Consider the following 144179-nt stretch of genomic DNA (forward strand, 5'->3'; position numbering starts at 1 on the left):
CTTCTCATGAAATTCCAATCACCAACTTTCTCCTTCGAATGCAAAAACATTTTGTTGACACCGACCTACACAGGGTGAAATGATCATCACAATAAAATAAGGGAAATCGGAGCTCGTACAGAAAGGTATAGCTGTTCGTTCTTTCCGTGCGCTATTTGAGATTGGAATAACAGAATTGTGAAGGAGGTTCGATGAACCCTCTGCCAGGCACTTAAATATGATTTGCAGAGTATCCATGTAGATGTATGTGTAGGTTTTGAACAGTGCACGAGTCTGGAAACAGGAATTACATGCTCGAAGTTTCTCACATTCTCTCTTAAATGTTTGCCGATACAAGATACTGTTGGCCTTTGGTCTTTCCCCACTTCTTCAAACTACTGAAACTCAAAAGTTTCACTGTTTATTTACAAAACATTTAAATCATAAAGATACACAATGAACATATGTCATTACACAACAATATTGGAGACTTGGTCCATTGTAACTCTGAACAAAATTGACAATATTTCTGAGGGGAAGATGTCCAATATTGCACTGAAAAAAGAACATGTTTTACAATAGATTGTATCGTAAAATGGAGTTTGTTCACTGTTAATCTGAATTTAACTTCTATTCCTAAACAAAAAAATACTGTAGAGATAAGAGAATGTAAGTAAAAGACATTTGTCTTTGCACTATAGATGGATTCCATACCATTTCCTGACAGACACAAGATTAGAATAAATAAGTACCTGAGCAGACTCACATAATCAGGTAGTAATCTGTTAAACATGTGATTTCCCCGAAGATTTCTATAATCTATGGCTAAGAACAGAATTTGTGCCAACCACACATTCTGTTTCTACTCAAAGCACTTTTTTAATGTAGGAAGTAAAGTTCTCATAGAATGTAAATAATATAGGAGTAACCGACACCAATCGCTGAACAGCAGAAGCAGTGAGTTGTTAACAGGCACACACAAAAGAGAATGAAAACTTGCTAGCTATATGATGAAGCCCTTTGATGAGCTAGGTTAGAAATTTTAAATACTAGAGGATTAAATATATGTACAAATACTAATAAACATCATAGATTTTTATGTTTTTACAAGCTCATTCTATTTTCTTTCCCAAGCACACCATTCACACAAGATCATCATTTGATACAATTCATTATTTATAATTCAGTTCATATCTAACACACACCTCTATTTTTTTTAAATTAATACTGTATGTTTTAACATGATTTTCTGTTTTAAAAATACTTTCTTTTGTCAGTGTACTCACAGATGCATCAGAAGAAACTTCAAGTATCACACCAAATGCAATGTAGACTTGTTGATAGCAAAATGATAACGCTCTCAAAAATAACAACAGAGATCAAGAAATACAAAAAGCACTAGACTCATAACAATAACAAGACAGTTTAGATTTGCATTTTTACAGTTACAAATCACGAAAGAAATAAAAAGAACAGGAACAATGACTACAACATGTAAGTGTGCACTGTGTGATACAATGTTTAACACTACAAACTAATCAAGAAAATTGCCATTTATACTATCGGCAGGAAACATTCAGAACAAGGGCAAGGGAAAATTCAAAAACTGCAAATGAGGTATGCAAACAGAAAGAGACAAATAAAAGATGCAAAAGGAGAGAAGGATAAGAATGCTCTGGCAAAACATGTCAAAGAATACGGACATACAGTGGCATATAAGCCTCTGCCATTTTGTGATTACTCAGGCATAGGTATTGTTTCTTTTCTATTTATTGTAAACAGATTTCTCCTTGGGCAAAGTAGCATTGTCTCATTCATCTCAGGCCAACTATTAGAAAGATGGAATTTCATTCCCAAACTTTAAAATAATTTCAGTTACATGAGATGTATTACCTTCCCTCTTTATGTTGATACAACTGGAGCACGCAATATATGCTACAATCATGAGACATTCTACATTGCCAGTAACCATTTCTTGTTTTCATGCCTCTGAATGTAGTCACAATTCTTGTAGTTTCCCCAACATTTTCATCTCTCTTATTTTTATATTACACAAACATATAAATTGAAAGTTACAGAATATATTTTGCTGGTAAACATTACGCAACTCATCATTTACTGCACAGCTTTTACATGTATTAATTTAATTTCCTTTCTTAATCCACATAAATCTTATTTTCAGACAAAATTAATGAATGTTTAAGTAGTGACTAAAATTGCACACTTTCTTACAAACACTAAATGTTCTCTTTTTCTATAAATATTGTAAAATTCCTATTATTTGATACAAAAGTTAAATTTTTGTAATATCCAGTCTACCAGCTTTGCCATTTAATAAATGTATCAAACATTTCTTGAACATGTACACATTACAGAAATGTGACCATACGCAATTGTGAAATTCTTCAGTCTCATAATAAAATGTTTGTTGTTCATCTTTGGTACTTAAAATAATTAATATTAATTCAAATTGTGATGTTTGATAGTTGGGAAAGAAAGGTTCCTGTAAAAGGCACTGTTATGTATCACAGTTAATAAGATATGAATAATCATAAAGTACAAAGGGCTTAATTAATTTTAAATTCTATTAAAAGATCCAACAACATATTGGAGTATATTAAATAACACCGTGGGCCATATTTTTCAGAAGCAAAAACAAGATATTTACTTTTCTAATTTGACAAATAAAATTTGTGTGTAAATAATGTAATATTAATACATCATCCAAGGACAACTCATTAATAGTGTCATTGTACATGAAATGTTGATAATCTCAATTTAAGTTTTGCAATAAAGAAAAAATCGCTTAAATATTCTTATGAAAATTTGGATTCCAATAGTCTGGAACATAGTTGAGGCAGTAGCATTTTGCAGAAATTTCTATTCTAATTATTAACAGAGATAAAAAGCCAATCATTACTAAAAGCATGGAAGGACATTTTCAATCTGACATAAAATTAACTCAAATAGCCAAAGAAATGAACCAAATCAAAACAGTAGCTTAAATTATGAATTTTTTGGAGAAAGAAAATACACTTTTAAATGATTTGTTTAGACAATTACGTAAATTTAAGATTCTAATCACAGTTTATTTAGACTGAGACTGAAAAGAATTAATGTAGGGAGTGAAGAGATAAGTGATGTACACATATGCTAGGGCCCTTAAAGAGTCTCCAGTGCAGATCAGTAAATAGTAATTTCACACATATCAAAAGATCTGCTTATGCCTAAAATGGCTGCAGACAAACCAAATGAGTTAAACAGACAGAACAGGCACAATCTACATGAATGAATGTGGGCAATTACCTTAAGCAGTAAGTATACTGTGACACTAGTTAATGTTTGTAATTAATTTCTCATAAATAAACAAGAAAAATGTTAAATGTTCAAGAAATTTTACTTACAGTACAACATAAATGGATTTCTGAAATATGCCAAAAGTACTGTTAACAAATTGTGGGCTACTATACACCGCACTTATTATTTCATTCACTACATTTTGTTACTATTTGTGTGAGAATTTTGTGAGCAGTAACATGCATAATTTAATTTCTCGAGTTTCCATATTTTTCAAATCTTTGTTGCTTCAGGATATATTGCATAAAAATATTATGAATAATAAAGACACAGCAAGATAGTCAGGCTTTTCAAAAGTCAAATTTTATTGCTACTTCAAACTGTCAACAAAAAATAGGTCATGTTCACATCAACTGGGAGATACAGGAAATATATACTGCAAGACTCCTGTTTGAGAGTGAAGTGGGTATTGCAACAACTTTTTTACAGCAAAAATTTGATCACAGTGCATGCTGTTAAGCAATTTAGATTTATTTTCAATGAGGGAACATTTTTTTCCTTTTTATGTCTTTTTTATATGGGCTCACAGTGGACTGACAGTGATGTAGGTAGTAGCTCACAGAGGACAATAGACATAGTAAGAGGGGATTGGCAAGCCTGTAATGTTCTCAGAAAATGTAGAATGCCTCTTTATTTGATGACTGCAAGTAAGGTTGAAGTTTGTGGATCACAGGGAGAACACCTGAATATGTCCTGAGTGGATAAAAGTAAATGTAATTAAAATAAATTGTCCATTTGGGAATGCTGTATGGTGATAAAGGGGTGGTATGAGTAAAATAAAGTTAAATTTACAAGTTCTGTTAAATAACTGAACACAAAAACTGTTTATAAAACTTCTTTTGGTGTATTAAAGTTAACACACATTTATTCTACCTCTACTTGTGCAAGAGAGGGTAGTTTCACTTCAGAATTTGTTGTGTTGATAACGAGATAGCAAATTACATCTATTTACTATGTGTGGCTAGTGAAAAACCGTCTTAGTACTGGAACAATATATGTCTACAAGTGCGATCACTTGTGATCTGTTTGAATATCATTTACTTAATTTTAAATATAGGGAAATATAAAATTTCAAGTACTCTCCGAATTATAATGAAGACAGGGCAATAATACTGTACAAATAATGCCTTTCTGACTCTTTGAATTTTAACAATCTTTCTCAACTGAATTTGCACCTGACACACTGTCATCATTATTGTATCTTTCTGATGCTCTTCAATACCTTGTACAATCACAGAAAATTCAATATTGTGATATTCTTACCTATCCCAACATGTACCAATTCTAATTGGACTAATTTCAGTCTTCTGTATGGTAAAAGAAACCAGGGTATGCTTGGACAGAAAAAATAAATATGGCAATGAGACTAAATTAAAAACTAGCAATGAGAGGATTGTGTGGTACAGCATGTGCATTCTTAAACAAAAAATCTGTACCTGGTGGAATATCTTCTGGCAATTGAATCATCAACATAAGGATGAATAGTGCAACAAATTGGCAATAAAAATCCCAAAAACCCTGTACTACATTCTACTTAATTATATATTTTTGGATTATGAGAAAATGTATACCTTTATATGAAAAGGTGGAACGTTACAGAAAAGAATTTTCACTATTGTTGAATTCCTCTACATGAGAGTGATTGAAACATTTCATTTTTAAATTATCTACTTGGGTCATTCAAAGAAACATTCTGGTTCAAAAGAAGTACTTTTCCACATAGATAACCACTGTATGCCTTTTTAAAAAAACCATAAACAATAATAATAACAAAACCAAAATATCAACATTTCATGTACAAATATTCCATAAAACATATGGTTACTAAATTACAAATTAAAAGGAAACAGTTATGACTGCATTACCCACCACTCAAAAAACCTTTTACACATTATCTCTCTATCAAAAAAAAGATAGACAACTGAAATAGAAGAAATACTGTTTCAGGAACAATGGATTGTTTACAGCTGTATCATTGTTTCTTATACTTTTCCAAGCAAGTCATGCACGTAGTACTTCTTCTTATATTTTTTTCTTACAATGAACTTCAAGAAAACTAGAAGCAGAATACATGCTGAAACAAGATACAGAATAACACAAAGACTCACATCGAATATATTAAAATTCCACCCAAACCGTTGATTACTTGCAGCAGCATTTTTTAGACTTGAAAAACTATTACTGTGAAGTTCTGAAACTTCAAAATTGTTACTACCTGAATGTTGATTAATTCTGTCTTCTACGGGAATGGTTTTTATATTCTCTCTACGGTACACCAATTTTACGTATTTTAGAACTTCATTATAATCCCAACTACCATCACGATGTCTGCAAACTGGACAGTTATCTCTAGAAGGAAACTGTATTTTCGGATGTTTTGGATCTTCAGTCGTATCTCCTGCCAAACGTTTGTTTACTTTGTTGTGAGCCTTCCATAACCACATTATACTATCCTCTGGTTTTAGCACATCAGAATGCATAGATTCTGCTGCCATTTCTTGAAAATGCAATGAACAGTCATGGCAACCAAAGAAATGTGTTATGTACCCTAACATAGCATCGAGTACCTCCAGACTTTTAAAATTTTTATCTGTTCCATTTTGTAAGACAGAGTTGACAGTAAGAGTATGGAATAAAGTCCAAAGACCACAAGGGTAGCCACGATAAATAGGAGAACTTCCCTTACAACCAACCCAATCTCTGTTACTGATAAAGGATGAGTATTTCACACCCTGCTCAAGCTTTTTAACATAAGCAAGAAAATCACTACCTTTCAACTGAGAAACATTGGCCAATGCTTTACCTTGCAATGCTCTTAAATAAGCTTTACCCTCTGATTCAGTTGGGAAGTACTTAGCCAAAACACTTAGATAATTTCTAAGGGCATCAAGCATTTTACCAGAAATTACGTTTTTCAATGGTATCTCATGTTTAAGTGAATACTGAACTGCTAATTCTAAATCAGCTTGAAAAACTACATCATGTGATGGCTGCTTTTTTCCATTCTCTTTCACATTCTGAACGTAGTTCAAAACACTGTCCTTATTTTCTTTTGAACTGGTTTGTTCATTTACAGAAAATTCAATACCTTTATTTCTCAAGAATATTTCAATAGCCTTTCGAAATTCTTCTCTTGTCTTATCAACAACTCTAAGATGTTCTGGAGTGCTGTTTCTTTCCAAAACTATCATACTAGGATATGATGAAATGCCTAACAACTTTGCAAGTGCTTCATTCTGGTTCAAAACATTTCGTATTTGTATTCCTTTGACGAAGTGAAGATCCAGAATTACTTCAGATCCAATGTATGAGTCACTTTCTTCAAATATAAGAAAAATATATTGAACACTTTCTGGAGCATTCTTCCACAAATTCTGGACATCAGTACTCCTGCAATAAATAAAACACTTATTAATAATCAAGAAACTTATTCAGAGCATAGCATCTAGTGCACTACCCCTAGCCCATGAACTCACAAAAATCAACTGTCTGGCTATATGATGTTCCAAATTTATCATTCCATAACTCTGCAAGTCACTCTTTTGGTACTAGTCAGCCAGTAGTCAGGGAATGTTGTATCACAATGAGGAAATGAGAGATTTATTCCACTTGTGGCTACACTAGAGATATGTTGAAACGGCGTTTCAATTAAACTGTGTTAAATAAAAAAAACAACAAATCAGCAGGCCCATATCATTAACATCAAAATGCAGCAGGATTCTGGAACATATGAGGCTTGGAACTTTAATAGTGGCAAGTATTTATTTACAGACCATATAAAATATATACATGTTTCAAAATTTTACTGACCTTCAAAGTAGTCAGCAGCACTGTGTATAATCCATTGCCAGCTACGTTGAAGTCATAGAATACTCTTAGCAGTGCCAGTTGTGTTGACAGTTTGAGCGGCACGGTCTATTGCCCAACGAATTTGTAGCAGTTCTGAAGCTGTTTGTTTTTGGAACACAACCTATGACCAGCTTAGACACAGAAGTGATGACACTTTCTGCAGGACCTGACCATCATTTTGCAGGACAGTGCTCAAGCACATACAGTACAAGCTGTTACTGAAATGTTTGAATGATGGGGCTGCTGAGTGCTATACCACCTACTGCACTCCCCTGATTTAAGCCCTCGTAATTCAACTCGATTTCTAAACTGAAGGAAACACTTCACGGCATTCGCTTCAGAACTGCTACAAATTAGTCGGGCAATAGAATGTGCCACTCAAACTGTCAACACAACTGGCACTGCTACGACTTCCACATCACTGGAAATGGGTTATACACAATGCTGGTGACTACTTTGAAGATCAGTAAAACTTTGAAACACTTATCTATTTTGTACGAGCTGTAAATAAATAGTTGCCACTATTAAAAGTTTCAACCCTTGTATATTGTGTTTGAACATTATGAATTACCGCAAAGAAAACGGTCTATTGACACAGAGTCAACATGGGTTTAGAAAACATCGTTCTTGTGAAACACAACTAGCTCTTTATTCGTAAGCAGATCGATTCGTATTTCTGGATTTCCAGAAGGCTTTTGACACTGTACCACGCAAGTGGCTTATAGTGAAATTGCGTGCTTATGGAATATCATTTCAGTTATGTGACTAAATTTGTGCCTTCCTGTCAGAGAGGTCACAGTTCGTAGGAACTGATGGTAAGTCATCGAGTAAAACAGAAGTGATTTCTGCATTTCCCTGAGGTAGTCTTATAGGCCCTATGCTGTTCCTTACCTATATAAACAATTTGGGAGACAATCTGAGCAGTCGTCTTAGGTTGTTCACAGATGAGGCAGTCATTTATCGACTAATAAAGTCACCAGAAGCACAAAACACACTATGGAGGGAAAATTGGCAGTTGACCCTAAGTAACTAATAGTAAGAGGTCATTCACATGAGTGCTAAAAGGAATCCGTTAAACTTTTATTACATGATAAATCATGTCAAATCTAAATGTCGTAAATTCAACTAAATACCAACGGATTACAATTACAAGCAACTTAAATTGAAAGGAACATATAGAAAATGTGGGGAAGGCTACCCAAACACTGCATTTTATTGGCAGGACACTTAGAAAATGTAACAGATCTACTAAGGAGACTGCCTACACTACACTTGTCCATCCTCTTTTAGAATACTGCTGCACAGTGTGGGAGCCTTACCAGATAGGGCTGACAGAGTACACTGAAAAAGTTCAAAGAAGGCCAGCATGTTTTGTATTTTCACAAAATATGGGAGAGTGTGTCACTGAAATGATACAGCGTTTTGGCTGGACATCATTAAAAGAAAGGCGTTTTTCACTGCGACTGACACTTCTCACGAAATTTCAATCACCAACTTTCTCCTGTGAATGCAAAACCACCAACCTACATAGGGAGAAATGATCACCATCATAAAATAAGGGAAATTAGAGCTCGTACGGAAATATATAGGTGTTTATTCTTCCCGCACACTGAGCAAGATTGGAATAACAGAGATTTGTGAAGGTGGTTCGATGAACCCTCTGCCAGGCACTTTTGCTCAAACATGGTCTACACAATAAAAGCCCATAGCAGTAGGTGCATGGCTTGTGGTGCGTTTAAATGCCAGTTGTTTGAATTTCTGTGTTTGCACAATGGAAAATAAAAACCATCTTGTATGATATTCTCCTTGTGGTTTGTAATCATCTTATGTTGAATTCTTTTCTAAAGAGTTTGAATCTTCATCCATAGCATGCAAACCTACATTTGAAGACACAAGGCTGTATTTACCAACCTTAAGTTACAGAACTCTTATTTTGTATTGTGGTGCTAACATGTACATTATTGAAACATCTGAACTTCCCAATGTAAAACAGTGTCTAATACTTTGGCCTGAGTTACATATCCTTTCATATAAGAAAATGCTTTCATATTGTTTTGGAAACAAATGGTGAAGTATACATGCATGTAATTTTTCATAAATAAACATGATTTTTTTGCACAAAAATACATAATGAAGCATAGAGTTTATCTTATGTGCAGTTTAACAGTTTTCTGCTTTATATGATAAACTAGAGACCCAATGTGACTTTGCACAATAGCACTAAGTATCTATGGCTGAAATAATTGTTGGGGGCGTAGCAGTAATATATTATATACACAAACCTCCCGCACGAATCAGTCTATCCAGTAGCGAAAACTACCAAAACCCTGACAGGAACACCTGAAATTAGCCTTCACATTGTTGTTGCTGTTGTCTTCAGTCCTGAGACTGGTTTGATGTAGGTCTCCATGCTACTCTACTCTATCCTGTGCAAGCTCCTTCATCTCCCAGTACTTACTGCAACCTACATCCTTCTGAATCTGCTTAGTGTATTCATCTCTTGGTCTCCCTCTACGATTTTTACCCTCCACGCTGCCCTCCAATGCTGAATTTGTGATCCCTTGATGCCTCAGAACATATCCTACCACCCGGTCCCATCTTCTTGTAAAGTTGTGCCACAAACTCCTCTTCTGCCCAATTCTATTCAATACCTCCTCATTAGTTATGTGACCTACCCATCTAATCTTCAGCATTCTTCTGTAGCACCACATTTCGAAAGCTCCGATTCTCTTCTTGTCCAAACTATTTATCGTCCACGTTTCACTTCCATACATGGCTACACTCCATACAAATACTTTCAAAAATGACTTCCTGACACTTAAATCTATACTCGATGTTAACAAATATCTCTTCTTCAGAAGCGCTTTCCTTGCCATTGCCAGTCTACATTTTATATCTTCTCTACTTCGACCATCATCAGTTATTTTGCTCCCCAAATAGCAAAACTCCTTTACTACTTTAAGTGTCTCATATCCTAAACTAATTCCCTCAGCATCACCCGACTTAACTAGACTACATTCCATTAACCTCGTTTTACTTTTGTTGATGTTCATCTTATATCCTCCTTTCAAGACACTGTCCATTCCGTTCAACTGCTATTCCAAGTCCTTTGCTGTCTCTGACAGAATTACAATGTCATCGGTGAACCTCAAAGTTTTTATTTCTTCTCCATGGATTTTAATACCTACTCTGAATTTATCTTTTGTTTCCTTTACTGCTTGCTCAATATACAGATTGAATAACATCAGGGACAGGCTCCACCCCTGTCTCACTCCCTTCCCAACCACTGCTTCCCTTCCATGCCCCTCGACTCTTATAACTGCCATCTGGTTTCTGTACAAATTGTAAATAGCCTTTCACTCCCTGTATTTTACCCCTGCCATCTTTAGAATTTGAAAGAGAGTATTCCAGTCAACATTGTCAAAAGCTTTCTCTAAGTCTAGAAATGCTAGGAACATAGGTTTGCCTTTCCTTAATCTATTTTCTAAGATAAGTCGTAGGGTCAGTATTGCCTCACGTGTTCCAACATTTCTGCGGAATCCAAACTGATCTTCCCCGAAGTAGGCTTCTACCAGTTTTTCCATTCATCTGTAAAGAATTCGCGTTAGTATTTTGCAGCTGTGACTTATTAAACTGGTAGTTCGGTAATTTTCACATCTGTCAGCACCTGCTTTCTTTGGGATTGGAATTATTATATTATTCCTGAAGTCTGAGAGTATTTCACCGGTCTCATACATCTTGCTCACCAGATGGTAGAGTTTCGTCAGGATTGGCTCTCCCAAGGCTGTCAGTAGTTCCAATGGAATGTTGTCTACTCCCAGGGCCATGTTTCGAATCAGGTCTTTCAGTGCTCTGTCAAACTCTTCACGCAATATCGTATCTCCCATTTCATCTTCATCTACATCCTCTTCCATTTCCATAACACTGTCCTCAAGTACATCACCCTTGTATAGACCCTCTATATACTCCTTCCACCTTTCTGCTTTCCCTTCTTTGCTTAGAACTGGGTTTCCATCTGAGCTCTTGATATTCATACAAGTGGCTCTCTTTTCTCCAAAGGTCTCTTTAATTTTCCTGTAGGCAGTATCTATCTTACCCCTAGTGAGATAAGCCTCTACATCCTTACATTTGTCCTCTAGCCATCCCTGCTTAGCCATTTTGCACTTCCTGTCGATCTCATTTTTGAGACATTTGTATTCCTTTTTGCCTGCTTCATTTACCGCATTTTTATATTTTCTCCTTTCATCAATTAAATTCAATATTTCTTCTGTTACCCAAGGATTTCTTCTAGCCTTCATCTTTTTACCTACTTGATCCTCTGCTGCCTTCACTACTTCATCCCTCAGAGCTACCCATTCTTCTTCTACTGTATTTCTTTCCCCCATTCCTGTCAATTGTTCCCTTATGCTCTCCCTGAAACTCTGTACAACCTCTGGTTCTTTCAGTTTATCCAGGTCCCATCTCCTTAAATTCCCACATTTTTGCAGTTTGGTGGTTGGTGGGATGTTTAAGGGGGACTAAACAGCTAAGGTCATCAGTCCCCCTTTGCAGTTTGTTCAGTTTTAATCTACAGTTCATAACCAATAGATTGTGGTCAGAGTCCACATCTGCCCCTGGAAATGTCTTACAATTTAAAACCTGGTTCCAAAATCTCTGTCTTACCATTATATAATCTATCTGAAACCTTTTAGTATCTCCAGGGTTCTTCCATCTATACAACCTTCTTTCATGATTCTTGAACTAAGTGTTAGCTATGATTAAGTTATGCTCTGTGCAAAATTCTACCAGACAGCTTCCTCTTTCATTTTTCTCCCCCCATCCATATTCACCCACTATGTTTTCTTCTCTCCCTTTTCCTACTCTCAAATTCAAGTCACCCATGACTATTAAATTTTCGTCTCCCTTCACTACCTTCATACTTTCTTTTATCTCATCATACAATTCATCAATTTCTTCAATGTCTGCAGAGCCAGTTGGCATATAAACTTGTACTACTGTAGTAGGCATGGGCTTCGTGTCTATCTTGGCCACAATAATGTCTTCACTACGCTGTTTGTAGTAGCTTACCCACACTCCTATTTTTTTATTCATTATTAAACTTACTCCTGCATTACCCCTATTTGTTTTTGTATTTATAACCCTGTATTCACCTGACCAAAAGTCTTGTTCCTCCTGCCAACAAACTTCACTAATTCCCACTATATCTAACTTTAACCTATCCATTTCCCTTTTAAATTTTCTAACCTACCTGCCCGATTAAGGGATCTGACATTCCACGCTCTGATCCATAGAATGCCAGTTTTCTTTCTCCTGATAATGACGTCCTCTTGAGTAGTCCCAGCCCGGAGATCTGAATGGGGGACTATTTTACCTCCGGAATATTTTACCCAAGAGGACGCCATCATTTTTTAACCATACAGTAAAGCTGCATGCCCTCGGGAAAAATTATGGCTGTAGTTTCCACTTACTTTCAGCCGTTCGCAGTACCAGCACAGCAAGGCCGTTTTGGTTAGTGTTACAAGGCCAGATCAGTCAATCATCCAGACTGTTGGCCCTGCAACTACTGAAAAGGCTGCTGCCCTCTTCACATACCAACAGAAAAATATGTAGGGAAGATACAATAAGACATACAGATTCTGGTCAAGCTTCGCTACTCTTTGGAGTTGCGGCGACTGTTTACTTTACTGGTTTTCCTGCCGGATATCACCTCCTCTGTAGCTGACCAGCTTATAGCTCCCATCATTGCCATGAGATGCCACTCCAAATGTCAATTAAATGTGGAACAGATAATAGAGCATATATTGTAAGTACATCATTATTACAATTATAAATTATACACTCCTGGAAATGGAAAAAAGAACACATTGACACCGGTGTGTCAGACCCACCATACTTGCTCCGGACACTGCGAGAGGGCTGTACAAGCAATGATCACATGCACGGCACAGCGGACACACCAGGAACCGCGGTGTTGGCCGTCGAATGGCGCTAGCTGCGCAGCATTTGTGCACCGCTGCCGTCAGTGTCAGCCAGTTTGCCGTGGCATACGGAGCTCCATCGCAGTCTTTAACACTGGTAGCATGCCGCGACAGCGTGGACGTGAACCGTATGTGCAGTTGATGAACTTTAAGCGAGGGCGTATAGTGGGCATGCGGGAGGCCGGGTGGACGTACCGCCGAATTGCTCAACACGTGGGGCGTGAGGTCTCCTCAGTACATCGATGTTGTCGCCAGTGGTCGGCGGAAGGTGCACGTGCCCGTCGACCTGGGACCGGACCGCAGCGACGCACGGATGCACGCCAAGACCGTAGGATCCTACACAGTGCCGTAGGGGACCGCACCGCCACTTCCCAGCAAATTAGGGACACTGTTGCTCCTGGGGTATCGGCGAGGACCATTCGCAACCGTCTCCATGAAGCTGGGCTACGGTCCCGCACACCGTTAGGCCGTCTTCCGCTCACGCCCCAACATCGTGCAGCCCGCCTCCAGTGGTGTCGCGACAGGCGTGAATGGAGGGACGAATGGAGACGTGTCGTCTTCAGCGATGAGAGTCGCTTCTGCCTTGGTGCCAATGATGGTCGTATGCGTGTTTGGCGCCATGCAGGTGAGCGCCACAATCAGGACTGCATACGACCGAGGCACACAGGGCCAACACACGGCATCATGGTGTGGGGAGCGATCTCCTACACTGGCCGTACACCACTGGTGATCGTCGAGGGGACACTGAATAGTGCACGGTACATCCAAACCGTCATTGAACCCATCATATATATATTTTCTCTACAATAGTCTTTGAGATTAACATTCACATACAGACAGAAACATTTGGCAGTGACTTGTAATTTATAAAATATACATATTCTGAAGCATAGTAGTTTATCCAAAGCAGCTTTCCATTCACTATACTCCTTGTGCCACACTTTTTCCAAGTAACTTATAGACTCTCTGAGGACACACTACACATTATTTTTGTTTCCTCCCTATTTCTGTTAGAATTTTTCAAATATTATATTCCAGTTAGTAGCCAGAATAATCTGTGCCCTCAGGAAGATCTTCACAGAAGGTTGTGATATAATGGGTTTACCACTAACATTAGAACTGTGTGGAAAGCCAGGAGAGATGTCCACCCTCTCCTACTCTTACAGTTTTATGGATAGCCCTGTAGGATTCATGATGTCAGTTCCCTCCAGCACTACTTAGACATTAGTTGAGTAAATGCCACGTCATGTTGCGACACTTCTGTGTGCTCATGGGGGCCCTACACAATATTAGATGTACCAGTTTCCTTGGTTCTTCAACGTATATTTCTTTCGGTTTTTGTGGCATTGTTGGCTGAGATTTGCATGGCCATGAAATTTACACTTACCTTCATGTATTGTGACTTTGTGAGGTGGCATATTTGCATGTAGCATGCTGGAAATTGACACACACAATTCCTAGGTAAAGTCTCCCTAAGTGAAGTGGATAATAATCATTTTCTCCTTTTTCCTTGGTTAATGAATTATTACTTATGTGAAAGTATGTGAGAATAGACAGTATCCTGTCACAGCTCCTTATGTTTGGATAAGAACTGTATGATCAAACAGAATTACAAGGGTAGTGTTCTCGCATATGAGATACACACAAACATGCAAGAACCATAATCGTCAGAACTTTTTCATTTCAGTGAGGATAATGCTCTTCTGATTTGATAGCATAGCAATAAAAGAAATGGAATGAATGTTTTATAACTTCCTTATTCTCTGATTAACATGCAGTTTAGTTTGCATTTTCAGGTTTCTCAAAACAGAAACAACATAGGTACAAAAACTTGAGAAGTGCACTGTTCTCATCTAAGCTTATATTAAACTACCCAAATTGTCCTGAAAATATAGTAGCACTGTATCTAAAACAGGTTAAGTGATCAGTGAGGTAGGAGTGTAGCAGAAACTGGGCAGGAGTATGGGGAATACAACAGCACACAACTCACTGAAAGTATGCTGCTCTCTATAGAGGTAAAAGAAATCTTTTTCAGTGCATGATATGACTCTGCAAACAAAAACGGTATGAGACACAGAGTAGCCAGCTTTTAAAGGAAACAACATTACTGAGTGGAAATGTACTAAATATGTCAGGAGGTTGATACGTTTGTTTTGAAATAAGCTCTCAAATGGCTCTGAGCACTATGGGACTCAACTGCTGAGGTCATTAGTCCCCTAGAACTTAGAGCTAGTTAAACCTAACTAACCTAAGGACATCACAAACATCCATGCCCGAGGCAGGATTCGAACCTGCGACCGTAGCTGAAATAAGCAATTATATGAAGAGCACAAGAGCTGAAATTAACTGTTTGAGAATCTAAGTAATATGCTTCTTCCAGTTCAAGTTTTCATCAATATATACACCCAAACATTTGCAGCATTCTACTCTACTCTATTTACTGACTCCTGTTCACTTTCTATATCAATTATTGGTATGACTCTGCTTATTGTACAAAACTGAATGTAGTGTTTTTTTCTTTTCCAAACTTTAGGGAGAATACATTTTCAGAGAATGACTTAATAATTCTTTGGAAAATATTATTTACCATCTCTTCTATTGCTTTCTCTCACTGAGATTCACTGCAAGACTAGTACCATCTGCAAAAAGTACCAATTTTGCTCACTGAATGTTACATGGAGTGCAGTCCCCAAAGTGCTCCTTCAGTACATTGAACACTCTCCTACTTCAATGGGGGCAAGCTCCGCCTTGCATGAACCACATACTGTCGAAATCAGGGTCCCTTTGGCTAGTGGGGATGAAATCATCTTCCAAAACCTTCACACAGCATTCGGTGGTCACTGTGCTATCGAGGAATATTGCACCAATTATTCTCTGACTGTACACCATACACTATACAGTCACACGTTGAGGGGGAAGAGACTTCTCAATCATGAAATGTGGATTCTCAGTCCTACAAATGTGCCAGTTTTGCTTATTGACAAACCCATCCACATGAAAGTGGGCTTCATTGCTAAACAAAATCAATCAGCGCATACTAACTCCCATCGTGCCCTGTGGCCAACTGTGCAGTTTGAACATCTGAATGCAAACCATCAGAAGTTATGATGATTTTATTTCATATAATAAATAACCGTCAACTTGTATGAGGAATATGAGTGGACCCAAAATAGCCCTGTGGGACTCCTTTGTGATCTATCCCCAGACACTAAAATTTTCTACCTTTCTGACATTGTCTGAATTATTCAGCACAACCTTCTGTATTTTGTTCATTAAGTATGATACAAACCAGCTGTGCAAAAAGCCATTAATTCCATAAAATGTGAGTTTTTCTAAGAGAGTAACATGATCTACACAGTCAAAAGCCTTGGAAATGTCACAAAAAATATCAACTGATGATATATTATTATTTAAGACTTGCACTACTTGAAGAGCAAATGTATAAATAGCATTCTCAGTTGAGCAACCCTCCTGGAATCCAAACTGTGATAAGCTAAGTAAATTGTTTCCACTTTCGTGATGCAACTACACTTGAGTACATTACTTTTTCAAACATTTTGGAAAAAGATGGCAGTAAGAAAATTGGACAATAATTGTTAATTATTTGGTTTGTCTTGTCATCTTTCTTATGAATTGGTTTAACAAACGCATATTTTAGCCTGTTTGGAAAAATTTCCTGTGCCAGTAGTGCATTACACTAATTATTAAGCTGGAACAACTTTTCAGAATTCTGTTTGAAATTCCATCAGCCTCACATGAGCTTTTGTTTTTTAGAATTTTATAACTGTGTTAATTTCAGTGAAGAATGTTGGTGCTACTTCTAGTTGCTTAAGTTTTGTGGAATGAATTTTTTAATATATTCTCTTACTTCTTCAACTGAAACATATAATCCTATTTTTCATGCTACATTTAGAAACTGGCTGTTAAAAGTACTTGCAACTTGTGAATTATCAGCCCACTACATTATTGTTTAGTTTAACGGCTATCTTGCACAATGACTGGCTGTCCTGTCTCCCGTTTGGCAATGTCCCGTATAATTTTAATCTTAGTTCCTGTATCATTTATTTATGTTAGGACATGCATACTCCTTGATACTTCAGTGACTTTCCTGAAAATACCACAATATTTTTTGTAGTACAAAGTAATGTTGGCTCTTGACTTACTCTGGCCTTTATATAAATTTCCCTCTTCCTCTTACATTTAATTTTAATACCCTTACTTACCCATGGCCTTTTTTTTTTTTTTATGTATTTTCTGGATAACTCTTTGAACCTGCCCCAACGTTGTAAGATCCCTTACCATTTATTTCCATAATTATGCATCATGATCAGGTAGTCCATTAGCAATTGGGTACATATTAATAGTTTCAGCCTCACCAGTGTCTATAAAAATGTTATAAATCAGTGTTCTACATATCTGTTTTATATGCACCTCAATGTCTAACACTATTTTGGAGATCTGCCCTAATGCAGCTGCTGTCATAAGAAAACAAAACCAACAGGATATTAGCAGGAAGATTCAAAAATTAGTACTACATCAACATAATCTGACTCCGTTATTTGAAGTCAATATAAAAAGTAGGAGGTATCAGTTTTGGATTGACCAACATTGTATTTAATGTGGCCATTACAATGACAAAAAACGTCACGGTATTGCTCAGAGCAAATAATCTACATGGAAATGTTAACTAGAAAGGAGACTTTTGTTCTGGTTTTCATGTATTTTCAATTTAGTGATGTAGTCTACATCTACATCCATACTCCGCAAGCCACCTGGCGGTGTGTGGCAGAGGGTACCTCGAGTACCTCTATTGGTTCTCCCTTCTATTCCAGTCTCGTATTGTTCATAGAAAGAAAGATTGTCTGCATGCCTCTGTGTGGGCTCTAATTTCTCTGATCTTATCCTCATGGTCTCTTCACGAGATATACATAAGAGGGAGCAATATACTGCTTGACTCCTCGGTGAAGGTATGTTCTCGAAAATTCAACAAAAGCCTGTACCGAGCTACTGAGCATCTCTCTTGCAGAGTCTTCCACTGGAGACTATCTATCATCTCCGTAACGCTTTCGTGATTATTAAATGATCCTGTAATGAAGCGCGCTGCTCTCAATTGGACCTTCTCTATCTCTTCTATCAACCCTATCTGGTACGGACCCCACACCGGTGAGCAGTATTCAAGCAGTGGTCGAAAAAGTGTACTGTAACATACTTGCTTTGTTTTCGGACTGTATTTCCTATGAGTCAATGAGTAAAAAGGGAAATCTGTGTTGTGGCATAGTCATCTGATTACTGACCCTCGAAGGCAACAACAAAAGCCAGCATTAACCTCAAACTAGATGTAATGGATACACTATGTAATCCACCAGCTTATGAAGGGAGAGTCAGTGAAAGATGGAAGGTTGAGTGTGGAATAATACTAAGTGACCACATATGCCATTGGAAGGTGAACCTAAGAACACCACAGAAAATGTGCATGCAATGACAATATTATGGCTAGCTGCGAAGAACTGAGATGAGTGTTTCATCCTCTGGGAATCTGGCTGACTGATTATGTAGATTTTCAAGCACAAGAACTGTCAGTAATTAAACATGCAACAATGGAAACATGGATATCTATTATGTGAGGCCCTTATAAAGGAGTATCTTGTAACTGCAACAAGGCATTGCAGAAATTAAGATACGAAATAAGCAGAGCCAGAAAGTTCTGCCACAGCTGCATGACCCAAGAAGAAAAAATCCAAAGGCTGCACAGAGTCTGGTATGCTAAACAATGCTTCATCACAGTTCAGCTAATTTGTACCAAATATTTATAAATTATATACACTTATCTATTAGTGAAAACATTATCAGAATCCCTACAGCAGTTCTTGAGATCAGACTTCACATATAGACAGAAAATGATGGCAGGGGACTTTAATTTATAACATTTACAGAAGGAGAACATACATGTGTACATGGACAGATTCTGGTAATAATAATTATGTGTGGCTTAGTGTCCTAGTGCAACTCTTAATTGGACATCACTTCAGCAACTTGCGTCTCCCTAACCAGCTATACAACCAGAAAAAGATGACCTACAGTTTAACACAGAATCCAAAATGCATTTAGTTTCTGGTGAATTGCCACATCATTGAAAGGTGACTGCTAGGTTGTGTAACAGAGAGAAAAATCTGTGATTCAATGAAGATTTGATCCCATGGCCTTTTGGTTACCAAGCCCCTGCTTCACCACTAGACCACCATACTTAACTTCGATTCTGCTCTGGGAAAATAAGGTCTACAGTATCACATGGAATCTGAACCAAGTTTTGCATCTGGCAAATGTCCACATCACTCAGAATTAAATGCTAGGTTAAATGACATTGAATGATCCATGATCTGATCAGAATTTGATCCCATGACCTTTCAGTTTTTGGGCACATGCTAGACTACCTGGCCAAACTCGGATTCTGCTCAAGCTTTGCTGCTGTCAAGAGTTGCAGCAGCTGTATCACTAGATGGCAATGCCATTGTTTTCACAGTAGTGGTGGACTTTAATTCATCATAGTTCAGCCAATTCCCAATGAATTGTATACACTAATCTTAATCCCTTTGCCCTATAAACCCATCACTAATCTTCCTTGTGAATCCATATATCTATTAGTCAAAACCAGATCAAAATCTTTACAGTAGTTCTTTAGATTAGTAGTCCACAAATACAAACGAAAGCAAGAAGGGAATGAAATAATGCAGATGATACTGTGTTAAACTGTGATGCAGATTGTACTATGTTAAACTGTAATGCAGATGACGTTCCTGTGTATGGATCTAGTAATGTAAAGGCATGTAGATTGACTTGATTAAGTTGAGGAAGCACTATCTAAAATTGAAAACAACAGTTCAGGATCATATGAAGTCAGTATATAAATGATCACAGCACTTTGAGAGATTGGTCAACAATGACTGTACAAAGTCCTAAACATAATTAGGAAATAATAAATGCAGTACCTAACAAATGGAAGCAAGGAGTCATCATTCCATTATTTTATGAGAGTGATAGAAATAAGAGCACAAACTACTGAGGTGTAACTATTATCCCGTGGACTAAATATCTGAGTCCATCCCCAAGAATAAAACAAGAAAAGCCATTAATCTATACGCGAGAAGGAGAAATGTAGTTTTAAGCCTCAAAGACTACTAACTACTTGCCTCATTTTTGCCACAGGATAGTGTGCAAGAATCGCTGGGAGAAAAATAAAAAACATAGAACTGGTTTTCTGGAAATGAAGAAAGCCCATAACCACCTACCACGCAGACATATTGGGAACAGCTGATGCATAAGAAAGTTGCAGTTATCATTAAGTGATTAAGACGATTATATGATGAAACCAAAAGTCTGGTACAGCTCCAGAGAGGAAGGTCAGGTTCATTTGAAAATCTGAGTGGTGCCTAACAAGGAGGTTGTCTTTTGCCACTTCTCTTCATCATCATCATCATCATCATCATCATCATCATAGCCAATGAAGTAATGGTTAAGGACAAGACAAATCTGAAGGTACAGACCAAATTAGATTTTGGCATGAAGCATTCACAAAATGGTTCTAAAATCAGCAAAACCAAGACAGTTAGCTAGGTGTTGAGTAGAAACCCTGCAACAGCCCATCCAATAATTAGAGATGGAAAGACAGAATTGGTGGCCAAGCAGTACTTGGGTAGCATTGTTTCCCTAATAATACTGTATCCAAAAGTTTGGGAATAGAATACAAAAAGGCTTCCAAATTTTACCAAGCAGCAAGTCAAATACACTACATTCTCGCTAATCCAGCCATTCCTAGCACATATGGATTCCAGAGTAGAAGAACTGCCAGATTATTGAGAGTGTCTGAAATTAGGTTTAAACACATAAGGACTATATTTTATTACATCCAAATATACATTAATTTTTTTTCATAAAAAATTTAATCCTTGAGTGAGCAGTATCATTGATGGTGAGACATGTCCTGATTCTTGGTCATCACAATGATGATAAGCGTTGGTAGCATGCTTGATCATGCAACTGCTTTACAAGCATTACATTGGTACTGCATATATCTTGTTGTTGCATAATGTACTTCAGGAAGGTATCTGCAGCTTCAGCACCAGCATTATGAGAAATCTTCATGCTCTCTCCTCCTATGTCCTCTTCTTCACCACTTTCGCCATTATTTTTCTGTAAGCTTCTTTTTTTTATTTCTTCATTTATTAAAGTTTGGTCTATCTCACAGATTTCCTAATTCAGCCACTTACCAACATCATATTCATAAATTTCGCCGCCTCCTGAAAATTTGTGAAATTTTTTAACATGCAAAGTGTCAGCAAATGATGATTCTGAGTAGACTGGTGCATCACTGTCACCTAGCACTGGCTCCAACTGTGTGTTAATCGAGGGCCACACTTTTCTCCAGCCATTCATTATGCCAGTGGTCTCTACTTTATCACATGCTTCTGCTGTTTGGAAAGCAACATCACATAAGTTTATTTCTCTCCACACTACAATACTGTTGCAGCATAGTCATTATCATATTCGTTCAGCAAGGAGACAAATAGCACATGTCAAAAATGATGTTTAATTGATTCTGAAATTTCCTGGTCCATGGGATGAATCAGGGCCATCACACTGGGAGGAAGAAAGAGTGCTTGCATACCATCAGACTTTCCAGTCACATCAGATGGGTGACCGGGAGCACCATCAGTTATTGGGGCAGCTTTTAGTGGAAGGCTTCTTCTTCTTCTTCTTCTTCTTCACAGCTGGTACAAATGTTTTGTGGAAGCACTAAGAGAGTATTTCTCTGCCCATCCAAGGTATCATCTGAGCACAATGTTGCGCTGAAAGTGTGTTTCTAACGCTGTGTTGTAAACAATGGGGAATTTAGGCTTTCCCAATCATTATGACCAGTGTAGGCTTCCAATGGCCTTGTCACAATTGTAACACCGGTTACTGTCAGGTCAGTGAAATTAAGTACTCTTGGGTTTGGTTAGCACTTGGATTGGTGACCACCTGGTTCTGCTGAGCGCTGTTGGTAAGGGGTGTGCACTCTGCCCTTGTGAAGCCAATTGAGGAGCTACCTGATTGAGGAGTAGCAGCTACAGTCACGAAAACTGACAATGGATGGAAGAGCATGTGCTGACCACATGCCCCTCCATATCCACATTCAATGACACCTCTCGGCTGATGATGACATGGCAAACAGTCCGTAACGTTGGGCCTTCCAAGGCTTGATTCGACGAAGAGTATGAGTGGTAGTTTATGACTCCCATTTGTATTATAACTCACCATGAACATTATGTGCTGTTTCTGTTGTTTGTATAGCTTACATCTCACTCTCAGCAGCTCATGTTTTTGAGGGAAGCACCTTGTAAAAGAGACCTGGTTTTATCAGCATTGTACAAGACATCAGCAATTAAATCTTCTTCTTCTATCATGTCTGTATATTCTTTACAAACACTTCTGCATATTTTTTGTTAGCTGAGTGACTTTCCTCAGTGACTGCCAGCTGCTGGGCGCCATATCGTTTTTTAACAGTTTGACAGCCAAAACTCGCTTGTTGCAAACAAGTTACTGCCACCAAGTTTTTTGTTAAACGCAAAGCCTTTTTCCTTCATTATTGGGTCACTGACAGGAATTCCTGTACTGTGTTGTTGCACGAACCACATATAAACAACTACAACCAGTTTCTCATTCTCTATCTTTTGCATAACCTTCCGTTTTCCCAACTCGCTCACCTTTTGGGCTATATACTGTTGATGTATAGACATGAAGCCCACACTTACCACAGTGGTACAATTTTATATGCCAACTAGCTCTGCACATGATAAAGAGATTGAACAAATGTATTATGCGACTATAGAAATAATTCAGTTAGTAAAAGGGAACAAAAATTTAATAATCATGGGGGACTGGAATTCGATAATAGGGAAAGGAGAGAAGGAAAATAGTAGGTGAACATAGACTGGGTGTAAGGAATGAAAGAGGAAGCCGCCTGGTAGAATTTTGTGCAGAGTCATAACTTAATCATAGCTAACACTTCGTTTAAGAATCATGAAAGAAGGTTGTACATGAGGAAGAGGCCTGGAGACACTGGAAGATTTCAGATAGATTATATAATGGTAAGACAGAGATTTAAGAACCAGGTTTTAAATTGTTAAGTAAGACATTTCCAGGGGCAGATGTGGACTCCTACCACAATTTTTTGGTTATGAACAATAGATTAAAACTGAAGAAACTGCAAAAAAGTAAGAATTCAAGTAGATGGTACCTGGATAAACTGAAAGAACCAAAGGTTGTAGAGGGTTTCAGAAAGAGTATTAGGGAACGACTGACAAATACAGGGGGAAAAAATACAGCAGAAGGAGAATGGGTAGCTTTCAGAGATGAAATAGAGAAGGCAGCCGAGGATCAAGTAGGTAAAAAGACGAGGGCTAGAAAAATCCATGGGTAACAGAAGAGATATTGAATTTGACTAATGAAGGAGAAAATATAAAAATGAAGTAAATGAAGCACGTGAAAAGAAATACAAACATCTCAAAAATGAGACTAAAAAGAAGTGCAAAATGGCTCCGCAGGGACAAGTGTAAGGATGTAGAGGTATACATCACTAGGGGTAAAATAGATACTGCCTACAGGAAAATTAGAGAGACCTTTGGAGGAAAGAGAACCATCTGTATGAATGTCAAGAGCTCAGATGGGAAACTAGTCCTAAGCAAATAAAGAAAAGCAGAAAGGTGGAAGGAGGATATAGAGGGGCTACAGAAGGGTGATGTACTTGAGGACAATATTATGGAAATGGAAGAGCACACATGTAGATGAAATGGGAGATACGATACTGCGTGAAGAGTTTAACAGAGCACTGAAACACATAAGCCAATAAAAGGCCCCGGGAGTCGACAACATTCCATCAGAACTACTAATAGGCTTGGGAGAGCCAACCATGGCAAAACTCTACCATCTGGTGAGCAAGGTGTATGAGACAGGTGAAATACCCTCACACTTCAAGAAGAATATAATAATTCCAATCCCAAAGAAAGCAGGTGTTGACAGACGAATGGACAAACCAGTAGAAGCCGACCTCAGGGAAGATCGGTTTGGATTCCATGGAAATATTGGATTATAAAAGCAATACGACTTATCTTAGAAGATGGATTAAGGAAAGGCAAACTTACGTTTCTAGCCTTTGTAAACTTAGAGAAAGCTTTTGACAATGTTGACTAGAACACTCTCTTTCAAATTCTGAAGGTGGCATGGGTAAAATACAGGGACCAAAAGGCTTTTTACAATTTGTACAGAAACCAGACGACAGTCATAAGAATCAAGGGGCATGAAAGGGAAGCAGTGGTTGAGAAGGGAGTAAGACAGGGTTGTAGCCTGGGTGATGTTATTAAAACTGTATATTGAGCAAGCAATAAAGTAAACAAAAGAAACATTTGGAGTAGGAGTAGGAATTAAAATCCAAGGAAAAAAAATAAAAACTCTGAGGTTTGCCGATGACACTGTAATTCTGTTAGAGACAGCAAAGGACCTGGAAGAGCTGTTGAAAAGAATGGACAGTGTCTTGAAAGGAGGATATAAGAGAAATATAAAAAAAAGCAAAATGAGGATAATGGAATGCAGTTGAATTAAATCAAGTGGTGCTGGGGGAATTACGTTAGGAAATTAGACATTTACAGTAGGTAAGTTTCGCAATTTGGGGAGCGAAATAACTGATGATGGTCGAAGTAGAGAGGATATAAAATGTAGACTGGCTATGGCAAGGAAAACATTTCCAAAGAAGAGATATTTGTTAACATCGAGCACAGGTTCAAGTGTCTGTAAGTCTTTTCTGAAAGTATTTGTATGGAGTGTATCCATGACGGAAGGGAAATATGGATGATAAATAGTTTAGACAAGAAAAGAATGCAAGCTTTCAAAATGTCGTGCTACATAAGAATGCTGAAGATGAGAAGGGTAGATCACATAATTAATCAGGAGGTACTGAACAGAATTGGGGAGAAGAGGAATTTGTGGCACAACCTGACTAAAAGAAGGGCATGGTTGGTAGGACGCATTCTGAGGCATCAAGGGATCACGAGTTTAGTATTGGAGAGAAGTGTGGAGGATAAAATCATAGAGGGAGACCAAGAGATGAATACACTAAGCAGATTTAGAAGGATGTAGGTTGCAGTAAGTTACTCGGAGATGAAGAAGCTTGTACAGGATAGAGTAGCACAGACAGCAGCATCAAACCAGTCTCTGGACTGAAGAGCACAACAACAACAACAACAACAACAACTGTTGAATATCATCACCTTCCTTTTTGATGTCATAAACAGCATTTCATCTAACATCCGCTTGAGTGACTAAAGGCTTGATGTGGGCCAGATTACTGAGAGGCAGGACTACTGAGGACCAAATTAGTGAGTGTTTAGTGTACTTTGGCTTGCAACATTACCACTAATTTCTAAACTCAAGCTTTACAAAAATGCCTACTACCTCCACTAACATACAGACCAAAATCAACAACAATTACTAAACAAAATAAGAACTGTCTCCAGGCAACAGAAAAGAAGGGCCTACATTTTTGCCAACAGGAAACAAAATTAGAGCAAGTGTAGCACTCAACAACAGCTAGAATTACAAAACAGCATTTGGAGACCCATAACTGAAGTGGTTGTAAAGTGTAAAGGGACACCCTGTTAACTTTATTCAACAGAAGTAATCGATACCAACAATATTTTAGCGAATCTTTTATAGGTTAATATTAACTCAGCAGTTTAACTAAAAGAATTTCATATGATTTTGTATATGATGTGGTATATTTCAGTCTAAAATGTATAAAAAGAAATTACTTTGTTACAATCAATATGTATTAACTCTGTATGTACAGTTAAAACTACTTTTCTTTTAGAAATATTTGAAATTATGAAATATCTGGCATACTTAAAATTCCTATTATTAATTATGCAATCTGATGCTAACTATTAAATTTATTTCTGGATTCATTTACAAAATAATGATATAACTCGGTAAAGATTATTCTTTTGTCAAGAAAGTTTGCAAACTCTTTTTGCTTTGTAAACTCTTTGGAATATTGTTAGTATCACAGAATAAGTGATTAGTGGGCACTCCTTTCAAAGCTTATGAAACGAATCAATTATTTAGAAGAGTGAAAATCTACTGGTCATGTGAGGGAGGGTAAGATTATAAGAGGTGCAGGCATTTGAAAAGGATAGTTCCCTGCAGGTCCCCCTCAGGCTTATTATGAATAAAATGTATTAAATGAACAACAGCCCCATAGGAAAAAAAGTTGTAGAAGTCTTATCTGCAACATCAATTGCTGCAGTAGAAAAATGATGAAAGAAACAATTTACACCGATGAGTCTCCTTTACACTGAATCAGTTACATAAATTAGCACATAAATGAAATAGTAAAATTTGGATTCTGATGGTTACTACATATTTCCTGAATGAATGAATCATCAATAGCAGTATTTTATGAAATGGCAGAATGCAGTAAAATACCAACAGACTCTAGCAATGACAAAAAAGGGTGAAATGAAAAAATTAAAAATTTATGTTTATGACTTTGCTCCCACTCTCATCCTCCACCAAACCTTTATTCTTGCCTTGAGTAAAATACCAACAGACTCTAGCAATGACAAAAAAGGGTGAAATGAAAAAATTAAAAATTTATGTTTATGACTTTGCTCCCACTCTCATCCTCCACCAAACCTTTACTCTTGCCTTGTTTGGAATGCAGCTTACGATATAGTTTCTAATTACTAGTATTTCCTCTCTATTTTCAGTAGTATGAAGCCAGACAAGGTAGTAACCTTGAGTCCAATTATTAACCAGAAGTTCTATTTTGTGCTCACCTGCTCACCATTCAACCAGCATGGTTTTCACACCTAAACATGTCAGAAAATGTTCCTGTTTCACCAAATCCTTGTGCTCTTCCAAGTGGATTGGTGATTTATGATTCCATCACTCTTTTTTATTAGCTACCAAAAAATGACATCTTTGAGAGCAAGATCTGAAAGGGCAACCAGTTTGGTATTCTGTTAGCCTGCAAATTAGTTTCCGCTGCTGGAATAGCATTGTCAATTTTTTTTTCTTAACTTGTTTGTTTAGAGAGGAAAGGAAGATAAGGGTTTCATATTCTGTCAAAGATAATGTCATGAAAGATAGATCACAAGCCCAGAGAAGACAAGGATGAGAAGGTAGATTGATCGTATCCTTTCCAAAGGAACTGCCCTGGCATTAGCCCTTAGTGATTTAGGGAAACCACATGAAATCTTAATTTAGACTTCTGGACAGGGATTTGGAATCTGCTCTTCCTGAACTTACGTGCACCATCTCACACTGTTCCTTCTATTGATGTTAAATGTACATCTCGCAGTACAGTGCAGTAGAAGCTCAAAACATTTTTAGCCTACTGACATTTTTCTTTACTAATCAAAGTTTTATTGAGATCACTCAGATAAATGGTATCACACAGAACCATGTAATGACAGTAAATTTACCTGTATGGTGTAATGTTAGGCCAATTGAAACCTCTTCCATCAGCTTGTTCCTTTTTTAGCATGTTAATAGCATTATGTACTAATTCATCTGCTGAATTTCCTTTTGCGATTTCTGTACCCATGTCACCTGCCTTAGTGTTAGCACCAAAAAACTTTACAGTTGGGTATTTCATAATTTCATATTCTCGGCATAATGGCGTGTTGTCTTCATTTGCACAATCAACAGCAGCAGAAATAAGGATATCTTTCCAACCTGCAACAGAAAATGAAAAGCTGGAGAGTTTATCTGTAATTCAAAGATTAAGGCAAGGAGAAAAGGTTATTAAAAATTCTGTACACAACTCTTATCAACTTACATAGTACACTGAGCAAGCAGTAAGAAAATCAAAGAAAAGTTCAGAGAAGTGAATAAAGTTCAGGGAGAAGAAATAAATACTTTGAGGTTTGCAAAAGACTTTTTAATTCTGCTAGAGGTAGACAAGGACTTGCAAGGGCAGTTTGGCTGGAATAGACAGTGTCTTGAAAGACAGACAAAAAATGAACAACAACAAAAGCAAAACATTGGTAATGGAATGTAGTCGAATTAAATTAAATGATACTGAAGGAATCAGATTAGGAAATAAGACACTGAAAGTAACAGAGGATAAAAAATGTACACTGGCAATGGCAAGACAGGTGTTTCTCAAGAAGAGAAATTTGTTAACACCGAATACAAATTTTTGTGTAAGAAAGTCTTTCTTGAAGGGACTTGGGAGTAGTGTAGCCTTGTATGGAAATGAAACCTGAAGCAGTTCAGACAAGAGGGGAATAGATATTTTAGAACATTGGTGCTACAGCAAACTGCTGAAGATTAGACAGGTAGATTGCATTGCTAATGAGAAAGAAATGAATAGAATTGGGGCAAAATTTGTAGAGAGACCAGGAGGCGAATATAGTAAGCAAGTTCTAATGGTTGCATATTGTAGTAGTTATTTGGAGATGAAGATGCTTCCTCAAGATAGAGTAATGTGGAGAACTGTATCACACGTCTTCAGACTGATGGCCACAAAATAAGCTTGAAACTATCCCAGCCAGAACTACCCCAGCTAAATGTGGTTCTATCCAGTATAGAATGCACATTCCTACCGTGAACTTTTGTAGCATGCCTTCTTCGTTGCCATAGCACTGTGATAAACAACGCTCGAGTTTCAACAAGTCTCACAAGCACAGTGGGAATTCACAGACTCACTATGCCAGATGTCTTTATCACCAGCTCCTTGCCCCAATGCACCTTCACAGCTGTGAGTATGCTACAATGTGGCAATGAGCTTACAGATATATGTCTGAAGGCTGACATGAGTGGACCTACCCCAGTGTCTTGAGAGTGAATACGGGGCAAGTGGGATCTACTGTCAGAGAACTGAGCAACTGGGCATTGAAACTGAACCGGATAACAGCCAGATTTTGTTGTTGAGGATAGCCTTTACTTAGTGTCATACACTCTTAACAAATCCATTTCTGATACTGTGCTAACATTTTAGTTTTAGCCACTGTGACAAGACAACCACTATTTGAAACTTGCATATTCATGCTGCAATAGATGCTTCTGGAACTTACTACCAGTAAAACTGCACAAAAATAAACTTCATAATGACTAACTGTACAATGCTTATAGTTTTCACAGGTATTTCTACAATTCCATCTCTTATCTTAAAAGAAACAACTACTCATTTTCAACAGAAATTCAAGACTTCAACATTTTCATACAACAGAAGATTGCAATATGACAAAAATTTTATAAATTCCCCCTCCACCTTTTCATTTAACTGATTTCATTAAATCATCTAGGTTTGTCTGGAAGGAGAATTTGCAGGAACACTGACAACTGTCACCATGTATCTTTAACTTTGTTTAAGAAATTGTTTTTTTGTGGTACTTGGTTTCAAGCTATTTACAGACATTAGGCACCATTGTTTTCATTTTTAATTCTTTTACACTTAGGACAACTACCTTCTTTAGGAGATCAACAACTTTGCCAACTTCCTCATGTGGGGCATCCACACTCAATTGAAGTAAAGAAGATCACTGAATAATCAGGGCAGAGTAAGTTTTCCTCTGACAACAGGCTTTCAATTTTACACTTCCATATTACAACACATGAAGAAAAAGAAAGAATTGGGGGAGGGGAGGGGGGGGGGGGGCGAGGAGGTGGCTCTTTCAATGACAACTGTCTTTCCAATCTTCTACAGTTTTGAAATTGGCATTTTACCATTCACCAAACAAATCATTAAGCTTTATGTGACACAGGTGTAGCTCTGAAACTAGCCACCACAAAATGCTTTTAATTTGTTTTTCCTACCTGCTGAACCCCCTATAACATTTGTTTGTTTGTTAGTTCATAAGATAGTAAGGTATTCAGTCAATCATTTCAACTATTCTTTTATCGAAATGATGTGGAATGAACAGTTTACAGGACATGTATACATGATCAATATTAACATAAATGAACATATTATTTTTAGTCCTAATACTCAGTAGTGATTTTCTAACAAGCTACAAGTTTTTAAATCAAAAATCATCCATGGACTACAAAGAATAGTCCAAGATAAATGATTTTACGCTAGATTTAAAACATGCTTTGATACCTGTCAGACAATATATGGTATTGGGCAAATGATCAGAAGTTTTTTTGCTGTATACTGAACTTCTTTCTGAGCCACTGACACCTTCAATAAATATTACAATAAAGGTCTTTTTCCCTCTAGCGTTGCAAGTATGGACATCATTATTTTTCTGAAATTATGCTAGATTATTTATGATAACTTTAATTAGGAAATATGTATACTATCATGGAGCAGTTAAAATGCCCAACTCCTTGAAGAGGTGCCTACTTGATGACCACAGATGAACAACAAATATTATCTCACTACTCACTTTTTTGCAATCAATATTTTTTTGTAAGTAATAAGTTACCACAGAAAATTATTCCATAAGATGCTATTGAATTGAAATATGCAAAATATGTCAGGAGGTTGATACCATTGTTTCCCAGTTTAGCAATTAGACAAAGAGCTTCTTTCTGTTCAAGTTTTCATCAATAAGTACATCCAAAAATTTGGAGCCTCCTACCCTATTTACTGACTCCTGTTCAGGTGCTACATCAATTATTGATATCTCTCTAGTTATTGTACAGCAATTAATATTGTGTGTTATCTCAAAATTTAGGTAGAGCTCATTTTCAGAGAACTACTTAATAATTTTTTGGAAAGCATCATTAACAATCTCTTCTGCTGCTTTCCCTCTAATGGGATTTACTATAACATTAGTATCAACTGCAAAAAGTGCAAATTCCGCTTAATGAATGTTAACTGGAATGTCATTCATTTACATAAATAACACAATTGGACCCAAAACTGAACCTTGTCGGCCTCACTCCATGATTTCTCTGCAGTCACTAAAATTTTCTCTCCTTTCAACAGTATCTGAATTATTCAACACAACTTTTTGAATTCTGTTTGTTAAGTGTGATTCATATCGTTTGTGTGTAAAGCCATTGAATCCATGAAAGTACTTTTCTTGAAATGATCACAGAAGATAACAACTGGCAATATTTTATTACTTAAAGCTTGTAATATTTGATGATTGAATGTATAAATAGCTTCTCAGTGGAGCAACCCTTCTGGAATCCACACTACGATGCACAAAGTAAGTTATTTCTACTTAAATGTGAGACTATTCGAGTACATTATTTTTTCAAGTATTTTAGAGAAAGACATCAGTAAGGAAAAAGGATGACAATTATTTAAGTCTTTCTTGTCACCTTTCTTATAAAGAGGTTTAACAACTGAGTCATTTGCTCTGAAATAGCCAACCCATCATTAATGTTACATTAATTTGATCATTTAACAACAAACTACATAAAACTTCATTGTTGTTGTTTACTTTTCTTGCTTCTTTTAAACAATCATATTTGATTTGGTCTTTATTACTTATGGTATTTTAAACTTCTTTCCCCATATTAAATTTTAGGTCATCACCTAAGTTTCCTATCAATTGCGTTTTTCAGTCAGTTTCAATTTTACAGCATGTGATACAGTTTTTTGTTTGTTGCCTGTAGTTAGACACTTTATAAACAACAAAATGTTGCACAATGAAGCAATAACTTACAGAGGCCAACAAGCACACAAAATCTATCTACAAGAAGTCATTAATCATGGATATAAGCATAAACACCACTGCTTTGTGGCATCTTATATAGTTGACTTGGAGTTAATTTACACAATGATTCAGTTACAGTACTGACTGTCACTAGCAACAGCTCAGCTTCTGATAAACAGATACACACATTAGACTAACAAATGCCACTCACATATTTCCTATTGCTAACTTTCCATCTAGGGTAGATAATTGCTCAAACACATTCACTAATAATATATTTATAGACAGATCTACCATGTTAGAAAACCAACAGTCAATGAGCTCTCAGACCATGACATGCAACTTATGTTAAATGCTAATCGGGATACAACTCTACTAAATCCAAGTTTGAATGGAGAGTTAATAAGCCAAAAATTGAGTAGTTTAGTCATCTATCCAAAGAGATAAGCTAGGTTGATGTATATAAAGAAAAAAATCTTCATTTTATTTGAAAACTATTTTCTCACAGGGTAAATTTTTTTAAACAAAGTCTACAAACAAAACCTCCAAGGATTACTCAGGAAATGAAGATGTCTTGTAGGATAGAAAGGAAACTACATCGGTCAGTCAGAAAAGAGCTCTGAAGTTCATAATGCAGCTCTTTACAAGGCATACAGCACAACACTGAAGAAAGCAACACAGACACCGAAGCACATTTATTTACAAGAAAAAGATAGCCAAATCAAGCACCAACTTAGAGAGAATTATTTAGTTAGATTTAAGTTCCATTTGCATGATAAATCATAATGATGTGGAACATGTCATTTTACATCCATATCACAGATATAAATTAATTTGTAAATATGGCTACATGCTGACCATTTATAAAAAATACTGTTCCCTAATTTCTTTTTTAAATATACTTATGTGAGTTAGTAATTCCTACCCAACACCTTTTACGCATTACAGTAACAGAAATTCTTCTAAGAACAGGAGTTCTCAAAGAAACTTTTTAGTTTCTTTTCAAAATTTACTCTGCAATTTATCAGACATTTTATATTGCTGGGTAAGTGATAAAAAATATTCTGGTTGCAGCCTCCAACATTCCTTTTAGTGCTAAAGACAACTGTTATGTGGAGCAATGAGTATCATTTTTTCTTCTGCTATTGCAATGATATACATTAGTGTTCCTTCTGAAATGCAGTGTATCATTTACAACTTTGTGACAGAATAAACTTACACTCAAGCACTAGTCAAAATGCCCAAGTCCTTAAACATTTGATTACATAATGACTAGTGAGCACCACATATTATTCTTACAGTATATTACTGAGCAATGAAGAATTTCTTTCTACAAGTGAGTCACCCCAGGGCATTATTCCATATGGCATTACTGAATGAAAATATGCAAAATATGTTAACTTACTAATTTGTCTTTCCCCAAGATCTACAATGACTCTAAATGCAAATGTGGCTGAACTAAGTTGTTTAAGTTGTTCCAAAACTTGCTTTTTCCAGTTTAAATTCTCATCTATATTGACACCTAATAATTTTGAGGTTTTGACCCAATTAATTATTTTCTCATACAGAATTAAACATGAAATGTCTTTTTGAAATTGAGAATGAGAACATTCATAGAAAACTATTGTTTACCATTTCTTCTGTTGATGCTTATATTGATTACTATATTAGTGTCACCCACAAACAGAACTAATATTACTTCTTGTTTATTAGATGGTAGTTGGTTTACCAGTATGAGAAACAATGGAAGACCTAAGATAGAGCCTTGGAGAACTCAGTATGTGATCACAACTTTCTGCATTTTTTGGTGATATATGACATTATTCATTGGTTAGCTATACCATCAATTGCATAAAAGCTCAGTTTATCTATGAGAATATTGTGATTCACTCAAACAAATGCCTGAGACAGGTTCTAGAAATTATCAACTACTGTTATTTCATTATTTAATGCTTGTAAAATTTGTTGAATGAACAAGTAAATGGCACTCTCTTGTGAAATCCAAACTGTGATTTACTGGGGATATTATTACAGTTCAGTTGGGATACTATTCTATAATCCATCACCACCTCAAAAATTTCTGAAAATGATGTCAGTACTGAAACAGGCTGATAGCTATTGACATCTCTCTTAACATCTTTCTTAGAGAGGAGTTTAACTACAGCATATTTCAAACCCTCTGGAAAAATTCCTTCAGTTAGTGATCCATTCCATATTTCAGATGATACAGGACTTGTTATATGGGAGCAAACCTTTAAACTCTATTGGAAAGACCATCAAATCCTGATAAGATTTTATTTTTGAGAGAATACATAATTCTCTTTATTTCAAAGTGAGAAGTAGTTGATACATTCATAAAACCAAATTTTACGAAAATTTTTCAACAATGCTGTGATTTTTCCTCTTAAATTGTCCGTTCCAATATTTTCAATACATTTAGGAAATCATTATTGAACATGTCAACTACTTGTGACTGGTCATTTATAGCCACTCCATCTACTACAAAAATAAAGTTATCCTATTTATTGGCCTGTTGTCCTGTCTCTTGTTTCACTACATTCCCTACAGCCGTAAGATTGTTTTTGGAATTTCTAACTTATGACATAATGCACATGTTTCTTGAAAGCAACTGGCACCGGAACTGCATCAAGTGGTTGCCTACAGGGAGGCACCTAGCACTCTTTGAAGGTTTTCTCTGTAATGGCACATTTTTAAAATTCCAATAAATGGAAAAGGTGCCACTGACGTTATTGTTGAACTGGGGATCTTAGAGGGATCCTTTTCTATTTTATTCACACATGTGTCAATGTCACACCCCTCCATGATCACGCCACAGGAGGCTGTGAAACAGGACCACCGAAAAAGCATAAGACCCCTTGCTGCTTCAAATCATGCTCAAATTTCATTGCATGGTTTTGAATAGTCCCTTACCATTCTACACTACACACCAGAGAAAAAATTATTGTTGTACTGCAGTCCAAAGAGGTGAGATCACATTCAATAGGATTGCTAACCAATGCTGTCCTCAGAGGAGGGTTGAAGTGTCAGTGAGATGTCCGCAGTATCAAAGATTTTCAAGATTGTCTTCCTGTTTCTCACTGCATTGCAAACAGTTGTTTTCCACAGCAAAACATGTAAGAAACTTACCAAGGAAACGGATGGTTTCAGTGACTTGCTTTATGCCACTCTCCAAGGCCATTTCATGTCGATTCCAAGTGGTTGTGTGTCTGAAATGTTTTCCTCAGCCACACATAAGAAAACTGCATTATTTCAATGCTGGGAATCGCAGTTCTGATCTCCATCACAGCAGCATTAAAAGAAGAGGTTAAATGTGGCTAACATAGAGTGTGACAATGTTCAAATGGTTCAAATGGCTCTGAGCACTATGGGACTTAACATCTGAGGTCATCAGTCCCGTAGAACTTAGAACTACTTAAACCTAACTAACCTAAGGACATTACACACATCCATGCCCGAGGCAGGATTCAAACCTGCAACCGTAGCGGTCGCGCGGTTCCAGACTGAAGCACCTAGAATCGTTCAGCCGCACCGGCCGGCTTGACAATGTTCCCATCATCAGACACGTTGATAGCAACACTGGGCAGAACTGTGGTGAAATTTGGTGCCACTGGGATATCATTACTTTTCACTTCACATGAACTTCAGAGCTTTGGGCTTTTCTTTTGCACGTGTAGACATCTTGCTGTTTGAAGTGTCGTCAAGCCCAGTGATGGGGCACAGGGTGACACTTTTGAAACATAACAGAGGGAGATTGTAGGCACCTTTGAGCCAAATTTCAGAATTATGCATCACAATGGAAGACAATTACAGAGTTTTGAAAAAGTGATCCTTTAATTCTGTTGCACATTGTACATTTTTCGATTCCTTTCACATGATACTTGCATCCCTCTAGTGAATCGACTTTAATCCCTCCAATTATCAATGTCTTTTTTGTTCCTTGCATGTTTCATTTTGTTTCTGATTAGCTTATATGGTCAGCTATTCTCAAACAACGATTTCTCATGGACTAGATTAAATTTTATCTTAACATTTGATTGATTATAAATTTCATGCTGATTCATTTCCTGTAAACTTTTCTTCTACATCTACATGGATACTCTGCAAATCACACTTAAGTGCCTGGCAGAGGTTTCATCAAACCACCTTCACAATAAATCTCCATTATTCCAATCTCGAACAGTGCGCAGAAAAAATGAACACCTATATCTTTCCGTGTAAGCTCTTGTTTCCATATTTTATTACAATGTTCATTTCACCCTATGTAGGTCACCAAAAACAAAATATTTCCACATTCAGAGGGAAAAGTTTTTGACTGAAATTTTGTGAGAAGATTCTGCCACAATGTAAAACACCCTTGTTTTAATTATGTCCATCCCAAATCCTGTATTATGTCAGTGACAATCTTTACCCTATTCCTCGATACAACAAAATGTGCTGCTCTTCATAAGGATCCCATTCTACAAAGCAATACTCCAAAAAAAGAATGGACAAGAGTAGTGTAGGCAGTCTCTTTAGTAGATCTATTGCTTCTTCTAATGTTCCACCAATAGAATGCAGTCTTTGGTTCGTCTTCCCCACAACATTTTCTGTGTGTTCTTTCCAATTTAAGTTGTTCATACTCATAATTCCTAAGTATTTAGTTGGATTTATGGCCTTTAGATTTAACATATTTCTTGTACAACTGATGTTTCATTGTTTCCTTTTAGCACTTGTGTAAATGACCTCACACTTTTCATTAATTAGGGTCAACTGCCAATTTTCACACCATACAGGTAACTTTTCTGAATCTGTTTTGCAATTTGTTTTGATCTTATGATGATTCACCAGACAATAAACAACAGCATACCCTGCAAACAACCTAAGACAGTCACTCAGATTGTCTCCTAAATCATTTATATAGATAAGGAACAGCAGAGGGCCTGTAAAACTATTTTGGGGGATGGTAGAAATCACTTATATTAGATTAGATTAGATTAATACTTGTTCCATAGATCATGAATACGACACTTTGTAAAGATGTGGAATGTGTCAGGTTAATAAAAGATGTGTGTACAAGATATTACATTACACAAAATATTGCATGACACTAATGTTTAAGTTGGTTTTTTTTCCCTTAATTTATATCTAAAAATTCAGCCAATGAGTAGAAGGAGTTGTCATCAAGAAATTCTTTTAATTTATTTTTAAATGTTAGTTGGCTATCTGTCAGGCTTTTGATGCTGTTTGGTAGGTGACCAAAGACTTTTGTGGCAGCATAATTTACCCCTTTCTGTGCCAAAGTCAGATTTAACCCTGCATAGTGAAGATCATCCTTTCTCCTGGTGTTATAGCTATGCACACTGCTATTACTTTTGAACTGGGTTGGATTATTAACAACAAATTTCATAAGTGAATATATATACTGTGAGGTTACTGTGAGGGTCCCTAGATCCTTAAATAGATGTCTGCAGGATGACCGTGGGTGGGCTCCAGAAATTATTCTGATTACACGTTTTTGAGCAATGAATACTTTTCTACTCAACGATGAATTACCCCAGAATATGATGCCATACGAAAGCAGTGAATGAAAGCAGGCATAGTAAGCTAATTTACTGAGATTCTTATCACCAAAATTTGCAATAACCCTAATAGCATACGTAGCTGAACTCAGATGTTTCAGCAGACCATCCACGTGTTGCTTCCAGTTTAACCTCTCATCAATGGACACACCTAAAAATTTTGAAAATTCTACCTTAGCTACAGAGTCTATATTTATTACTGGAGTTGTGCCATTTACTGTATGGAACTGTATATACTGAGTTTTATCAAAATTTAAAGAGAGTCCGTTTGCTGAGAACCACTTAATAATTTTGTGAAAAAAATCATTTACAATTACATCACTTAGTTCTTGGTTTTTGGATGTTATTACTATACTTGTATCATCAGCAAAAAGAACTAACTTTGCATCTTCATCAATGTGGAATGGTAAGTCATTAATGTATATCAAGAGCAGTAAAGGATCTAAGACCGAACCCTGTGGGACCCCATACTTGATGGCCCACCAGTTTGAGGAATCAGCTGTTGTTTTCACATACATTAACCACTTATTTCAACTTTCTGCATTCTTACAGTTAAGTATGAATTAAACCATTTGTGCACTGCCCCACTCAAACCATAATGATTTAGCTTCTCTAAAAGAATTCCATGATTTACACAGTCAAAGGCCTTTGAGAGATCACAAAAAATACCAATGGGTGATGTCCGGTTATTCAGAGCCTTCTGTTTTACTGCATGGCTTCCCATTGATTACTACAAACTGTGACACACTGACAGGAAATCATGAATACAGTCACATAACTCAGATGATATTCCATAAGCATGCAATTTGATTACCAGCTGCTTGCAAGGTAGAGTGGAAAGAGCCTTCTGGAAATCTATAAATGTGGAATCAATTTGAAATTCCTTGCCAATAGCACTCAACACTTCATATGAGTAAAGAGCTACATCTACATCTACATCCATACTCCGCAAGCCACCTGACGGTGTGTGGCGGAGGGTACCTTGAGTACCTCTATCGGTTCTCCCTTCTATTCCACTCTCGTATTGTTCGTGGAAAGAAGGATTGTCGGTATGCCTCTGTGTGGGCTCTAATCTCTCTGATTTTATCCTCATGGTCTCTTCGCGAGATATATGTAGGAGAGCAATATACTGCTTGACTCTTCAGTGAAGGTATGTTCTCGAAACTTTAACAAAAGCCTGTACCGAGCTACTGAGCGTCTCTCCTGCAGAGTCTTCCACTGGAGTTTATCGATCATCTCCGTAACGCTTTCGTGATTACTAAATTATTCTGTAACGAAGCGCGTTGCTCTCCGTTGGATCTTCTCTATATCTTCTATCAACCCTATCTGGTAAGGATCCCACACTGTTGAGCAGTATTCAAGCAGTGGGCGAACAAGCGTACTTTAACCTACTTCCTTTGTTTTCGGATTGCATTTCCTTAGGATTCTTCCAATGAATCTCAGTCTGGCATCTGCTTTACCGACGATCAACATTATATGATCATTCCATTTTAAATCACTCCTAATGCGTACTCCCAGATAATTTATGGTATTAACTGCTTCCAGTTGCTGACCTGCTATTTTGTAGCTAAATGATAAAGGATCTATCTTTCTATGTATTCGCAGCACATTACACTTGTCTACGTTGAGATTCAATTGCCATTCCCTGCACCATGCGTCAATTCGCTGCAGATCCTCCTGCATTTCAGTACAATTTTCCATTGTTACAACCTCTCGATACACCACAGCATCATCTGCAAAAAGCCTCAGTGAACTTCCGATGTCATCCACCAGGTCATTTATGTATATTGCGAATAGCAACGGTCCTATGACACTCCCCTGCGGCACTCCTGAAATCACTCTTACTTCGGAAGACTTCTCTCCATTGAGAATGACATGCTACATCCTGTTATCTAGGAACTCCTCAATCCAATCACACAATTGGTCTGGTAGTCCATATGCTCTTACTTTGTTCATTAAACGACTGTGGGGAACTGTATCGAACACCTTGCGGAAGTCAAGAAACACGACATCTACCTGTGAACCCGTGTCTATGGCCCTCTGAGTCTCGTGGACGAATAGCGCGAGCTGGGTTTCACATGACCGTCTTTTTCGAAACCCACGCTGATTCCTACAGAGTAGATTTATAGTCTCCAGAAAAGTCATTATACTCGAACATAATATGTGTTCCAAAATTCTACAACTGATCGACGTTAGAGATATAGGTCTATAGTTCTACACATCTGTTTGATGTCCCTTCTTGAAAACGGGGATGACCTGTGCCCTTTTCCAATCCTTTGGAATGCTACACTCTTCTAGAGACCTATGGTACACCGCTGCAAGAAGGGGGCAAGTTCCTTCATGTACTCTGTGTAAAATCGAACTGGTATCCCATCAGGTCCAGAGGCCTTTCCTCTTTTGAGCGATTTTAATTGTTTCTCTATCCCTCTGTCGTCTATTTCGATATCTACCATTTTGTCATCTGTGTGACAATCTAGAGAAGGAACTACAGTGCAGTCTTCCTCTGTGAAACAACTTTGGAAAAAGACATTTAGTATTTCGGCCTTTAGTCTGTCATCCTCTGTTTCACTACCATTTTGGTCACAGAGTGTCTGGACATTTTGTTTTGATCCACCTACTGCTTTGACATAAGACCAAAATTTCTTAGGATTTTCTGCCAAGTCAGTACATAGAACTTTACTTTCGAATTCATTGAACGCCTCTCGCATAGCCCTCCTCACACTACATTTCGCTTCGCGTAATTTTTGTTTGTCTGCAAGGCTCTGGCTATGTTTATGTTTGCTGTGAAGTTCCCTTTGCTTCAGCAGCAGTTTTCTAACTCGGTTGTTGTACCACGGTGGCTCTTTTCCATCTCTTACGATCTTGCTTGGCACATACTCATCTAACGCATAATGTATGATGGTTTTGAACTTTGTCCACTGATCCTCAACACTATCTGTACTTGAGACAAAACTTTTGTGTTGAGCCATCAGGTACTCTGAAATCTGCTTTTTGTCACTTTTTCTAAACAGAAAAATCTTCCTACCCTTTTCTAATATTTCTATTTACGGCTGAAATCATCGATGTCGTAACCGCTTTATGATCGTTGCTAGTTGTGTTTCACAAAAATGATGTTTTCTAAATCCGTGTTGACTTTGTGTCAATAGGTTGTTCTCTCTGAGGTAGGTTGGTTGGTTTAGAGGGGGTGGGGGGTGGAGGAAGGCCAGCATTTGCCTGAAGCGATTTACGGAAATTGCAGAAAACCTAAATCAGGATGGGTGGGCATAAGTTTGAACCATTGTCCTCTGGAATGTGAGTCCAGCATGCTAACCACTGCACCACCTTGCTCAGTCTCATTGAGGTAATTCATAGTGTTTGAACACGATATATGTTCCAAAATCCTCCTGCGTATCAATGTTAATGATTCTTAAAAACATTAATTCTGCAGTCATTAATTATTCTAACCAGTTTCAACTGAGGGGTATCAATGCTGTAAGGCATTATCTTATTTATCATAACTAACTGTGCATCACAATCACAAGAGCATTATTCACTGAGTATACAGCTATTTTCTTGCTTTGAGCTTCATCAATGAAAACATTATCAATTAGGGTCCTACTTTCTTTGTCTGTCCATGTTGGAACATTAATTATTGAGAACAAATACTAGGATCCAAATAAGGCTTCCAGATCAGACTCCAGAGTGGCTACTTAAACTCAGAAAAAAACTTCCCTGAGAATTCCGGAGGAGAAATATGGTGTAAAGAGCTTCTGATAAATTAATGGTGAGCAGGGGTGAGGGAGACAGCATACAGCATACCACAATAATGATTTTTCTTTCCTCTCTGCTAAGCTATATACCAGCCATAAGCAGTAGTTTAACTGTAGTTTTAAATAATGATAGTTTATAGAGAATAATACTGATATAATTAATGCATTTTGTGATATTAAGTATTTTAAAATTTGTGGTTTATAAAACTCAATGAAATTCAGTTACAATGCTAGGTTAAAGACACAGAATTCTCTGATATTTTATGAAATTCCTGAGATTTCCATGATTTTTCCAGGTAAAATGTAATTTCCTGAGAATTAGAACTGTGACCCTGGAGACCCTTAGAAAATCTGCATTATTAAATCACCACACATTACTAACCGTTTGCTGTTGTCCAACATACAGTATAGTATGCACACCCTATTTTTCATAAACAAGTCAAAATTTCCCAGTGGGCATCAATGAATTGTTACAATTAATAGGGAACTACTTTCAGTACTACTTCATAAGCACACACACTTCCGTGTGCTGATCATTACACATCTGTATGTCTCAGTATTTTTGAGGTTGTATTCTGTCTTAATACACAGTCCAGTCACATTAACGTCACCACTATCTGTGTTTGGCCTTAACATGCAATAACCACTCACAGATCACTAATGGCAGCACTAGCAGTGGACGGTATATGGTACATAAAGCGTGTTGGGGGAGGAGGACAGGGGACGTGAAGAACTGTAAAGTCACTGTTGTAATGTGGAAATGGAGCAATTTATCTGATATCATATGTCCAAAATGGCATGATCATTGGCTTTTGGGTCAAACATGGAAGCATCTTTGAAATGGTTAAGTCTCTAAACTTCTGATGTGCCGCCATGGTTAAAGTATACCATCCGTGGCAAAATGGTTCCATCCAAAGCTGACACGAAGCGACTTTAGTGCACCACGGGCCACAGATGACACAGGTGAAAAAGGCTGCGAGGATGTGTGGGTGAATAGACACACAACTGGTGAACAATTGACCACCCAGATGAACCAAGGAGCTACCAACAGCATCTTCTTGATAATCATTCAGTGAACGTTGTGTGTATGGGCCTCCACAGCAGGTGCCTGGTTCATGTACCCTATGTTGACTGCTGTTCATCAGCAACAGAGGTTGAAATTTAAAAAATTGCGCAACCAGAAGTCCCCCAAGTCACAAAAGGAGGCCTTTTCATATGAATCATATTTTATGCTCCTTTGGACAGATGACCATTTGCCTGTACAGCCCTGCAACAATTGTTGGAAAGGTCCAAGTCAGATGAGGGAGCATTATGGCCTTGCGAATGTTTTCATTGCATTCCCTGGGTGAGTTTGTCATTCTGAAGGCACAATGGATCAACACAAGTATGCATCGATCCCTGGGGACCATGCCACCCCTACATGCTGTTTTTGCTTCCTTGGCACAATGGTATCTACCGCCGGGGCAATGTAATGTATCACACAACTCAGTGTATGTGTATGTGTATGTGTATGTGTATGGTTCACAGAACACCACAATGAGTTTACTGTTCTCACCTGGCCATCAAATGCCCTGGATTTAAATCCAATTCAGGATCTGTGGGACCACCTCAATCGGGATGTTTGTGCTACGGATCTTCAACTGAGAAACCCGTGCAGCCAGTCACAGCAATGGAGTCAGCATGACTCCACATCCCTGTCAGTACCTTACAGAGCCTCAGTAACTCTCTTTATGCATGTCTCGCGAAAGATGGTTATTCGGGCTTTTGACAGGTGGTCACATTAATGTGACTGGACAGCATATACAGGATAAGATAAAGAAGTAGACGGTGTAACCAGAGATGCTGGTTGTGGTGGTGGTGGTTGTGGTGGTGGTGGTGGTGGTTGTGATGGTGATGATGAGCACATAGCTTTAAAAGTAAATGATATATTTGTAACAGACTTGTGCAGTGTTGTGAAACTGCTCAGCAAATAGCAGAACCATTGACTCGTCATCAGAGAAAGATAACTTGTCAGCTTTCGGAATTAATTATTTCTCAAGTTGAGACACACAAACACACACACACACACACACACACACACACACACACACACACACACACACACACACACACCCTTCACTGTGCTGGTTGGATGCACAATGCCTTTATTGCAGTTCTGCATTTGGACTGGGTAGGGTAGGGGTTGTGTCTAGTGGGGTGTGTGCAGGGACAGAGAGGTGGGAGATTGGAAGTGGGGTTGGGGTTTGGGGGGGGGGGGGGGGAGCTAGTTGCTTGGAGGCAGGTGGTTTGCTGGCTATGAACGCAGAGGGAGAGGTGGCAGGTGTATCGGCTAGGCATGAGATGGATGGGTGGATTAAACAGCCGTGTAAAAAACCATGGATTACTAGAAGGATTAAAGTATCGAGCTAAAGGAAAAGGGAACTGTATCTGTTGGCAAGAACAAATAGAGATCCTGTAGTAGCTGCACACTATAGAAATTACTCAAAATTACTAAGAAAAGCTATTAAAAAAAAAAAAGAAAAGAAAAAGAACATGCACATTATGTCAGAAATCAGTAATTCCAACAACGTACTAAAGACTACATCGAATGTAGTGAAACAAGAAACACGACAACCAGTCAGAGAACTGGATGACATCACTACTGAATTAAATGGAAGGACAATAAATGATGAGGTACACATGGCAAATGTTTTTAATAAGCATTTCTTAAATGTAGTACAAAACATAGGCACAAACTGTTGAAGAGAAAAATCACAGCAGTATGTTCAAAAGCCATACTCTTAAAATTCAGTCACAGGAATGTATCACCAGCTTCTCACAGTGAAAGTAAGGAGGTTGCTACTCCCCATATCCATCCTGGATTTTCCAATGTTTGAAATTAAGAAAATTATACATTCTCTGAAAAATAAAAGTGCATCTGGATTTGATGGTAAGTACCAAAGATTTGTTCCTATATAATAAACCCTATCTTATGTGAAATATGTAATTCATCACTAACTTGAGACATTTTCCAGAGGGACTGAAATGTGCCTCTATAGGAGAGGTACAAAATCTATTCACCAAGTGGCGGCAGGAGAACACACGCACTAAAAGGTTACCTTTTCCAAGCTTTCAGAGCCAGTGGCTCCTTCTTCTGACAGAAGAGCTGAATGGGAAGGAAGAAGCATGGAGGGAAAGGACTGGGGAGGTTTAGGAAAAGGGGTAGAGTTCAGAAAAGCCACCCAGAACCCCGGGTCAGGAAAGACTTGCCAGACGGGACGAGTCTTCTCATCCAGTCCAGTAAGTCTCCAATGACTATTACACCACATCAGTGGCAGATTGTTTGCCTTCACGTTTATTGGCTTCACCAACTAATTACCAAGCTGTTGAAATACACACCAAAAAGCGATGTCACAGCAGCCATTAACGTTACTTCACTGGGTAAAGCCAATAGCTAGTATTGAATAGTCCTCTTAATCCCAGTCTTTTGTTTGTGGGATCTACAGTGTATCAAAGTTAAGAGAGGGGCTAACTCAGATGCAAACTCTGTGTAGAATATGATAGGTATTCCATTAGGCCCTGGAGCCTTGTTCAGTTTCTGAATAACACTGACACTAATATCTACACCACTCATCTATTCAATGGTGTGAAAATTAAACTGAACCTATATTCCTGGATCCCTGTTCTTTGTAAAGGAACATTTGAAAGAACTGTGATTTCACTGACAGCCTTTGTATTTTATTTGACTAGAAGTTTTTTTAAGGAAGGAAGGGAGATTAATGTTTAACATCCCACTAACATCAAGGTCATTAGAGACAAAGCACACGCTCAGAATGTTTCAAGGATAGCTAGGAAATCAGTTATGCCATTTCAAAGGGATCGTCCTGGTATTTGCCTGGCAATTTACAAAAATCACAGAAAACCTAAGTTTGGATGGACGGACTCAGGTTTGAACCACATCCTCCCAAATATGAATTCGGTGTCTCATTACTGTGCCACCTCACTAGGTGAATTTTTTGTGAGATCTTTCTGTAAGATTCAGTTGTGGTTGAAGATTGCAACATTGCCCTTTTGAACATCCAAACACATTTCATTCAACATCTCATTTTGATGTCTGTATATAGCCCTATAGTGCAGGCTCTCAGCAGTAATGGAAGTGAACCTTTGACAATGGCAGCCACTCATGATGGCAAAATGTCAGGCAAATCGTTAAATGTTGGCTAAAGAACTCAAGACTGAAGCCAACAGGCAATACATGAAAAGTGGTCATGAAAGCCTCAACAGTTCTGTAGTCATTGTCTCTGTAGAGGTTTCTTTACAGAAAATGTATTACCTCCCAACTGTTCAACTAGGTACACATGTATTCAGTTCTTGATCAACTATCCTCCTAAGCTTCAGTCACAGTTCCTCTGCACGCTCCTTTCTAGTGCTACACATTTCAGATTTTTGTTGTTGAGATATGACACTGCTTCATATTTATGTTGTTTATTAAACATGTAAATTGTTTCAGCTGCCCTTTGTACTTCAGTATTCATTAGTTCTAAACTGACTCATGCTCACTGTTAACAGTTTCAATCTGGACAATGTTGAAGAGATCATGTCTATTTCATGCCGTTAGATCTAATATATTTCCATCTTTAGTAGAGTTCTCAACAATCTGCTGTAAGTAATTTTGACAGAAAAATTTTAGAATTTTTTTTTTAGCAGGATGTCTCGTCACCCTCCTTGAAATCGTAATTATCCTAATTGGTTATAGTAGGACTATTTATCAATTTATTTATTTGGTCCATGAAATCATTTTTACTACACTGTTTGTACACATGGTATAAGATACAGGATAAATGTAATTAATTTATGATTACAAAGGTCATTGTTACTACATGATCAACACAATCAAAGCACACAATAATATAAATTGACTTACTACATTGCTGGTACATACAATAGCTATAATTATTAAATGAGACTACATGATCAACACAATCAAAGTAAATTATAGTATAAAATGACACTGATAGAAGAGATTTTTACTACACTGTTTGTACACATGGTATAAGATACAGGATAAATGTAATTAATTTATGATTACAAAGGTCATTGTTACTACATGATCAACACAATCAAAGCACACAATAATATAAATTGACTTACTACATTGCTGGTACATACAATAGTTATAATTATTAAATGAGACTACATGATCAACACAATCAAAGTAAACTATAGTATAAAATGACACTGATAGAAGAGATTTACTTGTTATGATGTTCCAGAAATTCAGAAACAGAGTAGAAGCAGTGGTCAAGCAATAATTGTTTCAAATTTACCTTAAATTATGAGGATGAGCTGAAAAGTACTGCTTCTACATTTTTTATTCTGTTCTCAATACTGGCTGAGGTATTACATGTCACGCATATTGCTCGACTGATTTTTCTGCTTCACTGACACACATTTCAACCCTCTGCTGCTAAAATAAGCCAACACAATGGCCTCACTGTCATCGATAACCCTCCATGCAGTCCGGACTTGGCCCCCACCCAATTTTCATCTGCTTCCAGAACTTGAAGAACACCTTCAAGGATTCCACTTCGATACTGATGAAGCAGCGCAAGTAGAGCTGACATTGCAGCTCCATCAATGAAGTTAAACATTCTGCAGTTATGGTATCAACAAACTGGTCTCTCAGTGGGAGAACTGCGTTTGCCGCCAGGGTAACTATGTTGAGAAGTAATTATGTAGACATGAAGACTAAAGATGTGGAGTATTAATAATGTTTGCTTCATTTAAAATACTGTAAGAGTTTTCACATTTAAAAAATTTGAGACATTACTTTTCCAGCACATTCTCATATTTAATGTCAGTAGCATTTTAAATAAGACGACGTATGGTTATATAATAAACCTAGAGTATTGTATACGCCTCTTTTGTACAAGTTTGTACTTCCTGTATTAAGTGCCATTTAAGCTTCTGCCTAGTTCCACATGCGTGAAAACCATAGTTATCAAACAACAGAAAATCCAGGATGTGGTATAGTATTAAATTATAGTTATGTTTGAAGATTTTTTTAAATTTTTTGTTTTCTTTTTTGTTTTTGTTTTAGTTTTTTACAAATGAGGAGAGCATGACTAGGCTACATTTATATGTATTAGAGAGATGAGGTTTTCTCTAAAGTGTTTGTTTGCATTTGAGGATCAGTCTTGTGTTCAACAGGAGCAGCCAACTATAAGTTTATGCCAAACATAGATACTGAATTTTGCCCAAACGACCAAACATACAGCTACAGTTTCTACACTGAAGAATTTGAGTTTACTGTCTACTATGATGAATGCACCACCTCAATTTATCATTGGTCTAGCCTTTTGATATACACTTACCTTTACCCCCAAAAATATGGTTGCCATGAATTTTAGGTTTGCTTTTTGATGTTAGAATTAAGTGCACTCTAATGCCTTTTAGGAAGGTTTAAAGTTCTGAGACACTGTTGCAAATGCTACAGCAATTCATCATTTAGATTTTAAAAGGCTCAACAGTGGAGCAGCATTTCTTTGTGTCTTACAATAATGCTTTAGGGTCTCTTACACCTATCATTATCTTAACTGGATGGAGAGTGCCTTACCTTTTTTTTCTCTTTTGTATGAGGTTAGTTTACAGTCTACAGTAGAAAATATGCCCCTTTTTAGCACAAGCAGGTTGTTGTGGAATTAACAGTATTACTTATATGAATCTTCTCTCCCTATGTGGGATTTAGTTCAATGAGCATTCAGTGGACAATACAATACATTTCTTGTTAGACACAGAGAAAGCTTATATGTAGAATAAAGGCCATTTCCATGGAAGTTAAAGTTATTCACCCAGAACACTAAGTCTGCATTGGAAACCATAATTAACAGTCTCTGACAAAGAAGGAAATGGTAGACAATTATAAAGATTAATATTTTCATTGACAAAGCTTACTCTATGACCTTGTACAATGTTCGATACATGAGACAAACAGTGGGTGGTGAAGGTATCACTACAAATGAAGCACAAGCTCAGATTACAAGAGCTTGGGGAAGCAAATTGGCCATGGACTTGGTTAAAGAATTAACACAACAACCCCCAGATTGCTTTACAACACCATAGGAAACTTAAATCAAGTTGACTCAAGGGAAATTTGTAACCACTCTTCCAAAACATAAGTGACATTACCAAGGTACCACAATGTTCAGTAATAGTAGAAGGATCTCACATTGCACAGCAAGTGTTATAATCAGCTTTTCTATTGGCTGTCCATGTGTTCCTACTGTTTTTCTTGTTGTTGATGATGTTATCTTCAGTCTAAAGACTGGTTTAATGCAGCCCTCCAAGCTGCTCTATACTGTGCAAGTCGCTTCCATCTCCAAATAACTGCTGTAACCTACATCCTTCTGAATCTGTTTACTATATTCATCTCTTGGTCTAGCTCTATGATTTTTACCTCCCACACTTTCCTCTAATACTGAACTGGTGATCTCTTGTAGTCTCAGAATGTGTCCTATCAACCACTGTCTCTTTCTAGTCTGGTTTGCCACAAATTACTTTTATCTCAAATTAGTTACATGATCTACCCATCTATTCTTCAGTAGTCTTCTGTAGCACCACATTTCAAAAGCTTCTGTTCTCTTGTTTTCTAAACTGTTTATCGTCCATGTTTCACTTCCATACATAGCTACACTCCATGCATATACTATCAGAAAAGACTTCCTACCGCTTAAATCTGTATTCAATGTTAACAAATTTCTCTTCTTTAGAAACACTTTTCTTGCCAGTGACAGTCTACATTTTACATCCTTTCCATTTCAGCCATCATCAGTTATTTTGCTACCCAAACAGCTAAATTAATCTACTACTTTATGTGTCGTTTCATAATCATTTCCCCTCACCAGCACCTTACTTAATTCAACTACATTCCACTTTCCCTGTTTTGTTGATGATCATCTTAACTTCTCCTTTGAAGATCTTGTCAATTCCTTTCAACTGCTCTTCCAATACTGCTGTCTCTGACAGAATTACAATGTCATCAGTAAACATCAAAGTGTTTATTTTTTTCTCCCTGAACTTTATTTCCTATTCCAAATTTTTTTCCTTTCATGCCTCTCAACTCTTGTAACAGCTGTCTGCTTCCTGCACAAGCTGTAAACAGCCTTTGCCTCCCCATATTTTAACCCTGCTTAGTTCAGAATTTCAAAGAGAGTATTCCAGTCAACATTGTCAAAAGCTTTCTCTAAGTCTACAAATGCTATAAACATAGGTTTGCCTTCCCTTAAAAAAGTATTTTCTAAGAGAAGCCATAGGAACAGTACCGCCTCCCATGTTCCAACATTTTTCCAGAATCCAAACTGATCTCCTCTGAGGTCAGTTTCTACTAGGTTTTCCATTCTTCTGATGATCTGTGTCAGTATTTAGTAACCGAGACTTATTAGGTTGGTTGGGTTAAAGATTAAAGGGACCAAACTACAAAGGTCATCGGTCCCTTGTTTCATAAAAACACAGAGCAGAGTGAAACTATCCACCAGGCAGGCGAAGCACTAAAAGAAAAACTCCAGGGGAAGAAAAGCCCCATGGTCCATTGTAAGACAACACGGAAAACAGAGCACAGCAACAAAAACAACATAGAGAACAAAGGCAGAAGGAACGAAAGCTGCACAGCAGAGGACTGTGGCTGGCTGATCACGAAAATAATAGGATGAGCCAGCCACACTGCAACACGTTAAAACCCCCAGCCTAACAGTGTAGGGTGGAATCGAATGACAACACAAAACTAATTAAAAGAGACAGCCCAAAAGAGGGTGATGTTACAAAAGTTAAATGGACCTATAAAAGCCACTTGCGCGAATAAAACTTAAAACCCAATCTGCCATAGAGACATTGTCACCTAAAAGAGATGATAAAGCACCCTGGAGATTAAAAGTTCGCCTGAGGGCTGTTAAAAGAGGACAGTCCAACAATATATGGGCCACTGTCATATTCGCACCGCAGCGACAATGAGGGGGGTCCTCTCGACGCAGCAGATGACCATGCGTCAGCCAAGAGTGGCCAATGCGGAGCCTACACAGAACAACAGAATCCCTGCGAGAGGCCCGCATGGAGGAACCCCACACAGTCGTTGTCTCCTTTACGTGCCGCAGCTTGTTGGGTGCAGACAGAGTGCGCCATTCATCTCCCCACAACCCAAAGACCCGACGGTGCAAAACGGTTCTGAGATCAGTTTCCGGGAGGCCGATCTCCAACGGCAGTTTGCGGGTAGCCTCTTTGGCTAACTTGTCGGCGAGTTCGTTTCCCGCGATCCCAACATGTCCCGGGGTCCATATGAACACCACCGAACGACCACGCTGTTCAAGAGCGTGGATGGACCCCTGGATGGCACCAACAATGGGATGGCGAGGGTAGCACCGGTCAAGAGCCTGTAGACTGCTGAGCGAGTCACTGCAAATGACGAAGGACGTTCCAGTGCTGGTACGAATATGCTCAAGGGCACGAAAAATAGCTGTCAGTTCTGCGGTGTAAACACTGCAGCCTTCCGGCAAGGAGCGCTGGTCGACATAGTCCGCATGAGCATAAGCGTACCCCACACGGCCATCAACCATCGAGCCATCGGTATAGATAACCTCCGAGTCACGGGATGCGTCGAGAAGAGCAAGAAATTGGCGGCGCAAGACTGCAGGAGGAACTGAATCCTTTTGCCATTGGGAGAGGTCCAGCTGAAGCTGCGGCCAACGGATACACCAAGGTGGTGTATGTGGGCGGACCTGAAAAGCAGATGGAAGAAGCAAAGACTCGAGTTCACTAAGGAGTGACCGAACACGGATCCCAATTACGTGGCCTGATCGCGGCTGCCGGCGTGGAAGATGGACTGCCGCATCGGCGAAAAGGAGACGGTAGTTAGGGTGACGGGGCGAACAACGGACGTGGGCAACATAGTTGGCTAACAGTTGATGACGCCGAATACGAAGTGGAGGAACCCCAGCCTCAGCAGGGAGGCTATGAACAGGACTGGTGCGGAATGCTCCTGTCGCCTGTCGAACCCCACAGTGGTGAACGGGGTCCAGCAGTTGCAACGCTGAGGGCGACGCTGAGCCATACGCCACACTCCCATAATCCAGTCGGGACAGCACAAGGGCTTTGTAGAGCTGTAGCAGCGTGTTACAGTCTGCACCCCAAGTTGTGTTGCTGAGGCAGCGGAGGGCATTCAGATGCTGCCAGCACTGACGCTTGAGCTCACGAATATGTGGAAGCCAAGTAAGCCGGGCATCGAACAGCAATCCCAGAAAACGGTAAGTGTCAACAACCCTGAGCTTAGCATCCTGAAGATAGAGCTCAGGGTGGGGATGGACAGTGCGACGCCGACAAAAGTGCAAAACACAGGTCTTCGCAGGAGAAAATTGAAACCCATGGGCTAGGGCCCACGCCTGCGCCTTGCGTATCGCTCCCTGCAACCTACGTTCTGCAACACTAATGGTGGAGGAGCTGAAAAAGATGCAGAAATCGTCAGCATATAACGCGGGTGAGACAGACAAGGGAGCGACGGTGTGGTAGTGAAAGGAAGATTGGAAAATGGTCACTACCACACAAGTCCTCGTGGACTCTCCAGTGGACCGATGGTACAAGCCCTGGGCTGCACAATGACAGATCTATGGCCGAGAACGTTCCATGCCCCACACTGAAATGTGTGGCAGCGCCAGTGTTTAAGAGGCAGAGGTCGAGTTGGGAGATGAGATTCTCGACCTCCCTGCCTCGGCCAGTAACCTTCGTTCCACCCCACAGGGGATTGTGGGCGTTAAAATCCCCCAGGAGAAGAAAAGGCGTTGGGAGTTGGGCGACAAGTGCAGCCAAGTCGGTCAGGGAGACTGTACCACCTGGAGGGAGATAGACACTGCAGACGGTTATGTCCTGGGTAGTCCTTACACGTACAGCCACAGCTTCCAATGATGTTTGAAGGGGCACAGGAGCACTATATACAGAGGTAAGGACATACACGCAGGCTCCACCTGACACACAATGGTAAGTGCAACGGTTGCAGTAATAACCCCTGTATCCACGAAGGACAGGGGTCCGCATTGCCGGGAACCAGGTTTCCTGGAGGGCAATGCAGAACGCAGGTGTCAGGCTTAGAAGCTGTCGTAGCTCAGGGAGATGGCTAAAATAACCGCCACAATTCCACTGGAGGATTGTACAAAGTGGGTCCTGTAGGGGCATTCAGGTACTGAAAAGGCAAATTACTTTGCAGGGTCACATGCTGCCACCGATTTAGCGACGGACGTCACTACGGGCATTGCGTCTGAGGAGACGGTGAGATCCAGGTCATCAGGGGACGCAAAGAGCTCGACCTCGTCATCAGAGGCTGAGCTGATAGGGAGCGTTGGTGCGGGAACCACTAGGTCCTTATCCTTCTTGGAGAGCTTCCTCTTCTCTCTCTTGTCTTTGGGAGGAGGGTTGTCATGCTGGGAGGGCTTTCCTGACGCATTGTCAGGAACAGAGGAAGAGCGTGAAGCCCTTCGACCAGCAGCTGGTGGCTTCTTCAGCCACTGGCTGGTGTCTTGTGAGACACTGGGGAAGTCCTTGGAAGGGATGCCCCCAAGGGATCCCTTCCGAACAAATGAGGCCGGAGGAGGCTGTTGCGTCCCCGGCTGAACAGCCGGAGGAAGCTGTCGCTTCCCCGGCTGAGGAGCCGGAGAGGGCTGTCGCCGCTCCGGCTGAGAGGTGGGGACCAACGTCCCCGGTTGCTTGGGGCGCACTGCTCCCAAACGCGGTGTGTTGGGAGCAGTGGAAGAGAGAGCGGCCTGTCCCAGCGGTGGGGCAGACGTTACCTGATTTCTCTGTGGGCCAACAGAGAAGGGAGTCTGTGCAGGAGCTGGTGGCGGCAGTGTGACAGTAGCATAACTCCTCAACATAGGTGTGGGGTTGAGTCGTTCTAATTTCTTCTTTGCCTCTTGGTAACTTAAACGGTCCAAGGTCTTAATTTCTTGTATCTTCCGCTCTCATTGATAGACTGCACAGTCTGGTGAGCAGGGAGAATGATGCTCCCCACAGTTAACGCAGGTGGGAGGCGGAGCACATGGAGAATTAGGATGTGGAGGTCGTCCACAATCACGACACGTGGGGCTGGAAGTGCACCTGGAGGACATGTGTCCGAATTTCCAGCACTGGAAGCATCGCATAGGGGGCGGGACATAGGGCTTGACATCGCACCGGTATATCATGACCTTGACTTTCTCAGGCAAGCAGTCGCCCTCAAAGGCCAGGATGAAAGCACCGGTAGTGACCCTATTATCCTTCGGCCCCCTAAAGACACGACGGACAAAGTGTACACCTCGTCGGGCCAGGTTCTCACGTAGCTCGTCATCAGACTGTAGCAGAAGATCTTTATGAAAAATAATCCCCTGGACCAAATTTAAGGACTTATGGGGAGTGACAGTAACGGGGATGTCACCGAGCTTCTCACAAGCGAGTAATGCCTGGGACTGCGCAGATGAAGCTGCTTGTATCAAAATGGCCCCGCTCCTCATTTCGGAAAGAGACGCCACTTCCCCAAATTTATCTTCGAGATTGTGCACGAAGAAAAGAGGCTTAGTCCCCAAAAACGAATCCCCATCAGTTCTGCTGCATACAAGGTATCGTGGCGAATACGGCTCCTGTCTGTCTGCAGCCCTACGTTCCTCCCATGGTGTGGCTAGGGAAGGGAACGACTTCGGGTTATACGTCACAGCATTAAATTCCACCTTACCACGCTTAGAGACATTGGCGGTCGGACGACCACCAGATTGAGATTTCACCCGCTTCATTGCGGGGCATCCGCCCCGATGCCACCCACTCCGACCAGGGGCTCTCCCCACGGGCGCCACCCAGCCACAGCAAAGGCCACCTGGCAGGATGGCCGTTGCCGGGAGTCCCGATGCCCCAGAGAGACTAGCATCTACTCCTTGGCTTACGTGGGGAGGTGTCAGCTCAGGCATCGGCAGTACGATCCCTGTGTTGTCAGGGGGCTACAACCTAGAGGGTACATGACGACCCCACCACAACGGGCTGGCTACCGTGCTGGATTTTGGGTGCCATAGGTAGTCCATAGTGATCGTGGGTGCTGGTGGTGACGCACTAAGGGCGGTACTTACACAATACATCAGGTATCTATGCCCAAAATGAGGGATGGAGGGTGCAGGTACGACGCCAAGACGATCAAGAGTGCCAAGGTCATAGGGCACAGAGGACTGATGGTGCACCACGTAAGGTGTCCTTCCCTAAAAGGCTCGTACTTCTGTGGAATTTGGAAAAAATGGAGGTCAAACCCTAATGGGGACCATCACATTAAGGCCAAAACGTTTGAGACTCCTTTTAGTCGCCTCTTACGACAGGCAGGAATACCGCGGGCCTATTCTTACCCCCGAACCCGCAGGGGGGGAGACTTATTAAATTGATAGTTCAGTTATATTCACATCTATCAGCATCTGCTTTCTTTGGAGTTGGAATTGTTACATTATTCTTTAAGCCTGATGATATTTTGGCTATCTCATACATCTTTTACACCAGATAGAAGAGCTCTGGCATAGCTGGCTCTTCTAAGGCTATCAGTAGTTCTGATCGAATGTTGTCTACTTCTGGGGTCTCGTTTCGACTTACATCCTCTTCCATTTTTATACTATTGCCTTCAAGTTCATCTCCCTTGTATAGGCCCTCTATATACACCTTACACTTTTCAGCTTTTCTTTCTTTGCTTAGGACTAGTTTCCCACCTGAGTTCTTGATATTCATACAGCTGCTTATATTTTCTCCAAGGGCTTCTGTAAATTTCCTGTACGTAGTACATATCTTAACCCTTTGTTATATATGCTTCCAAAATCCTTACATTTGTCCTCTAGCATTTCTGCTTAGTCATCTTGCACCTCCTGTCAATCTCATTTTTAAGACATTTGCATTCCCTTTCACGGGCTTCATGTACTAAATTTCTATATTTTCTCCTTTCATTGATTAAATTCAGTACCTCCTGTATTACTGAAGGATTTATACTAGGTCTTGTCTTTTTACCTATTGATCCTCTGCTGCCTTCACTAGTTCATCTCTCAAAACTACCCATTTGTCTTCTAGTGTATTCCTTTCCACAGTTCTTGTCAATCATTGCAAAAAGCCCCCTGAGAAACTCTCAACAACTTCTAATTCTTTCAACTTATCCAGGTTCCATTTCTTTAATTTCCTACTTTTCTGAAATTTCTTCAGTTTCAATCTACAGTTCATAACTAATACATTGTGGTCAGTGTCCACATCTGCATCTGGAAATATCTTACAATTTAAAATCTGGTTCCAAAACCTTTGTCTTCCTATTATATAATCAATCTGAAACCTTCCAGTGTCTGTAGGTCTCTCCAACATATAAAACCCTCTATCATGATTCTTAAATCAAGTATTAGTGATGATTAAACCATCTTCTGTGAAGAATTCTACCAGACAGCTTCCTCTTTCAGTCCTTTCTCCCAGTCCATATTTACTCACTGCTTATCCTTATTTTCTTGTATCTACTATCAAATTCCAGTGCCCATCGCTCTCAAACTTTCATCTCACTTAACTATTGGAATAATTTCTTCTGCCTCATCATACATTTCTTCAGCCTCTTCATCTTCAGAGCTAGTTTACATATAAACTTGACCTATGATAATGTGTTCAGTATGCTATTCATAGTAGCTTATCTGCATTCCTATTTTCTTATTGATTATTAAACCTACTGTTGCATTATCCCTACTGATTTTACATTCATAAGCGTGGATTCCCCTAACCATAATTCATGTTCCTGCTGCGACCAAACTCCACTAATTCCCACTATGGCTAACTTTGACCTATCGATTTTCCTCTTTAAAATTTCTAGTCTACCTGCCCAATTAAAGGACCTAATATTCCCCACTCTGTTCTGCAGAATGCTAGTTTTGTTTCTCCTGATGATGACACGCTCCTGAAGAGTCCCAGCCCAGAGTTCCCAATAGGGGACTATTTTACTTCCAGAATATTTTACCCAAGAGGAAGCCATCATCATTTAACTATACAGTAGAGCTGCATGCCCTGAGGAAAAATTATGGCTGTATTTTCCCCTTGCTTTCAGCCATTCACAGTATCAGCATAGGAAGGTCATTATGGCTGATGTCACAAGGCCAGATCAGCTAATCATCCAGACTGTTGCCCCTGCAACTACTTTAAAGGCTGCAGCTCCTCTTCAGTAATCACACATTTGTCTAGTTTCTCAAAATATACTCCTCTGTTGTGGTTGCACAGCATCAACAGCATCGGTGAGTATGTTTCGTATAGTGCAGATTTACCTCATCACAGCATAGAAAATGTGACAGGTGAAACAACATCTCAGCTTGAGCAACAAATTCAAACAACAGCTACAGTGCTAAATGCAGAGAACAAACTAGTTCATCTCAATGAGTTACAAATTCTGTCTGCTGTTGGCTGACAATCTATATTAAAATAACTATAATTAACATCAAAATGTTGTAGGAAACTGATAATTTTTATCACAGGTCTTTGTGTAGTGTTAACAGAAATCTCATTTTATGTATCTGCATTTAGCAACTTTTTAGCTCTACAGGTTAAAAGATAATCAGCAGGTTTAATTTAAAGTCCTTTCTTCATTGTCTTGTAATATATTGCACCAGCCAAAATGCAGCCCCACCGTGAATGCTGTTTTCAGACACAGTATGAGTTGGATGACATCCATCAGCAGTTGTAAGTCACCTTGACTACTGTCAAACGATTGACAGCTGTTGCGAATCATTGTGCTGGAAGAGCTACCAAGAGTTGTGTACCTGTGATACCTGTATCAGAGGTACCTCAAATATTATCCTCTCCTGTGGATCCTGTCTCATCTGCAGGAAGTACAGGATCTTCCATTGCCCATATACTTGACTGAAAGTGACTTGTCCTGTACAGAGTGGATGGGGACCCGGGAGCACTCAGGATGTTCTACCGATCCCCCTAACCACTAAGTTTGAGGTGCTGTCTGAAACTGACCCTGTGGGACTCACTTCACCTGTTGCGGGGAAACCAGTTTTGTCTGATGTCAGGAGGAGGTAAACCCACAATGGTAGGGGTCAATTAATCATCGACAGTTCAAACATATGGTGAATGATGGTACCCCTTAGATAAATTGCAACAAGGGACAGGAAACGACTCCACATGCACTCAGTGTGTATTCCTTGGCATCCTATTTAATATGTTGAAGATGCTATTCCAATAGCCACTGAGGGAAAAAGGTGAAACCAACTGCAGATTGTGGCACACATTGGAACAAATGGTGGTGGTCGTCTGGGCTCCAAAGTCTTTCTTGGGTCATTCCAGTGACTGGCAGAGAAGGTTCCGATGACCAGCCTTGTGCATGGAGTTTCAGTGTAGCTCACAATTTGCAGCATTGTCCCCAGAACTGATTGTTTCTGAGTCAAGTGGAAGGACTGAATCAGATACTTCGAAGGTTCTGTGACATGCTATGCTGAGACTTCCTGGACTTGTGCCATGGAGCTGGCAACTGTGGGATCCCCTTAAATAGGTCCAGTTGCACTACACATCAGAGGCTGATTGTGTGTGAGGTGCACACAAGGTTGTTGCTGTTTTTAAGATTACGTGACTCTCCATCCAATCCAGATAACAATAGCTGTAGAAAATCCAGAAGTATCACTGTAATGTCAAAAGGTGACAGTATTAAAATCCTAATGGTAAACTGCCAAAGCAATCACAACAAAGTGCCAGAATTTGAAGCGCTCATGAAAAGCAGTGAAGCTCACATAATGCTAGGTACAGGGAGCTGGTTGAAACCTAGAACTGATAGCAGTGAGATTTTTGCGATAAATTTAAGTGCATACCAAAAGGATAGGCAAATGGGAATGGAGATGGTGTATTTGTTGTGGTACACAAAAAACTCAAATCCACGGAGATAGAAACTGAAGCTGCATGTGATGGAAAATCCAGGATGGAATGTAACAATATTATGAAAAGGAATGTTGCTACTCACCATATAGAGGAGATGCTGAGTCACAGATAGGCACAACAAAACGACTTCACCAATAAAGCTTCACCAAAAATAGATGAAACACACACACACACACACCTATCGCTCAGCAAACTCATCTTCAGAGAACACCTCAGTTAATCTGTACATAAGTTCCCTAATCATACTGTAGTCATCAGTGGAGACTTTAATCATCCAACAATTAATTGGGAAAGTTACAGTTTTGTTTGTGGTGGGCGTGACAAGACGTCCTGTGAAACTTTACTAAATGCCTTATCTGAAAGCTACCTGTATGACACATAGTTAGGAACCCCACTTGTGATGGAAATATATTGGATCTAATGGCAACAAACAGACCTGACCTCTTTGAGGATGTCCACATCGAAACTGGTGTCAGTGACCAGTGATTGTTGCAACAATGATTAGCAACATACAAAGGACAAGTAAAACAAGCAGAAAGATATATACCTGCAGTAAATCAGATTTTAAAAAAATCAGTCATGTCATATCTCAATGAGGAACTTGAAACTTCAGCATAGGTCAGGAGCATGTAGATTAACTCTGGTTCAAGTTTAAAATAATGGTTGACCATCCACTGGATAGATATGTACCTAGTAGAACAGCTCATAATGGGAGGGAACCTCCATGGTATACATTCACTGTAAAGAAACTTCTAAAGAATCAGATTACTGTATAACAGGTGTAAAACAAAATGGAGGGCTATAGACAGAGAGATGTTGAATGAAACACATTTGGCTGTCAAGTGAGCAATGTGTGATGCCTTCAATGACTACCATAGCAGAATATTATCAAATAACATTTCACAAAATCCAAAGACTTTCTGGTTGTAAGTAAAGGCTGTTAGTGCCACGGAAATTAGTGTCCAGTACCTAACGAATAAGACAGGAACTACACATCACTCACACATGGATGGTGAGAATGCAATTAGAATAATTACTGAAAACAGAAGCATTCAAACAATCATTTTTCCCACACTCCATATGTGAATGGAACAGAAAGAAATCCTAATAATGGGGGCATACCCTCTGCCATGCATCTCGTGGTGATTTGCAGAGTATAGATGCAGATCAATCTAGAGTCAGAAATATTATTCAGAACTAATCATTTTATTAAGAAATACAGCAACTGTCATTTTATTCATCCAGATATTATTTCAGTACTCCAACTGATCTATGTATTTGATTGGCACGTAAGTTCATAGCATTTTTCCAAACACAACAGATACACGTAACAGAGACTTAAGTCATCAATATATCCTCCTTCATTATCTATCACAGTCTGCCAATGCTGACACAACTTTTTATTCTGTGCCTGTAAATATCATGTGGATTTTAGGCAAAGAACTTGCAGATCCATGTTCACAGCGTTTTTTCATTCAGAAGGGAATTTACTTAAAGTTCGTTCGACAGAAAGTGGAAAAGGTGAAAAATATGAGGATGCAAGATCAGGTACACGAGGAAGGTGTGGAATGTCTCCCAAACCCAACTCCCGTATAGTGTTTTTTTGTAGTCTCGCAGAATTAGGGCAGGCATTGTCATGGAGTAACATCACTTCACGCAGTCTTTGCGGTTGTTGTTCTTGGGCTGCATCTGCAAGACATTTCAGTTGTTGACAATACATGTCAGCAGTGATGGTTACACCTAAGGCAGGCAATTCACAATACACCAAACCATTGCTGTTCCACCAGATGCACAACATTATTTGGTTTGGATGTGTGCAGGTCTTTGTAGGGGGAGTTGCTGCTTTGTTTGGGCTCAACCATTGCTTTCTTTTCCTTACTTTAGCACAAAGAACCATTTCTTGTCACCAGTAATGATACAGGATAGGAATGTCTGGTGTTGTTCATGAGCCAATTGATGATGAGCAAGCAGAGATGCACATATGGCCACCCACTGTTTGTGGTTTTGGCTTAGAGCATGTGGTACCCATAAACACAATTTTTTAACCTTCATCGTTGCATTTAAGTGTCACACGATGGTGGAAATGATCACAGTTCATCACAATTACCAGTTCTCAAGTACAGTGATGTGGATCAGCAATGTGGATTATATGTTTAAGCAATCTTCAAATCCTCAAAGGTTTTCCTGACTATGGAAAGTCACTAATGTCAAAATTTTCTAGCCTACCTGCCCAATTAAAGGACCTAATATTCCCTGCTCTGTTGCGGAGAATGGCCGTTTTGTTTCTCCTGAAGAGTCTGTGCCCAGAGATCCCAATAGGGGACTATTTTACCTCCAGAATATTTTACCCAAGAGGAAGCCATCATCATTTAACTATACAGTAGAGCTGCAAATCACTAATGTGAAAATGATCCTCTTAAAACAAGAATACAAATTTCTTTCTGTACTTTGATCAATGGCATAATCTCCAAACATGGCACAAGTGTTTCTAGCTGCCTCTGCTGCTGTTACCCCTCTACTGGACTAAAACAGTAGAGTAAGTTGGAAATGTTCCAATTTCTCTACTTGGCACTCCATTTTCTAACATCCACAGCACCACTCACTGTCTCCAAATGACAAAAGGACAATATGCAAATTCAAATAGCAACTGTGAACTACAAATAAAAATTACAATTAATAAATAAACCCATAGCAACCTGAACACAAACATGCAAAAACAAACGCTGTGAACTTATGCATCAACCCAATCCTTTTAGGAAGATCTATAGAATTTGTGTATTTCTTTCCTTTACAAAGTAAACATCACACTAGCAGAACCTTACAGTCCAGCAGCATAAAACAAAAAAAGGGAACATTTTAGGTGCTTGGTGTTTCACATGGCCCACGGCATGCACTTCAGTTTGCCAAGAGCAATGATTTTACAGCACAAAGCATATGATATAAGCTCTCTGTCTTGCATATATAAGTCTGCACATTTAAGACCATGTAAAGTAAACAAAACACTACAGCAATCTTCTTGAAGTTCAGCTACAGGTAAAACAACCTGAAAACCTTTACAGTTTCTATACCTTCCAAGAATGAACAATAAATTTATCATTCTTATAATTGTATATAATTTTAACACCTGTCTATTACAAATTTCAAAAAAGCCCATAAAATCTTTTCCTGGTGTTGATTACCACTACAGCTCTGATCAAGTGTGTTACAATTAGTAAATAATTTTACTTGTTGTTAAATGGAGGAGGTACTAAAATTTAACAAGGAGAGCTACACAAAGTTCTACTATTTCCTTAGAAGTTTGCAATATATACCAGAAACATCGTAATACAGGTTGTTACAAAAGAAGTCTCTCCGCAGTGCCGTATGATTGTCAGCTGTGCGCGCCATATGCCGCAGTGAATATACCGAACTGAAACTCGGTGAAACACAAGTTATTAATTTATGGAGTACTGTTGGGAGAGTTCACTTGAAGGGAAGTAACCCAGGCAGGTGAACAATCATACGGCACGCATGACTAACAATCATAGAGCACTGCGGAGAGACTTTCTGAATACCCCATACCTTCCCTCTATATACACTAAAAGCTTTTTTTCTACAATTTTGTAAGGTGTTCCTTACAAAAACCAATTTCCATATGTTTAGAATATAAACCACAATTACTCACTTTGAGAATGAAAATACCTCTGTGTTTCTCTGACATACTACTTAGTAATACAGCAACAACTTATTTGCTGTTGTGATGAGCCTTTATTGAACAAATAGTAACTCAATCATTTACCATTTTACCATAAAACATGCCCCACCTTTGATATATTTCATACCAATGTAGGCTCAAAAAGCGTTCAAATGCCTCTGAGCACTATGGGGCTTAACTTATGAGGTCATCAGTCCTCTAGAACTTAGAACTACTTAAACCTAACTAACCTAAGGACATAACACACATCCATGCCAGAGGCAGGATTTGAACCTGTGACCCTAGCAGTCGCGCGGTTCCAGACTGTAGTGCTTGGAACCGCTCGGCCACTCCGGCCGGCCACCAATGTAGGCAAGTATTATATTAATGCATGGTAAAACCGGACAGGAAAATTCTTAAAAGTTACCAATGGTAAATTACATCACTGCAGAAGTATAATATGACGCAGTAAAATTCATAAAATCAAAATTCACTATCTAGGGTATCAAAATATTCTGTAAGTGTACCTAGTAGAATCTGGCCAGTTGATGAAGATTATGAGGGAATTTACTTAGTTTTTGATACTTGCTAATGTTACCGTAACGGTGAATTTCTTCCCCAGAGAGAAGTCATTTTACAAGGCATGGGCTTCACAGAAATAAACACGGAAAATCATTCATTATTCGAGAAATCCATAATGCAGTGAAGGACAAGAATAGCACGACCATAACACTTCCACCACCAAACACAGCAACTGAAAATTCCCAACAAGAAAATGAAACTGAATCACTGACAACAGGTCCAGCACTAGAATCTCCACTTTCTTCAAAAACACCTGAGATAAATGATTCAACTAGGACAGAAGTTTCCAAAGCAGCTTCAGCAGAAGCAGCTACATACTACGCAACTGCATCATTAACAATAAAAAAAAAACACCTGATGTGTCAACAGCCAATGACCTTTCATCAGTATTGGCCGCTCCTCATTCTTCAACAGTGAAAGACTTTTCACCAGCTTCACCATCATCAGCAGTAACAGAAGCAAACAGAAGAAGCACAAGAACCAGGAAACTTTCAACTCTGCAGGATTTTTTGTACCCGGCCTCAGTTACAAGACTAACATAAGGCAGATACCTTCAGATACACCAACTTCCAAGTCAAACCGGCAACAGACTCACCTCCACTGTCATCAACAGAAGAATAACCATGCCACCAGCTCATCTAAAGGATTTTTTAGCATCAGGTCTAAAGGGAAAGGCGCCACCAAGATAAGTGAAAACAAATGCCTAACAGTGTTTCACCAAAACATTCAGTCCATAAAGAACAAAGCACAACAGCTAGAAGTAGAATTGGAAAAATTTGATAGCCAAATTTTGTGTATCACTGAACACCGGTGCAAAGGGAAGCAAATTGAACACATTGCATTAGTCTCATTTGACCTTGCATGTTACTATAGCAGATTCTCAATGAATGGTGGTGGTTCATGTATCTATGTAAAAAAAGGTATGTCATTTAAAGTAAGATATGATCTTTTAGATCTAGGTGAGGACAAACATTTTGAACTTTCCGCTGTTGAAATAATAGGACTTGGCATAGCAAAAAAATTAGTCATATTTTGTGTGTACCGCTCTCCCAGTGGAGACATTGATATATTCTTCTCAAAACTGAATCAAAGCTTAGACAAGGTTTCTGGACCAAAAGCAAATGTAATTATCTGTGGTGACTTAAACATTAATATGATGAAGCCTGATACGGCTAGCAACATATATGTGAATATTCTAAGCTGTTATGGAATATCCTCCCTTGTTAATTGTCCAACTAGAATAATGAAAGAATCCTCCTCATCTATAGATCATGTAGCTACAGATATTGATAGTAAAAAAATGTCATATTGTTGTCCAAAACCTGGGCCTAGCAGACCACCTCTGCCAGATCTTAAAAACTAACATTCATGTAGAAACTCCTCCTAAACTTTGTACATACAAAAGATAGTTTTCCAAATCAGCCCTGCATCAGTTTAAATCCCAGCTAGAATATGAAGATTGGAGGGAAGTCTATGCAGAAACCAATGCAAATCAGAAATGTATCAAGTTCATGTCAATTTTTAAACTCAGATTTGAAGAGATGTTTCCCAAAACTCTTTATCAAATTAAAACTACAAAGAGAAATCAGTGGGTGAATACAGGTATCAAAAAATCCTCAGAAACTCTTAGATATCTCAACTCCATAAAAAAGTAATCAATCTAACCCAGAAGTTCTGCAATCCTACAAAAAGTACAGGAAAATTTACAGAAAGGTGTTGCCAGCCGCAAAAAAACTTTCAAACAACAAAATATTACTTGAAGCTGAAAACAAGAGCAAAGCAGCCTGGAACATCGTCAAACAGGAAACATCTAACTCTGCTAAAAAGGACCTCAATTCACATATTAAAAACAAAGATTTACCAGTAGGTAACCCTAAAAGATTAGCTGATTTTGTAAACTCATATTTCAGTAGTATTGCAAAAAAATTACAGCAGAAATTTCCAGACACGCATGATTTACCTACTCAGAACCAGCCAACAAACTCAATGGTGCTCTTGCCAACTACAGAAAGGGAAGTGGCACTAGTAGTACACCAACTAAAAAATAAAACTTCAGTAGGACTTGATGAAATTCCAGTCTGCGTAATTAAAGATTGTATAGACTCCATAAAGGGCCCATTAACAGACATAATTAATGAATCTTTCGAATCTGGATACTTTCCGGAGTACCTAAAACAAGCAAAAGTTATACCTATCCTTAAAAACGGAGAAATGGAAAATGTAGAGAACTACAGGCCGATCTCTATACTGTCTATTATTTCTAAAATAATAGAAATACTAGTCAAAAAGAGACTGCTAAATTACCTGAATAAATATAATCTTCTTTCCAATGACCAATTTGGTTTTAGGCCTGGAAAAGGCACACAATATGCTATAGCACAGTTCACTAAAGTAATTTTAGAAGCACTGGACAAAGGTGAAAATGTAAGTGGTATCTTTTTAGACTTGTCCAAGGCCTTTGATACAGTTGATCACAAAATCTTACTTCATAAATTAGGGCAAATAGGAATAAGAGGTGTGACAAAGAAGTGGTTCAAATCATACTTGGAAAACAGAGTTCAACGAGTTGAGATATCACAAGTTTCAAACAATTCCCTTACAAAACACCTGTCTGACCCAGAAAATGTGAATATAGGCGTCCCACAGGGAAGTGTATTAGGCCCAATATTGTTTCTTATATACATTAACGACTTCCCACAAAGTATCAGACATGGCGAAAAAATACTTTTTACTGATGACAGCAACATAGTAATAACAGGTGAAAATCCAACACAACTGTCAGAAAGAGCAAACGAGGCTCTCAATGATGTCCACAACTGGTCATTAAAAATAAAGTAACCCTAAATGTAAAGAAAACTAACTATATTAACTTCCAATTGAACAAAAAACACAATGCCACTAGAATAAAAGTTAATAATAATGAATTAGAATGTGTAACAAGTACCAAATTCTTAGGGATGAATGTAGACAGCCAACTGAAATGGACAAACCATGTCGACATTTTGGCAAAGAAATTATCCACAGCATGCTATGCTCTTAGAATCCTTGCACCGGTATGCAATAATACCTGTCTTAAAATAACATATTACGGATATCTACACTCAGTTCTCAGCTATGGGATCATGTTTTGGGGAACAAGTGCCAGTAACATACAAACTGTGTTCAAAGTACAAAAAAGAGCCATAAGGATAATAACAAATAGCAACAATAGGGCCCACTGTCTAGAATTATTTAGAAAGCTAGGAATTCTAACTGTTTCTTGTGAGTATATCTTTCAGAACATAATGTTCATTAAGAAAAATCTCAACTTGTACAACACAAACAGCCTAATACATGACCATGAAACAAGAGCTTGTCACCACCTCCATCTAGATAGAAAGAACAAGGCAAAGACGCAAAAAAGTATATTTTACAATGGGATAAAACCGTACAACAAATTACCACAAGAAATTAAAGAAATAAATGAGCCCTTCACTTTCAGACAAAAGCTTAAAACCTTTTTAGTAAGTAAAAGTTGTTATACTGTAAAAGAATATTTAACATAGATGTAGATTATTAGCAACATATGACATTATCACCAAAATATTATGTAATCATAAATATGTGTATGACTAGTTATAAAAACTACACAAAATATGAGAAACCTGTTTAATTGTAAATGTGTGCTCATGTGTTGTAATCTGACGACATCCATACAATATTTATTGTTCCACGGATGAATAAATAAATAAATGACAAGTCTTCTATTACTGCTTTTCATACAAACTATAGAAAAATAAACTACAGATTAGCAACTGTCAGCACTCTCAATATTGTAAACAGAGCTTGGCAGTACTTCACTGGCTGCTTTTCACGCGATACACAAATAGCTTTTGGTACAAGACAAATGTTACTTCTGCTCAGTTTACAAAAAGTAAATTGATCATCGCGCAACAAAAGGGTGTGGCAGTTTAACAACATGTTTCTAAGAGTAGTAAAACACTGTCTTTAGAGAACATTGCTATATAACGTCGCTGATTACTATCTAATGGTATGTAAACCTTATATCGAAGTTAATAAAGTAAAACAATACATACCGTATGTGCTTGCAGCGACTGCTTTCCAAGTCGGTGCATACCTCTGACAAAAGCCGCACCAGCTACTGTAAAATTCAACTAACCAAGCGTTATTTGTGTGAAAGACAGCAGTCTTGAAACTTGTAGTATTCAGTACTGTCACTTTCGAATCATCGTCATAAAGACCTCTGTTGGGTGTCACATTTAAGATATGTCTCGCTGGAATTGTTGCAATAACTCCTAATGCCAGTAACATTAAAGAAACTAAAATAATTACATTTTTGTTCAGCGACATACTGCGCTCTTTCACTGTCTACTGATTAACCACAACACCCGATAATGTTGCTTCTGGGGTTCTGGAGAAACACTTCACTGAAAGACTATATCCAAGGATATCTACCACATCAACGGATAACTTGACAGGAACGCTGTGCGCATGACAGTACCTTCTTCAGGACATACTATTATGTTTTGACGCGTCGCTCTTTCAAAACATACAGACGAATTCTGACATCACTGCTTCTTGGAGTAAATTCTTTGACTTCACAGTCCCGTTATCTGTGCTCAAAGAAGAAAAGTAAAACAGACGACTCGTTCCCTTGCAAGAAGAGTAGCGGTTCTTCGACGATTCTACTAAAGATAAACAACAAATTTGTTGCCTTGTGGCAAATCAGTAATGCATTTCATAGCTTTCTTCAGCAGTCTGACGAGAATTTGTACCAAAACAGTACATGTTATCAGAACCAGATTATTCAGGAGACAGAAGACTTCAGAACATGCCGCGTCTCAAAAGGAACACCAGCGTTTTTTTAGGCCAATTCACACTGCCCGTCATGGCACCGTCACGTCAAAGTGTATTCACAGTCACGTCATGGTACCTCAAGTCGCGTGATATTAGCTCGCATGGCTGTCCGCAACAGCGTTTTTCGCGGGAATTGCGATTATATTGTATTTGTATTCGTCTCATAACAGACATTTTAGAAATGATCTGATCGCATCCTACAGGAGACATGTTACTTTTTCGCTAGGATATACATTGTTACATAATTTTTAGCACTAATTTTATCAGCACAGCTTTATGTTGAACACATTATTAAACTTTTTTCCCATGGTGTACGTTACTGTCTAAATCTTCAGACATCATTTTATACATACAATATTATACACAACATTACAATATTAAATACTCAGTCGTTCAAATAAGCCTCTCATCGGTCATAAATTCCTCTATTGAACACCAGCTCTTTTCAACCAGGACATCTTATAACTTTCGCTCCAGTGAGCCTACATTAATGATCACCACGTCTCTACCCTTGAGTTTCCTGTTGACTTTCACTCTCATATACCTGGATGTCTGTTGATAGAGTTTTATGTGATATGTTGGAAGCATTCTTAGCACATAGCAGGATTTACTTAATTTTTTACTCAAAACTTCTAGATGCTTTTCCCATCTAAAGTGCTCATCCACCTATATGCCTAGAAATTTTGTGTATGGAGCTTGTGTAATAACATAGTTCCCTAACTCCGCTTTTACTCTTCTTCTAGATTTACTTTTAATATTACTAAAATTCATCAGTGCCGTTTTAGCCTTATTCCTGATCAAAGCATGATCGCTAAACCATTTTCATGTCTCATTTATTGTCCTAGACACACTCTGCTGTAGATTATCCTCAGTGTACCCTTTTATAAAAATGCTGGTGTCACCAGCGAACATCACCATTTCAGCAACTGTCAGATGATTTGGCAATTCGTTTATGTACACCAAGAACAACAGAGGGCCTAACACGGAACCCTGGGGCATTCCATAGCTGGCTTGTTTCTTTTTTTTTTTTTCTTAGAAAAAAATCTGGAAGATACTCTTTGCCTTCTTGTCATATTTTTTCTTTCTGTTGTCTATCAGAGAGATAAGGCAAGTCCCCAGACCCTATAAAATTTTAGTTTCATATGCAATATGTCATGGCTGATTAGATCAAACACTTTACATTTACATGAATTGGAAGACTGCCATTTCTGTGGATCTGTTCCTTCTAAACCCATTTTGAGCATTAATCAGTATTTTATTTTTATTCAGAAAGTCAGCTGGCCTTTCATACATTTCTCTTTCGGTTAGTTTAGAGAAACCTGACAATAATGACACTGGCCTATAATTATTTGTGTCAGCTGTACTATCCTTTTTGTGAAGTGCTTTAATATGGAGAGTTTTAGTTTTGATGGGAACACCCCTGTCCTGAAAGAAGTATTAATAATGTCAGTTAAGTGAGTATCTATACTAGTAGATTACCTTGTCTGTAACTCCATCAATACCACAAGACATTTTATTTTTAGTTTATTAATAGCATTTGTAACTTCACATTCTGTTACTGGGAAACATTGTCTTTTCACAAGTTGGTATTTTTACATTTTTGTTGTTTGAATTGCACATACTTTTAATTAGGTTCAGTGCTATGTTCACATAATGTTCATTGAATATATTGGCTACCTGTTGCGCATCACTTTACCCTCACTTTTAATTTTGAAACTGTGGGTCTTGGTCTTACATTTTCCTATGCTATTGTTTATAACCTTCCAAATCGATTTTGATTTATTGCTTCCCTTATTAATGTATGAATCATAGCTTAGCCTTGTTGCTGCCTGTAAAACTTTCCTATAGACCCTTTTACATTTCCTGTAGTATAGTTTTATTGTTGTATTTGTTTTAGCGTGTTTGCTTAGGTTTCTAAGGGTGGTTGCTGATTTTTTTAATCCCTTGTGTAACCCATGTGTCTGTCTTCTCACTGACTTTAACTCTTTGTAATGGGAACACTACATAGTTGCAATATTTATAATTAATGAGAAACCTGTCATACTTTTTGTCTACATCATCAGTTTGTTCTATGCCCCACTGCACCCTTTTTAGCATACTATTAAACACCCTTATGTTGTTTGCGATTGATAAGTCTTCTTTGTTCATATTTTTAAGTGACTGTATATTTCTTATTGTTCTCATTCCTTATTATCATTTTTGAAGCCATATGGTCGGAAAATCCTGTATCTGTTACTTCAGTATTGTACTCACAGCTTTGTTTGTTGCTAAATATCTGATCAAGTGTTGCCATCTTAGATTTTTGTCCAAGTTTAGTCCTAAGAATTTAATGAACTGAGCTTCTTCCATAACTTCATTTTTATGTATGACCCTGATGTCTCTGATTTTTTATTGTTTGGGTTTAAACTGAGTGAACAGGGTCTTTGAAATATTAAGCAAGATGATTTACAACTTTTTTACGTACAAAGTGCACATACAAGCTAGAGTCCACATTTGTTCGAAAACGACATTCATTGGACGCAAATGGTTTGCAGCTTGCAGGAATAATGCGATTTGTGAAGAAGGAAGACGACACAAAAAAGAGTGTAGATCAGAAAAATGTCATTAAGTAAAACAGAAAGAGAATTTGCACACTGTACAAGAAGCTTGATGAAGAGAAATCTTCATTTTATATTTTAGAAAGTAGATGTATCAGTTTTTTTCATTTGTTACGTCAAATTGCACACAGAATCACTAAAAGGAATGCAGTATTACGAGCTGCCATCACATCACATGAAAACTTGGTTTAATTTTAGTTGCTACTCCAGTGTAAATTTTTGTGCAATACTCATCTCTCCCTCAATATCTTTCCCTACAAGCTTTATAGGTTTTCTTTAAGTTTTTTGTTTGGCTTTTGAGAGTTTAAGTGCCTTATTTGTACTGGGGTTAGCCAGCGAAACCACATAAATATTGACCCCTGATGCTTTCAAAGCTGTTTCTCACACAATCGGAGAGTTACTGAACAATAAATAGGCCTGCCACAAACACATATTTAAATAAACAACTTGCAGTGTAAGAAGGTTTCAGTCCATTTCTTTATGAAACGCTACAGATGCCTGACAACATACAAATACCAGTTAACATACAAATACTAATCAATTTGATTCTACCCACAATAAATTTTTCACTTCAAGCTGGAGCCATACTACAATGTATTTCATTGTAAAATATATGAAATTCATACTGGTACATATAAAAACCCACTTTATAAATTTAATAGAAGGCAAGTGATTTAGTATACTCATCTCATACAATTCAGACTGCTGCCTCACTGCTTCAATTAATCTTTCGTCATTTATTATAAATTTTAGTAAAAGAAATAACAAAACGAAACGATTTACAACAAATAACGAACAAAGAACAACTGATATTTACCACAAAAACCTCAACAAACGATGTATCAAGACCTGTGCATGGCTATGTATTGGAAGCAAACAAGCTTGGGGGTCATGTAATCAACAACAGACGGATGATGTCAGCTGTCAAAACTTTCTGCCCAAGGAACCTTGACAGTGCTGTGATGTACCATGCCATATGAAATGCATTGCAGAATGTTTTGATGGGATGGGATGTGACATGATGTGACAGTCAATGTGAATTGGCCTTTAGTAGTAAGTCAAAGTAGAGAAATGAATCGCAAGTTGTGTGAAACATGTCTGTCAAGGTAATCTGTGTTGAGACCACATTGGTAGTTACATCAAGTCCCGTCCTGTCAAAACATTCTGCAATGCATTTCAAATGGTGGCATCCACATTGGCCATCCCACCACACCATGTCACAGCACTATCAAGGTTTCTCGGAACGAAAGTTTTGATGATTGATGGCATCCACCTGTTGTTGATCACATGACCCCAATACATGGTCATGCACAGATCTCCATATTTCATTTCATTGTGGTTTTCGTGGTTGATATCAGTGGTTTGTTGTTCATTATCTTTTGAAAATTGTTTAATTCGTTATTTCTTCTGTTAAGATTTACAATAAACGATGAAAGATTAACCAATGCAGTGAAGTGGCACTAAATTGCCTGCCCTCGCTATATTTATAAAGGTGATTTTTATACATGCTGGTATCATACTGAATATTTTACAATGAAATGGACTACAATATGGCTGCAACTTGAAGTCAAAAAAGTAGTGTGGGTAGAATCAGATTGATTAATAAATGTAATTTTTTAAATGTTGTCAGGTGTTTGTAGTGATTCATAAAGAAATGGACTGAAACCTTCAGACATTGCAAGTTGTCTGTTTAAATATATGTTTGTGGCAGCCTTGTTTATTGTTCAGTAGCTCTATGGATTGTGTGTGAAACAGTTTTGCAAGCATCAGTGGTCAATATTTATGTGATTTCACTAGCTAACCCCACTACAAATAAGGCACTTGAACTATTAAAAACCAAATACAGAACTTAAAGAAAATATATAAATCTTGAAGGAAGTTACTGAAAGAGGTATGACTATTGCATAAAAATTTTCACTGGACTAGCAACTAAACTTAACCTTAAGCACAGGATGTGTTACTTTAAATAATTCTGGGTGCAATTTGACATAACAAATGAAAAAAACTGATGCTCTAACATTCTAAAACACAAAATACAGATTCTTCTTTCACCAGCTCCTTGTATAGTGTGTGAAGTCCCCCTTCTATACCACGTAATGACTTTTTCGGACACACGCTCTTTTTGTTTTTATTTCGTACTTCTGTCTTCCTTCTCTAATATACAAGCTATCTCTGCAAGCTGCAAATCAGTTGAGTCCAATTAATATCATTTTCATACACATGTGCTCTCCAATATGCACATATATGTGCTACTGAGTTGTGTATGTACACTTCGTACAAACAAAACAGTTGAAAATCGGCTTACCAAGATTGCACTTCCTGTGGAAAAAAAGCTGGAGACTGCCATGTGAGTTAAGCTCTACATCTACATCTACACTCTGCTTAAGATCTGTGCCCTTCAGGTGCAGTTACAACACACAAAGGAGGAGCTAGACAGGTTGAGGAGGGTGAAGGGTGCTGGGGGATGGGAACCGACAGTTGGCAAGAAGGCAGCTAGGAGGAAGATATATTCAGACAGTTATAGTTTGCATATATGCAATAGATCTGACCAACTGCCAGACTTGAATGGAGAGGAGCCTTGTATCTGTAGGTGTAGGGAACGTGCAGCAGTTCTCAGCAGTTAGGAGGCTGTAACACTGCGCTTGTGGGGCACACGGTACTCCTTAAAGCCTGTACTATGGTAAGTTGACGGGCTTCACCTTAAGAGAAAGGATTTTTGTATAGATATTGACCACGTGTACCTGAATGGAGGCAAAATCAGACATTCTGTAATAACAATGATACGTCAAGCAAGTCTGAAATGTAACTGCACGTCAGGACGGGCAAGAAACAACACAGCAGATGCTACCAATTTGTTAATAATACGGTCGCCAGCCTAATTAGGCATTAACTGAGTTTCTTCCCTGTACAAGTTGATGTACGTTCGTGCAAAACAACACGTAGTAACACTGCATAATACGGTAAATTTTAGAACCAGAAAATCTATTGAACTGGTAATTTCACTTTCTGTATTGATATGGATAAACCATAAATACATAACACTGCACTATAATGTTTACTACAAAACTTCGTACTGTCTATTGATCTGATTAAAATCGGGCATATGTTACCCTAGAAATAGCATTTTCGAATCACACACACAATGTCAATTTTGATAAAGGTAAAACACTGATAAATTTTGGTTTTTATATTGACTTTAACTTTGCTGCTCAAATCAGTTCAGTACACTTCAGAATTCAAATGAATAAGAAAGAGGGGGGGGGGGACCTTGAAACTGTTATGATCACTGTATTAAAACAATTAATTACTGAAATCATTATGCACTCAAGATTTCCAATATATGAGTTACTACTGTTTTTATCTTATTTCCTGCTCATTTAAATACCATTATATCTGCCTCAAAATAATTAAACTTCATTTCTAAATCGATATCAAAATTATCTTCCAACTTTGTCAGACCTTTGTTATTCGTCTATTAGTTCATTAACAAAAAAAGTTCTTTAAACATCATTCTAACATAGCTAGGTCTGCAGGTAATTATTATTAACACAAACTTTAATTTTTCATCTCGGGACACTCGGATTGCACAACAATTGGGAAGGACCCTGTCTAGGTTAGTTGTGGGATAATTAAATGATAGGACAGTTCTGGTAAAATTTAAGTTGTTATTGAACAGTATGGAATAAAAGTAACACTGGTCCATACGAATACAGTACTAAAAGTTCTTAACCTGTTTGTATCGATGCGGCGGTTGGCAGGCGGCGAGATGGCGAGGCACAGAGCACACATACAATCACAGCAATGGCTCTTGATGTATCGGCACTTTACTTCTTCTTAGCGTCGCAATACTTTTCCATTTAGTGCCTATGGAATTTTGCCATGCTGTATAGTGTCGGAACGGCATATCCGAGGCTCCAGAAACTACGTCTTCCAGGAGAGCCTCCTCGATCCAGAACGTGTTGCTCAGACCAATGCCCAACTCCGACTACCACTGCTGAGCCCGTTGTGCCGTGCAGCGTCCGTGTGCATTTTCCCGCGCTCGCCTGCCATCCACCTTTTACCGCTCCCCTACAGACAGGGTATTCACCCGAGGTTTTGCATTCTACTTATCCTAATACATTGCCTACGTATGGACCAGACACACAATTACAACTTTAACATCTTACAACAGTTTCAACATTTGTTACACTTCAATTCTATTACAATATTGCTTGAAATTTGACATAAACATTAATATTCACATCGAAATTTGTTTACAGTTTTCTTAACACAATGACATAAAACCAAAAGGAAATGAAATCAGAACATCGATTACATTAATTTATCAAAAATCAGAAGAAAAAATTATTATATGTACAATAGTACAGCGTTGTTGTTGTTACAAGGCCTAGGTCAGTTGCAAAGTCTAGCAGTAAGAAGAAGGTTCTGCTGCTAGGTAGTTCGCACAGTAGAGGCGTGGACCGGCAGTTGCAGGAAGTATTGGGGAGTGAGTACCAGGTCACTAGCATTGTGAAGCCTAGCACAGGGTTGGCTCAGGTGACTGACAGCACAGGGGGTTATGTAGGAAGTTTACAAAGGAGGGTCAGATAGCGATAGTGAGTGGAGCAGGGAACAGTCTTGATATGGACATGGAATATGATGTAGGTGGTGACCTGGTAAAGATAGCTACTCAAACTGGTGGCACTAATGTGCAGTTCGTGTAACTGTTTCAGTGGGGCTGTTGAAATTAGTGAAATTAAACTTCTAATTGTTGTTGTTTATAGGTCCCCTAACTCTGACTTCAGAGCATTTCTGATCGAGCTAGAGAGGTTTCTTGATTCACTTTATAGAAAGTACCAGAAATAAGATATCTGTGGTGATTTCAATATAAATTTTTTACATGATGGTGCAAGAAAAAGGATGTTAGTAGATGTGATAAATTCATATGATCTGATGCATACTGTGTTTTCCAACTAGGGTGCAAGGAACAGTAGCACACCCATAGACAATATTTTATTCATTCTTCATTACTAGATGAGCATTCTGTTAGTAAAAGGATGAATGGCCTTTCAGACGACGATGCACAAATTTTAACACTAAAAGGCTTTTGTACTCGAACGAATGTCATAAATAATTAAAACTATGTAGGAAAATTAATCCAACAGCAATAGAGACTTTTTTAAACCTCATCAAGGAACAAGAGTGGCAGGGTGTTTATAATGCCAATAATGTAGATGATAAATATAATGATTTCCTTAACACATTTCTCATGCTCTTTGAGAATTGCTTACCATTAGAACGTTCTAAAGGGGGTACCAGCAATAAAAGGCAGCCCGGGTGGCTGACTAGTGGGATAATGATATCACGTAGAACAAAGCAGGAATTATATCAAAATGTTAGAAGTAGGCACAATCAAGCTACAGTAGCCCATTACAAACAGTACTGTAAGGTGCTTAAAAATTTTATTAGAAAGGCAGAGCATGTGGTATGCAAATAAAATAGCTCATTCACAGGAATGACCATATGGTCAGTTGTGAAGGAAGTGTCTGGTCAGCAGCACAAGGTCGACGATATAAAATCAGTTCGTAGTAAAAATATTTCTGTTACTGATAAATCAGATATATGTACAGTATTTAACAGTCATTTTCTGAGCATTGCTGGTGAATTAAATAAAAATTTGGTTTCTACAGGGAATCATATAACCTCTTTCTGATATTGATGTCTGAAATACTCCTCTGTGATACAGACAAGGGGGAAATTGAGTCAATAATTAAATCACTGAAGACTAAGGACTCTCATCGATGTGATGGAGTGCATAGCAGAGTATTGTGCTGCTCATATTAGCTCTGTATTTAGCCATATTTGTAAATTTTCCTTTAGGGATAGTCAGTTTTCTGATCGATTAAAGTACTCAGTAGTAAAACTGCTTTATAAAAAGAGAGAAAGAGATAGTGTAGACAATTTTAGACCTATTTCTATGCCATCAGTGTTTACTTAAGTTATTGAAAATGCCATGTATGAAAGGATAATTGATCACTTTATATCTAACAATTTGCTATCAAATGTACAGTTCGGCTGTAGAAGTCGTTTGACAACTTAAAATGTTATATTCTCTTTTCTCTGTGAGGTACTGGATGGATTAAACAAAAGCTTTCGAAAGCTAGGCATATTCTTTGATTTAACTAAGCCATTTGATGGTGCTGATCACAAAATATTGCTCTGGAAGTTGGACCATTACGGAATATGAGGAGTAGCTCATAATTGGTTCACCTCTTACTTTAGCAACAGACAGCAAAAGGTCGTTATTCACAGTGTTGAGAACTGCTGTGATGTAGAATCTGAGTTGGGTATGGTCAAGTGAGGGTTGCCCCAGGGAACAGTGTTGGAGCCAGTCCTGTTCCTTATCTTATATAAATGATATGCCCTCTAGCATTACAGGTAACTCTAAAATATTTCTGTTTGCTGATGACACTAGCTTGGTAGTAAAGGATGTTGTGTGCAACACTGGTTCGGTTTCAAATAGTGCAGTTCATGACATAAGTTCAGGGCTTATAGAAAATAAACTAATGCTAAATCATAGTAAGACTCAGTTTTTACAGTTTCTAACACATAGCACACAGTTGAACAATACCTGGCGTTTAATTTCACAGAATGGGAATATGATTAGTGAAACTGAACAGTTCAAATTTCTAGGTGTTCAAAGAGATTGTAAACTGTCGTGGAAAGCCCACGTTCAGGATCTTGTTCAAAGACTTCATGCTGCCAGTTTTACTGTTTGAACGGTATCTGAAGTGAGTAATCGTTCGACACAAAAATTATTCTACTTTGCTTATTTTTATTCGCTTATGTCGTGTGGTATTGTATTTTGTGATAACTCTTCCCATTCTAAAAGGATGTTTTTTGCTCATAAACGCGCGGTTCGTGCAATAAGTGGTGTAAGTTCACGAACGTCATGCCAACCCTGTTCACGAGTCTGGATATTTTGACGTTGGCCTCTCAATATATATATATTCCTTACTGTCATTTCTTGTTAACAGTATTAGCTTATTCCCAGGAATAAGCAGCTTTCACTCAGTTAATATTCGGCAGAAATCAAACCTGCATTTGGATCGGACTTCCTTAACTCTTGTGCAGTCTCGCGTTCGTCGGCCGTCGTAATTTAATTTATTATTTACTACACAAATTTATTGGTAATGGTGATTGTCGCCGCCTTACGTGGTTGGCCTTAATCACTTTCATTCAGTTTTGGTTTACAATTAAAGGCTTTTGTGAAGTTGGCTCTTTTTTAAAAATAATAATCTTCAGTGGAAGTTATTTGTTACGTTAATGAATTAAGACTCGCTGAATCTTAAAACATGGGCATACAAGTTGTACAATGGAATAAACTTTTCATATTAATTTCCTCGGCTAGTCAGTTCACTTTAAAGCAAAAAATCTTTAGTTATTAATTACAATTGCGGCCCACACAGGCGCGAGAGTATTTTTTCTTATCTCCGTTAATCATTGCATTGTGGTCGGACTCCTGGCTTTGGCTCTCGGCTGTTGTACTGAAAATGAGAATCTTAAAGCTACGTATTTTCGGCAACGCCGGGCGGCTGTGGAGAAAAATGTATATAATGTTAATAGCGGGCGAGTTTTTCGCTTCCACTAAGTTTTATAAGTTCATATCGCCACGTAATGGCGTCGTTGGCTGCATCGGCCGCTGCGATTGTTGCACTGCAAATTACTCGAATGCAGGTCAAATCAAGGAAGGCGGACACGAAATGGGAATCATCTCTTACAAATTAAAAGTGAACAATAATATTAAATCAATATTTTATCTGCTTAATTAGCACAAATATGCTTACATTTGCCAGCACTCGCAAGGTGTCCATCTACACGCAACCAAGACAAGAGAAGAAGTGAAGATGACTAAAAAATTAGCAATAGAGCGCATCTTGTCTTCTCATTAGATCATTTTGTTTCCAGTGCATCTTTATATTTCTTTGCCCTAGAAACTTACACAGAGTAATTATTATAATACGGATACATGAGAAAAATACATATTCGCCTGAGCGGCTAGTGTCACTCATTATTCAATTTTTAAATATCTCTTCTTTATCAATACCAGTTTTAAGTCTTTTTCCTAGTTTTTCACTGGGGACGGTATAGCAGAAAGGTGTGCAATACATTACTCATACATTTTCAATAAACTACCACTAGAATTGAAAAGTCTTAGCAGTAATACATGCGCTTTCAAATCGAAACTGGAGATTTTCCTCATGGGTCACTCCTTCTATATTGTCGAGGGGTTGCTTGAAAAACTAAGCTGATTCTTGTTGTACTGTTGATTGCGTTTACTTAAACTTATGGTCTGACTTTTTTCGGGTCCATAAACATTTTATTTTTATCTGTTATTTCTTTAATGTTGTAATTTCACGTACTGACACGTTCTATGACCTTGGAGATTTGCTCCTCAATTTGCTCCTACGGAACTTGACGTGTAAATAAAATAAAATGAAAACACGACACCACAATAGTAACGTGCGCAAAACACGATATCATAGCGCTGCAGTTGCATCTGCAAGAACTAAGACTACATCGCAATCGTAAAATTTCAAACACTGTCTTAGAAGGAACGGGTCAAAGAGGTTAAAAAGTGGAACACTACACTAATCTAAAAACCACCTGCACTGCAATAAGGACGGAAATGATTTTCTGAAAAAGATATTGCTGTTAAAGTTTACAGAATACACAACTAAAGCTCGCTATTTACCACGAAATACATTAGGTTACGCAAAACACACGTAAGCATCCGAAAGTTCTCAAAAGAAAACCTTTTGTCACGTAAATACGAGGGCCTAGCTATGACCGTATCAGTCGTATTAATGATAGGGGGGTCCCGGCTACAGTGGCCGCGACATGTGTTAGCAAAAATTAGTAAAATGTTTTCCACAGTCTCAGTCAAGGTGAACGCTCAAGTCTTAGGCAGTACAATAAACTCTTAATGAACCGGGTGTCCACATGTTGACAGCACTAAACGTCTCAGATTTCACGCGGTGCACGTCAGCAGACAACAATATTTACGGTGTTTCTCCTTTTCAGTTGAATGAGAACAATCTATACGCGTTTATTTCAATCTGTGCATTCGGTTCATGATGTTCAGACGTTGTAAATCTGGTGATTATTTGTTCGTTAATAAGTTTAATTGTGAAAGAAATGAGAGAAAGAAAGACAGATTATCCCAATGGACCTACGAAAGGAATAAATAAACAGAAGAAGGAAGTCATAAAGAAATTGCCCAAAATTTCTTCATTGTTCAGAAATCAGATGTGCGCAATTTGCTTGCAATGGTAAGTACCAAAAACTTATCTATATCCACAGAAAAAAATACTTCTTGTTTATAATTTAGGTCACGTTATGTAGCCTTCTAGGCTGTGTAACGTAGGACTCATACGTATCATTACACGCCGTCGTGGAAGTGTACAACATACACAATTTTAAACTGAAGGGCGAAAGAAACTAGTACACCTGCCTAAACTCGTGAAGAGGCCCCGCGAAGACGCAGAAGTGCCGCAACACGACGTGGGATGGACTCGACTAACGTCTGAAGCAGGACTGGAGGGAGCTGACACCATGAATCTTGCAGGGTTGTCCATAAATCCGTAGCAGTACGAGGAGGTGCAGATCTCTTCTGAACAGCACGTTGCAAGGCATCCCATATATGCTCAACAGTGTTCATGTCTGGCGAGTTTGGTGGTCAACGGAAGTGTTTAAAATCAGAGGAGTGTTCCTGGAGCCACTCATAGCAATTCTGGATGTATCAGGTGTGTGATCAGAGAGGAAGCTTACGAACGTGTCACCTGTCAGAGTTGTATCTAGACGTATCAGGGGTCCCATATCACTCCAACTGCACATGCACCTCGCCATGACAGAGCCTCCACCAGCTTGAACAGTCCTCTACTGACATGCAGCGTCCATGGATGCATGAGGTTGTCTCCATACCCGTACACGTCCATGCACTCGATACAATCTGAAATGAAACTCGTCCGATCAGGAAACATGCATCCAGTCATCAACAGTCCACTGTCGGTGTTGACGGACCCAGGCGAGGCACAAAGCTTTGTGTCGTGCAGTCACCTTCGCCTTCGGCTCCGAAAGCCCATATCGGTTATGTTCCGTGGAATGATCCTCACGCTGTCACTTGTCGATGGCTCAGCTTTGAAATCTGCAGCAATTTGCGGAAAGATTGCACTCCTGTCACTTAAAACGATTGCATTCAGTTGTTGTTTTTGAACGATTGTATTCAGTCGTTGTTGGTCCCGTTCTTGCAGGATCTTTTTCCAGCCGCAGCAACTTAGGAGATTTGATGTTTTACCGGATTCCTGATATTCGTGATACACCCTTCAAATGGTCGTACGGGAAAATCCCCACTTCATTGCTACATCGGAGATGCTGTGTCTCATCGCTCGTGTGCAGACTATAACACCACGTTCAAACTCACTTCAATCTTGGCAGGATCTTTTTCCAGCCGCAGCGACTTCGGAGATTTGATGTTTTACCGGATTCCTGATATTCGTGATACACCCTTGAAATGGTCATACGGGAAAATCCCCACTTCATTGCTACATCGGAGATGCTGTGTCTCATCGCTCGTGCGCAGACTATAACACCACGTTCAAACTCACTTCAATCTTGATAACCTGCCATTGTAACAGCAGTAACCGATCTAACAACTGTGGCAGACAATTGCATATATAGGTGTGGCAGACCGTAGCGCCATATCCTGCCTGTTTACATATCTATATTTGAATACGCATGCCTATACCAGTTTCTCTGGCCCTTCAGTGAATTCTAATCATGGTAACAAACCACAGGGTTAGAGTAAGGGCCCGCATGCTATACATGTCGCTCGAGAGCGGCGGCGTGTGAAAAGTTGCATCTAGGACTATTGTCTAGTCGAACACGTTGCACTAGGTAAATACATACATGCGTGCAGCACGTTCGCTAGATTTGTACACACGCAGTACGCACTTTTATAAGAAAATACATTCCATAATATTATAGACACAAACTTTCCAGCATTGGGTGTATGTACAGGGATGTTTAATTTTACATGATTTGTGCAAAGTGTATTTATTAAATAAATTTTTGTTGTACACAATTAACAGGATGGTGATACATTAAATTTGTTTATAACAGTCAGCTTATACCAAGAACAGATCTCTACCAACACATCTGGTGTAGAAAGGGCGATGAAAAATAAAAGCAGTCAATGCAGATATTATGAAGTACACATTTAATAAAAGAAAATTTTAATCAGTACCACATTAACTCCGCCATTGCCGGTCCCAAGCCCGGATCCTCATCTTACAAGTGATGAGGGAGGAGGAGGGGGAGGAGTAACAACCTCGTAAAAAAACCTGGGTCCATCTGGCTCCGGATGGTAGCACCCTGTGAGGGCCCCTGCCTAGGGTTACGGGTGAAAACCGGTCAACGGTCTCATAGGCGGATGAGGAATTTTCAACTCCCAATGGCTGAGAGAGCGGAGGAACCAAAAATCTATAACTGCAAGCGTCTGTACCCAGATTGGGCGGCTTGTGGGCAGCGTCTGTTCCTCATGTTAGAGGCGGCTGTTTCAAGAAAACCTTCTAACGCTAACAACGTTAGTCGTATTCCTGGTAGGTTACGCAAGTAATCTCCCCAACTTTGAAGAATTTCAACAGTTACAATCTTAATGCATGATGGAAATGTCTTTCAATAACGAAACTACCCCAGGTGGCCAATCCACCGTCGGCAACGACGCAAGCAGACCCATGGATTCTGGGGAGTCTGCAACACCATGCAAATCCAACAAAACCCAGAAAAATCTTCAACATAGCAACTCTCAACATAAACTCCCTTCTCAAAGTGGGAAAACTTAAGCACCTTACAGACCAGTTACACACGGAAGACATACAAATTGTGGCGCTACAAGAAACTCGCTTCACTGATGAAAACACATTTGAATCAAACAAATTCAGAATATTTAAAGGAAAACCTGGAAAAATTGTAATGAAGAAATGCCCTCAGCTTGGCACAGCTTTTGCTGTAAACACAAAAATTCTGAACTCTGTCGAACATTTTTGGTCAACATCATCGAGAACATCTTTCCTCACTTTTCGATGTGCAAAAAAAAAAAAAAAAAAAAAAAAAAAAAAAATACACATTAATCAATGTTCACGCTCCCACAAATGACAAAAATAATGCTAAAAATAGGGAAGAAACAGATGAATTCTGGGAAAACCTTAAGGATCATATATCAGAAATCCCAGAAAACAATGCAAAAATACTTCTAGGAGATTTTAACGCTCAGATTGGAAAAGAAAAGAAATTCCGCGATATTGTCGGCAACTTTCCCCCACACAAACGAACCAACAAAAATGGAGAAAGGTTAATTATGCTCTGTAAGCAGTTTAAACTCAAGCTAATGTCAACACGTTTTAAACATCTTCCCAGAAAACAAAAAACCTGGGTATCTCCGATAAAGAGTATCGGAGAATTTCAAATAGATCACGTTGCCATCTCCTCCAAATGTGAAAAAGAAATATTGAACACACGTGTCCGAAAATCTCTAAACCTCGACTCCGATCACTATCTCACGAAAATAAAAACTAAACTGATCCCACAAAACAAACAGAAAAGCAGAAACGGTGAATATAAAAACAGAAATAAAATAAATTTTGATCTTACAACCCTGAGAAATTACAACCTTAAGTCCAACTCTAACCTCAAGGATTTTCAGAAAAAACTAAAGACATTCTCCCCTTCACAAAATCTCCAAGAATTTCAGAACAACTTGATTTAGGCAACAGAAACAACCTTTCCAAAAAAAGAGCAAACCGAGACACCCGTGGTGGGACAGCAACTGTAATGAAGTTCTGCATGAAAGACTTAAAGCCTGGAAAAAGTGGAACTCACATAAAACTGAAAACAACTTTGATGAATTTAAGCAAGCCAGAAAGAATGCCTCGAAAACTATTCGCAACACCAAGAGACAATATGAAAAACAACAACTGGACTCAATCGAAGAGAATTTCAAGAAATGCAACATGGCAGCTTGGTACAAAACATTCAACCAGAAACTCCGAGGATACCAGTCCCCTTGCCTAAACCTTATGAGAAATAATAAGACTCTCGCCACCAACAATACTGAAAACTGTGAAATCCTGGCTGAATGTTTTGAGACACTCCTAAACTGCCAAACACCCATCCAGACTCTCAGTTTTACGCAACCAGAAACATTACCAACACATTCAACACCTCCGACACGAGAGGAAATCACAAACATAATCAAAAACCTCAAAAACAGGAAAGCATGTGGAGAAGACAAAATTACAGCAGAAATGCTCAAGCTTGGGGGAGAAACATCAGTAGAAGCACTACACAAAAAACTTGAACAAGTATGGGAAACCAAGAAAATCCCAAGTCACTGGAAAACTGCCCTAATTCACCCTTTGTTTAAAAAAGGTACAAAAGGGATGTTAACAACTATCGTGGAATATCGCTTCTCCCAGTCCCATACAAAATTCTATCAAAAGCCCTGCTCAATCATGTATCACCAATTATAGAGGGAAAACTTGGAGAATATCAAGCTGGCTTCAGACCAGGAAGATCCTGCGCCGAACAAATTTTTAACCTCAAAACAACAATGAACTATTTATCTACAAGGGGCAAGAAATATTTCATAACATTCATTGTTTTCAAAAAAGCTTATGACTCAATCGATAGGGACACACTCATCAAAACATTTCGAGAATATGAAATAGATGAAACAACAATCACCATAATCAAAGAAACATTAACAAATACAACATCAAAAGTAAAATTCCAAGGAGAAATTTTACGGCATTTCGAGGTCAAAACCGGCGTCAGACAAGGAGATGCGCTGTCCCCGGTACTCTTCAACTGTGTTCTGGATAAAGTCATAGCAGAATGGAGAAAACTCACGCAAAAACATGGAGTTGAGAAAGTCCAAATTGGAGGGAAGTGCTACAAAGCCATTGAAACCAACTGTTTTGCCTTCGCTGACGATCTCGCCTGTTTAGCTTACACACAAAAAGACACAATAAAACAAATAGAATTACTTAAAGAAACTGCTGAAAAAGCAGGCTTGCAAATTTCATTTGAAAAGACAGAAATCATTACAAATATCAAAAATCCACCAAAGAAAATAACTAAATAACTACGAAATACGGGAAAATACAGATATCTAAACATTTTAAATATCTTGGTGAACTAATTCAGCCTGTGGCAAAATGTCATCCAGCCTGCAGGGCTAGAATACAAAAACTTGACACAGCAACTCACTACTGCAGACAAATGTATTCAAAAAGTGTATATCCAAAAACATTAAACTCAGACACTACCAGACTGTCATTAGACCGCAGATACTATATGCATCAGAAACACTGGCAAATTTTACATGCGCAGAACAGATAGAAAATCGCGAAAGAAGAATTGTGAGGACGATTCTTGGACACAGGAAAATAACAGATGATCAAGGCAAGCCTGTATACAGACTAAAAAGCAACAAAGAAGTGTATACGAAGTGCAGCAAAATTACAGACGAAATTAGAAAAAGAAGATGCTCCTTTTATGCTCACATCATGAGGATGAACCCAAATAGGCTTACAAAACAAATATTTTCGTACATCGCAAATCTAAAAAATAAAAATTTATGGTTTATCAACACAGAAAGAGATCTAAAAGAAATGGACATAGATCAGGAAACAATATTTAACAGAAACCTTTTTAGAAAAAAACTGAATTCATTCACGGGTTTCGGTGTGAAAATTAAGAAGACTTGTGGAACTAAATGGTCTGAAGAGAGAAAAGCCGCCTTCAGCGCAAGAATGAAAGAAGTGTGGACTGAGAGAAAGAAGACTTCCCAGAAGCGCAAGAAATAACTGTTTTCACGGTCTTTAACGACCAAATTTGTATAATAATAATAATAGTTCCACATTACTGTTTCACCTCGTTAGCGCAAAATCGCTCAAGACGAACTCATGTTTAACGCGAAAAAAATTTGGTCCATTTTTGTCGGTTAACATGAATTTCGGTTAAGACGAATTACGAACTCTTTCTCAGTCCCAAGCATAAATAAACTTCATTTTATCACAAATCCGATGTTACAGTATTTTTTTTCCGAAATGAATGCAAGAAATGTAACTAGCGCCAACTATCCGTTGCTGACGCGTTTCTAACATATTGTAGGTCGGCAGCCACGATTATCAACGGGTACGTACATTTAACCAAAGATTATAAAAGGATGTTTCACAGACATTTGCGCTTTGTGGGTGAACTGACCAGATGGAAAATTTGTTGTAAGGACGATAGTCGAATTTCGAGTACGTTCGATGAATTTATGGATTATAGGTGGGACAAAAACATCTGAATCAAGGATATTAATTCCTGGTTATGTATTCCCCAAGACCGACCATTAATTTTGTCTTACAGCTGCTTCAAGTATTTGTTCCTAATCTTGACGCGCCTTGGAAAACATCATTTATTACTACATTCATTTGCCACGAATGGAGAGTATGAAAAATAGCTCACCAAAGAAAAGAAAGGCACATTTTACACTACTGGCCATTAAAATTCCTACACCACGAAGATGACGTGCTACAGACGTGAAATTTAACCGACAGGAAGAAGATGCTGTGATATGAAAATGATTAGCTTTTCAGAGCATTCACACAAGGTTGGCGCCGGTGGCAACACCTGACATGAGGAAAGTTTCCAACCGATTTCTCATACACAAACAGCAGTTGACCGGCGTTGCCTGGTGAAACGTTGTTGTGATGCCTCGTGTAAGGAGGAGTAATGCGTACCATCACGTTTCCGACTTTGATAGGGTCAGATTGTAGCCTATCGCGATTGTGGTTAATCGTATCGCTACATTGCTGCTCGCGTTGGTCAAGATCCAATTACTGTTAGCAGAATATGGAATCGGTGGGGTCAGGAGAGTAGTACGGAACGCCGTGCTGGATTCCAACGGCCTCGTATCACTAGCAGTCGAGGTGACAGGCATCTTATCCACGAGGTTGTAACGGATCGTGCAGCTACGTCTCGATCCCTGAGTCAACAGATGGGGACGTTTGCAAGACGACAACCATCCGCACGAACAGTTCGATGTTGTTTGCAGCAGCATGGACTGTCAACTCGGAGACCATGGCTGCGGTTACCCTTGACGCTGCACCACAGACTGGAGCGCTTGCGATGGTGTACTCAACGACGAACCTGGGTGCACGAATGGCAAAACGTCGTTTCTTCGGATGAATCCAGGTTCTGTTTACAGTATCATGATGGTCACATCCTTGTTTGGCAACATCGCGGTGAACGCACATTGGAAGCTTGTATTCTTCATCGCCATACTGGCGTATCACACGGCGTGATGGTATGGGGTACCATTGGTTACACGTCTCGATCACCTCTTGTTCGCATTGACTGCAGTTTTAACAGTGGACGTTACATTTCAGATGTGTTACGACCCGTGTCTCTACCCTTCATTTGATCCCTGCGAAACCCTACACATTGCAGCAGGATAATGCACGACTGTATGTTGCAGGTCTTGTACGGGCCATTCTGGATACAGAAAATGTTCGACTGCTGCCCTGGCCAGCACATTCTCTAGATCTCTCACCAATTAAAAACGTCTGGTCAATGGTGGCTCGTCACAATACGCCAGACACTGCTCTTGATGAACTGTGGTATCGTGTTGAAGCTGCATGGGCAGCTGTACCTGTACACGCCATCCAAGCTCTGTTTGGCTCAATGCCCATACGTATCAAGGTTGTTATTACGGCCAGAGTTGATTGTTCTGGGTACTGATTTCTCAGGATCTATGCACCCAAATTGCGTGAAAATGTAATCACATTTCAGTTCTAGTATAATATATTTGTAGTTTGGACAAGAAGAGAATAGAAGCCTTTCAAATGTGGTGCTACAGAAGAAAGATGAAGATTAGATGGGTAGATCACGTAACTAATGAGGAAGTATTGAATAGGATTGGGGAGGAGTTTGTGGCACAACTTGATAAGAAGAAGGGATCGGTTGGAAGGACATGTTCTGAGGCATCAACGGATCACCAATTTAGTATTGAAGGGCAGCGTGGAGGGTAAAAATCGTAGAGGGAGACCAAGAGATGAATACACTAAACAGATTCAGAAGGATGTAGGCTGCAGTACGTATTGGGAGATGAAGAAGCTTGCACAGGATAGAGTAGCATGGAGAGCTGCATCAAACCAGCCTCAGGACTGAAGACCACAATAACAACATATTTGTCCAATGAATACCCGTTTATCATCTGCATTTCTTCTTGGTGTAGCAATTTTAATGGCCAGTAGTGTATATCGAAAAAGAACAGGAATACTACAGTATATGTACGTAAAAAACGCTTTGCAAAAGTTTAACATGAACGAACAGAAATATTTCTCGATATACACCAAACTCGCAAAGGATTACAAATGAGAAGAGCACAAATACAGAGAGGAGAGTCAACGCACATTGCAGTTTTGGAGGTATTGCAAATTGATATTTTTTGCAAACAAATTGCTGACACTCTTCCGTAACACACGGGCCAATGACTATTACGTTCATCTGTCCTGTGAAGAGGCGGATTGTATTTTACATTACGTTTTAAAATAAGTGTAGTACTTTCAGTCTCCGGTGCGGACTTCGACCTCTCGGTTTCAAAAAAAATCTTCCCTTGAAGGTGCCGAAGAGCTGTTCAAGCGTGTTCCGGCTCAAATTAAGTCATGTACTCCATTACTTTATTCGCATTTTGACGATCCACATTTGTTCAGAAGGAATCTCGCCCGTCATGCTTAGAACTTTTCGTGCTGCTTTGAAACATCAGCCAATCTATGCAGTGATCATTTGTGTTGCGCTGCAGTATGAGTTACGCTGTGTATGTTTCATTGGTGTTATTATCGCTTTGTTAAGTTGAATCTCTAATATTACTAGACGGGTGACGAAAGTTTTCCTGGCACACAATCTATTACTTTTCCAACGTCTCAAGGGCACGTAATAGGATCGTATTAGTTTAATAAGTACAGTATTTCTCTTACTCATGAAATTTCTGAATCAGAATTGGCTTACCTTAATGTCATAGTCTTTGGGTATCACTTGTATTCGTCGAATCTCCACCATAGCTGTCGTTTGACACGACAGGAAAATGGTATTTGTGTGTGTGTTTGTGTGTGCGTTTTGTTTGCACTGAATAAGATGGCGCAAATTAGGTCTATTTATTTCACTTCTTCCAGCGCACCATTGTTCATCCGCTTTCTGCACCTCGCAACTCCCCACACCGCAGCGATCTTAAGACTGAACAATATACAAAATATGGCTCGAGTTGACGTTGCACCTCATCAAGGAGGCCCATGGCCCATGAAACAATTTAGGCTCGCCGGACCTGATTTAAAGATTGATTTAAAAAAATAAAGATCTGTATAAGTAACATTTTTAATCCTACAGGTTTGAATAATTTCCAAAAATTCTCAATATTAATAATAATTTCACGCGTGTACCGTGAATATCAGGAATCCGATAAAACATCAAATCTTCGACATTGCTGTGGCTGGAAAAAGATCTTGCATGAACGGGACCAACGACGATTGAAGAGAATCGTTCAACGTGACAGAAGTGCAACACTTGCACAAATTGCTGTAGATTTCAATGCTGGGCCATCAACAAGGGTCAGCTTGCGAATCATTCAACGAAACATCACCAATATGGGCTTTTGGAGCCGAAGGCCCACTCGTGTACCCTTGATAATTGCACGGCACGAAGCTTTACATCTTGCCTGGGCCCGTCAACACTGACAGTGGACTGCTGATGACTGGAAAAATGTTGCCTGAGTCTCGTTTCAAATAGTATCGAGCGCATGGACGTGTACAGGTATGGAGACAACCTCATGAATCCATGGACCCTGCATGTCAGCAGGGGACTGTTGAAGCCGGTGGAAGTTCTGTCATGGTGTGAGGCATGTGCAATTGGAGTGATGTAGAATCCCTGATATGTCAAGATACGACTCTGACAGGTGACACGTAGGTAAGCATCCTGTCTTATCACCTGCATCGAATCATGTCCATTGTGCATTCTGACGGACTTGGGCAATTCCAGTAGGATAATGTGACAGCCCACTCGTCCAGAATTGCTACACAGTGGCTCCAGGAACACACTTCTGAGTTTAAACACTTCCACTGGCCACAAAACTCCCCAGACAAGAATCTTATTGAGCATATCTGGGATGCCTTGTAACGTGCTGTTGAGAAGAGATGTCCACCCCCTTGTACTCTTATGGATAGCCTTGCAGGATTCATGGTGTAGTTTCCCTCCAGCAGTACTTCAGACATTAGTCGAGTCCATTCCACACCGTGCTGCAGCACTTCTGCATGTTCGCTGGGTCCTTACCGATATTAGGCAGATGTACCAGTTTCTTTGGCTCTTCAGTCTATATCTCACCATGAAAACTCAGAGCAGTGTATTAACATGGCTCTGTCTTTTAATAATTGGTTACAAGGTAATACCATCGATGCTTTACTGCGAAGTGAATCCAGTAGTAAAATTACTTTCTGGCGAGATGTATCGCATAGTTTTATTAATGTCATAACTACTTTGGCTTCATGCAATTCACCTCTAAGAGGCCATAATTCTCAATCTGAAAATTTCATGTCAATTTTACGTTTACTATCGAATTACGATCCTATTTTCAAAGAACTTATTTAAAGCCCAAAGGTGAAGTAAATTATTTGAGCCCCACGATTCAAAATGAGATTCTTAATTTACTTGCTACCGCAAACTGTTTTATAAATTAAAAAGGCTCCAGTTGTGGCCATTATTTTGGATAAAACTCAAGACCTATCAAAAACTGACCAACTTTCTGTAGTTTTTCGATACATCTCGATAGCAGAAAGTGATGATCGTGTGCCAAAGAAATAAAAATCTGCGAGTCCTTTTTGGGTTTTATATCAGTTGCTGGCTGTATTGCAGAAGGGCTTAAAATTGAAATTTTAAATACTGTAAAAGAATATAGAATTGATTTGTGCAAATGTAGAAGGCGGGGTTCTGGTGGAGCAAATGTTATGTCGGGTGTGTATGGAGGATTACAAAGAAGTTGCGCCAGATGCTGATATATTCATTGTGCAGCATACGCATTAAATTTAATTTTAAATGGTGCTGCCAAATGTGTCAGATTTTTCGATAATTTTGGAAAATATATTTATTTTTTTTGGCAATAGTATAAAACGCTGGTCAATGCTGAGTGACGATAAATATTTAAAATACAAAATTACCCTTAAGAAGGTATGTCCTACTAGATGGTCTTCAAGACACAACCCCTTACCGGCTATAAAGAAAAATTATTCATTAATAATGCAAACCAGATAAATTTAAGTTCTATTAAAAAAGACGAGCATGACGAATGTAAAAGTATCGTCATTAGCATCATCAGTATTGTTCTGCCAAAAGGCAGGTTTTCACCTGGTAGTTTCCAGGCTGTCCAGTCTTCTACCATCCTCTTCAGGTCTGCATAATTTCCTCTTCCCTTTATGTCGTCTACCATCTTGTATCTCCTTCTTCCTCTCAGTCTTCTCCCACAAACCAGTCCTTCCAAAGCATTTGCTAGCAAGCACTCCCTTCTCTATGAATATCCCAACCTGTTCTTTTTCCTTTCTCTTATAACCTTCAGCAGAGATCTTCTCTCACCAGCCCTTTCCAAAACTCTTTCATTACTCACTCTTTCCATCCAGCTTATTACTTCCATTCTCCTCCACATCCACATCTCAAATGCTTCTAAACTTTTTTCATCCTTTCGTCTCAGCATCCATGTTTCTGCCCCATATAGTGCCACACTCGAAACAAAACATTTGCCAAGCCTTTTCCTTAGACCCTTATCTAATTTGCAATATAACAGCCTCCTCTTTCTGTTGAATGCCTCCTACGCTATGGCAATTCGGTTTTTCACCCCATGGTGACATCTCTAGTCTTCAGTTATTGTGATTCCAAGATACTTAAATACAGATTGTTCTATTTTAATACTGGACAGCCTGCGTCTAGTACTGATGACTATACTCATTATTTTCGCTGAGTTTATTTACATCCATATTCCACAAAAGCATCATTCAGATTTTTCAGCATGTTATTCACTGTCCACTCACTTTCTGCCACTAATACCATGTCATCAGCAAATCTTATACATTCTCTTTCCACCAGTACATATTCCCCTTTTCCCACCTAAGCCTTTTGCAATCATCTCTTCAAGGTATGCATTAAACAACAGTGAGGAAAGGCAACAACCTTGTCTAACACTTCGTCCAATGCTGTTCCCTTCTGACATTTCATTTCCAATCCTTATCCTTACTTTCTGGTGTAAATATGGATTCTGTTTCAGTCATCTCTCTTTACAATCTACTCCTTTCGTCTTCAAAATATCCATCAGCTTGTTCCTCTGAACTCTGTCAAAAGCCTTTTCTAAATCTATAAAAACAGGAATGATTTCTCCCTTTTTCCATATATCTTCCCCTATAGTTCTTAACAGGCCAATAGGATCTCTTGTTTCTTTTCCTCTTCTAAATACGAACTGCTACTCTGCAATCCCTTTATCCAGCTTGCCATATAGCTTTCTGTTCAACACTCTCAGCAATACTTTAGCTGCATGAAAAATTAGACTGATGGTCCTAAACTCTTCACATTTTTGAATGTTTCTCCTTTTCTCTATTGGTATCATAACTGTTGCAAGGAAGACCTCATTACAGAGGTAGATTATTTCTTTTCTTACCTTGTTTCCCAGACTCTTCAACAATTCTGCTGGCAAATCATCAATTCCACATGGCTTCCTGTTCTTCATCTCCTTCAGTGGCTTTTCTACTTCTGTTTCCAAGATGGTGAATCCCTTTACATCTTCCAGCACATATTGCTCCTCTCCAACCTTAATTTCGCTTTGTATTTCATCCCCCTTATACAGACATTCAACGCATACTTGCCATCTGTTCAAAACCTCCTGTGGTTTTTCGCCTAGAGCACCATCCACTCTTTCTATTTCCATGTTATTCCTCTTTCTTATAGCATACTGGACTTGCATTTGGGAGGACGACAGTTCAATCCCACATCCAGTCATCCTGATTTAGGTTTGCCTTGATTTTCCCAAATTGCTCCAGGCAAATGCCGGGATGGTTCCTTTGAAAGGGCCCTTCCTTAATCCAATGAGACCGATGACCTAGCTGTTTGGTCTCTTCCCCCAAACATCCCAACGAACCTCTTTCTTTTACCTTCAAAAGCTATCTCACTAGCAAGTCTATAAAACTACAATTAATATTTTAGAGAACTACGATGTTAAGTGCTTTTCTTCTTTTTTTATTCATTATTTGAATTCATTAATCCAGTTCCTAAGGCTCTACAGCATGAAAATAATGACTTATAGAAAGCTAGTATTTTCCTAGGTAATCTTTTGAATAGACTGAGCGAAATATGAAATCAAAATACATTCCATGAATTGCTAAATGAGCTGAGAGACCTAGAAAAAGAGTGGTGGTGGGGGGGAGGTAACAACTGCAATCAAAAATAAAAGACGGAAGTTGACGAAGCCATATTTCGATGAGTTATCACAAGCTGAGAGAATTTCAGACCCGGAGTCGTACTTTAAAGTCAGTGTGTACTGTTGCTGTTTAGATATATTAATTCCTCACACTAAACAAAGATTTCAAAGCCTCTGTGACAGTAGGACTGGCTTGGCCGTCTGTGGCACATTTTGTTAGTGCAGGTTGCCTACATCTGGGGCAGGTATGCACTCAGGGGCAAACCTATTGTTCTCCTTTGATTGACAGGTAGTTAAACTATTGTTCTGCTAAAAGGATTCTTCTTTTTGATCGACAGGCACTTAACCTATTCTAACCAACCCCCTCCACCCCCCTACCCACTACTCAGGAAACCTCCCCCCCCCCCCCCTGCTGCTACAGTGCTACAGGTACACTTTCAGGTCTGAGTTATTGGAATAGCCCCTCTCACTCTTATCAGTTTGATTGACAGGTACTTAATCTATTGTCCTCCTTTGATTGACAGGCCCTTGACCTATTTTTCTGCTAAAAGGTTCCTTCCTCTTGATTGACAGGTGCTTGACCTATTGTCCCCTCACCCCATCCAACTCCCCTCCCCCCAGGAAACCTCGAACCCACCCCCACCCTCTCGCTGTTACAGCAACACATTTGATATAAATTTGATTAACTATTTAATTACATCTAACCCCCTCCCCCACTCCCCCAGAGAATGGTGGGAAGTTCAAATACCAGCAGAACAGTGCAACACACCATGGCTACATCCACTAACCTAAGAAAAGGCAGGAAAAAGGTCACTTGGGCTATGTCCACTAACCTAAGTCATCCGGCAGCCATCTCTTCCTAGGAATTGGTGGGCAAAGGGCTCAGCCTGTGCTGGATAGGATGAACGTAAGCCTTTATTTTTGAGGAAGTCTTTATTTAAACAATTTGAGGCAGTACCACCATCCAGTGTGTCCACTATGAGATCCAGAGACCAACTGACCTAGTACACAGTACCACCACCAGAGGGCGCCATCGTCCCTCCCGTGACATAACCCAAGCTGGCGTTCTGGTGTGGAAAATGGTGGGGAAAAGACTCAGCCTGTGCTGGGCTGCTCGAGAGAGGAAGGACTGTACTTTAATTATTTCGGAATAATTTATTTATGGATGGATTTGCCATAGTGTATTTATTACACTGATACAAAACACTTACCCGGACGTGTTTGAGGTCACAGTAAATAGTCTACATACCTGCAAACTACTTGTAAATAATGCAGTACACTGATGTGCAGAGACGCAAACAACTCTGAGCAAACATGTTGCATAACTGAATGTTCAGCGCTGTGCTTTGGGTGTCTTAACCTAATGTTCAGCCCTTTGTCAACACCTAACCTATTGATCTGTTAATTGATTTTCCATGTCACTCCCACTTCTTTAAACTATTGTACCGCCTATGATACCAAATTAAGTAATTATTTATGTTTTTTCTGGTACACTTTTCGAATTTACCATGCTTTTGAAGTCCATTTCTGGCGCATTTTTCTTTTTCACCTTCCCCCTTAATCTATTGTACTGCATTTTACATTTCTTCTTCTTCCGTGTCCGGATGCACCAATTATATCTTCCCTTCCCAGTAATTAGCAACGTAGATTGCTTTGTCATTGACTTTCAAAATATCATCTTTAGTGCATGTCATAGACATCTCTGGGCAGATCAGTAGGTGGTCCAAGTCCTGTATTGCTCCGCATTCACACCTATCGCTATCACTGTAACCCCATTTAAATAGGTTTGATTTGCACCCAGTTACTCCAGTGCGCAGCCGGTTTAATGACCTCCAAGTTGTAAAAGGTAGTTGAAATCCTGCAGATCCCTCCTCAAGTAGTTCCATTGTGGAGTGTGGCACCATTTCTTCCCAGAGAGATAGCCGCCTTGCGACGGGCTTGGTGGCGAGCTCTTCAGTAGTTTCCATGAAACTCCTGCGGGATTTCAGCCGGACACGTTGTTTTCGGTGCATATACATCGGGTGTCGAGGATCATTCTTTTGTTTTGATCTTTCGATCTCGGCGGCTACTTGTCTGCGGATAGTGGGTGGTGCTATGCCTATGATGGGGTAAATGATGTCTGTGGGAGTTGGTTTGAGGCATCCTGTGGCAATACGTACAGTTTCGTTTACGGCGACGTCAACTTGCTTAGCGTGGGCAGAGTTCCTCCAAACTGGCGCCGCATATTCCGCAGCTGAGATACTCAGCACCAGACCTGTTGTGCGCAAAACATGTGGTTGAGCTCCCCACGATGAACCTGTTAGCTTCCGCAGTATGTTGTTCCTGGCACAGACCTTTTTTTTAGTGTTGTGACAGTGCTGCTTAAAAGTAAGTGCTCTGTCCAATGTTACTCCCAGGTATTTTGGGCTGTTTGTATGTTTCAGCTCTTCCCCTTGCCACATGACTCGGAGTTTCCGTTTGGCTTGTTTGCTCCTAAGATGGAAGGCGGATACTTGTGATTTACTGGGGTTTGGTTTGAGATTATTGCCGTCGTAATAGGTAGCAAGTTCTGTTAAGGCTCCTGTGAGATTTTCCTCCACTTGTTCAAAGGTTTTATCCTGTGTGGCCACTGCTGCATCATCAGCATATATGAACATTCGTGTCTGGTGGCTGATGGGAAGATCATTGGTATAGATGTTAAATAATATTGGAGCCAAAACACTGCCCTGTGCAAGTCCATTTTTCTGTGTCCTCCATCGGCTGTTTTTAGATTGTAAGGTTACATAGTAGCGTCTGTTCTGTAGCATACATTGCACGAACATAGAAAGGGTGTAGTCCTTAGTGACATTATACACTTTCTGGGTAAGCAACTTATGGTTAACTGTGTCATATGCAGCACTGAGATCCAGGAATGCGACCCCAGTTACTTCACCTCTCTGATAGCCGTCTTCGATGTACTGTGTGATATTCAGGATTTGGCCACAGCATGATTTTCCTGGTCGGAATCCAGCTTGTTCGTTAATGAGGACTTTGTCCACATAAAATTTTACATAAAAATTATGCAAATTAACCTAGTGTTCTGCTCTTAACCTGCTGTTCTACTCCATGTCACCCACTCATGCACACCCTCCCCTTAGCTATCGTACTGCTAACACCACATTGATATAAAAAAATTTATCCAAATTAATTAACTTGATTTTCTTCACGTGTATGGGGTAGCTTTCTTTTCATTTGCAGCATTCTATTGGTCAGTGAAATCGATGGAATGTAGTTTAAACAAAAGATGGATAGTAAAAAACACATCCCGCCATCCCCTGTCCACTGTACTGCACAGGACGCTACTGCACATGCTCCCAAGAGTCAGGATGCACCGGCAGCCCCAAGAAGCCATAAACATGGCTATCAGCTGCCGAACCATGCACAGGTGACAGTTCAGGGCTCCCCCAAGGATGAGGCAGCAGCATCCCTTTCATACTTGACACCCGAGAAATTCCTGTCGAAATACGTGTTCACCTAGGCACTGTTGCTGGCGCGATGACACAGAGTTGCGGGTCCAGCGCTATAGAAATCTATTCCATTGGTTCCCAGAATAGCACAGGCTGCTTTCTCTTACTCTCGATCCTTACGCGACAGTCGAGCTGTGTCTAGCCGTGCTTACCCGCCCAGCATGGGTGATGCATCATTGTGAAATGCGCGTGCATAGCTACACACCATGGCAAGTGCATCTAAAGAGGTTCTCATGGTTGTAGTGATGTCACATAACTATGTAAAATAAGAACCAGGTCGACCTCTCGGAAATCGTATAGCGTCCCACAAATAGTTCAAAAAATGGCTCTGAGCACTATGGGACTTAACATCTGAAGTCATCAGTGCCTTAGAACTTCGAACTGCTTAAACCTAACTAACCTAAGGACACCGCACACATCCATGCCCGTGACAGATTCGAACCTGCGACTGTAGCAGTCGCGCGGTTCCAGACTGTAGCGCCTAGAACCGCTCGGCCACCCCTGCCGGCCCAGAAATAGTTAACACTCGCCTTTGTAAGAACTTTCATGATGTCTCAGCTTGTCAGCATGGAAATTCTTGCCCTAACAGAAACTGTTTACGAAAATAACGTAGAATAACGTCGAATGCATTCTTCCTGGTGGTTCTAACATTGCATCCCATCCATCATATGTTACCCTTCCTGCTTTCAACACTGCAAATGTTGTCACCAATATTTGGAGACTCATATTTTCCAGCACATAGGACATTTTGTGAATGAATGGAACATTATGAGTGGCTGTTGTCGAATATATCTCCTGGATTACTGATGCCGCCAGTGTGGAAGCACTGTCCGCCTTTTTCTTTCTTCCTGAAGACAAAATTTTCAGAGGCAAAAAAACTATTTTCACAGACAGCCATATTGCAGCGATAATTAAACCTTGCAGTGCCCTACATATCGTCAAATATGGAAAGACTCTTACTCAACTGCACTGCACTCCTACTGAGGACAGGAGATTGAATATTAGAGCATGAAACTGGTCTCCAACTGTGTCACTATAGTAAACATACAATTCATATCCTGTGCCATACAAAATCACTGCTTTTACATCATTTGTACATATACCACTAAGACAACCAGCATAAGGACATGCACCGTATGTTTATTCATGGCACTAGATATTCCCCGCGAGGTTGGATGATCATCCACTCCCAACGCATGACCAGTGTGTCCTCAGTGGATCGACGTCAGTATCAAAACTGTTGTTGACATTCGGGGTTGGCTCCCTTCGGCACAAACGCGTTACTGTTTCTGGACCTGACCTGCTTGCTTGCTTGTTTTTCTACACACATCTCCAGACTCTGTGATTACAAGAACATATGTAATTTCGCATGGTTTGCCTAAATATCATACCATTTATATGATACTTCACGATATGAAACACATAGCAATATCGCTTGCATTGCAGTACTACTCATGCAACTTAATTCCGAAGATATAGACTGAAAATTATTTATCTAGAAACCTGAAACATCAGCAAGATTGAGCGTGCTGTAAACCACTAAGTAACTAGAAATTTATCCTGTCTGAGAAGACCTTTATGTCAAAACTCGAAAAAAATAGAGGAGACTGATATTTCCACTCGCGAATGCCAGTGTCAGTGATGTAGTAGATTCCAAATCATCCCTATAATATACAAAGCCAACCATGGTGTTTCTCATGTCTAGAGAACCAGCAAATTTTCCTCCCACCTGCCTTTCACCTGCTAGATCCACGCACCACAATCGATGTTCCCTCACTTAAATAAAGGTGCAAAATGTGCAGAAGCAGTCAACCGGACAATTTACATGGAACACTATACGATTTCCGAGAGGTCGACTTGGTTCTTATTTTACATAGTTATGTGATATCACTATAACATTGAGGACCTCTTTAGATGCACTTGCCATGGTGTGTAGCTATGCGCGCATTTCACAATAATGCATCAGCCATGCTGGGCGGGTAAGCACGGCTAGACACAGCTCGACTGTCGCGTAAGGATCGAGAGTAAGAGAAAGCAGCCTGTGCTATTCTGGGAACCAATGGAATAGATTTCTATAGCGCTGGACCCGCAACTCTGTGTCATCGCGCCAGCAACAGTGCCTAGGTGAACACATATTTCGACAGGAATTTCTCAGGTGTCAAGTATGAAAGGGATGCTGCTGCCTCATCCTTGGGGGACCCTGAACTGTCACCTGTGCGTGGTTCGGCACCTGACAGCCACATCATCACTTCTTGGGGGCCGCCGGTGGATCCTGACTCTTGGGAGCATGTGCAGTAGCGTTCTGTGCAGTCCAGTGGACAGGGGACGGCGGGATGTGTTTTTTACTATCCATCTTTTGTTTAAGGAATATTCTGTTGATTTCACCAAGCAATAGAATGCTGCAAATTAAAAATACTACATGTGAAGAATATCGATTTAATTAATTTGGATAATTTTTTTTATATCAATGTGGTGTTAGCAGTATGATAGTTAAGGGGAGGGCGTGCGTGAGTGGGTGACATGGAGTAGAACAGCAGGTTAAGTGCAGAACACTAGGTTAATTTGCATAACTTTTATGTAAAACGCAGTACAATAGATTAAGGGGGTGGGTGACAAAGAAGGAGGCGCCAGAAATGGAGTTCAAAAGCATGTTAAATTCGAAAAGTGTACCAGAAAAAACATAAATAATTACTTAATTTGGTATCATAGGCGGTACAATAGTTTAAAGAAGTGGGAGTGACATGGAAAATCACTTAACAGATCAATAGGTTAGGTGCTGACAAAGGGCTGAACATTAGGTTAAGACACCCAAAGCACAGCGCTGAACATTCAGTTATGCAACATGTTTGCTCAGAGTTGTTTGCGTCTCTGCACATCAGTGTACTGCATTATTTACAAGTAGTTTGCAGGTATGTAGACTATTTACTGTGACCTCAAACACATCCGGGTAAGTGTTTTGTATCAGTGTAATAAATACACTATGGCAAATCCATCCATAAATAAATTATTCCGAAATAATTAAAGTACAGTCCTTCCTCTCTCGAGCAGCCCAGCACAGGCTGAGTCCTTTCCCCACCATTTTCCACACCAGAACGCCAGCCTGGGTTATGTCACGGGAGGGACGATGGCGCCCTCTGGTGGTGGTATTGTGTACTAGGTCAATTGGTCTCTGGATCTCATGGTGGACATACTGGATGGCGGTACTGCCTCATATTGTTTAAATAAAGGCTGCCTGAAAAGTAAAGATTTACGTCCATCCTATCAGGCACAGGCTGAGTCCTTTTCCCGCCAATTCCTAGGAAGAGGTGGCGATCGAATGACTTAAGTTAGTGGAGGTTTCCCAAGTGACCTTTTTTCCCAGCATTTTCATAGGTTAGTGGATGTAGCCATGGTGTGTTGCATTGTTCTGGTGAAATTTGAATTTCCCACCATTTCCTGGGAGAGGTGGGGGAAGAGGTTATGTTTAATTAAATAGTTAATCAAATGTATGTCAAACGTGTAGCTGTAACAGCGAGAGGGAGGGGGTGGGTTGGTGGTTTGCTGCAGGGGAGGGGAGTAGGAGTGGGGAGGGGACAATAGGTTAGAGACCTGTCAATCAAAAAGAAGGATCCTTTTAGCAGAACAAGAGGTTGAGGACCTGTCAATCAGTGGAGAACAATAGATTAAGTACATGTCAATCAAATTGATAAGAGTGAGAGGGGCTATTCCAGTAACTCAGATCTGATAGTGTACCTGTAGCACTAGCAGCTAGGGAGGGGGGGGGGGGGAGGTTCAAATGGTTCAAATGGCTATGAGCACTATGGGACTTAACATCTGAGGTAATAAAGCTCCTAGAACTTAGAACTACTTAAACCTAACTAACCTAAGGATATCACACACATCCATGCCCAAGGCAGGATTCGAAACTGTGACTGTACAGGGCGCGCGGTTCCAGACTGAAGCGCCTAGAACCACTCGGTCACTCCGGCCAACCGGAGGGGGGGGGGGGTATGTCTCCTGAGTGGTGGGTGCGGGGTGGAGGGGTGTGAGTAGAATAGGTTAAGTGCCTATCTATCAAAAGGAAGGATCCTTTTAGCAGAACAATAGTGTAACTACCTGTCAATCAAAGGAGAACAATAGGTTTGCCCCTGAGTGCATACCTGCCCCTGATGGAGGCAACCTGCAAACCTGCACTAACAATACGAGCCACAGACGGCCCATCCCACCTACTTGTGACCTTAGTAGTACATTCGAAGTGTTACCAGTGGAGAAACTCTTTATCACAAATGAAATAGTAAAATAGGAAGTGGGAAAACTGACTGCTATTACAGTAAACACGTCAGTTGATCTGTATGAACAATTAATTTCTTTGAAAATGTGCTTGATAACTGAAATTCAGAAAATCCATTCCATTAAAGAACTCACGGAATTATTACTGATTAAATTCTATAGCCTTGGATCCAGTTTTCTGGAAGTAATAACGGCATGTTTCCTATTTTTGACCCTTCCTGTTAAACTGCAACAGCTGAAAGAAGTTTTTCGAAATTATAACTGATTAAAAACTGTCTTGGGACTTATATGAGACAAGAACAGCTTCCAGACTTTTCAGTGCTGTCTATAGAAGCAGAACATCTCGAAAAACTAAAATCGTCTTCAGCTGTAGGTGATTTAATAAGTAAGTTTGCAGGAAAAATGGCGAGAAATGTATGTATTTGAATTGTTTGGCTAACTTGGCTCCTAGTAGCATTAATTGTCAATAATTACTTACCTATGTAACCTATACGCAATCAATAAATATTTATTTTGCTCAAAATAATAGTTTTTGTTTCTTTTGTGTGAACCTTTACCCTCCATTTGAGCTTCGCCACAGTCGGGTAAAAGTGCTCCGCTACAAATTTTGATACACGACCCGTCTAAGACAAGCTACGCCACTGTGTAAATATACATACAATGAAACTGTGTGCACACAGGCATCAGAAGTCATTCTACCCACTCTCCATGTGCGACTGAAATGGGAATAAACTCTTAACCTGTCGTACTATGCTAACAATGAGTATCTTCTGCCATTCGCTTAGCAGTAGATTGCAGAGTATGTAGACGTAGATGTTCACTTAGACTTGGTAAGGCAATCCTTCATGTTTTATGGCATACCAAGGTGAGATATGCGCCCCAACTATTTGGTGTTTAACTTTGTAACCAGATGGAAGATATTTCTTTTACTTGTCTCTTCGCCATGTTTACAGTTAATATTTGCGGTACCCTTTTGCGGAAGCCTTAGGTGGGGTGTAGTCTGTGGAAAAACTCTGTATTTTGTTTAAATAGGATTAAATTAACACTAACCAATTCTGTCAATATTTCGATTACCGCTATGTTAAAAGACGGCAGAAAAGAAAGTCCTTTCTCCGAATTTCGTTACTTTTTCGAGGATACAAAGCAGGCTGCATTTTCAAACGCCAGCATCATGGTGTGGCTATTATGTTTGTGCAAATTTCAACATGAGTGGTTACACACCTAGAAACTTTTTATTTAAACTGACAACGCTCGAACTTATATTCCCATGTAGCGTGCATTTTTTTGCTCCTGAGGGAACAGTCTAGCTTACGAAGCAACATGTCTTAATCTCCGTCAAACTGAGCAAGGGGCGGTCACATGAAGTTGTGTCAGCAGGCGATATGACTTATCTTAAGCGAAGTCTGTTCGGTGCCCTCTGTACATACGAACCGATAATGTTATTTACGCCCCAACACGTAGGCGTGCTTCCTACCTAACCAGTAACTCCTCGGAGTGTATAGTGAATCGGTTTGAAACTAAAATATTCATCCACATCTACATCTAAATGGATACTCTGCAAATCAAACTTAAGTGCCTCGCAGAGGGTTCAACGAACCACTTTCACAACAATTCTCTATTTTTCCAGTCTTGAACAGCGTGCGGAAAAAACGAACGCCTTTATCTTTCCGCGTGAACTCTGATTTCACTTACTTTGTTATAATAATCATTTCTCCCTGTGTAGGTCGGTGTCAACAAAATGTTTTCGCTTTCAGAGGAGAAAATTGGTGATTGAAACTTCGTGAGGAGATCGCGACACAGTAAGAAACAACTTCGTTTTAAATATGTCCACCCCCAAATCCTGCATCATGTTCATGACACTCTCTCCCCTATTTCTCGATAATACAAAACTTGCTGCCTCGCTTTGAACTTTCTCGATTTACTCCATTAATCCTACCTGGTAAGGATCCCGCGCCGCACAGCAGTACTCCAAAAGAGGACGGCCAAGCGTAGTGCAGGCAGTCTCTTTAGTAGGTCTCTCGCATCTTGCGAGTGTTCTGCTAATAAAACGTATTCTTTGTTTTGCCTTCCCAACAACATTTTTATGTGTTTTTACAATTTAATTTGTTCGTAACTGTAATTCCTAGCTATTTAGTTGAATTTACGGCCGTTAGCTTTGACTGATTTATCGTGTATCCGAAGGTTAACGGATTCCTTTTAGTACTCATGTGGATGACCTCACAGTTTAGAGTCAATTGCCAATTTTCGCACCATACATATATCTTTTTAAAACAGTTTTGCAATTTATTTTGATCTTCTGATGACTTTATGAGACGATAAATGACAGCGTCATCCGAAAACAATCTAAGACAGCTGCTCAGATTGTCCCCTAAATCGTTTTTATAGATAAGGAATAACAGGGGGCCTGTAACACTATGTTGGGGAATGCCAGAAATCACTTCTGTTCTACTCGATAACTTTCTGCCAGTTACTACGAACTGTGACCTCTCTGAGAGGATATCACGAATCCACTCACGTAACTGAGACGATATACCGTATGCACGCAATTTCACTACAAGCCGCTGCTGTGGTACAGTGTCAAAAGCCTTCTGGCAATCTGGAAATACTGAATCAATTTGTAACCAGAATGAGATTTTCACTCTGCAGCGAAGTGTGCGCTGATATGAAACTTCCTGGCAGATTAAAACTGTGTGCCCGACCGAGACTCGAACTCGGGACCTTTGCCTTTCGCGGGCAAGTGCTCTACCAACTGAGCTACCGAAGCACGACTCACGGCCGGTACTCACAGCTTTACTTCTGCCAGTACCTCGTCTCCTACCTTCCAAACTTTACAGAAGCTCTCCTGCGAACCTTGCAGAACTAGCACTCCTGAAGGTAGTTTGGAAGTTAGGAGACGAGGTACTGCCAGAAGTAAAGCTGTGGGTACCGGGCGTGAGTCGTGCTTCGGTAGCTCAGTTGGTAGAGCACTTGCCCGCGAAAGGCAAAGGTCCCGAGTTCGAGTCTCGGTCGGGCACACAGTTTTAATCTGCCAGGAAGTTTCAGTTTGAAACCCCTTGTCAATAGCGTTCAATACTTCGTGTGTGTAGAGCTAGTTGTATTCTACAAGAACGATGTTTCTAATCCGTCTTAACTGTATGTCAGTAGATCGTTCTCTTCGAAGTAATTGATAATATTCAAATACAGCATATGTTCCAAAATGGAGCTGCATATCGACGTTAATGATATGAGCCTGTAATTTGGTAAATTACTCCTACTATCTTTCTTGATATTGGTGTGACGTGTGCAGCTTTCCAATCTTTAGGTACGGATCTTTCGTCGAGCGAGCGGTTGTACGTGATTGTTAAGTATGGAGCTATTGCATCAGAATAGTCTGAAAGGAACCTAATTGGTATACAGTCTGGACAGGAGGACTTGCTTTTATTAAGTGATTTAAGTTGCTTCACTATTCGGAGGATATCTACTTCTAAGATAGTAATGTTGGCAGCTGTTCTTGATAATTCTGGAAAATTTACTCAATCTTCTTTGGTGAAGGAATTTAGGAAGGCAGTCTTTAGTAACTCTGCTTTGGCAGCACTGTCGTCGATAGTATTTCCGTTGTTATCGCGCAGAGAAAGCATTGATTGTCTCTTGCCGCTAGCATACGTTATATACAACCAGAATCTCTTTGGATTTTCTGCCAGTTTTCTTGACAAAGTTTCGTTGTGGAAACCCAAGCTTCGATATTTTGCGTTCGTTTAATTTTGGCATGCTCTTTTCGTTGTTTCTGCAACAGTGTCCTGACCCGTTTTGTGTACCAAGGGGAATCAGCTCCGTCCTTTGTTGATTCATTTGGTATAAATCTCTCAATTTCTGTCGATACTATTTCTTTAAATTCAAGCCACACTTGGTCTATATTTTCATTGTTAATTTGGAAGGAGTTAAGGTTGTCTCTCAGGAAGGCGTCAAGTGAATTTTTATCTGCTTTTTTGAATAGGTATATTTTTCGTCAGTTTTAGGAGGAGTTGGGGATTACGATATCCAGTCTCGCTACGATAACTCTGCGTTCAGCAATTCCTGTATCCATTTTGATACTCTTTTTTAGCTCAGGGTTATTTGTTGTTAAGAGATCAAGCGTGTTTTCACAATCGTTTACTATTCGCATGAACTCATGAACTAGCTGCTCGAAATAATTTTTAGAGAATGCGTTTAGCATCATTTCGGTTGATGTTTTATGCGGACCTCCGTATTTAAACATGTATTTTCGCCAACTTACCGAGGGTAAATTAAAGTCACCGCCAACCATAATTGTATGAGTCGTGTATGTGTTTGAAATTAAACTCAAGTTTTCTGTGAAACTTTCTCAACTGTATCATCCGGGTTGGGCCATGGCCAGGTGGCCATGGGCTCTGCCCATAACTCACAGAAACTATCTACTTCAATTTTGCTACAAGATAAACTGTTTCTAACAGCAAAAAACACCCCCCCCCCCCTGTTTTTAGCTTGTCCTTTAAGAGCACCATTATGACCTTCGGAAAAATTCCGCTGAACTTATCTCCAGCTATTAGAAGCTTTCAGTACCTATAAAGAGTTGAGCATCAGTGCTTTCTATTAGCGCTTGGATCTCTGGTACTTTCCCAACACAGCTAAGACAGTTAACAATTGTTATACAGATGGTTCCTGGATCTACCTTCTCCCTGAGTTCGACTTGCATCCTTTGACACTGAAGCCCATTTGGTTTTCTCCGAGACCCACTAACCTAAGAAACTGCACAGTCCACATCACACAGCCCCTGCTATCCGTGTAGCGGCCTCCTATGTGTAGTGGACTTCTGACTTATTCAGCGGAAACCGAAACCCGACTACCCAAAGGCGCAAGTTGAAGAATCTGCAGCTTACATGGTCGCAGAACCGTATGAGCCTCTGATTTAGACCCTCCACTCAGCTCTGTACCAGAGGTCCGCAAACGGTTCTATGCTGCAAATGGTGGGCTCAGCTTTCATGTCGCAAGCAAGACTGGCAGCCTTTATCACTTTTGTTAACAGCTTGGGAGCAGAGAGTATCATTGGATGTTCATGAATTATCAAAAAAAATCCATGATTCTTAAATTATTTGTTTCTCAACATCATAGCTACTGAAAGCCCTCTTGGTTAAGATCTCAAGTCTGTTGCTTCTTGTATCATAGGCCAGATCAGAGAGAGCTTGCTAAGCATTGCCAGAAATCAAGGCGTGATTTGTTGCCAGCGTTATACATGAAGGTATTCGTCCATCCTTGACCCATACAATCGCATGATTTTTGGTGGCGGGGAAATAAGTATCCTCAGGATAGGTAAAAGTCCATGGGTCAATCGAATCCGGCGGAACGCGGAGTTAACAGGCAAAGAACTGTCGGCCAAGTTTCCAGATGTCACTGGTGGCAGCACAAGTCAGTTGGTGGACATCGTCATCCATGAGGTGACATATTGAACAAAGTGGAGAGTCCGCTAGTCCGACGGTGTGAAGACGTTGATTTGTGGCGAATTTTCCATTTGCGACGTGGTACCATGTTGCCCGGACATTGGAGGGAAGAAAAGGCTGGTGGATGTGACGCCAAACAGTGAGCCACCGCTTGGACTGCTGTCTCAGTTCGATATTGTTGCTGGATATGTAATGAAGCAGTGGGGTGTAATAATCTTTAGGTCGAGGAGAACGCGTGGTCGTTATGTGTGTGAGCGTAACTGAAGTCGACGATGAAATCAGAAATGTGTGTCAGATGGTGCTTGATGTGTCCGACTGGTACTGGTGGCGTTGTGGTCATGCTAAGCATGATATTCGAATACCATCTGTGATTTTATCTAAGGATTTAGGGCAATTCGTCATGAAGTCAGTCAATCTTCATCATTTAGTGGCTGTTCAAGTTCTTGATCATGTAAAAAACATTCATATTTCATTTATTGATGAGATAGTCGAGTGCTCCTCTGGTCAATCACGTGTATTCGAAGAATTTGTATGGTGATCTTCGTAGCTGATGAGATTTCTGAAATCCTCCGTGGAGATTCGTCTCTTTGTAAATTTCTTGCACAGCGTTCCTTTTCACTTTATTTTCTTAAGTAAACCTAATTTTGTAGCCTTACTCTCCAGCTACAGTATTCTACAGTTTAGGGCGCCGTTTTATAGAAACAGCTGGTTGGCTCTAAGCAGCCGTCTTGTAGCGCGACATGGTCGCTCGCACGTAGGACATCCGAGCTTTTCGCCCGATGTTGCTACTTGTCGTTGGAGTGTCGCGTATCCAGAAGTCTCTCGCTGTCGGTCGTTTCTGTCGCTCACGTAGGGCACGGCCTTAGGAGTGAGGCCAAAGTAAGAAAACTCGATAAGTAGTACGAATTAAATTTATTTATTCATTTAGGTTACTAACTAATTTTACTTCAACAATAACCTGCGAGGATTCTGGTAAAATCTGGTTAAGACTTCAGTTTCAAAGTTATTTTATGCTTCTGGTACCTCTTTCTATGAACACGCATCATACGGAGGCCGACGAGACAGTTTTCCTTCATTGTCGAACTAATGAAGTCTTGACTCTTCGCGACATACTGGTAGATAATGAAATTTTCACTCTGCAGTAATGTGTGTGTTGATATGAAACTTCCAGGCAGATAAAAACTGTGTGCCGGACCGAGACTCGAGCTTGGGACCTTTGCCTTACATGGGAAAGTACTCTACCGACTGAGCTATCCAAGCACCACTGAGGGTTCGTCCTCACAGCTTTAATTCCACCAGTACTTCGTCTCCTACCTTCCAAACTTCACAGAAGCTCTCCTGCAGACCTGGCAGAACTAGCACTACTGGAAGAGTGCTGTGCTGTGAGGACAGGTCGTGATTCGTGCTTGGGTAGCTCAGTTGGTGGAGCACTTGCCCACGAATGGCGAAGATCCCGTGTTCCAGTCTCGGTCCGACACACAATCTGCCTCGAAGTTTCATATCAGAGCACAAACCTCTGCAGAGTGAAATATTCATTCTGGAATCATGTCCCAGGCTGTGAATAAGCCATGTCTCCGCAATATCCTTTCTTGCAGGGGTGTCATTTCTTCTAGATGTGCAGGAGAGCTTCGGTGAAGTTGGAAGGCAGGAGACGAAGTACTGGTACATGTTGTACAGGGCTGCGCAAGTGAAATGTGAAGCTGTAACTAGCGCAAAAAGCTCCATTTCCTTCATTGCGCTCTATGTCACATATTTTTATTCTCACATATTGTACCACAGTTCGACCTCACCAAAAAACCCACTTGAACTGTAATAACTACAGGAAGAAACTTCCTGGCAGATTAAAACTGTGTGCCCGACCGAGACTCGAACTCGGGACCTTTGCCTTTCGCGGGCAAGTGCTCTACCAACTTTTTTTTTTTTTTTTTTTTTTTTTTTTTCGCTGATATGAAACTTCCTGGCTGATTAAAACTGTGTGCCCGACCGAGACTCGAACTCGGGACCTTTGCCTTTCGCGGGCAAGTGCTCTACCAACTGAGCTACCGAAGCACGACTCACGCCCGGTACCCACAGCTTTACTTCGCAGGAGAGCTTCTGTAAAGTTTGGAAGGTAGGAGACGAGGTACTGGCAGAAGTAAAGCCGTGGGTACTTCGCAGGAGAGCTTCTGTAAAGTTTGGAAGGTAGGAGACGAGGTACTGGCAGAAGTAAAGCTGTGGGTACCGGCCGTGAGTCGTGCTTCGGTAGCTCAGTTGGTAGAGCACTTGCCCGCGAAAGGCAAAGGTCCCGAGTTCGAGTCTCGGTCGGGCACACAGTTTTAATCTGCCAGGAAGTTTCATATCAGCGCACACTCCGCTGCAGAGTGAAAATCTCATTCTGGAAACATCCCCCAGGCTGTGGCTAAGCCATGTCTCCGCAATATCCTTTCTTTCAGGAGTGCTAGTTCTGCATGGTTCGCAGGAGAGCTTCTGTAAAGTTTGGAAGGTAGGAGACGAGGTACTGGCAGAAGTAAAGCAGTGGGTACCGGGCGTGAGTCGTGCTTCGGTAGCTCAGTTGGTAGAGCACTTGCCCGCGAAAGGCAAAGGTCCCGAGTTCGAGTCTCGGTCGGGCACACAGTTTTAATCTGCCAGGAAGTTTCATATCAGCGCACACTCCGCTGCAGAGTGAAAATCTCATTCTGGAAACATCCCCCAGGCTGTGGCTAAGCCATGTCTCCGCAATATCCTTTCTTTCAGGAGTGCTAGTTCTGCATGGTTCGCAGGAGAGCTTCTGTAAAGTTTGGAAGGTAGGAGACGAGGTACTGGCAGAAGTAAAGCTGTGGGTACCGGGCGTGAGTTGTGCTTCGGTAGCTCAGTTGGTAGAGCACTTGCCCGCGAAAGGCAAGGGTCCCGAGTTCGAGTCTCGGTCGGGCACACAGTTTTAATCTGCCAGGAAGTTTCATATCAGCGCACACTCCGCTGCAGAGTGAAAATCTCATTCTGGGAACTACGGGAAGGTTCTAGTTTTCTCAAAAACTCTTGATATGACATTTGAAGCATTACGTGAGCTTGCAAATGTAAGGAATGAGATGCAGGTAAATTATCCTCGTAAAAACGTTGCTCTAGTGAAATGATTAAAGAATATAGGTAGGAAATCATTAAAAATCTCTTCCAAAACTCGCTAGCAGGCTGTGCCGGGGGATATGCACGATTTGTCTGCCGATTTTTGATCCGTGGTATTTTAAAATCAATCTGAAGATCGTGTACGATTGTCTCTGCTCTGCTATTAAACTCTCGCTCTGAACATTGGCATTTGCACGATGTTTCCTCAAAGTATCATTCGGTCTTCTAATATGGTTTGCACTCTGAAGCATACCATGCCTCTGGAGCGCAGAGCATTTACTGTGGTTGCAGCAGTGCAGAATATTTTGGTAAAAGGAAAGTTCTTAAAAATAAATCCAGAATTTGTAGCGACGGAATGCAACTGAAAAGCAGATTTTCTGGTTGTACTGTTACCGCCTTATACAGTGTGAGAAGCACCTTGACCACCCGAACATAATTCTGTTTAAAAACACTGATACTTATGTATTCCTGGGACCAGCTGGTTTCGCCGAGCATTGGAATATTTGATACACATTTTCGACGAAGGGGCGATTCTCGAAAGAAAGTTATTGTTCCTTTTATTTTGGTAATTGCATTTCGTGGTTTAAGTCATTCACAAATAAGTTCAGTGTGTGGTTAGCGCAATGAAAAAACGGCGCTTTTTCACATTTCTCTAGAATAATTTTCTGAATACCGCCATCCTTTCCTGACATAGTAAAAAATCCATCATGGCCTTGTCCTAAGCAATTTTCCGGATCAAGACCTGTGTTAAGTACAAAATCGTCGATAATAGAGCTATAGATTTCGCATCCGTGGCAGTTAGTTCCACAATGGCAGTCAACTCCACTAAACCAAGAAACTCTTCACTAACCACTATCTTTTCCTCGTCAAAAAGCCTAACACCAAAATGGGAAGTGGCTCTTATCCAATATGTCACATCTCTCGTCTGCCAAGATGCTATTCGCAAGTGTATTCTTTCTTCAGCAATGATATTGTCTCTAATGACATCCCAGCATAAACTAATTATTTTATTCTGAATTTTTGGTGTAGTATGTATGGCATTTTTGCATAGTTTTCTGTGTGTTATTTCATACACTACTGGCCATTAAAATTGCTATACCACGAGGATGATGTGCCACAGACGCGAAATTTAACCGACAGGAAGAAGATGCTGTGATATGCAAATGATTAGCTTTTCAGAGCATTCACACAAGGTCGGCGCCTGTGGCGACACCTACAACGTGCTGACATGAGGAAAGTTTCCAACCGATTTCGCATACACAAACGGCAGTTGACCGGCGTTGCCTGGTGAAGCGTTGTTGTGATGCCACGTGTAAGGAGGTGAAATGCGTATCATCACGTTTCCGACTTTGATAAAGTTCGGATTGTAGCCTATCGCGATTGCTGTTTATCGTATCGCGACATTGCTCTTCGCGTTGGTCGAGAACCAATGACTGTTAGCAGAATATGGAATCGGTGGGTTCAGGAGGGTAATACGGAACGCCGTGCTGGATCCCAATGGTCTCGTATTACTAGCAGTCGAGATGACGCATCTGTAACGGATCGTGCAGCCAAGTCTCGATCCCTGAGTCAACAGATGGGGATGGTTGCAAGACAGCCATCTGCACGAATAGTTCATCGACGTTTGCAGCAGCATGGACTATCAGCTCGGAGACCGTGGCTGCGGTTACCCATGACGCTGCATCACAGACGGGAGCGCCTGCCATGGTGTACTCAACGACGAACCTGGGTGCACGAATGGCTAAACGTCATTTTTTCGGATGAATCCAGGTTCTGTTTACAGCATCATGATAGTCGCATCCGTGTTTGGCGACATCGCGGTGAACGCACATTGGAAGCGTGTATTCCTCATCGCCATACTGGCGTATCACCGGGCGTGATTGTATGGAGTGCCATGGGTTGCACGTTTCGGTCACCTCTTCTTCGCATTGACGGCACTTTGAACAGTGAACGTTACATTTCAGATGTGTTACGACCCGTGGCTCTACCCTTCATTCGTTCCCTGCGAAACCCTACATTTCAGCAGGACAATGCACGACCGCATGTTGCAGGTCCTGTACCGGCCTTTCTGGATACAGAAGATGTTCGACTGCTGCCATGGCCAGCACATTCTCCAGATCTCTCACCAATTGAAAACGTCTGGTCAATGGTGGCCGAGCAACTGGCTCGTCACAATATGCCAGTCACTACTCTTGATGAACTGTGGTATCGTGTTGAAGCAGCATGGGCAGCTGTACCTGTAGACGCCATCCAAGCTCTGTTTGACTCAATGCCCAGGCGTATCAAGGTCATTTTTACGGCCAGAGGTGGTTGTTCTGGGTACTGATTTCTCCGGATCTATGCACCCAAATTGCGTGAAAATGTAGTCACGTGTCAGTTCCAGTATAGTATATTTGTCCAATGAATACCCGTTTGTCATCTGCATTTCTTCGGCCAGTAGTGTAAGTTGGTCACCAGATCCAACTTTACGTTGTATAAGATCCTCAACAACACCTTCATGTTGTTCTTTGCCCCTTAGAGATAGGTCGTGTGTACCACAGAACATCACAGTCGAAATGATTGATTCTGCAACTTTCTTTTTGGTATACGTTTCTTTTTGGTGGGCAGAATAAATACATAACGCGCTCTTTAATTTCTGGGAATACGACAGGCAAGGAGCATATTCTTCAAACCAACTGCACTTAAATTTTGTTTTTTATTGTACAGCGTCCTTAGCAAAGTCATAATTCGGACGTGGAGTCCAATACTTTTTTTTTTTAATTTCAAGTGTTTGAGGTGACGTTATGTTATACTAACGACCTAGCCATTGATCCACGTCATTATGACAGTAGATCTGACTCTGTGCGCCAGATCCAGATGGCAGCATATGTTTACTTGACACAGATGCAGTGGAAGCAGGAACGGTGGTGATACTACGGGCGCCATCGCTAGCGGCTGCTACGTTCTTCTGCTTCGCCTCTTGTTCGCTGCTGTCACTTTCACCACTACTATTTTAATCGGGTTGTTCCCTCTTGTTACTCTGCTTCGATAAAAAACATTGGGTATGTATAATTAATGGAAATCGAGGCCAGACTAAATAATGCTTTTACCATTTTATTTTCGAATTGGAATCATAGAATATGATACCAAAAACAAATTTAAAAAAATAAACCCATGAAATTTTTAAATAATTAAATAATGTAGTTTGTAAGTAAAAAATGAAGGCAGGTTTGTGTTGAAAACACAATATTCGAAATAAAGCAAAGTATTCGAAAATAACTACCGGTACCTAAAATAATTATCTGATAAGTAAAAATGCTGAACTAAAAAGTGCGTTACAGAATAACCATTTGATCACTATATCGTGTAGGTAATACTAGCTTTCTGCCTCGTAACTTCTCCCGGGTTATTCAATTTTCCCGTATGAAAGAGATATCTTTCTCGCAGTAAAAAGTAGCTTTTGTGTTATTCTGATGTGTAAGATGTATTACTGTAAACTTTCATCAAAATCCGTTCAGTATTCAGCCATATTCATAAAATTTCGCGTTTATAATGTTAACACGATTAGATATACTTCGGTTACAAAAATTTTTGTTTGCCGACCGAAAGTAAATAGACGTTTAATTCAGAGTAGTTCACTTTATCCTGGTCTCCTTACAAATCTCCATAAGCAGATACAATTATTTCCTCTAAATGATCCAAACCAACCAAAAGCGAAAGACTAAAATTAAGTTACGTTTGTAACTAATGAAAACATTATAGGAATTACATCAATATAAAGTACACAAATACCTTTCGCTATGCTAAAAACTTTCTTTATCCATTTCAGGAAACCAGATTATTGCGGTTTAATTAAATTACTTTTAACTGAATAGGTATATGAGTATTCACTTACAAGCAGGAACATTAAGAACACATAAAATAACTGAAATTTGAGAAACAATGGCGATCGATCGTGGTTAATTGCGTGCTTTATTATTTCACGTGGTAAATATGAATGTATTTTTTTTATAAATTATAGAGTGCAGCAATCAGTCATCATTTTTAGATTTTATTACGCAAATCCGGATTTCATCTAGTAACTAGCCATTCTCAATGTGCTATTTTTTATTCTCAATGCATGTAAGTCCATGTTGTTCGGGCGTCAGTCACAGTCCAGAACTGTGAATGACGCCCAAGAACAGGGACTTACATGCATTGAGAATAAAAAATAGCGCATTGAGAACGGCTAGTTACTAGACGAAATCCGGATTTGCGTAATAAAATCTACAAAAAGGACGACTGATTGCTGCACTCTATAATTTATGTCACATACATTCGCTGAGTGCATCCACTTTCCTTATGAAATATGAATGTTGTACGTTAAGATATAAATTCCTTGTTACGAATTTTGCTAAGCAAATATTTTTTACATATTGTACGCAAATTTTTAGCTTCTAGTTAAGGTGGAGGGTGGGACAAATGTCCAAACTTGCCCACTGTGCGTACTCTCACGACTGGCACCGAAAGTTAACATACAAAATTGGAAAGCATTTTCTTTAAATGCAGTCCACATTTCTAATTTGTGCATGAATGATACTGGTTTCGACTAGATTTATCCACATTCTGACATTAGATTTACTCTCATTCTTACAAACAGCGTTCTGTATACGGAGAAACAGATACGTGACGAGCACTTCACGTGTGATAGATGCTAGTATTACCAGTACTGATGATTGCCATAAAGATAGCTGTGAAGTTGGGAGACGGTAAGTTACAGTTGAGAGTGGTGACGCTCATGCAATAGATGAGGATTTGCAGTGTACTTGCGTAGATTACTTTATAAACGAACGTTCGTTGTACGTTACTCTGACTGCTGTGTGTAAACAAAGTTAGGTCAGTACCAAGAACATTCATTCAGCACACACAATGTTTTGAGCAGCCATTACTGAAAGTAGGAGTACAGAGCTCAGTCACAATTCATACAGTATCTTGAGGTGCATAAAGTTATGGGAGTTGCTAATTCATCTGCTCACTTTAAACGAGCGCTAAGTACAAACAGAGACCTGACTCGTGGGCCACTGGCGTCTTTTAACATTTTTAGACTCCAATATTATTATGTAGTAACGTGATATCTTTCTAACGTTGAACTGATCGTCGGCAGTTCGAATTTACAGCGAACCATGGTCCCTGTTAGGGTAATGGCAGCAAGGGAAGGGTAAGATCACCTTTTTCAGTCTATGTGTATGACTTGGTGCCTCGTTCAACATGTTGAAGAACCTGTAAAGCCAGCCTCTGAGGGAACATGCTGCACTTAACGGCAGGTTGTGGCATGCATTTGAATAAACTATGCCCATTGTCTATGTTTTACTGTCATACCTGGAGCAGGGACTGGCAGAGAAGATTGAAGAAACCAGCCTTCCTCATCGAATTTCAACGAGACTCACACTCTGCAGCATTTTCCACCTGGTTTGGATCCAGTGAAAGGCTTCAAGAAGAGGCTTTGAAGATTCTGTGAAAAGTTATACCGTGCCTCTTCTTTAGTCTTCTTCTTGTTTATCTCGGCTTCTTGAGATCTCTTGTGAAGAGACACGATACAACACGTTCAGTAGTGGCGTGGGACAATCAATGGAGTTCACAACGGTCAGTAATTTAACTTTGGAAACCACCGGTTTATTGGCATTTCTGGAAATAAAATCACTCTCATACTCTCATGCGGTCAGCAAATTTCGTGTAACAGTTTGTATGTGTAATGGGACTTATTACGTCGCAAATCGTTCTAATGAATTAATTAATCTGCATTACAGTGTTGCTAAACAACGTGATCAACAAGGTGATACGTGTCTCAATTAAAACCGAACCTAGATATTATGAATAAATTTTCGGTTCATTTTTGTCAAAATCAGCACTTGTCTCAAAATTAATTTCCAACTTCGTGCATTAAGTCCGGTTGCAACTACTGTATGCGATTCACTAGACAGCTTGATCACGCACTAGCGTCTAACGTATTTCAAATCGAGCGCGCAGGTTTCAGTTTTCCCTAATTGGCTAAACGACTCTTTTGTAATAACGAGATGTGTCTACCTCACGTAATTTGTAAATGAAACTGGATTCGTCTCCATTCAGGTTATGGCCTGAAATTACTAATTAATATTTCCCATTCTGAATAAACTTCAAGAACTTGTATTTCATAATCAATAAAATTTTATCGCCTGAAAGAAACTATTAGATTGCTAAAACGGATTCAGATTACAGTCAACTCATGGCTAGACGAAGACGTCATGAATCGTTACTTGCTTGGAATGAACGAAGTACCTGTACTGAGAAATACTGTCCTTTGAGTAATTTACTGACTTTATAACAAATTTGGTACCCCTTGCATCGCTGCAAAGCCAGATAGTGGATCCCTAGACCAGTGCCACTGAGTCGTCCCTAGTGGGTCAGGTGTACACTATGTATCAGAGACTGACACCAAGCTGCAGGTGAGGTGCACAGAAGGTCTTTTTAGATTAGGCAACTCTCTATCCAGTCCAGATTATGATGCTGTAGGAGACTTCAAATTATTAATGTAAGACCCACAGACATGCCAGCTATAGATGAAACGATTAAAACCCTATGACTCAATGGCCAAATTATGCATAACAAAGTGATAGAGTTTGAAGCATTCCCAAAAAAGCAGTAAAAGTCCATATAATACCGTCTAGAGGTAGTTGTTAAAATCCAAAATGGATTACAATGAGATTTTTGGCGTAATATGAGACTATGCCGAAAGGACAGCGCGGTGAGAATTGGAGGTGGCGTATTTGTCACGGTAGACAAGACACTCAGTACAACCAAGACAGAAACTGAAGTTGTAAGCGAGGTTATTTGGGCAAGGCTCAGCATCAAGAGTGGTCATACATTTATAATTGGATCCTCCTACTGACCATCAGAGGTAAAAACTTCAGAGAAAACGTCAGTTCACTAGTATAATTGTTCCCCAATCGTGCTGTTATTGTCAGGAGAGACTTTAATCATCCAACAGTCAACTGAGAGAACTACAGTTCTGTAAGTTTTGGCCATATCAAGAGATCCTTAATACAATGTAAAAAACCTTCTTAAAGACCTACATTGAGCAGGCAGCTGGAAACCCACTCATGTGGAAATATATTAGAGCTAATGGTCAAATACAGGCCTCACCTCTTTGAGCATGTCCACATAGGAAATGGTATCAGTGACCCTGAAGCAGTGCAGGCTGCAAAGATTACCAAAGTACAAAGGGGATTATAACAGGTAGAGAGATTTCCATGTTCAACAAAGTAGATGAAGAGGAAATTGAAACATTTAGCTCTGAACAGGAGCACACAAGGAAACTCTGGATAAAGCGCAGAAGAATAGTAGATTAATCATGAGATACGTATGTATCGAGTAGAACAGATCATGATGGGAGGGATCGTTGGTGTCATACCAGATGGTTATAATTAAATTGCAGCTACTCACAGCGGTCCATTGTGGGCTGTAATTATCGTGTGGCAGTGAAACTTGATAGATATGCTAATGCATAAATGCAGAACCGATCTCCTGTGGAAAACAAATTAGTTCCAATTTTGGCCAAAAGGTGCAAGACTGGCGCTGTACACTGTATGACATCCACGCTATCATATCACAAACCGAAACTTGAGTGAATAGCATGGCTACTGAGAAGAGAGACCGTTCACTGTTAGTGAAACTGTTTAATGTGAATAGCAGCCATTACAGGGCTCCATTGAGAGAGTATTGCCGAATAAAAAGACCTGATGTCATTAAATGCTTCAAGGAAGATAATTATGAAATTCAAAAACGTGGTTGAGCTTGGTGTGGCACCTGGAAAAGGAAGGAGTCCTATCTGGGTGGAAGTTATTGACAAGGTTGCTGTTGCAGTAATTGACCATGCAGCACACGCCACAGGTAGTGCTAATGCTCGCGCAGTGTCAAGAGGATTTCCCATCCAATTGCTAAAAGTATGGGAAGGTTTACAGTCTATTTTACGCTGATACCTGTACAAGACCCAGACAGTTCAGCAACCAAAACATCATGACCTGCAGTAATGTCCTGAATTTTCTCCTCGGTTTCTGGAGGGATCGAAGTTGATGACATGTGACCAGTCAATATACTAAGGAGTGAAGAAGCACATTTTACACTACAGGGTGCAATGGGTACACAGAACTGCCGAATTTGGGATACTGTTATACAGCATGTTGTGCACAAAAAGCCACTGAACTCGTCGTATGTGGCTGCCTGGTGTGAATTCACAAGCATCTTTATTCTCAATCTGTCCTACTTTGAAGAGAATACTCCCAGAGGGCCTGTCAGGTATATTGTGACTTTTGCATGTTATCGACGCCTCCTTTTCCAGCATGGGATTCCTGCATTGGAAGAGCGCAAATGAGTGGAAACTACTGTTTCCGTGCTAGATGGGGTAACAACTCATGTTGCTCACATGGTGAAAGATATGCTTACTGGAACCATCCACAAACGTGTTATCTGCGTAGGTTTTCTAGGTGCATGGCCTGCAAGACTATCTGATCTGAATCCATATGACTTTTGGCTCTAGGGATATTTAAAAGGACGCTTTTACCATGGACACATTCGGTTCTGCATGATCTGAAAGCCAATATGCAGGAACATGTTGCTCAGATTCCACCAGAACTGCTGTGAGAAACTATTGATCACTTCGTTTTACGGATGCAGCATCTTGTCGTCATCTTCAGTGGTCATATTAAACGAATTGTGTAAGCGGCAGTTAAAAATAAAAGCAACATTATACCTTTCTCGCCTGTTTCACCTTTTCTGCACAAGTCCCACTCCTAATCCATTACACATGGAAATGTTTCTGTATGTCTTCTTTGCACTCACAGTGCCAGATTCGCACCTGATGGCCAAAATTGTAACCATTTTTTTTCCCAGCGTAAACCGGTTCTGCACAGAGGTGTACAAATTCCCCTTGCAGCCTGCTTGCCCCTAGCACCTCTGCAACCATTCATGCAGGTCAGCCTGCCGCGATGTAAACACAAGAGTGCGCGTGTACTGAGGCATAGTGGGCAATGCGGGCGATACGGGCTCCCGCAAGCCCGGGCTACCTGGGTTCCCGCAAGCCTGCCAAGCTTCACGGGACCCGCTCAGCTTGCTGCGCCTGACAACAGGTTGCGCTGTCAAGCTACCGTGACTAGAGTAGCCAGGTAGTTAGCCTGCAGTTCATTTATCGCAACGGTGGAGGCAGCACAATGAATAGGTCGAACTTTAGTGAGATTGAAAAAAAATTGACAACTGGCGAATACATGCTGGTAACGAAACAGAGCACAAGTGCCGCATGGGAAACGTTTTCGTGTGTTTATGAGGCCGCTTCAAATAAATCGGTAGGTGTGTCTCAATGCAAACTATGTAAAAAACTCTTAAGTACTTATTCGGGAGCCTCGAGTATGTTACGACATGTGTGCAAATTTGACAAGCAGTTCCCTCACTCCGTAAATATCTTGAAAGAGGACAAAGATTTAGTGGCCGAAAAGTGCGTCGAAATGTGTGCTAAGGACCTGAGACCATTTAGCAGTATAGAGGGAGAAGAATTTCTTAATTTAGGGCAGACACTGATCGACATAGGTAAAAAATATGGCTCAGTTGATATTAAAAATGTTATGCCTTCCCGAGTGACAGCAGCTTGGAAAGTTCAAACCTTAGCTGATAAAGTGTGCAGCAAAATGCTCCCAGATATAGTGCATGCGATTCGTTCTGGTATATGTGCCAGTACAATTGATCTATGGACAGACAATTACAAAGGGGTGCATTACATGTCCGTGACAATGCATTACATAAATTCAGACTGGCGTTTGAATAAATATGTACTAATGTGCTCTGCGTTTCCTGACTGCCCAAAAACTGGCTCGAATATTCGAAACGAGTTGGAAGATGGCTTAGAAACTATGGGTGTTTCTCGTGAAGACATTGCCAAAATTACGTTTGTCACAGACCAGGGCACTAACATTGTCAAAGCTCTCGAAGTATATCAGCGTCTTCCATGCATGGCTCATAGTATAAACACAGTCTTGAAACATGTTCTGAGCGAACAGTTTTTGAAAGAAAATGTTCCAAATATATTTGCCATTCTTAATACAGTGCGGGCTACGGTTTCGTACTTCAAGAGAAGAGGTCTCTGTGTGAGACTGAACTCATCTTTAAAGCAGTGGGTTTCAATTCGTTGGAATAGTTATTTTGACATGCTTGTATCAGTCCATTCTCAGATTGATTCAGTGAAGGCTGTTTTACATAATGAAGGTGCCTGTGATAAGATGCTGGGTTATGACCACCATATAACTGGCCAGCTTATAGAATTTCTTAAGCTGTTTAAAGAAGCCACAGTTGATCTAGAGAGTGACAAGGATCCAACCCTACATTTAGTTCTACCGTGGTTTTATGCCTTAAAAAATCACTGTACCGTACAGGATAACGATGAAGAGGTTTGTAATTTTATTCCATCTGAATATTATAGAACCACTAGTGAAATATGTATGTTGAGAAAATGTATTTTCAGGACATGAAACCTTTGAAACAAGCCGCTGATGCCTTCCTAGAACAGAAAATGTGCGTTAATATGTTGCATAAAATTGCAACGTTTATGGTGGCTAACTACCGCACATTAAGAAAGTTAACCGAGGATGAAAAAATTGAAGTTTACCAAGCAGCACGACAGATGTGTGCTGAAGGTAAGCTCCTAAGATAATGCATATATTCTTCATCTACATGTACATGGTTACTCTGCAAGACACACGCAAGTGCTTAGTTGAGGGTTCATCGAACCACTTTCAACTTATTTGTCTCCTTTTCTCGAATTTCGCGCGGGATAGAACACCTACAGCTCTTCGTCTGAGCGCAGCTTTTTTGTATTTTATTCTGATGATCATTTCTTCCAATGTACATGGGACTCAACAATATCTCTTCGAATTCGGAGGTGTAAGTTGGTGATCGAAATTTCATATATAGATCGCGCCACGTCAAAAAACGCCATTGTTGAAATGATTACCACCCGAACTCTTGTGTAATTTCCGCGACACTCTTTCCCCTGTTTTACGATAATACCAAACCAGCTGCCCTTATTTAGAATATTTCGACCTCTTCCGTCAATAGTAAGGCTCTCCAACTTCGTAGCAACGCTCCAAAAGAGTGTTTTGTCATTAAAACGCCTACAGCATTTTCTGTGTGTCCATTCCTATTTAAGTAGGTCGTAATTGTAATCAGAGGTATTAAGTAGAATCCACAGCCTTTAGATTTGACTGGTTGATCTTGTAAACGAAGTTTAACGGACTTAGTTTAGTACACACAGGGATAACCTCGCTCTTGTCATTATTTATTGCCAACTGCTAATTTTCACACCAAAAATATATACCTTATTTAAATCGTCCTGCAGTTAGTTTTGATCTTCTGGTGACTTTACAGGGCGATAAATGATAGCATCATCTAAAACCTATTATAATTTCAACTATGTGTAGTACGATCTTCACATTATTCTGCAAATATTAATTGGAACCTGTACAGTTTCGTTACAAGTGCCCAATCACAGCAACCAAGAAACAAATCCAGGGCCGTACAAAATGGCGAAATTTGAGGACTGGGCAGAAGAGCCTCCTCTCCTACATGATGAAGTCAGCAGATACTTGCAAGAACACTGTGTGAACGAGGGAGATATTCTACAGTGGTGGAAAAATAACTCCCAACGACTTCCTCGACTTGCGTGTGTGGCAAGAAAAATATTAAATATACCAGCCACTAGTGCGTCTAGTGAAAGAATTTTTAGTTGCGCTGGAAACCTAATTAGCGAAAAACGATCACGTCTTAATGCAGACAGACTTAACGATCTCGTCATAATTAATTCAAACACTAATCAGCAGACACATTGAAAATACAGTAGAACATTGAACGGGAAACTATGAGTTTGAGCGCAAATTTACTAATTAAGAGTGCAGATTTCTTTCTTGTGCTTTCTGGGCGTCAATTTCTGAGATAGAAATTTTGTAATGCATACAGTTCATTTTTATTTTAGACTAAACTTTTTGATTTCAATCCTTCCAAGTGACATTAATTATTGTTTGTAAACCATTTTCTGTTACTTGGGTTTGCAAAAGTAGCCAAATATTTTTAGGAGTATCTGGTTTGGCCTAAATAATACTTTCAGGGGAACTGAAGGAAAATTTTGTAAAGATTTTGTGTTGAAAAGTGTTTTGCAAAATAAAATATTCATTTGTGGAGTAAGGCAATACACATTATGAGTTTAAATTACAATTTATTTTGTTGAGTTCCACACACATTGCAAAATGTAATTTTATTCTTGTATTTCTATATTAAGGGGAATCCCACATGCAGAGTCAAGATGCTGAAGACCTAGACACTACAAATACTCCTAAAATGAAGAGCGTCTTTTTCCATGAATGTATTGTAGTAGGAATATAATGGAAACTCTGAGCCACTCTCCACAGCGTCTATATCTGCGTCATGAGGATTCAGACTCGTCGTTTAGGTCTGTGTTATGAGGGTCTAGAGTCGTCGTTTAGATTTGCATCACGCAAGTAAACACTCGTCGTCTTAGTCTGCATCATGATGGTCCGAAATATGGTCCCTCATGATGCAGACCTAGACTACAAGTGTGGACTCTCATGACGCAAACGTAGGAGCCGCGAAAAATGGCTCAGGGTCGCCATTGTATTCCCAGTACTATAGTTTTTAGGCGAACTGGATACGAAACAAGTCCTTCGATTTTGTTAAAATGCATTTTGGCAATTTAGAATGATTTTTCCAACTTCGAATGAATTCACAGAACCAGTAAAATACATCCTGGAAACGTAGTTAAATATTTATATAATTGGTGTCATACTAGACTTCCAAAATCTTAATTTGGTTCTCATTGCAGTACAGTGGTTAATAGGGGCGTAGATAATTTATTCTTCTGGGGAGGTGACCAATCTTCTTTTTGGGGGGTGGAGGTTCACTTCTTTAGTACAAATATCCATCCGTTTCGGTGTTGAAAAGTGCAGCACAGACTGCATTGCGTTGAATGGGCATTTATTTATTCCATACTCTCGTAGTCCATCTTCCCTCCCGTATTTTCTCTCTATCCATTTAGTCCTCTCCCACTATCTCTTTGATCACCTCCCCCCCCCCCCACTCCCCATCCCTTGGCCGGCCGAAGTCGCCAAGCAGTTCTAGGCGCTACAGTCTGGAACCGCGCGACCGCTACGGTTGCACGTTCGAATCCTGCCTCGGGCATGGATGTGTGTGATGTCCTTAGGTTAGTTAGGTTTAAGTAGTTCTAAGTTCTAGGGGACTGATGACCTCAGAAGTTAAGTCCCATATTGCTCAGGGCCATTTGAACCATTTTTGAACCCATCCCTTGGCCCATCTCCCCCCCCCCCCCCCCACCACCCTCTATCCTTCTCCTCGTCCTCTCTCTGTTGGATTCCGCCACCTCAGTTCATCTCCTCTTCACCTATCTATGAAAACTCATATATATCTGTCAACTTTTGTGGTGATCAGTGAATCAGTGTCAAAGTTTATTGCTAGGTAGCATTTATTCTAATACTTTTTGATACGCAGCATTGATAGTTTTGTTTTCTGGTGCGTAAACAAATGGAGTTGAAGGTGTCCCGACAGGGCAATATGCGACATACAAATAGCCATGTGAAAAACATGATTTTCAAGATTGATGCCACAAACATATAACAACTGCCCCTGCGATTTATCTATCGACATGGCAAATGTAAGCTGCACTGGAAATTATAACCGTTTAAAGTCGAATGGAATGTCGGTCGGAATCTTAGTGATATTGGAATCAAACTGTCCTCACCTTTGTACTTTCCTTTTAAAATTGTGGCTTCGATTACGTTGTTCTTTAACTTCTTCCCCGCAAGCCGGGTGCCATTACAAAGACGTGGCTGGTTTACCTTTCGCAACATGATTGCCGATCCGACATAATTACAGATTGGGAGGCGGTAATCCGGGGAAATCCAGCGAATTTAAAAATTCCGTAGGGTAGTTGACTACATCATCTTAGTTAGTAACGGAATAAACCGACTTGTATGTCAGCAATTCGCCAGGTGTCATATTTTGAATCTGAAAATTCATTTCGTTAACATCAAGGTTTTTTGCAGCCAATATAACACGTTCACTCAACCAAAAATGGTTTGCAACTGTTAAACGACATTTGCTGTGCGCGAATTGTCCAACACGATGACTGTGAATGTGTCAGACAGCTATCAAATTTCATAAAGATCATAGACATTTCGCTTAAAAGAAATATATATATATATATATATATATATATATATATATATATATATATATATATATATTTCTTTTAAACGAAATGTCTATGATCTTGAAGAGAGTACCTTACAAAAGATTTTGACATCGTTTGCGGGTTACCATGAAAGTTCACTATGCACGCATGTTTCCATGGAGAAGGTTTTTGAATATTTACATGTGCATGTATATATATATATATATATATATATATATATATATATATATATATATATGTCTATGAGTATATATATATACTCATAGACATTCTCCATGGAAACATGCGTACATAGTGTACTTTCATGGTAACCCGCAAACGATGTCAAAATCTTTTGTAAGGTACTCTCTTCAATGTACTGTCCGAAATATTATGTAGACAGTGATGTTCCTCTTGATGGTCAAGTGTGCAAAATTTCTTCAAGATCGGAATAAAATTGTAGGTTGGTGTAGAAGTGTGTACGTAAAGTACCCTCCGCCATGCACCATTCAGAATTTTAAGCAGGCAGCGCCCTTCATCCTGCTTTGAATATCAAGTGTGCCAAATTTCATCAAGATCGGAATAAATACGTACAATTTGTCGAGTTCCGTTATATAAAGGAACCTCTGCCATGCACCATATGAAATTTTATGTAGACTGTGACCTTCCTCTTGGTTTCAAGGTATAGTGTGCAAAATTTCATCAAGATTGTATGCAATACAAACACACGGACACAATGAAAACGCACTTTCAGTTTCTGTCAAATTTTCCAATTTTTCGGTCGATTTTCGAAAAATTTTATTTTATAAAAACCTTGTCCTGAGAATTACGAACACAGCAAAAAAAATTTAGCCGAACTGGTCCAGGCGTTCTCGAGTTTTACGCTTATCAACACATTTGGCAATTAATTTTTATTTATATAGATAAGAAGCCCGAAATATACGCGTAAAGGAAGAATATACAAATAAAACCAATATTTTTTTTACCTGAAATTAATACATATATATATATATATATATATAATGTTGGGGTTTGTCTTTTGGTGCTCAGGTAAAATAAAAACTTTTGATTAACGTTCATAATACGACAATGACGCGCGCAGACTAAACGGCTGCGTAGCGCAGCTCAGCAGTAATATGGGCAGGCAAGCAAGTTTCCCGCAGCCTGCCCGGGTTGGGTTCTGCTTGGCTTGGCTGGGAGTGAAGCAGCCTGCCCGTTCTGTTGACAACGAGCGGCGGCCTGCCCGCCTGGCCACCGGGCAAGCATGGGCGGGTTAAAAGCGGGACATGTACACCTCTAGTTCTGCAGTAACACATTGGAGAATTTACCAAGTTTCGCCATTATACACTATGTGATCAAAAGTATCCGTACACCCCCAAAAACATACGTTTTTCACATTAAGTGCATTGTACTGTCACCTACTGCCAGGTACTCCATGTCAGCGACCTCAGTAGACATTAGACATCGTGAGAGAGCAGAATGGGGCACTCCGCGGAGCTCACGGACTTCGAACGTGGTCAGGTGATTGGGTGTCACTTGTGTCACATGTCTGTACGCGAGATTTCCACACTTCCAAAAATCCCAAGATCCACTGTTTCCGATGTGGTAGTGAAGTGGAAACGTGAAGGGACACGTACAGTATAAAAGCGTTCAGGCCGACGTCGTCTGTTGACTGACAGAGACTGCCGACAGTTGAAAAGGGTCGTAGTGTGTAATAGGCAGACATCTATCCAGACCAGCACACAGGAATTCCAAACTGCATCAGGGTCCACTGCAAGTACTATGACAGTTAGGCGGGAGATGAGAAACTTGGATTTCATAATTTACACATCACGCCTGTAAATGCCAAAAAACACCTCGCTCTGTGCAAGGAGCGTAAACATAGGACGACTGTACAGTGGAAAAACGTTGTGTGGAGTGACGAATCACGGTACACAATGTGGTGATCCGATGGCAGGAGAACGTCATCTGCCAGCGTTCTTCTTGCTTCCTGCTGCTGAAGAACAATTTGGGGATGGCGATTGCATCTTTCAACACGATCGCGCACCTTTCCACTTCACCTGTGGCGGAATGGTTACATGACAATAACATCGCTGTCATGGACTGGCCTGCACAGAATTCCGATCTGAATCCTATAGAACACCTTTGGTATGTTTTGGAACGCCGACTTCGTGCCAGGCCTCACCGACCGACATAGATACCTCTCCTCAGTGCAGCACTCCGTGAAGAGTGGGCTGCCATTCCCCAAGAAACCTTCCAGCACCTGATCGAAAGTATGCCTGCGAGAGTGGAAGCTGTCATCAACGCTAAGGGAGGGCCAACACCATACTGAATTCCAGCATTACCAATGGAGGGCGCCTTGAACTTGTGAGTAATTTTCAGCCAGGTGACCGGATACTTTTGATCACACAGTGTATGATAATTACAGCTGTCAATGGACCTTTGTGAGTTGCTGCACTTTAATTGTAACTACCTGGTACAATTACTGCAAAGAAACTGCTAATGAAACAGCAACAGTTACACTTCTGATGACAGGTTACACTTTACCTTAGAGGTTGTGTCAGTTGAGGCAGTGGTATGAGGTATATCAAGGTCACACCCTCCCCCCCCCCCCCTCCAACAGTCCTCTGCCTCTCTGGCCGCCCCACACACTTATATATGTTTCATTCAAAGTCAGCTCCTCCCCCATCACTTCCTTCCAATTTTCCAGGCCCATCCATACATCTAACACATTGCTGATTCTGGTGTCGAACCTGTTACTACCGCTTCAATAAACTGATGAGACTTCTGGGAACCATGCTCACACACTTCTATGTGGTACTTTAAAGGTCCACCCCCCCCCCCCCCCTCACCCTATATCAATAAGAATTAAGCTCCATCTCCTCCTCTCACTTTTATTACTGGAGTGACATAATTTGAGATCTGTGAAGTTACATGGAAGGATGGTCATGATGTGCCAGTAGAGTTCAGGCATTGCTCCCCCAAGCAGAATAAAAAGAATAAGAAGACACATAAGTACAGTTGTTCCATGCTCTTAAATTGATTGTTGTTTACAAGTTTTAGGCAATTTGTTGTTATTTTACTGAATTTCCCTGTACCTACATTTTCATCCTAAGATATATGTAAATACAAAGTTAAACAATTACCACAGTACATTATTTAACAAAATACATCGATATCATGACTTAAATAATTTCTGATATGTATTATTTAAACAAAATACGCTGATGTTCCATGTTAAACAATTTCCACAGTGCATTATTAACAAGAAATACTCTCTGAGACTGTAAATGTTAAACATGATGTTTAAACAAATAAACTCTTGCAACACACCAAATATACATCATCCTTACATTACTAGAGTATGTATGATGTTATAATTTTCGCAATGCATTATTAACAACAGATATGTTATTGCTGAGACTTTAAATGTTAACAAATACCACAACTAAATATTTAAACAAACAAAAACTCACTGCATACCAAATCTATATCATACCTATATTACTAGCATGTGTGTGAGATCGTAGTATATGTGTTAAAATGAGCAAGTTGCCCTACTGGCAGAAATACTGTAATTTAATGACATCACAGAATATTCTGCGAAATCTCAGTAAATATTAACGAAATTTATGACACTTTGACAATGCAGTGTGTGATTGAGACACAACTGAGTTACCATAATTTAATGGCATAGAAAATTTTTTAAGTGCTCTGACAACTCATTGTTATGTACAAATTTTGAGTAATTCGTTTTTTACAGTTTTATCAATTTCCTCCCACTCTTCAAGATTGTCAAGGAAATGCTCACATAAATGCGACATATATAACAATTAGCACAATGTAATATATTAAGAAATACATCGCATCTCACAATAAACAATTAACGCACTGCTACAAATACAAACCTAGATTACAAGTAACTCACCCAGCTATTAACAGCATTAATAGCGTGTGACATCACCATAATGTCATCTTAGGTGGTACATCACTATAGGATTATAGTACACTTGTAAAGTAATGATGGAAGAAATCCAAGTATGTACATGGGTCCTAAATTTACACTTTAATCAGTTACCTCCACCACCATTGGTACTGCACTTTATTTAAAACAGAACTAAGAACAATGGAAGGGATCATCCTAGAACTCACGAGCCACAGCCAGTGCCATCAGAGGCTGCCACTACCGCTGCCTCCACCTGGTCTAGCCACACTATTGGATAACACAGATTGAACAGTACAAGTGAGATACCTGCAGGTGTGCAACAGTTGCAAGTTTAAATTCTCATTACCAATGCTTCACGATCCAGCCATATCCATCCACATTGAAAACTACCGTTAAGTGTATACAAGTGCAAAATAATGAATGTTACTTGTGTCAGAACAAAGAGATACAATGTTGTCATGAGAATAGGAGATGTTACCATATGTGTCAAGCACAGGTGGTTTGAACTGACAAGCAATCGTTTGAAATTCAGTTGTTCCTAGGGAATACGGAAGAACCAGTGTCTAAAAACGTAGTATAAATGACAAAGCCATATTTTCAGAGAATTGGCAGTCATCGGTAATATTCTACGTTCGGAAACAGTAATGGTAAATTGCCACAACAGTAATATATTTATGGATGTGGAAAAGTTAGAGTTAAAACAAAGTAGATCAGTAGTAAACGGAATCATCTGTGATGTGGTCAGAACACAGTTTCAGCTTCCTGCAAAATTACAGGTACCACAATAAGTACAGGAACACGACCAATGTTCTGTTGTCTGGAGAAATCTTTTAGTGTGTTACCCACGCAGAACCCAACCTTCCTAAACGCAGAAAAACGTCAAAGTTCGGTATAGAAAATGTTACAGTATGTTGGGAGATACCAAGAGAAGCGTTAACGAAGTGTAGTAACAAGCAGTGTATCAACCACTACTGTTATGATGATACTAGGTTCTATTTCTGTACTCTACTTTTGCCCCAGAAGGAGAATAAATCATGCAAAGGGAACAACTAATCGTGAAATTCTTTTGGAATGGATTCATACTAGTAAGTAAGAGATTTTTTTAAGAGTAAAATGAACAAAAAACCAACCCATAAAAATGATGTTAAGCTGGGATAAGATTTTCTGTGATCAAAGAAACAAAAGACTCAAAATATATGTAAATATGTAAGATAGTTAACCTAAAGATAAAATTTGGGACGAATTTTGTTAAAGTGGAGACGAATGTTACGTGACAAAACTAGTAAGGGAATGTGAGAGCAGAAATTTTTCTAAGTGCTAACAGTAGACGTGTCTCAGTCATGCACAAGTGTCACCAGCCGCCAGCTGGGAAGCATAAATATTTGAACACCGTCACTCTTAAGAGATACTGCGATCAACTCATTGGAAAGTAGTTAGAAAAATGCAGACTGAACCACCTCCGTAATTCCTCTAATGTCACACAAGAGACACTAGGTAGGACACAACAATGACTAGAAAGAGCTTGACTAAGTAGTAAGGACTCTGTAACAACGAAATCAATTTGGACATTACGAATGACGGTGTAGAGCAGGGCCTCTCCTGTGTGGCATAAATTTTCCATCCCCAATACCTTACGGCACTCGAACAGTAGGATCACCGGCGTTCATATTGTTTGCGCTCCATTCTATGATTACAGTATGGTAACATCTTGTGATTGAGATTGTTTTAGTACTAGTCTTACGCCTGCTGCTCTAACAGACGATCAGCGGTCCGAAGCTATGGCTGAGGGAGCCCAGCATCGAAACTGATGTCAACGCAGCACCAGCGCTAATTGGTAGACCGGTGGTCTACTACTGGAACTCTAGTTCAGGGTGGAAACGACCCTAAACATCAACATTGCACGAGTCTTAAGTCCTACAATCCCGGTGGACCCTAGCCTGATCTGATTAAACCTTATCTGTAGAAACATGAAAGAGGACTACTATATTACTTTTCACTAGTGGAATAATATGTTATACCCCCATTGGAAACTCTTTTTTTCGCTTGCTGTAATCCCAATAGAAACTGTTGTATTTTAATCACCTCTGCTTCACATATGTGTAGGAACATTATAGCCATGATAATATAGCGACGTCATCTTTGACACCATATATGAGAGAGGAATTGCCACGGGGCCCTCCCTTCCCCAGGAAAAAAGCGTTGTCCCTCAGGAAACTGCCATGTTGTTGTGGTCTTCAGCCCAAAGACTGGTTTGATGCTGCTCTGCGTGCTAGCCTATCCTGTGCAAGCCTCTTCATCTCCGGGTAACTACTGCAACCTACGTCCTTCTGAATCTGCTTATTGTATTCATGTCTTGGCCTCCCTGTACGTGTTTTACCCCCACCACCAAGCTTGCTTTCAGTACTAAATTGGTGATCCCTTGAGGTCTCAGAATGTGTCCTATCAACCGATTGCTTCTTCTAGTCAGTTTATGCATCAAATTTCCTTTCTCACCAGTTCTATTCAGCACCTCCTCGTTAGTTACATCATCTAACCATCTAATATTCAGCACTCTTCTGTAGCCCCACATTTCAAAAGCTTCTTGTCTGAACTTTTACTTACTACACTCCATACAAATACTTTCAGAAAGGATTCTTGACACGTAAATTTATACTCGATGTTGACAAATTTCTCTTCTTCAGAAACGCTTTTCTTGCTTTTCTCGCCATCACCTATATATGTTTCATATCCTTTCTACTTCGACCATCATCAGTTATTTTTCTGCCCAAATAGCAAAACTCATCTACTACTTTAAGTATCTCATTTCCTAATTTAAATCCTCAGCATCACCTGATTAAATTTGACTACATTCCATTATCCTCGTTTTGCTTTTATTGATGTTCATCTTATATCCTCCTTTCAAGACATGGTCCATTCCGTTCTTCCAAGTCCTTTGTTGTCCCTGATAGAATTACAATGTCATTAGCAAATCTCAATGTTTATATTTCTTCGCCTTGGACTTTAATTCCTATTCTAAATTTTTCTATTATTTCCTTTACTGCTTGCTCAATATACGTATTGAATGAGATCAGAGATGGCTACAACCCTGTCTCACTACATTCTCAACCACTGCTTCCCTTTCATGCCCCTCAACTATTAACCTGCTATCCGGTTGCTGTACAAGTTGTAAATAGCTTTACACTCCCAGTATTTTAGTCCTGCCATCTTTAGAATTTGAAAGAAAATATTCCAGTCAACATTGTCAAAAGTTTCTCTAAGTCCACAAATGCTGTACATGTAGATTTTCCTTGCCTATTTTCTAAGAGAAGTCATAGGTTCAGTATTTCTTCGTGTGTTCCTACATTTTAACAAATCTAAGATGATCTTCCACGATGTCGGCTTCTACCAGTTTTTCCATTCTTCATTCAGGAATTCGAGTTAGTATTTTACAACTGTGACTTACTAAACTGAAAGTCCGTGCTTTCTTTGGAATTGGAATTATTTTATTCTTCTTGAAGTCTGAGGATATCTCGCCTTTCTTATACGTCTTGCTTACCAGATGGACGAGTTTTGTCATGGGTGGGTCTCCCAAGACTATCAGTAGTTGTAACTTGCATAAGATCAAAACGAGTACCACTTTCATAACACTATTTTTACATAACTTATTGCATTAGAATAACACACAAACTCATGAGGGTAACTATTAGCAACAATTAATGCGTAAAACTGTCATTTTTCAAAATAAGTGTCAAAAGATCACGCTTTTATCATATTGTTCTTATTTCTCGGCCACTAAGTGCGACATATTGAAATGATGCTTACAAGCACTACTAGCGCAACATAGTGCATTTTGTAAATAAAGTTCATGTTATATCTTTTGTCAAGTAACAACTAATTAAGTTAAGACAGGTCCCAACATGCAAAATATGCAATACTTCCTATAACGCACTTTATGTAGCCATATCAGTTTTATAAGTAATTTTAGCCCATGAGGTGTAAACTGTCACGGTCACGTGCTATAGTAATTTTAAACATCTAGCACATTACAGACATGAGAAAAAGTAAGAATTGTAATTTTACATAGTTTTACTCATAATAATTTCATGTTACTACTTACTATACAACATAAATATCACAAAAAATGTCGTCAAAACTGTAAACTTCAGGCGCAACTCATAGAGGGCGCCATACGCAAAACCGATGTGTACTGTGAAACAAACATATAATTTTATGACAGTAATGGTTGAACTGTGTAAGCATTCACTTGAGCACGAACAACTGCTACAATTCCGCACTGGTATGTAATGTTAGCATTAAAAGACAACGATGTGATGGACTTATAACTTTTGTAAATCACATTGTAATATATACTCTTGAATTTGTTTTAGCATTGATAATGACCTGACAGAGATCGAAATCTGATCTGCGTTGTGACTATAAATGTCATATTAAAGCAACTTAATTCTACGACTGATTGCTGCTCTATGTAACCCAACATAACCATGTAAGTAGGCTGTTTATGTTTTCTTATTGGCAACGTTATGTAGCACTGCCATTGTAGTGTTGGGCAGCTGGATGTTAACAGCGCGTAGCGTTGCGCAGTTGGAGGTGAGCTGCCAGCAGTGGATGATGTGGGGAGAGAGATGGCGGAGTTTTGAAACTTGTAAGACTGGAAGTCATGAACTGCTATATACATGATAACTTTTCAACACTATTAAGGTAAATACATTGTTTGTTCTCTATCAAAATCTTTCATTTGCTAACTATGCCTATCAGTAGTTAGTGCCTTCAGTAGTTTGAATCTTTTATTTAGCTGGCAGTAGTGGCGCTCGCTGTATTGCAGTAGCTTGAGTAACGAAGATCTTTGTGAGGTAAGTGATTTGTAAAAGGTATATGTTAATGTTAGTCAGGGCCATTCTTTTGTAGGGATTATTGAAAGTCAGATTGCGTTGCGCTATAAGTATTGTGTGTCACTTTAGTGAATGTTTGAGTACGTTCAGTTTTGCTCAGCTGTTTGAAAAGCAAACAACGTAAGAGGTTTATCAGCACAGTAATTCATAAATTTTTCTAAGGGGACGTTTCATATGTCGACCCTTAGCCGAGGATACCTCACTGGAATCTTCTGATTTTTTCTTGTAGTTTGTGTAATTAGTCTAGCTATTGTTTATTGCTAGCGCGTAATTGTAGAGAGAATCTCCATTGTAGTTGCAGTCTTTCATTGTTGTACAGTAAAACAGTTGTGGCATGCATGTAGATTTGCACCAAGTATTTCACAGCTGCGCTTGCGATTAACTAGATATTATTTTCAGTGCTATGTTAATGTGTTTTCTTATTTTTGCTCTTCAAATTGTGCTTTTCTGTGTTATCGTGTGAAATATTGTGACAATTATGGCGTGTGAAAAACGTAATACTAGGCACCAAAGTAGACCGAGAAATGACAGTGAAGATGAAAGCAGTGTGTTAGCGCCACTGTGTAATGAATTAACAAATGTTCAACATAGTAATTTGGTAATTGTGCATAGGGAAATGGAGCGGGCTGCAAATAATGGTGTAGGCAGTGAAACAATTAGTGAACAGGGAAGCATTATCGATCGATCGGTCGGCAACAGTTCGCCCCGGGAATCCGAAATGACAGGACACAATCTTGCAAATACTGTAGATTCAGGTTTTGGGTCCACACAGTTTTCTCAAATAAGTCAAGAGACATTTTCTGCTTGTCAAAATGTGAATGTTGCCGGTGCAACTTCACTGCCGAAAAGCACTGAGGAACATGTTTCAGACACCAGTGCATTGTTATTACAGTTAATGCAACAAATGGGACAAAGGCTACAAAAGTTAGACACAACGCTTGAACAAAATCAGAAACAAATGGGACAAAATCTTCGAAAGTTAGACACAATGGAACACAATCTTCAAAAGTTAGACACAATGGAAGAAAATCTTCAAAAGTTAGACACAATGGAACAACACCAGAGACAAACACAGCAACAGTTAGACGCAATGGAACAAAAGCTTCAAAAGTTAGACTCAGTGGAATATAAGCTTGAACAAACATGTGAAGATTTAACTACTGAGTTGCATAACATTGAGTCGAAATGTCAAAAAGTCTGTAATGACGTAAAAACACAAATTTGTGAGCATTTTCAACCTATTTTTTCGCGGCATGAAAATGCATTACAGAATCACGAAGCAGCCATAAAAGAACTGCAAACTATTGTTCATGAAAATCATGAGACCTTGCAAGCTAAAATTGACTCAGTTGCATCTACCGATTCGGTTACGCAACTTGCAAAAACTCAGGAAAACTTAAAGGACACAGTAGATACTCTGAAAATTGGTTCAGAAAGACACATGGAGGAAATTAGTTCATTATCAAAGAAAGTAGTTGAACTTTCGGATCAGCTAAATAATTTATCTACGAAGGTAGATGATAATCTGAATGACACAAAACCGGTAGTCTTTAATGACACAGAAGAGTGCAAACAAATTAGGAAATTCAAACAAAATCAGAATCAAATTAATACGCAACACCAAAGAGAAATCCGGGAAGTACAATATCAGCTGACACAGGTAATACAAGAATTACGTATTTCAGAGGACACTCGCACCCCAATACGGGAAGAGGGACATAGAAATACGGAACAGCCACAAAATAATAACACAGCGCATTTAGGAAATTATGAAAGAAATTGGCAAGGTGCACCGAATTTTGAAATGGAACCGCCGAAACGACGTAACAATGACCGATATGCGACTCGCCGACATGATGATTTTGACTATAAGCTGTTCATTACTACACGAAAATTTAAAACATTTAAGAATTCTGGCAACGATATTCATCCACAAGCGTGGCTCCATCAGTTCTCTCATTGTTTTCCTCCCAACTGGTCATTAGAGCACAGATTAGAATTTGTGTGTGGCTATTTAGAGAATGAACCAGCTGTAAGAATGCGATCGGTCATTCACGATTGTCACAGTGAAGGAGAATTTTACCATGCCTTCCTCTCAGCATATTGGTCTCAAATTACACAAGACCAAGTAAAACATAGCATCATAATGATGAAACATTTCGAACAATCTGAATTTTCCAGTCTTGTGAAATATTTTGAAGACATGTTGCACAAGAATCAGTACCTGTCAAACCCATACAGCCCCTCAGAACTCATCCGCATTTGCTTAATCAAATTACCTGAACATTTACGACATATTATTTTGGCAGGACGTTGCAAAGACGACATTGAAGCTTTTCAGGGACTCTTACAAGAATTAGAAATTGACAATGACAATCGCGGAACGCGAAAACAGGAACACAACAGTTACAGGTCACATCCGTCGCAATTCCACTGGACACAACAAGGATATTCTCACAACACAAATCGTGACCAAAACAGACACCACCCGTATGCCAACCATTGGCAGAGTAGTGATAATTACAGGGAAAGATCGCATTTCCGTAGTAATGAATATGACAGAGACCATCATAGAAACAGACAATATGGCAACCAGAACTATTATTATCACGGGAGACAGAATAACTTCAGACGCAACGGACCACCGTGCAGTGATAATTCAGGGAGAAATTCTCCACCACTTAACCGACAAGAAAGAAACTACAGGAACTACCGACATATCGACAGACGATATAATCATAACGACAGAGCTGAATTTCATCAGAACTGGTGAGATTCAAACAGAGCGGGGCACTCTCAGCAATGTGAATTTGTAGAAGTTAGGTCTCCTAATCCCAATAACAACGCACGCCAACAAAGAGACAGACAATGACTCGCACCGCAGGCAGCCACGTGCGCCGGCTGGCTCAGGGAAAAATTACATAGACGCTAACCTTGAGAAAAATTCCAGTATTCTTTACTGACATATACCACATGATAATTGCGTTGAAGTTGAAACTCTGCGCACTAGAGAGTAAAGGTTTACACCACATTTCTCATGTAAAACCGTTTATTGAAAGATAATCTGTTTTTTAACTTAGTCTTTGCCATAAAACTTTTCATTTCACGCTACTAGTACAATTTGTCACACTGAGAAACTGTTAACATGCAACAATGTTTTGAAGTTAACTATCCAGCCTAGAACCTAGGGAACATTTTTAAACAGAAATTACGAATGCATTGTTATAGTGAACAGACGTCACAGTGTTATTGTGTGTATACATTCTTGCTTGTTAGTTGCACGATTACGTAACGACTATAAGGCTTACATACTTAGAACATATACTGGTACTGCTAATGAGATTTTAATGCAACATTTTGGTTTACTTGAAAATACATTCTGGATTTAAAGTACTTTCAGTGAGATACCAGATGACACAGTGGTTAGTTTATGTGACAGCTACACGATATTATCACGACGCTGCTACTGAGTGACAATTTGCAATGTTGCTTTTGCAGTGTTTCTGTTTTATATCTGCACAGTTTTTTTTTATTATTCTGGAAAGTAAAACATGTTTTAGTAGTAACTTTTGTGGTATAGCTACAATTACACTGCCTTTCCGTAGCACAACAGTATGTTACAGCACAGTACTTTCTTCATCACGGCAATAATCGTAATAACTAAGATATCTATACGCAAAGCATTTCACTTTTGTTTATCATGAGGTAAGTACATTGGCTTCTGCAGAACTTAGCCTTCGGAAGACGATAACTACGACACTTCCACAGAGATTATCTTACAACAAGAGGCACAGTTTAGCACTACAGTACACGTATTTGAGTGATTAATTTTGTACTTAAATCATTTATTTTTTAAGATATTTGAAGTACAATGATACAAAGGTTTTCCGTGATACATTTCATTCCATTGCTGTAATCTGTAACACCTAAGGGTATAATTACATGAATCCTCAGGGGGGTACATGCATACTTTGTGTACCATGTGTTTGGCAAGCACAAGGAGCCCTAGCTAATATGGTATTTGCTTATACAACTTTACACATCGGTACCATATTTCTCTAACACACAAATTACACAGCTATCTGATCATTTAACTGAGAGATAAACATTTTTTTTACTACATCAGTGACACATGTTTATGCAATTACACAGCTGGATAACTTCACACTTATGAAATTGTATTTTGTCTGTACTTTGTGAACTGTTCATATTTTTCGGAACCATTGTGATACTATGAGAGCTTTGAATGATGTATTTGGTAAGGGATCATGATTTTTGAAGTACGTTTGAGGTAGATGACTTTATTGCAGATCTTGAAATTATTGAAAGAAGCTGCGACGACTCTGAGATGTGTATTATCAATGTGTATTATGCTGTTGAGGTATGTTTATAATCAATAAGCTGAGAATCGTACTTTAAGAGTTATGAAATGTGTGTAAATGCGTGAATGTATCACAATGCAGGCGAAAATTTTTTGCACACTGTTATATTCATAGGATTTTGTATCTACACATTTGCAACGCAAATTCTCGACCTGTGAAATTTTTTGTATTAGACTGTCACTCTAGTGCAAACTGGTGTCGTAAATATTTCAGTAAGAAAGTTAAGTGACACCTTCACGTAATGCGTTGTGGGCACCCAGCTGTGAGACAGTCGCCTGGAAAAATGCCATTAGTGTGTGCCTTTCAGAGGCACAGGGGGAGAAGAAAGGAGGCCATTATCCTCACTATTGACATTCCATTGTAGAAAGCATCGCAAATACGACAAGCTCATTACTTGGAAACATATCGTACTTTGTGCTACTTACTGAAATGCTTATGAATTGATGGGAAATATTCTTACATCTGCAAACGTGATTATGACAAGTGTCTTTCTACGAGAGTTGAGAGCTACTGGCTTACGAAATGCCACGTAGGTACAGAATGATGTTTTTATGCTTTGGTTTGCATAATTGCTTATTTCATTTGATATCTGTTTTCCAGCGGTGTTGCAGCATTGGTTTTATAAAATAAACTTAAATGCATCTGCTAATGTGAACACTTTCTGTCAACAGATCTATTAAATAATAATTTTGTGATCCACATTCTTCAAAAAAGGAGCACTTGGAAAGGAAAGAACAATAAGAAGGAACTAGTAATAGTAACTGCATACATAATTTTCTTTTCAAGAACATGGTAATATTTTTTTACAATAAGTTGTTGTGGTACACCACTTTAATTACAGAGACACTAAGATGTGATATAGGTATTAGACATGGCCATCTTTACTGTAATATTTTTTCTGCTTGAACTTTGTCATGTTCAGATATATGTTATTGCATTTGCTGCTGCTCTTTGCCAGTCATAATGTTACTGAATTTGACTTTGTATTACTCTGTTAAGCCAGTTTTACCACTGATTTATTTTTATTGTTTGCTGTTATTGTTAGTTGTAATATTGCAATTGGTTTGCTAATTTCTATAATGCTGCTTGCTTTGCCAATTTCCATTTTTTTGTCATTGCTGTTTGTATTAATTGTTTTGTGCTGCTGCATTACCTTGCCCCTTAGTTTATGCATCTGAGCTCAGTAGATTTAAGTTAGCTTAAGAGGGGGTAGAGTATATAAGAAACTGACTATGGACAATAGGGAAAGAATGCATTGAGAAGTTGTATGAAAAAGATTTGGGCCAAAATGAGTATTGTACACTGAGAAATAATTATTTTGAAAGAAATATGAATAGAATACAGAAAGCAGGTATAGATAGGACTTTTTGGGAATAATGATGAATGAAGGGAGATCTCCAAGAAGTAAAGAAAGTTTTATTTGCAAAATACTGCAGTAAAACAAACCCTGTCCTTTCCTTTTGTATTATTCCGCTATATGTTTGTGTACCCTTGTGTATTTGTGATCATCCTGTCTTTATGTGTTTTTCTGATACGATTTATGTTGTAGAATTTTTCTAATACTCTGCTACATTCGCTATGATGAGGAATACTGTTATCCTCAAATATAATTTGCATTAATAATGTGTTATTTACTTTGTAAAGATGTTTAGACATTATTTATTCTGTTTTGTTTTAATGCTCATGTGTGAAGTTGATGTTTCAAAAGTTATTCTGATCTTTTATGTATTTACTTATGTCATAATTCCTGTAACACTGATGTATATGTTTATTTCTATTCTTATGTAAAGCCTGTATTACTACAAATGTTATCTGTATTATTATGTTTTTAATGATGTATTTTATACCTTTGTTATTGTATTCTTATGTTATAAAATTGTAATTGACACCAGTTCATCAAATTAAGTAACTTGCAAGTTACATTTCACTGCACACGTTTCTGTTGGTCATAGTATATGGACAATATGTGAGAAGTAGGGACTGATAGTGCTTGCATGTGTGTTAATAATTCAGCAAGGGTCTGGATAACAGCATTACTGGTTCGAAGGACATTTCAAAAAAAATTTTGTGAGTGCACAAGTGGTGGTTCATGGACTTGCTGTATTATCCGCAAGACTCTTCAATGATGATTTTGCACCTGCACAGTCAAACGGATGGCTGCTGGTCTTCTCTACAAGGACTGCAGTTGGTCTGCACCTCTGGTGGCCCACCAATACCGTAATCTCTACCAGGACTACAGTGGGTCTACTCTGTGATGACCTACCTACCAATATTCTTCAAAACTTCGAATGACTCTGGTGTGGATTTGCTCTGTTGTGACCCATTACCTGTCTGCATGTCGAGAGTCAGCACTGTCTTTCCGTTGGAAGGACAACACTACTTCTTCAAGACTGCATGGAAATCCACTACTTCTGTGTGCATTTTCTTTTACTGCTCAGACTTCGAGAAAAACACTGCAATTTTACAGTGATGAATGATCAGGACTGTCTTTATGGACTGTGAGAAAATTTTAGCCTTTGACCAACATTGTATTGATAAGTGTGTGCATTTGATTTCTTTGTTATTGTAATTATGAAAAAAATTTTCAAATCTGTATTGGCCACTGCCCAAAACAATTTGTAAAATTTTTTGTGGGGAGCATGGGGGCTATGTAAGTAGGCTGTCTATGTTTTCTTATTGGCAACGTTACGTAGCACTCTGTATGAAAATCACTGGCTGTGCTGTGTGCAGTCTGTGGCTAGTTTGCATTGTTATCTGCCATTGTAGCGTTGGGCAGCTGGATGTTAACAGCGCGTAGCGTTGCGCAGTTGGAGGTTAGCCGCCAGCAGTGGTCGATGTGAGGAGAGAGATGGCGGAGTTTTGAAATTTGTAAGACTGGAAGTCATGAACTGCTATATACATTATGACTTTTCAACACTATTAAGGTAAATACATTGTTTGTTCTCTATCAAAATCTTTCATTTGCTAACTATGCCTATCAGTAGCTAGTGCCTTCAATAGTTAGAATCTTTTATTTAGCTGGCAGTAGTGGCGCTCGCTGTATTGCAGTAGCTTGAGTGACGAAGATCTCTGTGAGATAAGTGATTTGTGAAAGGTATAGGTTAATGTTAGTCAGGGCCATTCTTTTGTAGGGATTATTGAAAGTCAGATTGCGTTGCGCTAAGAGTATTGTGTGCCACTTTAGTGAATGTTTGAGTACGTTCAGTTTTGCTCAGCTGTTTGAAAAGCAAACAACGTAAGAGGTTTATCAGCACAGTAATTCATAAATTTTTCTAAGGGGACGTTTCAACCACAGTCGTTGCGTGCACCCACCCCACGGAGGGCAACCTGATGAATAATTTCTGTTATCTCATCATACATTTCTTCACTCTCTTCATCATCTGCAGAGCTAGTTGGCATATAAACTTGAACTACAGTGGTGGGTATGGGCTTTCTGTCTCTCTAGGCTACAATAAAGAGTTCACTGTGGTGTTCACAGCAGCTTATCCACATTCGTTTTTTTATTCATTACTAAACCTACTCCTGAATTACTCCTATTTGATTTTATATTATAACCCAGTGCTCACCTGACCAAAGTCCTGTTCCTCCTGCTAGCTAACTTCATTAATTCCCACTATACCTAAGTTTAAGCTATCCATTACCCTTTTTAAATTTTCTAATCTACGTGCCCGATTAAAGGATCTGACATTCCACTCTAAATCAATAGAACGCCAGTTTTGTTTTTCCTGATATATATACCCCTCTGAGTAGTTTCCGCCCAGAGACCCGATCATCATTTAACTCTACAGTAAAACTGCATGCCCTCGGGAAAAATTATGACAGTAGTTTCCCCCTGCATTCGGCCGTTTCCAGTACCTGAACAGCGAGGCCGTTTTATTGACGTTAGAAGGTCAGATCAGTCAAATCATCCAGACTGTTGTCTCTGCAACCACTGAAAAGGCTGCTGCCTCTCTTCAGGAACCATACACTTGTTTGGCCTCCTTAACAGATACCTCTCCGTTGTGGTTGCATCTGCGGTATGGCTATCTATATTACATTTACATGAAGGGCTTATTTCAATAGCGGTTCAAGTCAATTTTTGTTCATATTGAGATACAGTCCTAAAGTTAAATGAGCGCTGAAAAATCTGCACTTGAGATACCAGAAATATTCACGCATAAGGCTTCTTGCTACAGATGAACCTTTCTTTCTGTTTGTTTGGCTCATTAATTTCAGAAGCATTGTAGACAGAAAAGTACAGGCAATGGACATGTACCACTATTAAAATAAGCCCTTCATATACAACTGCTCGCTCACAGAAAGATCCAACGTAAAGACTGGAAAATTGCTCAAGTCACACCAATACGCAAATAGGGAAGTAGGAGTAAACCGTTGAATTACAGGCCCTTATCACTAACGTCGATTTGCAGTAGGGTTTTGGAACATATAATGTATTCGAACATTATGAAGTACCTCGAAGAGAACGATTTATTGACATATAGTCAGCACTGATTCAAAAAATATCGTTCTTGTGCAACACAAGTAGCTCTTTATACTCATGAAGTAATGCGTGCTATCGACAGGGGATGTCAAATTGATTCCATATTTTTAGATTTCCAGAAGGCTTTCGACACCGTTCCTCACAAGCGTCTTCTAACCAAACTGCGTGCCTACGGAGTTGTGCGACTGGATTCGTGATTTCCTGTCAGAAAGGTCACAGTTCGTAGTAATAGCCGGAAAGTTATCGAGTAAAACAGAAGTAATATACGGCGTTCCCCAAGGAAGTGTTATAGGCCCTCTATTGTTCCCGATCTATATTAACGACATAGGAGACAATCTCAGTAGCCATCTTAGATTGTTTGCAGATGGTGCTGTCGTTTACCGTCTTGAAAGTCACCAGATGACCAAAACGAATTGCAAAATGATTTAGATAAGATATCTGTATGGTGCGAAAAGTGGCAATTGACCCTGAATAAAGAAAAGTGTGAAGGCATTCACATGAGTACTAAAAGAAATCCGCGATACGTCACACAAATCTGAAGGCTGTAAATTCAACTAAATACTTAGGGATCACAATTACAAATACCCTAAACTGGAACGATCACATAGATAATGTTGTGGGTAGAGCCAACCAAAGACTGTGATTTAGTGGCAGAACACTTAGAAGGTGCAACAGGTCTACTAAGGAGATTGCTTACACCACGCTTGTCCGCCCTATTCTGCAGTATTGCTGTGCGGTGTGGGATCCGCATCAGATGAGACTGACGGATGACATCGAAAAAGTACAAAGAAAGGCAGCTCGTTTTGTATTATCGCGAAGCAGCGGAGGTAGTGCCACAGACATGATACGTGGAGTGGCAATCATCAAAACAAAGGCGTTTTTCGCTGCGACGGGATCTTATCATGAAATTTCAGTCACCAGTTTTCTTCTGCGATTGCGAAAACATTCTGTTGGCACCCACCTACACAGGGAGAAATGATCATCACGATAAAATAAGAAAAATCGGTGCTCGCACAGAAAAATTTAAGTGCTCGTTTTTCCCGCGCGCCGTGCGAGAGTGGAACGGTAGAGAGACAGCTGGAAGGTGGTTCATTGAACCCTCTGCCAAGCACTTTTATTGTGAATAGCAGAGTAATCACGTAGATGGATGTAGACTGAGACACGCAAACCTCCCCATCAGCGGCAAGACGCATGGTTCATGGGGGGAGCTGGGAACTACTGTTGTGTATCAAACTTAAGAAAATAATATTAATCTGTGTAACCCAACACCAAATTAAGCACAGTACACTGTGCTTAATTTTTATGACTTATCCCTAGATCTAAACTCGTAAGGTACGCTCTATGTTATTCTCGTTTCATGTGGTAATTTCTTTTTCTCTCGTAACTGTACAGGTATCTGTGGTAACACATAAACTCTACCCCTAAGTAGTTTAACTCGATTAACATGTAGAACCGATGTTTTCATCGGTAATTGCAATTTGACATTGACCAGTGAAGTCATCTCCATTGCCTGGTATGGTCTGTGAAACTTCATCAAGAATTTCTCTGTTTTTCCCATTGGGGAATATAGATTTACAAGCTGAGCGATTTACTTGTACCCTGCTCAATCCGCTCTTGACGCTCCAATGCTTTTGTGTTTGCACGTTTCACTCATTGCCGAACTTCTTTCAATGGTTTTGCAAACTGGTATGGTGTACTCGTTCTGGATGACTTGTGGATAGAACAAAGTAGTGAGCATTTCCTTTACTTTCAATGTACAATATAACGCTTCATCGGATCGGACACAAAATTAGTTCCATGATATGTCACTATAGTTTCTGGTACACCAAACCTAAGCAGCTAGTTATTAAACGTGGCTTGAGCTACAGTACTCATTTTCTGATGTAGGTTTGGCGACCTTTGGAAATGGTCAGTCACTATTAGTACATATTTATTACCCTCTAAACCCCTATGAAATTGTCCTGACACGTTAATACCTATAATCTGAAGAGTTTTTTTCTGATTCTGGTAATCTCTGAGGTTGTATGGTTTGGTGACTCAAATCTGTTCACTTAGCACATGGAACGCTATTTTCTACTTATTGCCCCAAATTACCACATGTTCCCCACCAAAATCTTTCTGCGACTCGTCTGTCAGTGGTTCTCCTTCCCACATGTGGTCATATGCTTATCCTAATATTTCAGTTTGTCGTGCTGCAAGACAACGATGCAAGGTCTGCATTTAGTTGACTTACAGAGCACAGCTCCTTGCATAAGAAATTGTGGTTATTTACTGCATACTTGCCATTCTGTATCCACAGCTTGTGCGTTCTTCAAATCTACTAGATTCAATCCCGTTACCTACACCACTGCACTGTCATACTGGGCATATCCGCATTCGTATGCCGACACGAGGATTGTGAACCACTCCCTATTGAAACTCACTTAATTTCAGTGTCCGTCTTTTTAATCAACTTGAAAGGCTTTTTGGTCCTAATAATCACTTCAGGAATGCGTGATGAGTAATTTCTTTAAATTTAAAGCCATATCGGTAGCAAGAGGAATATGAAACGCCGTGTATCAAAGCTAACATCTCCTTTTCTGCTGTAGAATAATTGTGCTCAGCTTTGGCGAGATGCAAAGCTACCACATGTTCTTTCCTATCTACAGTTTGACTTAAACTGATACCCAAAGCTGTCTTCCTTACATCACAAGATAATATAAATTCTTTAGCAAAATCAGGAGAAATAAATACGGGATATAAAATTAGTATATCTTTCAAATTTTGTAATGCTACTTGACACTCTATTGTCCAAGGAAACGTAACACCTTTTTTCAGTAATATATTCAATGGTTGTATAGTTTCTGCAAGGCCTTTGATGAATTTTTGATAATAATTTGCCAGTGCAAATAATGGTTGTAGTTGTTTAACTCTTTGTGCTGGAAAAACCACATATAGTTGAAGTGAGACAGGGCTCCATCCTCACTCCATCTTCCCTAGATATGCAATTAGTGGCTGGTCAAAATGACATAGATCAATACTTAATGTAGATGAGCTGTTCCCAGTCTATCAAACATGCCACCTAGGAATTCTGTGTGCTAATCTAGGTGTTTTGAAAAAACGTTGATGTCATCCAAATAGACCATGCATTTTTCAATGTTTAAACCTCGGAAGACTACATTAAACAAGAGCTGCAGTGGTGCACCAGCATTTTTAACCTAAAAGGCACTCTGCAATGATCGTAGTGACTGAATGACATTGTGAAAGCTGTTTTCAGACTATATTCTGGACATACTTCAGTCTGATGGTTCCCATTCCTTAAATCTGTCGTTGAAGAGAATGTACACTGCCCCAGGTTATCCAACATTACAGTTATATTTGGAACTGGATATGTGTCCGATACAGTATATTCATTTAAAAATCTTTAATCACAACGGAATCTGTATTTTCTTGTTCTGTTAGGTGACTTTATCAACACGACTACTATACTTGCTGACCAAGGCCTATCACTGTGCTTTATTACGCCTTCCTTAAGCTTCTGATCTAAGAACTATTCTATTATTGGCTGCAGATATTCTGGTAACCAATGCTGCTTGCAGTGCACTGGTGCACGAGTATCTGTTGGAGTACAGTGCTGTGTTATGGATGTGGCTGGCACAGGCCCTTCTGAGTGAAACGAGTCTCTGCAGTGAACTA

The 144179-nt window shown here is 39.5% G+C and overlaps 1 protein-coding gene across 1 annotated transcript; it reads right to left on the reverse strand.

Moving 5' to 3' along the window:
* Window positions 1–382: 382 nt before the first annotated feature.
* On the reverse strand, window positions 383–66866 carry LOC124615755 (sulfhydryl oxidase 1-like). Its single transcript, XM_047143847.1, has 3 exons — window positions 66375–66866; window positions 27677–27929; window positions 383–6726 (listed from the first exon to the last, which is right to left on the reverse strand). The coding sequence occupies exons 1-3, from the start codon at window positions 66646–66648 to the stop codon at window positions 5319–5321; spliced, it is 1935 nt and encodes a 644-aa protein (XP_046999803.1). The 5' UTR covers window positions 66649–66866; the 3' UTR covers window positions 383–5318.
* Window positions 66867–144179: the final 77313 nt, after the last annotated feature.

This window comes from Schistocerca americana, chromosome 1, assembly GCF_021461395.2.
Source record: "Schistocerca americana isolate TAMUIC-IGC-003095 chromosome 1, iqSchAmer2.1, whole genome shotgun sequence".
NCBI classification, from domain to species: domain Eukaryota; kingdom Metazoa; phylum Arthropoda; class Insecta; order Orthoptera; family Acrididae; genus Schistocerca; species Schistocerca americana.

Coding starts and splice junctions, on each gene's coding strand:
- LOC124615755 (XM_047143847.1), bottom strand. CDS start 66,648: ATGTCGCTGAACAAAAATGTAATTATTTTAGTTTCTTTAATGTTACTG. Junction 27,930..66,374: donor AGTCGCTGCAAGCACATACG/GTATGTATTGTT, acceptor TTTCTGTTGCAG/GTTGGAAAGATATCCTTATT. Junction 6,727..27,676: donor CCTAACATTACACCATACAG/GTAAATTTACTG, acceptor TATTTATTGCAG/GAGTACTGATGTCCAGAATT.